This window comes from Scyliorhinus canicula, chromosome 1 (assembly GCF_902713615.1).
Source record: "Scyliorhinus canicula chromosome 1, sScyCan1.1, whole genome shotgun sequence".
In the NCBI taxonomy this organism is placed as follows: domain Eukaryota; kingdom Metazoa; phylum Chordata; class Chondrichthyes; order Carcharhiniformes; family Scyliorhinidae; genus Scyliorhinus; species Scyliorhinus canicula.
Window position 1 is genome coordinate 12694291 of NC_052146.1, and position 144179 is coordinate 12838469.

At 46.3% G+C, this 144179-nt stretch overlaps 2 protein-coding genes across 7 annotated transcripts in view; both read left to right on the forward strand.

Annotated features, from left to right (window-relative positions):
- The first annotated feature begins 3277 nt into the window (after window positions 1-3277).
- On the forward strand, window positions 3278-71939 carry LOC119973016 (clathrin heavy chain 1-like). 6 transcript variants are annotated; one of them, XR_005462255.1, is made up of 34 exons: window positions 3278-3439; window positions 22573-22780; window positions 22928-22930; window positions 35684-35952; window positions 37738-37899; window positions 38180-38293; window positions 39004-39177; window positions 39931-40128; window positions 41223-41423; window positions 41516-41668; window positions 42871-42993; window positions 44569-44706; window positions 45708-45872; window positions 48250-48430; window positions 49639-49802; window positions 51309-51434; window positions 52117-52259; window positions 53627-53861; window positions 54244-54369; window positions 55784-55929; window positions 56264-56447; window positions 56648-56840; window positions 59558-59715; window positions 60167-60331; window positions 60679-60786; window positions 62923-63090; window positions 63724-63873; window positions 64130-64261; window positions 64374-64484; window positions 65387-65557; window positions 65675-65896; window positions 67130-67182; window positions 69003-69078; window positions 70777-71939. XR_005462255.1 is itself a non-coding variant. In XM_038810510.1 (34 exons), exons 1-34 carry the CDS (start codon window positions 3398-3400, stop codon window positions 70884-70886), a joined length of 5040 nt encoding a protein of 1679 aa, XP_038666438.1. In that variant the 5' UTR covers window positions 3278-3397; the 3' UTR covers window positions 70887-71939. The 6 variants fall into 6 exon arrangements, 5 of the variants coding, with proteins under 5 accessions (XP_038666438.1, XP_038666617.1, XP_038666526.1 ...); XM_038810510.1 differs by having other exon boundaries at window positions 67162-67182; XM_038810689.1 differs by lacking the exon at window positions 67130-67182.
- Window positions 71940-91130: 19191 nt separating this feature from the next.
- LOC119977682 (tricarboxylate transport protein B, mitochondrial-like) overlaps window positions 91131-144179 on the forward strand; it is a 103944-nt gene continuing 50895 nt past the window's right edge. Inside the window, exon 1 of the mRNA XM_038818863.1 lies at window positions 91131-91429. Within this exon, the coding sequence (XP_038674791.1) occupies window positions 91333-91429 (97 nt within the window). The 5' untranslated portion in view covers window positions 91131-91332. The remainder of the gene's footprint in view (window positions 91430-144179) is intronic.

Here is a 144179-nt window from a genome sequence, read left to right on the forward strand (position 1 = left end):
AACCACTGAGATCCGGTGACATCTGACTCGTGTCCACGGTAGCCCTTTCCACTGCCCACCTGGGTAATGCCTGCATGTGAGCTGGCCAATCCATCACATGGTGCCATCACATCCCTGGGGTGGCGGTGATGGAGATGGTAGGGGGAGGTAGCCCAGGCCACCCACAATTTCCACCCTCCCCCCCCCCGCTTTCGCACCCCCTCTCTGGCCAGTCCAGACCAGCCCAACTCCCACACCCATCTGACAGAGCACTGAGGCAGGATGTAAAGGTGTTAGCAGGTGTTTAATGTGCACAAATGTTTACAGATACCTGCCCGAGCCCCTGTAACTAAATTGTGCAGTGCACCCATGCCGACCTAACTGATGTCTAATTTTCTGGCCTTACGGACCCTAACGTTACGTCTTAGGTGGAACTCCAGATGGTACATTAGGAGTGGATGCGGCCTACTGTGATTCCACCCCTGTGACCTGGGTCCCCGTTGGCGGCCGTCTTCTGGGGCGACCGGGCCTGGATGGGCCTGGCTGCTGCTCGGCTGTCCCAGGTGGCGTGGTGCCACCCTGTTCTGCCCACTTCCCACGTGATGAGCTAGGGACAGGAGGGGGTGGAGGGAGTGTTCAAGCACCTCCCATGCGGGAGTCACCAGCATGGGCCCCATCACCTCTTCCCACCTCGGGGTGCCGGATGGCCCCCGGGCTACTCCATGGGACGGGGTTGCGAGCGGAGCTAACCCCTGAGGCTCCCCACCACTTGCTGCTGCCAGTCCTGGAGGTTCGCTCTGATCTCGACCAGGGTCTGCATGCTAGATGCCATGGAGCACAGGGAGTGGACTGCGCAACATCACCGATTGACTGTGCCACCATCTTCTAGGCCAGTGTCACATCAGTCAGTGACTGCGCCAACTTCCTCTGGGACTGGGCCACCTCCCTCTGTGTCTGCTCCACGTTGGCCAACGCCTAGGCAATGCTGTCAACGTTTCCTGCCATGGCCTGCTGTGACTGGGCCACGCTCAGGAGCACCGCTGCAACTTCCAGGTGGCTCCGACACATGGCTCCATTAGGATACCACGTTCAGCCTCAGAATACCAATTTAATTGGCTGTACTCAATTACTACGATGTGTCGTTGCAGTGTGGGGAGCATGTAGTAATTTTGACTTTACACTCGCAATTGCCAAACTCAACTTTTGGAAAGCTGCGATTTCTTCACAGTGCCAAAAGCAATCATCATCCTTCCCTTGCAATTTGATGTTCAGTTCATTTAGAATTGAAAGATGTCTGCACATACCTCTCCATTCACCTGAGGAAGGAGCAGTGTTCCGAAAGCTCGTGTTTGAAACAAACCTGTAGGACTTTAACCTGGTGTTGTAAGACTTCTTACTCTGCAAGGTAAGACATTGTTAGCATCCAATTTTCATCAGCAAACAAATCAGCCAGATGGGACAATTTCTCGAGAAGGAAAGCGTGGATTTCGTACCTCAGTTTGTAAACTCTGAGTAGCTTCATTGTTGACTGATCATTACAATAACTCTTCAAACGGATGAAGTCCACCGTCACTGGGACTGAATTGCCACTGTTTTGATTCAATGCTTTAATGTCATCTAAAAGGTCAGCAAAAAACTTATAACCACCCTTCAGTATACAGAGGGCGACGATGTGATGATTTCCCACAGCTTTCATTATATCCCTTGCCAAACATTTAGCTCTGTCCATGACTAAACCATGAGGAATATATACTCTCTCCAGATCCTTTGAGTTAAGTTTAGGGATGTAAAAAAGATCAAGGTCATAGCCTTGTTCATCAATGGTGATCACCACGCAGTCAGCCGCCGGCATGGCGCAATCGGACTTTGACGCCAGGTTCAGGTCCCAACACTCCCGGGCCGCATGCGCAGTGATGAGCGGGCATGCAGGCGCACTGCGCCAGCATTTTTTAGCTGGCCGCGGCCGCCAATTATAAAGCCGCTCGCAGCCAGCATTAAAATCCGGCTGTTGCGATTGTTGCCCGTGAATTCTCAGGCTCGGGAGCACCGCGATGGCTGGGTCCGCGACCCTCCCGACACCCACCCAAGGCACAATCAATGGACACGAAGCGTAGGTGAAGTCCGAAACGAAAGCCTTTAATCAGCAATAAGTGAGCCCGGCAGACGTACAGAAATGGCCTGGCTGCCGGGGGACACAGGTTCTTATACCCCGCCTCATAGACGGAGCTACCTTCCTCTTAGCCAATAGGAATAAGGGGAACACGATACTTGGGCCAATGGGCAGCGAGCCCTCTGCACCAATGGCAGCTCACACTCCCAGGTACCGTAATAATCCCTAGTCATACTACCACAGGTCGTGACCCCTGCTTTGAAAATGCCCGGGGTTAAGGAGATAGGGTTGGGAGTGGTAGGGTGCTCTTTCAGACGGTCGGTGCAGATTTGATGGGTCTGCACTGTAAGCATTCAGGATTTATTGATTTTTTGAATCGCTGTTTACACTAAATGCACGTCTCACTTTATACGGAAGGGAGTTTAAGATTGCATATTTAATTCAGCAGTGCTGACACTGTAACTTTAAGCAAAAATCCTGCTGTATCATCCTGGGATGAGAAATGTGCAGGGAGCCCCATTGTCACATGACATGATGTAGCAGTCTGCTGCAGGCGGAAGGACACAAACATGTAAATAATATAAGCAACTAAAACAAGTTGGGGTTAAAAGAACATCCATGAAAAATCGTAGACCTCGAAAATATATAAACCTCCTGTATGGATGGTGAATAAATGTCGTCCTTTCTCAAATAAACCTCTGATCTGTGTGGGGAACTATATAACGCTGGCGGAGGCGCCAGGCCCAGGAGGGAAGCGCGCAGGCCAGACGTGCCATGTGATTGACATTCGTGGTGGTCCCGCCTACTCTGGGCGCCGATTGGTCCGCGGCGGTACTGAAGGGGCGGGGTCTGGAGTAGGAGGGGCGGGCCGATTGGCGGGAAGCGGCTGTCGGTCAGAATGGCTGACGTGTGAGGAGGGGGCGGGGCGGCAGGGAGCAGGAGGCGGTGATTGGTGGGCCCCAGCCGTCAGTCAATGGTAGCGACGCGTGCGCGAGTGGCGGGGGGGGGACAGAAGGCGGGCAGGTGGAAGGGGGCGGGGCGCGGCGGCTGGAGGAGGCGGGGCGCGGCGCCTGGAGGGGGCGGGGCGCGGCGGCTGGAGGAGGCGGGGCCCGGCCGCTGGCGGGCGGCGCGGCGATTGGTCGCCCCAGCCGTCCGTCAATATAAGTGACGTGCGAGGGGCGGTGGGGGAAGAGCGGGTGAGGAGCCGAGGCCGGGAGGAGTGAGGGCAGGGGGGAGGTAGCGCCATCCTAGCACTCGCCATTCCCTCAGTGTGTGTCAGAGAGACCGCGCCGACTGCAAACACAAAACATGGCTCAGATCCTCCCCATCCGCTTCCAGGAGCATCTGCAGGTGAGGAAAATTAATAATTGAAACGTGTGGGGGGTAAAAGAATGGGGAGAAGCCCCCTGGACCCGGTTGTTAGGCAACCGCGGCCTAGTGGTGGGAAAAGCCTGGGGCTGGGACAGGGGGGGTCACCTCCAAAATAAGCCTGGGATGTGCTTCGGTTGATTGTGATCCTTCCTCGCCTGAAGGCGGTCGGTTCTAATTGGGGAGGGGGACCCCCCAATTCCCATCCGGGACCCCCCCCCCATTCCCATCCTCTTTGGGGCTGTTCGGCCAGGGGGGGCCTCCTCACCATGGGGCGGGGGGCCCACCGCACTGCACCGGGAATGGGGACACCCACTCGGGAGGAGTGGGGGGAAAAACAACTCCTTTTATGGCATCGACACCGGGTCCTTTTTTCTCCCCTCTTTCCCTTCTCCTCCTCCTCCCTTCCCTTTTCCTCCCTTCCCTCTCCCTTTTCCTCTCCCCTCCACCTTAAATTGAATGAATGGAATAAAAACGCCGCCTCCTTCCCATCGGGATGTGCAATCTCTGCTCTCCCCCTCCATCTGTTTCTCCTCTCCAGACTCTCCCTCCCCCCAGACTGGCTCCTGCACCCACTGCAGTGTGTGTGTGTGTGTGTGTGTGGGGTGGGGGGGGGTGGGACAGGAGAGGGGATAGGCGCTGTTGGCTTTGAGCTGTTTTACAGGGGCAAGCTGGTTTGGTTTGAACAGCGCAGCTTCTATCCTTTTTATCTATCCACTATTGCACCAATGCAGAATGACCGGGCAGTCGGATGGGTGGTCGTCTTTATTTTAAATGGCATTGATTTTTTTTTCTCTCTCTCCCGGTTCTCAAGTCTCTGAATTAATAAGTTGGCTGTTTCTGCAGCCATTGGACCCTTCACGTGTGTGATGTGGAGATTTTCGCTCCGTTTATCTATTTGTATCTGGATTTCAATCCCATCCCAACTGCGACATCGCAGCACATAACAACCCCCCCCCCCCAACGTGAAGCTGCATCGTGCTGTGTGTAAGAGAGCAATCGGCAATCGGGCCGGGATTGAAATGTGCACCATTTGAAATGTCTTTTTGCATCAAGTTCCTGTATGCAGAGCAGTACTTTTCACTGTACCTCAGTACACATGACCGACAAATCTCCAGCATCCACAACCCTCTGGGGGTCAAGGGTGCACAAATGATGCACAAGTTTCTTGTTATGACCATCCCTCAAAATACCTACTTTGCAGCCTTTGTAAGCTGCCACTATGAGGTGGTATCTATTGCACTTGAGATGTTCTTGTTTACAATGTTGGTATTGGGCAGTCAGGACACTTTCAAAACTGGGATTGCTTTCTGACTCTCCGGACATCTCTTCCTGCCTGGGTGAGTAGGACCGTATTTGTCGCAATGGCTATTGATCGGTGGCTTGCAAGATGGTGAACTTTTAAATGACTGTCAGAACCCCTTGCTGTTCAGTGAAGTGGAACAAATGGTAATTGAGCTGCTTGAAGTTGGGTTTGGTTGAGCCTTCCTTTGCTTGTTGTCAAACGCACTAATTGTTGTGTGCTTCACACTAAACATAGAATTTACAGTGCAGATGGATGTCATTCAGCCCATTGAGTCTTCACCGGCCTTTAGAAAGAGCCCACTTAAGCCCACACCCACCTGATCCCAGTAACCCCACCTTCCACTCCTCACAGTAGAATGGATAGGTACTTGATGCCTGGTGTAGATATAATGGACGCCTTCAAATAAGGCTGACTCTATGATGTTTTGTGACCCTAACTTTCTGAATAGACCCTTGGCATTGGGGAGGGGGGTGGAGAAGCACATTTAAATAATGCTATTGCAAAATCACCAATGAGAACACTACAAAATGCACCTGTCATTAAAATAAAAAAATATGAGCTGGGTAGACCATATGGCCCATTGAACCGATCCTGACCTTCAATATGATCATGGCTGCTGACTGATCTAATCTCTTCACACAGCACCTGATTGTGTGTTTTATGTATCAAATGATGTGTCTGGACTGTATGCAGAACAATACTTTTCACTGTACCTCAGTACACATGACAGACAAATCTCCAGCATCCACGACCCTCTGGGGTAGAGGGTGCACAATTTTTTTGTTATACTTCTAAACTTGCCTGTGGAGTTTCCCTAGGTATTGCAAATGTAAAGTCTATACTGTCTCATTACATGTGAGTTGCTTTTAAAGTAATGCTATTTACTTGCAAAGTTTAGCTTGGGTTGAACTGAGGCAAAATAGATTCGGCAAATACAGCAAGTCTAATTATAGGGTTCTGGTTTTTGGATTGTGAGCAATACCCAGTGGTTCAGATAATTGACCAACTTGCAGTAGAAACAGGGGGACAAAGAAATGGCCCAGGAACTAAATTCATACTTTCTCTGCCTTCACAAAGGAATGCATGAATAATGTATCGGATGTTCTTGAGAAACTCCAGTTAGTGAGGAGCTGAAGGAAACTAGTATGAGTAAATAGTTTTGGGAACATTAATGGGATTGAAGACTGACCAATCTCCTGGACCTGAATCTTCAGCCCAGAGTACTTACAAAAAAAGTGGCCCTAGAAATAGTAGATCTATTGGTAGCCATTTTCCAAAATTCTTTGGACTCTGGGATGGTTCCTGCAGTTGAGGGTAGCTAATAAAATCCCACCACTTCCTCCCGTTTTAAATGATCTATAGACCAGTGAGCCTAATATTGGTAGTAGGGATGTTTGCTAGTGTCCATTATCAAGGATTTCATAGCGCTGCATTTGGAAAGCAGTGGTATAATCAAAGTCAGCATGGATTTACAAAAGGGAAATCGTGCTTGATTGCCTGACCAGAAGCCAAAGTTGGACAGGAACAGGACTTGGTGCAATTTTAATGAATGGGCATCAAAGTTTGGGTGATGGATAGGGTAGAATGTGGATTGGAGCCAGAAGTGCATTGAAATAGTCAGGTCTTGAGGTAACAAAGACATGGAGAAGGATTTTGGCAGTGGATGGGCAGATAATAGGTGGTTTTAATACGTGATTGAGGTTGAAGGCTCATTTCGGGATCAAAAATGACACCCAAACAGACACATGTTGAATTGTTGTCGGGGAGAGTGATTAGAGCTGGTACAGAATGAAGTTGCTTAGTGACCATGAACATGGCTTTAGCCTCCAATATTCGGTTGTAGGATTTTCTGCTTATCCAGAACTTTCCAGCAGCACTGTGGTATTGGCACTGAGTGCTACTGGGTTGGAATGAAAATAGGGATTTTCAGCATTCACTTCAAAAATGTTGACGTCAAAAGTTGACAGTAATTTTGACCGTGAAGGCAAGGCTACCTTAAGTGACCATGTGAAATATACTGCAGCATTAAGGAACTGGGTTTGCATGCATTATTGAATTTTGGGTTGTCACCCATAGCAGCTGCTAATTCAAGACTGGGTATTTCTGGCTGATTTTAACACCTCCTGAATTTGAGTCAAGTTATATCTGAGCAAGCTGTGAATCACAGCTACATCGAATTTTAAGGACTGTTTTAATGGTGGAACAAGTGTCGATAAGAGATTGTTTCCCTCACCACTCGGCCATTACTGACATTATGATATTACAATACTTTTGTATTCTCTTTCATGGGATGCATGTTGTCGGCCAACATCCTTATGAGACTATTTATAAATTGCAGTCATAAAATCATCCCTGTATGAAACCTTGTGGGCCTTCGCACTGATTGGACCCTATACGTTTACAGCTATTGATCATAGTTGTTTGCTCAATGCCACCTGTTCTTTCTCTATGGAGCTTCTGAGGGAGGAGAAAGAGCCTATTGGTCTGAGGTTTTCTTTGTTAAAATTGTTTCTGTAACTAAAATTGATGTGCCAAATCCCAGCAATGAGAACAGCAGAAATAAAACTGCAAATATCTAGACTCTCTGGGGAGAAGACTACTAACAGTACAAGGTTACTGAAATTAATCTTTTGAACAAGAATTCCGACTTGGTCCTTGTGCAAATAAAGCCAGCACATTGAACTCTGCAGAAGCACAGCATCATGAGTCAGTTTTAGCATTGCTACAGCTGTCCACATGAAGTTTGGATTATTTCCACCGTTGCTCCTTTGGATCGTACAATTGCCAAATAAAGAGCGCACTGACTAGATTTTTGTTTAAATTCTAGTTGGTGTGTGTCTGGTATGCTAAAATCATGGCGACTGGATGAGTACAGATAATATGGAACTGCACTTGCCTGTCTGGAACATAAAAGATTGCCATATCACTCAACCTCTGGTCAGTCATTCTTCGTATAGAATTTGGAGAGGCAGGTGTGTGGTGGAAGACTGAAACCAAAAATGTTCTGGGGACCTAGGTTCAAATCCCACCATGGTAGATCTACCAAGTTTAATGATTATCTGAAGTCCTTGCCTGCTCTAGCCTGCATGTGACTCCAGACCCACAGCGATGTGGTTGACTCTTAAATGCCCATCCCATGAAGACCATAAGAGCACAGTAGGCCATTGATGTGGCCACAGTAGGCCATCAAGTCTTCTCTGCTGTTCAATGAGATACTGGTCTGATAGTCCTCAACTCCTGCCTCATTCACATAACCTTGAATTCCCTTACTGATTATCAACCTTGAGCATAATACTCTGCCTCTTCAGCCCTCTGTGGGAATTTCAGATTCGCTATCCTTTTGAGAAATAAAATCCCCACCTGTCTAAATGGGCAACCCCGTCCTCTGGTCCTAAACTCTCTCGAGATGAAAGCAGCCTCCCCTTCTACCCTGTGAATCCTGTATGACTCAATAAGGTCACTGCTTTCATGAAGCATTGTCCTGCCTATAAGCCTCCTGGTCTTGTACCTATTGCCATCTTGGGAGTCTTGTTTCATGACCAGCTAGTGGCCCTCTTGAAGAACAGGTACCCTTGGGTGTCAAATATCATTATCTATTATAGATGTGAAGCTGAGCAAAGTTTGTAATACTCCACAAACTGGACCCGAATGGGTAGCCTGTTAACTTGCTGGAGTTTAGTACCAGAACCATTGGGAATGGAGGAAACTTGCAGACTGTTGTTTTAATTGCTAAGTAGTGTCATGGTTATGGTGCCACCATTTTAGCCACGTGCACCTACGTTAGTGGCAGCTACTTTCCCAATCGGATGCAGGCCAATGTATTTCAATGCAGAACCAAGGGAGTGAAGCACTCTGCTTTTGTCTTGTTATTTTGCCAACAACTTGTATTTTTATAGTATCTTTTGATGCAATGAATTGGCCCAGGCTACTTCTCAGCAACATGAGGTGGAATCGGGCAATGTTACAGAAGTGGAAATGGGTGGTTTTTATGGTAGCACAAGATGCGGTCAGATCCCCCCCCCCCCCCCCCCCCCATTAAATGACTGACACCAAGGTTGAAAAGTTTGACTCTGCCTCACCAGTTAAGGGGGTGGTGGAATGGCATGGGAACAGTTTGCAGCAGTGACCATTGTGCAGGTTATAAAGTATACACATCCATCAATGAGTAAAGATCAAATGGCCAATGATTATTTTTAGGTATGCAGTTGGCTATATCTGACTTTCAAATTAACCTAATGGTGAGTGGTTAAATATACTAGGGTGATGTCATTGGCCACATCAGAACAATGTGAACTCAATAGGCTCCAATGGCTTGTGCTTGGTCAGATTGGTGGGGGGCGGGGGTTGCTCATGATTTATTTGGGTAAATTCTTCGTGCCTGGAATCTGCAATAATTTAAGTCAACAAGTGAATGAAATGTAGCTGGTGCAGTTAAGAAACTTAAATCAGTCTTGCTCTTTTGTTTAAACTGACGCGTTCAAAGTTTTTGGCCTGTGAGCAAGCTGTTCTTTAGACCCAGAAAGAGTCAACAATATGTGGGATTCATTTGTTTTTGTGCTGTCCATGGAAGGTTGGAAATCATATTTCCTAATTGGTCTACTCCAATGTGACTGCATCCTAAATGGGAACAGAACAGTGTTTTGCAAATCCTTGTGCTGAAAGCTAGAAGTGAGGCAAGTGTTCTGTTGAATCTGTCAAGTGATAGTGAACATGAAAACTGACAAGAAGGCTACAGGAGCAAAGGCAAGCTGGGTGGAGGTGTCAACCACCAATTGTTTAAAAATAAACTAGACCCACAGTGATTTTGTAGATTTTTCAGTGAAGAATGCATGTATCTAACTGTGTATATTGTGGCCATTCACAATTGCATTTCCCTGCCCCCTTCCCATTGGCTGAAGTTGGCTCCCACTGAAGCCGTTAGGATTTTTTTGCTACAATTAGAATCACAGGCTGAGAAATGGTCTTCAAAGGTGATCAAGACTCTATATAGATCAAATAACTGGCAAGCTGTGATCCTTCTCCAATTCTACAAGATGTCTGAGCTGACCCCCTCAATGCGGTCTGGGAATTTTGTGCTCTTGGATTAAGAGGCAGCTTTTAAACTGTAAGACAGGCGTTTGACCCGAAATGAAATGAAAATCGCTTATTGTCACAAGTAGGCTTCAATGAAGTTACTGTGAAAAGCCCCTAGTCGCCACATTCCAGCACCTGTTTGGGGAGGCTGGTATGGGAATTGAACCTACACTACTGGCCTTGTTCTGCATTACAAGCCAGCACTCAGTTGCACCATAATTTGTTTAAATTAAATTATTTTGGGGGGGGGGGGGGGGAAGATTCCTTCAGATTCTAGGATGTGAAGATCCTAGAATGGAACTGAGGGCCACTAATTAATTAAAGATATTTTGATATGATCCAATACAACTTGTCTTAACAATTACACACTAGATTAACATTAGATTGCAAAGTGACAATGGTCTCATTAATAGTCCCTTTAGTACTGTTGCTAATTGTGTTCTCTTTAATTGGCTGTTTATGGCGGTTAATATGGTCACCTTCCTTAATTCTAATTACGTTTGCTCAAGAGTTGCCAGGTATCTTTCGATACTGCCACAAGGTTCAAAACCGAATACTGATCAAAGACTCAATACACCAGTTAGTAAGTTTGAAATCAATGCTCATTTATTTATACACAGTCAAATATACTCATGCACAAAACTCTACCAACTAAACTATCACTACTACTAAAGCCTATACTTGGCTTCGGGCGCCCACTCAGTCAGAGGAACAATGGCTGTTGTTTTTCGGTTCTGAGGCTGCTGGGGTTGAGCTGGTACGGAATAGCAGCTGAGTGTGTCTGTCTCGTAGCGTGTGTTGACTTTGGACTTGCTTGTTCTGGTGCAGCTGCTAGGCAGGTCTCTTCGCTGAGAGCCAAGGCCACGAGATCGATTCTCTCTTGGGGGCTTCTTCTTCTACCCAAAAGGGGCTTTGTGCACTTTTGGGTGGGCCTTGAACTTGGCTCCAATTAATTGGGCTGTTTCTTGATCGTTGTTATCGATTTTCCTCCAATAAAGGGGTGGGTCCCCTGATTGCTGGGCGTCTCCTAGGTCGCCGTTGGCCTGCTTTGTTCTAGTCTCCTCTGGCGCCGGGGTGTCTGCCTTGGTACTGTTTACTTAAATGTTACCCTTTTGTCCCCGGAGATGGCTCATCAGTATGGTAATGGGTTTGCAGTATCGGTCTTGTCTGGGAGCTACGGCTCCAATCAAAAGACAAACCTTGCACCTGCTTGCTTTCTCAGTATTGTCCATTTTCCCTGCATTCTTTACAAAGTGTCCATTTTGTAATCGGGACGTGGCCATCCCAGATGGCTACAGTACACAAGATGACTATCGTAAGACACTCCTCTGAACCCAAATGAATGTGATTTCTCCTTGATGTCCCCAGATGATTCTTGAACAGTGTGGCAACTTGTATCACTAAATTCCTCCATCTTCCACAGTGATTTCAAATTCCACTTTTTAATATTTAAATTCTCTCCATTTCAGGTTTCCCTTGTCAAGGCTTAAGCTATCAATTTTCTACACTTTCAAAAGTTCTCTCAAACCTTGGTACAACTGTAGCTAACTTTCAGCCACTCTTAATCCATGTCTTTTCAACTCTAAATATAGTACCCAATTCTTCCCCACCCAATTAAGGGGCAATTTAGCATGGCCCGTTCACCCATCCTGCACATCTCTGGGTTGTGAGGGTGAGACACATGGGTAGTATGCAAATTCTAGGGACCTGGGCTGGGACCAAACCCAGGTCTGTGGCACCATGAGGCAGCAGTGCTAACCATTGTGCCACCATGCTGCCCAACTTTACTGAACAGTTAACTGTTCTGGTTCCCAGTTTCCTCTGTTCCATTAACTCCAGCCTTCCTTAACTAGCTGGACTTTTGATTTCTAGCATTTGTTTTCTTAACCATTACTCTATAGTATGGATTTTCTTCTAGCAAGGCTGAGGTATTCCCTAGAAGCTGTTAGTCTTGGAAGGTTGAGAGCTGCTTTCTCCCTCTACCTACCCAACTGCCAATGAATTAAGCTAAAACTACAATCAGGAAAAATCCCTTCGATCTGGAAAGTGGCACTTTGTTGCCAGGTTTTTATTTACTTGTTGCAACCCTCCAAGCTCAATAGAATCAGTTGGAATTTAACCAATCCCCACAAACTCCTTTGTCCAGCATGAATCTCAAGTTTTCTCCCCCCCCCCCCCCCCCCCAACAAACACTTATTTCTAATGCTTACCAATGCATAGTACGATAGCACAGTGGTTATCCCTGTTGCTTCACAGCAGCAGTGACCTGGGTTTGATTCCTGGCTTGGTTCATTGTGCGGAGTCTGCGTGGGTTTCCTCCGATCCTCAAGTCCTGAAAGACGTGCTTGTTGGGTGAATTGGACATTCTGAATTCTCCCTCCCCGTATCCGAACAGGCATTGGAGTGTGATGACTAGCTGATTTTTCACAGTAACTTCATTGCAGTATGAAGTCTACTTGGGGTATATTAATTTTTTTATTATTATTTAACTGATTTGCAGGAATTGGGAGGAATGCAGTAGTTTTGGGGGGCTTGTTAATCAATTTTGTGCTATATATCAGACTGCCATTAATTATTTATGCTTTACCACATTAACTGCTCAAATAATTATTTAAATCTTAATGATTTGGGTTTGCTTTGCATTCCATTAATGTTCAAGCCATCTCGCTGGATCTGCAGTAGAAAGTCCCAATTACAAGTGGGTGGGATGTAGTGGTTGTGTCTCGAGGTGCATTATCAAATAAAATTGGACACATGCCAATATCTGATCATGGCTAAATGGCTTGGTCAGAGGTTTTCAGGAAAATGTTAAAAGGAGGTGGAAAGGTGCAAGGTCAGAAATTTTTAAGATTAGGTCCAAGCTAGAAGAATGGTAAAGAAATGCAAGAGGCTAGAACTGATGGTGAGGAACTGTAAACACAGTGGGGGCATGTGCCACACAAACAGTTTTGAACAAACTGGTTTGAAGCGTGCAAGGTGGGAGGGTTACTAGTTGGGAAGTGAGAAAATAAATGTGCAGGGACAGGCAAGAAGGTTCATGTACACAACCTTTTTGAAGATGGCATGACCAGCTGGTAAAACAAAGCATACTGGGCCTCTCTTTTTTATAAATAGCAGCACAAAGTGCAGAACGTTTTGCAAGGGTGGTACATGGGATGAGGGACTTCAGTTAAGTAAAGACTTGAGGCTTGAACTGTTCTGTGGCATTGAAGGGGGATTTAAGAGGTGCTTAAAATTATGCAAGGTCAACTGTTTCCATTGGCAGGAGGGTCAATAGCCAGATGACAATTTGTGCTAAATGCCACCAATCTAAGATTTTATGGTTTGTAAATGAGCTATTTTCATGGGTGAAGCCTCATGCTTGTTCTGCCCAAGCCTGGGGTGTGAGGATGTTTCCACTTACAGGAAAATGTAAAGCTTGGGGCCAGAGTTACTGATGAATCCAGTAGGAAATATTACCCAATGGTTCAAGTAGTTGAGGTAATACTGATTTGTCACAAGCAGGCTTGCATTAACACTGCAATGAAGTTGCTGTGAAAATCCCCTAGTCACCACACTCCAGTGCCTGTTCGGGTATATGGAGCTGGGAATTATTTAGGTCAGTAGTATACACTGAAGCCAGACAATTTCCCATTATTAAGTGTCCACTAAAAACTAGTAATCAACTAACTGCTGCTGCAATGCTCTAACTTTTTCAGTTGGATCCTAAACTCAGACTTTTTGCCCTATTGTGCATAGATAAGCATGATGGTCTCCAGGTTTGGTGATGGGGCTGAATCTTGGATATAATTCAGTTTGCTAAATTAACTTTTTTTTGTTCCTGACGGTGCATAAATTAGGGGCTGTATGTGAATAGCAAATATTCATGTGAGAATTGGAGTCTGGTTCTTTCAGCTCTCTAACCTCTGCCCATAATAACAGCAAACTTTGTTCTATTTTAGAACTTGCTGAATAACAACTCTGGAATTTGTCCTAAAGACTGGGAAATAGTACAGGATGACTGGATTTGTGTGACATTTATTTTTTGCAATGCAGGCTATATAACATTGGGACGGTTCAATCCTTGCACTTGGGGTTTGGTTGTGGGTGGCAGGGAAGAGGCTTTTCCAGTGGGCCTGATTTGAACCAAGTCCTCTAGCTGTATGGTTACGTGCATTTTCCTACTATCTAAAACACTTTTTTGGCTTTATGCATCACTTTAAAATTCGCCTGAGCAGTAGAATAGCCTGTTGAGAAGTTTAGCTTGTGTCTTCCAGTGAGTGAAAAATGATACAATGGGGAAACCTACTAATTGGCTTAACCATGTGTTTTCTGGTCAGATGTGATTCCTGTCAGTGCTCCATCTCCCTCTTTAAGAAATATTTTGACTGAGTGAGTTCTTTCAGGGGGTAGCAGATGAGTGAGTAGGTGCCAGCGAATCATGCACATGTATTGGAGTTGTGAATAATTAGGAAGATCCTGGGCAGGAGTGTTCGTGGTCTTAGCCAGGATAGTGGGGAGGAGGTGGACCCGGACCCTTTGGTGGCGATATTTGGGGTTTCAGAGAAGCCGGAGCTCATGGCCTTCGTCTCTGATTGCACGGGGGTAGCAGCATGGTTCGGTGACCTGTATGACGTCCTGCGGTTAGAGAAGATAAAGTATGAGTTAAGGGACTCAGCAGGAGAGAGAAGTTGGGATGTTTGTGACCATGTTTGAGGAGCTGTTTGTCATGCAAGGGGGGGTGAAAAAGGAGAATAATCTGTACAAACTGTATAGTTTGCTGGGAAGTAGGTTTCCCAGGGTGTTTATTTGCTGTAACCTACTTTGATATGTTTGAATAAAATGTGTTTTCAAAAAAATATATATTTTGACTATTTAGTGCCTCTATTTTTGTGTGCTGATGTAAAATATTACCAATGCTGTTGAATATCTGGAGAACTACAATTAACATTTCTGGTCAATGGCCTGTCAGAACCAGATGCTGCTTAACTGGTGTTTTCTGTTTATAGTTGGGTGTGTTATTACAATTGTGATATTTGTTTTTTTTCAAATGTTCGTCTTCCAATTTTAAGTTCAGTTTACAACTTTATTCCTACTTTAAAATGGTTGTTAATTATTTGCAAGATCAGATGCTAATTGTCTCAATCTGGTACACTACAGGCCACTTGATACAACTAGTCTGGTGGCCCTATGGTCCACCATGATCTTCCTCCCTAAAACCCTATCTGCTGGCTTCCATGGCATTGTCTGAACTAGATTTTTTTTTTTGCAATCTTGTCATCCATTGGACACTATCAAATCTTTAAGTAATTACTTGCATACAGTTTCCTTGCCCTCCATCGAACAAGACTGCTGTATTTTTCAGAAAAATGTTAATGTTGTTGTTCATGAAGCTGAAGTTCTAAAATGAGTTGCACCAGGAGCCCAATTTTCCAAGAAGATGAACTGCCACAGGATCTGTTTGGATTTTAACTTGGGCCTTTTCAGACCTTGACCATTGATGCTTCATGTTGTTGTCTTGAGACTTGATGTCTGTCTGCTGCTTGATCCTGAACAAGTGAGCTGACCAGAGCACTCTGCAATTTTAGTATTTATTCCAGTATGTGCAGCTTGTACAATGCAGTAGTTGAATATTGGGCAATAATTATTTTAATACCTTTAATCTTGCCTCCAATCAAGGGTAGCCCTTGTTTTGAAACCGACCATGTGGTTGGCAGTGCTACCTCATGGTGCCAGGGACTCTGGTTCAATTCAGGCCTTGGTCTCTGGAGACTGTGTGGAGACTGTGTGTATGTTCCCTGTATCTGTGGGTTTCCGCTGGGTGCTCTGGTGTCCTCTTAGTCCAAAGATGTGAGTTGGGTGAATTGGCCATGATCAATTGCCCTTGTGTCCAGGAATGTGCAGTTTATGGGGTTACATGGATAGGGAGGAGTGGACATGGGTAGAATGCCCACTTGTGAAGGGTTGGTGCAGATCCAATGGGCCTCCTGCACTGCAGGGATTCGTGGCCATTTTATTTCGGGGCAGGACTGGGATGTCCCATCTGTGCACTCTGGTGGATATAAAGGATCCCATGGCACTATTTGAGAGCAGCAGGTGAGTTGTCTATCTCGTGTTCTATCCAATATCTGTATTTTAAAAATAATCAAACTTCAATCAGGTCATTGTCACAATATTGCCACAGTGCCCTTTTGTGGGAATTGCTGTACTCCAGTTTTGGCTGCTGCATTCACTAATTACAATAATAAATCAAAAAATACTTTGCCTGTAATGTGCTTTGGCATGTCCTGAGATTGTGAAATGCTAAATATAAATGCACACTTCATTCTTTCAGTATTGCAGAATAACGACCAGTTACACTTTCCTGTGCTTGCAATCCAACATCTCCAAGTAAACGCTGAGCTTGATGTTTTTTCTCCCTGTGGGGCCCCCCCCCCCCCAATTTTTCAGTAGACTGACATAGTGCAAGTTAACTATTCTAGGATCTCCAAATAAGACAGGCTAGCTGAAACACAGTTGATGAATGACTTCCACCTCTGACCCGACCGCCCCCAACCCTAGAGCCAACCTTCTCCAGCCTCATGAATTCCACCAGGTCGCTCACTCACACCTCTGCCATCTAAGCAAGATTTCGAGCTATCAGGGAGGCAAAAGGCCAAGATACTGCCTCTTGCCTCCTGAGTCTTCTGACACCCCAAATATTGCTACAGAAAAGCCATCCTGACCGGCAGGGTCATCCCCGCTCACACAAAACCAGAAATCAACACATTAACCTTTTCTGAAGAACCCCTTTGGGGTGAAGTTTGGGTGTTCTGAAACACTAACAGAAACCTTGGCAATAGCAGCACAATCCATCTCTTAAAGTCCTCTTCATCTGCTCCACCAACTGAGTCCGTTCAGCTTGTGCAGCTGCACCCAACCCACTGTCACCTGGTTATCCAGGTATCTGAAATTTGCTCCCACTACCTTGAACGGTAGTTCTCCAAATCGCCCCTCTTCTGCTCTTTATCAATTGGGAGCACCTCTTTCCCATGTTCAGTTGTACCCAAAGAACTAGCCAAAATGCCCCAATGGGTCAACAACTTGCAGCAAGACCTTATGCTTGGTGACCCACTGCATAATCCCCTTCCAATTCCCCAGTGCCTGAGTACCAATGTCAGTGGCGCTATTGCCAAAGCAAAGAATAGCAGGGAGAGCAGGCACCCTGCCTCTACCTGAGGCTGAACTCTGTTCATCCACACACTTGATCTAGATCCTTTACCACCTCACTTCCTCCTGCCCCCCCCCCCCCCCCCCCCAAATACCTCCAATGTGCTGTTCGCCCCTTCCAGGTCCAACACCACCCTACCCATTCCTGAGCTGTGGGCCTAATTTGGCCAGTCTGACTGCCACCCTGCATGTTGGCCCTGGTTTCTGCTTCTCCACTGAATTGTTGCTCCCTCAGTCCTCTTCTTGCACTTGGGGCTTATCCCCCCTGCTCCTGAGCCCTTTTGTGTCTCAATCTCGTGGGGTTTTTAGTTGGCTACAAATGGGTCCTTGAACAAGTTGCCAAAGTCAAAGCCATCTTCTGACCCCCAAATGCAAATTTGATAGTTGGAGGAATTCTAACAGATTGGGCAGCCAGTCTGCAGCTTTGGGTGATACTGCTGATTGCCAGCCAAGCAGGATTCTTTCGGTGATTAGGGAGGCGAAGGCTGGGGCATCACCCCTCCTCCCCTTGCCATGAATTCTGGCTGGTCTGATACCCTAGTACCACCTTTGGGCTTGGCTCCACCCTCATCCCGCAATCTTGGGTGAGTTCTGTATTTGTGGCGTGTCTGTCTGGTCTCATCTGGAACCATAAAAGAGACTTGTGGAAGAGACAACTGTTCATGAACAATGTGGGCTCTGCAAAGCACGTGCTCCTAGTAAGAAGGTTAAATGCTGTCACCGTTGTTCTATCTGATCTGTGATGCTGCCTCACAGGAGTCAATTCTGACCATGGGTGACTTTGTGAAATATGTCTGTGGGTTTCCTCTGGGTGCTCCAGTTTCCTAAAGTTCAATCGATGTGCAGGTTAGGTTGCAGATGTAGGATGGGGGAGTGGGCCTAGGCCTAGGTAGAGGGTCGATGCTGACTTGATGGCCTCCTGATTGCTTCAAGGAAGGCTGTCTAGGACCTTCTAGGTGACACCAGAACATGTGGGTGTGGTTTGCCAGGCCTCCCTGGCACTGATCTTCAATGATATTGTTGGGGACAATAGCCTTTGCAGTGTCCAGTACCGTCAGCTGTTAAATTCAAATTGGCTGAAGACTGGCAATGCTGGGGACCTCTGGAGAGGCCAAGATGGACTGTCTGCACTTCTGGCTGAAGATTGTTGCAAATGTTTTGTCCTCATCTTGCAGTTCCTCCATCATTCAGGAAGGGATATTTTGTCCACTCCATTCATTGCTGGACGTGGCAGAACTGCAGAAGTTGATCTGATCCATTGGCTGTGGGATTGCTTATGCTTTTTGGCACAGTAGTCCTGTTGTAACCTTCCCATTATTGGGTATTCCTGGTGTTGCTCCTGGCATGTTCTCTTGCACTGGTTGATCCCCCTGGCCTGTTGGTAATTGTACTGGGGCATATCCTGTGCCAGATTGTGGTCATGCAAGACAGTGGTTAGCACTATTGCTTTACCGTTCCAGGGACCTGGGTTTGATTCCTAGCTTGGGTCAATGTCTTATGCGGAGTCTGCACATTCTGTTTGTGTGGGTTTCCTCTGGGTGCTCCAGTTGCCGCCCACAAGTCTCAAAAGAATGTGCTGGTTGTGTGAATTGGACATTCTGACTTCTCCTCTGTGTACCTGAACAGGTGCTGCCATGACTAGGGTATTTTCACAGTAACCGCATTGCAGTGTTAATGTGTAACCCTACTTGTGATGCTAATAAAAGATATTATTATGTACAATCCTGCTGCTGATAGCCCAGAGCCTTATGGATGCCCAGGTCTTATAGATCTGTTTTTAACAAAAGGTAGTGCCATGCAGCACCATTTGAAGGTATCCTCATTGTGAATGCAGTGCCCAGTTGTCACTCACTGATACTGTTGTGGCCAGATGCATCTGTGGAAGGCAGGTTGGTGAGGATGTGGTCTGGTATGGTTTTTCCCTCTTGGTTCCCTCATCACCTGCAATCCAACAGCTATGTCCTTGTGATCTGGCCAGGTTGCTCTGGTGGCACTACCAAGCCACTCCAGAGTATGTTCTGTGCCCTTGGTGCTCCCTTCCAATTGGTGTTCACCATGGCTTACAAATTCTTCAGCTGAGGGGGAAGAGGTACAGTACATGCTAATCAACTGGGTATGATTTTGAATGACTGTCAAGCTATTTAGGGAGTTGGATAGAATGTTTTAAAAAGCTGGATCTCTCAGGGTTGTAATCTCCAAATTACACACAGTGCCACGTGCCCGTGAGGCTAGAAATCGGAAATTAGTACAGCTCAAATGTGGCTGAACAGTTGGTTGAGGAAAGGTTTCAGATAGCTGGACCATTGGGATCTCTTCCTGGGCAGGTGGGACCTGCACAAGAAGGGCAGATTACATCTAAACTGGAGAGGCATAAATACTGTGGTGGGAGGCTTGCTAGTGTCCCATTGGAGGATTTAAACTAGTTTGGCAGGGGGGTTGGGAACCAAAGCAAAGGGGCATTAACTGAAGGAGCTAGAGAGTAGGGCGAGTAAGACTTGAGAAGAGCAGGCAGGATGTGGTTGCTGGTGGACTACCAAGTGCATTTGTTTCAATACGAGAAGTGTTAAGGGGTAAGACAGATGAACTTTGATTAGTACTTGGAAACTACAGTGTTGTTGCCATTAGAGACTTGGGAGGGAGGGACAGGATTGGCAGCTTTAATGTTCCAGGATACAGATGTTTCAGGCAGGATAGATGGAGATACAAAAGCCATTCCAACCCCTGAAGAAAAAAACAAACGCTTTTTTAAGAACCTAGAACCCAGAACACACCAGCACAGAACAGGCCCTTTGGCCGTCGCTGTTGTGGCAGCAACTGCAAGGCATTGAAACAAACCAATACAAATCTTGGGCAAGATATCCACCCAATGTGACAATGGGAGGCTGACCCACTTCTAACCTGCCCTAACCGCCAGGCAAATTCAATTTGCAATATCATGACCAATCTCATGCCACCTGGACCCCCACATAGTGGAAACTAGTCCCAGCACAGCTAAACAGCAGCTTCCTGCCTCTTCCCCCCCCCCCCCCCCCACCCCAGCTCCTCCCTTGTGGCTTAACCACAAAATACTCACCCTTCCCAGTGTTTAGTTTATACTGGGTCCCATATATACAGTAAAAGATTGTTGGCATGTGAAGGTGACCTGTGCTCTGTTCTTCACACCCCTGCTACCCCCAACACCCTTCCCTTGTCCAGTGACCTCAAGGCAATTACCCAATGGCTCGATCACCACACAAACAACTGAGACATCGAGCACCCCTGTCTCATCCCCCTATACAGTCTAAGGCAGGGGTGGGCAAACTTTTCCGTGCAAGGGCCACATTCAGAAATTCACAATTCACAAAGGGCCGCATAGTATATTAAGTAAAATAATTACTTCACCCGGTTATGATTCTGGGCGCCTCATATAGAACAGTACAGCACAGAACAGGCCCTTCGGCCCTCGACGTTGTGCCGAGCAATGATCACCCTACTCAAGTCAACGTATCCACCCTATACCAGTAAGTAACCCAACAGCCCCCCCCCCATTAACCTTAAAAAAAATTTAAAAAAAAAAAAAAAAAAATTTTTTTATAAAAAAATTTTTTTTTTTTTTTTTTTTAATGACTTGGTGGGCCGCAGAAATACCTTTGGCGGGCCGCATGCGGCCCGCGGGCCGTAGTTTGCCCACCCCTGGTCTAAGGACTCTCACTCATGGTGTTGGTTCGCACACCAGTAAACAATGCCTCATGTAGCAGCCGCACCCAACAAACCCAGGACCGATCCCAAACTGAACCCTATTGAATTCCTTTTCCACATCCAGTGATTTTTATCTCCAGTTCTGGCCCCACTGTTGGCATGCGAACACCATGAGTTGACACCGGCTTCCTATCCTTCACACAACCCTGTCTGATGTTGTCGTTTCTCTCCTCCCCTCTCCCCTCCCCTCCCAAACCACCTCAGACGAGGCTCCAACCCAAAATCCTAGCCCAAGGTTTTGCATCCACATTGAGCAGAGAAATTGGCTGGTATGTCCTGGCCTGCACTCTTGGGGTCCTGGTCCTTGTCCTTCAGAAGGACCCAACATTTCCAGAAGGGAACCCCCGTACCAACATCTCCAGCACCATTGGGGCCAACTGATCGGGAACTAATTGAATTCTACCAAGAACCCATCTGGCCCTGGCACCTTCCCCTGTCTGCATCTTTCTCTTCTCTACGCCCCCCCCCCCCCCCCCCCTCCCAAAGCCTGTTCTGAACCAACCACAACAATGCTTCCAACTGTTTTAATGCACTGTGTTGACTGATCACCAATCAACAACTGAACGTGGGGCTGCATGGGGACCACTGAAGGCAGATGGGAGGGAACAAGGGGGAAGGGAAGGAGACCAGAGGGCCTGTCACAAGAATAAGACCAACACCAAACAAACAACCTACAGGGAAGAAAGGGCTGAGGATAAGACCCAGAAACAAAAAAAAAAGGGGGGATGCTGAAAAAAAAACAACATGTAAATTGTTACCGTCTCATCCAATGCAAGCTAAAACAAATTTTTTAAAACAAGTTGTGAATTTCAGTTTCTGCTGGCACAACTCTAGTTTGATGGTGAATGAACCACCAATCCAACCTTCAGTATGACTGAAATAAAGATGCTAATCTGACCACAATGTGTTTTGGAACTCTGCTAGCTTGTAAGGGAAGGAAGTATGGAGCTAAACCTGCAATTAAATGGCTTTCAATAAAATGATCTGGTTGCTTTGAGCTATCTTCATTTCTTAGAATCATAGAATTTACAGTGCAGAAGGAGGCCATTCGGCCCATAGTCAGCACCGGCCCTTGGAACGAGTACCCCACTTAAGCCTGCACCTCCACCCCTATTCCCGTAACCCCACCTAACGAGGGCAATTTATCATGGCCAGTCCACCTAACATGCACTTTGGACTGTGAAAATGAAAATCGCTTACTGTCACAAGTCGGCTTCAAATGAAGTTGCTGTGAAAAGCCCCTAGTCGCCACATTCCGGCACCTGTTCGGGGAGGCTGGTACGGGAATTGGACCGTGCTGCTGGTCTGCTTTAAAAGTCAGCTCTTTAGCCCTTTGCTAAACCAGCCCCTGTGTGAAGAAACCCACGCAGACACAGGGAGAATGTGCAGACTCCGCACAGACATTGACCCAGGCCAGGAATTAAACCTGGGACGCTGGAGCTGCGACTGTGCTACCACGCTGCACCAATTTCCCCAACACTTGTGTTTGAGAAAAACATCTTTCGTAACAAACTCGGTTCAGATTGAGCAGCTAAGTAAAGAAATAGATATTCCCCAAGAGGAGAGCTGGACTAAAGTAGCTATTTGTTTGATACAAACTGTCTCTATTCTAGTTTCTATCACTTTCAAATTACCAGCTAACTTGCATTCTCAGTGATAAACATGTCACTTTATTTAGCTGGGTCACCTTCTCCTGGCTCAACATACACCTCCAATCACCTGCATCCAAATATTTATAATCCATTAACTTCTAGATAACGGGACACTTTCTTTCAGCATGGATGTAATCCTATTTTTTTTTTCCCTCCAGCTCCAAAGCCAAGGGGTAAATCCTGCCAACATTGGGTTTAGTACCCTTACCATGGAATCAGACAAGTTCATCTGCATCAGGGAGAAGGTGGGAGAACAGGCGCAAGTGGTGGTGATCGACCTGAATGATCCAACAAATCCAATTCGGCGCCCAATATCTGCTGACAGTGTTATCATGAACCCAGCAAGCAAAGTGATTGCTCTGAAAGGTATGTGTCCAAGTAACAGCCACGTTGAAATGGCACAGCTTTGCTGATGACAAATTAGTAACTTTGTTTTAATACTCTTTGCATAAGCACAATTATTGCTTCTACTGATTGATATACTTTCCTTCCTGCATTCTTGTCTCCATTCAGATGGTGAGTTCTTTGTGTTCTGTGGTAGTTCCATCACTGTAGTAAGTGGGTCTTTTCATTATAAGCAAACCACATCAATTTAATGTTTTGCACTGTGTCTAATAACTTGCTGTGAACAATATCTGTTTCTAGCCAGATTGTTGGGTGGGGAATCCAATTCTTTCTTGCTGTTTCAGACTCTGCCAATTGGGCAGGCAAGTACCCCTAAGTTTTTGGCTAGTTTACTAATGGCTGCACTGCACTTTATCTGCTTAGTCTAATCTTTTTGCACCAGGCTTATTGTGCTTGGTGTTAACACAACATGTAAATATTTCTGGTACCTAGACAGTTTTTTATGGCAATAAATGAGCAGCTGTTAATTTTACTCTTTGACCAGAGATGTTGAACATGTATTTCCCTTCAGAGAAGGATAAAAGTGCAACTAACCAACTGTTTATCTAGTTATTAAAATGAAAATATTCATCGGGGTGAGGTACAAAGAAAGCAGAGCAATAATATGATCAGTTTCTATAAATAAGTAAAGAAAAATATATTAGCCAAGTGAACCTGGGGAATTGGTGAACAGCTATGACAGAAGAATTAAACGGGTATTTTGCATCTGTGTTTGGAGGACACATCCCAAAATTAGCTGTAAATCAGTGGGAGGAAGGAACTCTGAAAATTGCAGACCTCGGAAGTGGAGTTGAGCAAATGCTGGGCCCTGGTCTGGATGAACTTCATCCCAAGGTCTTGAAGGAAGTGACTAAGGAGAGTTAAAGCACTGGTTTTAATTTTCAAATTCCAGAGATTGGGGAAGGTTTCATTTTGTAACTCCAGTTTGTAATTCAAAAGCAGGAAACCATAGTCAGTTAGCCAAGTTTCTTTTTGAAAGATAATTTGACTGTATACCCTAGTGTACGGAGAATACAAAAATATTTATATTTGGATACATACACGTACGATGCCAATACACTCCAAGATGATTTAAACAAAAAAATACCCCCACTCCTTCCTTCTCCCCACTGCCCCTGACATTCTCTAACCATTCTTGGAAAAAGTCAATGAAACGCTTCCACCTCACAGAACTCCTCCTCCAAGCCTCTAATGGCGAACTTTATTCTCTCCAAATCATTTTTTGTCGCATGTACTGAAGTGCAGTGAAGCATTTTTCTGCAGCAAAGGGAATGTGCATAGCAGACAAAAGAATAATGACATACATTAACAATGGTACATCAACAAAGTGATGGTTACAGTGCAGAACCAAGGGACAGGTAGAATTGAGGAAGCAAAGGGGCTGCAGAAGGATTTGGACGAACTAGGAGAGTGGGCAATGAACTGGCAAAGTGGAGGTTATGCACTTTGGAAGGAAGAATTTAGGCATAGACCATTTTCTAAATGGGGAAAATGATTAGGAAATCAGAAGCATAAAGGGACTTGGGAGTCCTTGTTCACAATTCAAGGTTAACGTGCAGGTTGTCAGCCAGACAAATGCAATGTTGGCATTCATGGCGAGGCTAGAATGCAAGGCATGGGATGTACTTCTGTGGCTGTAGAAGTTTCTGGTCAGACCCTATTTGGAGTATTGTGAGCAGTTTTGGGCCCCATAATCTAAGGAAGGGCATGCTGGCCTTGGAAAGGGTCCAGAGGAGGTTCACAAGAATAATCCCTGGATTGAAGAACTTGTCATATGAGGAACAATTTTGGGGCTGTACACGTTGGAGTTTAGAGGATGGGGTGGATCTTATTGAAACTTGCAAGATACTGCGAGGCCTGGATAGAGTGGACGTGGAGAGGATGTTTCCACTTGTAGGGAAAAACTAGAACCAGAGGACACAATCTCAGACTAAAGGGACGATCCTTTAAAACAGATGGAGGGATTTCTTCAGCCATAGGGTGGTGAATCTGTGGAACACTTGCCGCAGAAGGCTGTGGGGGCCAATTCACTGTCTTTAAGATTGAGATAGATAGGTTCTTGATCAATAAGGAGATCGGGGGTTATGGGGAGAAGGCAGGAGAATGGGGGATGAGAAAATATCAGCCATGATTGAATGGCGGAGCAGACTCAATAGGCCGAGTGGCCTAATTCTGCTCCTATGTCTTGAGCAGCATAGGCCATCGCGAATAGTGTTCTTAAAGGGAACAGATCAGTCCAAGGGGAGTCGCTGAGGAGTCTTGTAGCTCTAGGTAAGGAGCTGTTCCTATGTGTGGGTCTTCAGACTTCTGCCTGATGGAAGGGTCTGGAAGAGGACACAGCCTGGGTGTGAGGGGTCTCTGACAATGTCTGCCCTTTTAAGACAGTGGTAGGTGTGGACATGGTTTGCATGGGATCTGGCACATTGACCAGCCACTTCAGGAAGAAACGGCTCAGCCTTGCCAGTGTCATATGTGCTTTGTGCACAACCTTAGTCTGTGTATAACAGACTAGTGCACAATGAGGATTCATTAACCTGATGCAATGCCGCCTCCCATTTCTGCCACCCCATCGCCATTGAAACCTCCTTCCTGGCCAACTCGGCATACACATTTGGAGATCCTACCCCCTCCAATCTCCTACAGGAGGGGCCTGTCCTGTAGATCCAAGGACGGCAACATTGGGAACGAACCCAACTCTAAGCACTTGTCTGGAGGTACATAACCCCATTACTGTTGGGCATTTGATAAGGCCTCTAAGCTCAGCTGCGTCCACAATGTCCCACCCAAAAGCAGGTCTTCAAAAGCATTTGATTCCCCAAGCAGTCCCATTCTTTAAACCTGGCAACCAAGCTCACCGGGATGCATCTGTGATTACCACTACTCGGAGCATTCCTGTACATACCCTCCAGCCCAAAATGTAACTGGCACTGGTTCCAAACCCTCGAGTGGAAACCACCATTGGGTTTGAGTACCCCCAGCTCATGAGCACCTGACCTGCCTCATTAGAACAAAAGAAAACCAGAGAACATGGTAACAGTATTAGAATACACAGAAATCAAACTAATAACACAATCTCCAACAACTCAGAACAAGAACATCAACAATTTAACATTTACAAATTCCCAATCCCTTGGTCTCAAAGAAACTCTTCTGTCTACTCCCAGGGTGTCCAAGAAGTATTCCTGTTTATGAAAGGTGATCCAAAGATGGGCCGGATACAGCATTCCAAATCTCCTTCTTTGTGGAGAACTGCCGTGACTTTATTAAGTGTTTTAGCCAGGCTCTTCCTGTGTACCCTCTTCTCCCACATGGTGATCTTCCTCCTGATGACTCTTCCCCTTCTCTCTCTTCCCCCCCCCCCCCCCCCCCCCCAAAAACATGGTGATCTTCTTGATTATGCTCTCCTCTCGCATAGTGATCTTCCTCCTGATTACGCTCTCCTCCCATGTGGTGATCTTTGCCTGCCTAGCCCACTTCAGGATTTTTTCATTGTCCAAGAATGATGCAGAAACACCACATTCACCCTTCCTTCTCTGTGCACTGCATGCGCAGTCCACCTCTGGAGAGAGGGGAGTGTGCGATGTTTTTAAAAACCTCCCCTCCTGCCAGCTTCTGCAACATCTGTGCCACTTACTCCGATGGCTCTGAACCTTCCAGCCCCTCCAGTAGACCTGCTGTTTCTCAGTTACCCAGCTCATCCACTGGATCCAGGTTTTAAAAAACTGCTGGGAATCTGGGAAAGCTCTGCTTCCGTTATGGCCAGCCTGTTCTCAAGGTTGGCAACAGATTCCATTTTCTTTTGAGTGAAGAGCCCTGGAACTCTAACCACAGCTCAACCCTAGTCAGGTAGCCCTTGCCAGATCTGCAGAGATTTCCATTTGGAAGCACAGGCTCCAGGCCAGCCATCATCGTGCCTTCAACTGCACTCTCCAGAACCTTGCAGGCAGTCTGCTACTCACACTCTCCTTTTTGTTTGTCTGCCCCCACCCCCTCCAAAAAGGGCACGTGAGCCACCAAGTCCACGGCTGTCAAGTGCATGGCCACCACCGGAAGTCCTAAAAGCCATTATTAAAGATTCTATAGCAGGACCCTCGGAAGTTCATGGCATCCTTTTGTGAAAAGGAAACATTAACAAATTTGTTGAACATCTTTGAAGGAGTCGTGTGCTGTGGGTGAAGGATGTAGTCTATTTGTGTTCTAGAGAAGTCTCTGGAAATCTCTGCAGATCTGGCAAGGGCTACCTGACGAGGGTTGAGCTGTGGTTGGAGTTCCAGGGCTCTTTGCTCAAAAGAAAATGGAGTCTGTTGCCAATCTTGAACGGGCTGGCCATAATGGAAGCAGAGCTTTCCCAGATTCCCAGCAGTTTTTTAAAAACCGGGATCCAGTGGATGAGCTGGGGAACTGAGACAGCAGGTCTACTGGAGGGGATAAAAGGTGCCATATAAATAGTTATTGTGTAAAATAAAAGCTCATGGTGAAGGGGTGCTATTACAGATTGGCTGACTAACTGGAGATAGTTGGATCTTCCTAGCAGGCAGGATATGATAAGTGGTGAGTCATAGGAATCGGTGCTGGGGCCTCATGTTTTGCAATTTGTATGAATGACTTGGGATGAAGTGTGGTTGCTAAATTTGATGACAAAGATGGGTAGGAAGGTAGAGGATGCAAGGAGACTTTTTTGACGGGGACATGGTTAAGTGAGTGGGCAAAGATCTGGCAATTGGGAGTATAAATGGGTAAATGTGAATTTGTCCATATCTAAATGAGGAGATTGCAAAACCTGGTGCAGAGGGATCTGGGTGTCCAAATGCATGAATCAAGACTAGAATGCAGGTGCATCAAGTAATTGGGAAAGGTTGAGGATAATTTATTATAATAATCGCTTATTGTCACAAGTAGGCTTCAATGAAGTTACTGTGAAAAGCCCCTAGTCGCCACATTCCGGCACCTGTTCGGGGAGGCTGGTATGGGAAGTTGTGTAGGGAGGTTATGCTTCAGTTTGCAGGGTATTTGTGTCCTGGTGTACAGTGAAGTTGTAAATGCATTAAGCAGTCAGAAGGTTTACTATACTGGGTGGGTTGTCTTGTGAAGAAACTAGAGCTCCAGTTTATCTGCATTTGGAGTAAGAGGCAACTTCTAAACCTTGATCCTGAGGAGTATTGATGGGGTGGATGTGGAGAGTATGCTTCCTGGTTGGTGAATCTAAAACTAGGGGGTCACTCAATTAAGATGAGGAGAAAATTGAAATTGAAAATCGCTTATTGTCACGAGTAGGCTTCAATGAAGTTACTGTGAAAAGCCCCTAGTCGCCACATTCCGGCGCTGGTACGGGAAATTGAGGGTCTTCTCTGTAATGTTCTTATCAGATTGCCTGATTGATATTACAAGAACACTTTGTAGCTAAAGCTATAAACTATTTATTAACATTAACTACTGTGGGTCAAATATGTACAAACAACAGATGACTAATAGTATGAATATGCACAAGCAACCTCTCCCAGCTCGGAGTTGGTTTGAGGTCACCTGACTCTAACATTCACTTGTAGAGTAATGAGACTCCTAGTGATTAGTCAGTGAATTACAACACAATGATATCACTATATTCTCTAGAACTCGAGGCAGTTGAATATTTTTAAAGGAGTTAAATGGATTCTTGATTAATGTCCGGTGAAAGATTAATGGGGATAAGATTAATGGGGATAAGGTTGAAGTTACAATCAGATCAGCCATGATCTTATTGATGGCGCAGCAGACTTGAGGGGCCGAGTGGCCTTCTCAATTCATATGTAAGACAGGGTTCTGATCAAGGCTACTATATAAAATTTTGCCACTGTTAAAATCATACAGCCCATGTTCATGCTGAGCTGTTTGATGTAAATTTAAATTCAACTGCTTGTTTTCATTTTCTTCCTCTTCATTTGTGACCATTTAATTTAACCTTCTGCATCAATTGGAAGTATCTAATTAAAGTGAGATCAAGCATAGTTTTGTAAATACCCAGTTTTTATTGTCCATGCCAGTTGAGGAGATTTCACCATGTATGACCACTGAACAGTTTCACTCCTCCTATTCTGAATTCATTCATTATGAGGAATGTTTACTGTGATATGAGCCACCTAATCATAGAATTTACAGTGCAGAAGGAGGCCATTCAGCCCATTTTGAGTCTGTGCTGGCCTTTAGAAAGAGCACCCTACTTGCCCACATCCCCACCTTTCCTGTAACCCCACCTAACCTTTTGGATGCCCAAGTAGCAATTTAGCATGGCCAATACCCCTAACCTGCACATATTTGGATGTTTGGGTGAATAGATTTAGTGAGGGCAAGTCTGACACTCGTGCTCCACTTTTAATCATTCATTAGTGGTACTAAATAGTCCTTTGATGTCAGATCTATGGCATTGTTGCAAGTTTCCATTTTCATGCAGTAGGGTAATTATGCTGATAGGTTACAGACCAGTTTCTGCTAAATCATTTGCACAATTTTATTAATACAAAGTATAGTGCCTTTTTATTGCACTTGATACCAAATCACAAAGCTTGGGGCAGATCACCCAAGGCGTGACCAGGCAGGGTAGTCTTAAGAGCATCTTAAAAGGAGAGGTAGATGCAGGAGGAAATTTCAGAGCTTGGCGCCTTGGCAGGTGAAGGCTGAGCAAGTGCTAACCAGGATTGAAGAGCAAATATCAGCTGTATAGACCTGGACCTGTGAGTAACCTGATTTGGTGGCACTGTTTTTAATATACCAATAGTGACTACTGTACAACCTTTTTTGGTATGGAAAACATGTGCTTCTAAAACCTGAGCAATAGCCTTCCCAGATCTGAAATCTCCTATGTAGGTAGAACCTGACCTGGGCTAATTAAAACATCAACCAGCAGAACCCAGATCACTTTTTTTTGTGTGGATGTTTTGAATTCCTTAAACATTAGCGAGTCTGTCTGGATTACAACAATCACCAATATTGCTGATGTAGTGGTCAAGCAAACTCCATTACAGTAACTAGAACAATACACCGGATACTAGTAGTTGTCGTGCAGTAGAAATGGTTGAATTCCACAACAGTGGGATGAGGTGCTTTCCTTGGTCAACTGCTTCGCCCAAGTCAACACTTGCAATAAGTGATAACCCACTTCAGATTTGTTGGAGTGGTACTGTACTGTAAAATTAAGTACTTGTAACATGAATTATGGGTTTAACCTTCAAAAATATTCTGGTTGTGGTTTGCTGTCTGAAAATGACCTGTTAATCTATGCATGTTTTGTGCTGTGTGCTTTTTGCTCTAGTCTTCCATTGTCAAGTTGTGAAGATTAAGTCTTTGCAAATAAGCTTCCATTTCTCTTCTGGAGTGGCTCATTTGGTAGTGTCCAGAAGCGGAATTTGCCTGAATGAACAACATTTCACTGTACTGCTGCTCCCGTTGTATTGTGAAGGTTGCGTTTAGGATTTATTGGCATGCAGTTTTTTTTTTAATAAACAATTTTATTGAGGTAGTTTTTGGCTTTATAAACAGTTACAGACATCATCAGAAAGGAAGCAAAAAAGGCAAAAATGTGCAAACATCCACGTTCTTTCAATACTTCCACCGTAACATATTGCACAAGCCCGCTCCCCTCCCATCGGTACTACCCGCCATATTTTCCCTCCTACTCTACTCTAACCCCCCCCCCCCCCCCCTGCTGACGCTCACTCTCCCGCAAAGAAGTCAATAAATGGTTGCCACCTCCGGGTGAACCCCTGCACAGAACCCCTCAAGGCGAACTTGATTTTTTCCATCCCCAGGAAACTCGACATGTCCGCTAGCCACCACTCCGTCTTCGGGGGCTTTGAGTCCCTCCACGCCAATAGTATTCGTCGCCGGGCTATCAGGGAAGCAAAGGCCAGCACATCGGCCTCTTTCTCCCCCTGGACGCCCGGGTCTTCCGAAACCCCAAAAATTGCCACCCCTGGGCTCATCACCACCCTTGTTTTTAGCACCTGGGACATGACCCCCGCAAATCCCTCCCAGTACCCCCTCAGCTCAGGGCATGCCCAAAACATGTGAACATGGTTCGCTGGTCCTCCCGCACACCTAGCGCATTTGTCCTCTATCCCGAAAAATTTGCTCATCCGAGCCACCGTCATATGGGCCCGGTGAACGACCTTAAATTGGATCAGCCCGAGCCTAGCACATGTCGCGGTCGAGTTTACCCTACTCAGGGCCTCTGCCCACAGCCCATCCTCCATTTCCCCGCCTAGCTCCTCCTCCCATTTAAGTTTCAGTTCCTCTGTCTGGGACCCTTCCTCCCTCATGAGCACCTTATAAATACCCGAGACTCTACCCTCCCCTTCATCCCTCCCAGAGACTATTCTGTCTAGGATCCCCATTGGCGGGAGGCGCGGGAAAGATGGGACCTGTCTACGAACAAAGTCCCGCAACTGTAGGTATCTAAAATCATTTCCCCTTACCACCCCAAATTTCTCCTCCAAGCTCCTCAAACTCGCGAAGCTCCCTTCCAGGAACATATCACCCACCCTTCCCGCCCCTGCTCGCCGCCATACTCGGAACCCCCCATCCATACTGCCGGGGGCAAACCGATGGTTGTCGCAGATTGGCGCCCAGACAGACGCCCCCATCTCCCCCACATGCCTCCTCCACTGGCCCCATATCCGCAGGGTCGCCACCACTACCGGGCTGGTGGTGTACTTGGCCGGCGGCAGCGGTAGAGGAGCCGTGACCAGGGCTTCCAAACTGGAGCCCCTGCACGAAGCCGCCTCCACCCGCTCCCAAATAGACCCCGTACCCACCATCCACTTCCTTATCATAGCGATGTTGGCCGCCCAGTAATAATTGACCAGACTCGGCAAAGCCAGCCCTCCCTCGCTGCGGTTCCTCTCCAACATCGCCTTCTTTACCCGCGGAGACTTTCCCGCCCAGACAAAGCTCATGATCAGCCCGTTAACTCTTTTGAAGAAGGACTGTGGGATAAAGATCGGGAGGCACTGAAAAATAAACAAAAATCGAGGGAGGATTGTCATCTTTACAGTCTGCACCCTCCCTGCCAGCGACAGCGGGAGTGCATCCCATCTCCGAAACTCTCCCTTCATTTGCTCCACCACCCTGGCCAAATTTAACTTATGCAGCCTGCCCCAGTCTCGTGCCACCTGGATTCCCAAATACCGGAAATTTTCCTCAACCAGCCTAAACGGTAGCCCTCTCAATCTATTCTCCTGGCCCCTTGCCTGGACCACAAACATTTCACTCTTGACCGTATTTAATTTGTATCCTGAGAACTGGCCGAACTCCCTCAGCATTCCCAGTATAGTTCCCATCCCGGCCACTGGGTCCGACACGTACAGGAGCAGGTCGTCTGCATAAAGCGAAACCCTGTGTTCAACCCCGCCCCTCACCATCCCCTTCCAACCCTCTGCGGCTCTCAGCGCCATCGCCAGCGGCTCTATGGCCAGCGCAAACAGCAGCGGGGAGAGCGGGCAGCCCTGCCTGGTCCCTCGGTACAACCTAAAGTACTCCGACACTTCTCTGTTAGTCCTGACGCTGGCCCTCGGGGCCTGATATAATAATTTGATCCAATCCACCAATCCCTCCCCGAACCCAAACCGTCCGAGCACCTCCCATAGATAGTCCCACTCTACCCGATCAAAGGCCTTCTCGGCGTCCATTGCCACCACTACCTCCACATCTCTACCCGCCGGGGGCATCATTATCATGTTGAGCAATCTCCTCAGATTGGCCGCCAGCTGCCGACCTTTAACGAACCCAGTTTGATCCTCCCCAATCACCTCCGGTACACAGTCCTCCATTCTCCCCGCCAGTACCTTTGCCAGGAGCTTGGCGTCTACATTAATCAGGGAGATTGGCCTGTAGGACCCGCACACCTCCGGGTCTTTACCCCGCTTCAATATCAGAGATATGGTGGCTTGTGACATTGTCGGCGGCAGGGTCCCTCTGTCCCTTGCCTCATTGAAAACCCTCGCCAAGACCGGGCCCACCAGCTCAGAGAACTTCCTATAAAACTCTACTGGGTATCCATCCGGCCCCGGGGACTTCCCCGATTGCATGGCCTTTAGGCCCCCCAATACCTCCTCTACTCTAATCGGGGCGCCCAGCTCTTCCACTTGCCCCCCCCCAACTGTTGGGAATGTTAACCCGTCCAGAAACCTTTTCATCCCCTCCGGTTCTTCCGGCGGCTCCGAAGTATACAGCTTACGATAGAAGTCCCGGAATACCCTATTCAATTCTGCCGGATCCTCCACTTTGCGCCCCCCCTCGTCCCTCACTCTACCTATTTCCCTGGCCGCCTCCCTCCTCCTGAGTTGCTGCGCTAACAGCCTGCTAGCCTTTTCCCCATACTCGTACACCACTCCCCTCGCCTTCCTAAGCTGTTCCACGGCCCTGCTCGTGGATAGTGCCCCCAGTTCCGCCTGTAGCCTCCGCCTTTCCCTGAGTAAAACCTCCCCCGGGGACTCCGCGTGCTCTTCATCTATCCGGCCCATTTCCCTGACCAATCTATCCATCTCTGCCCGGTCTGCCTTGGCTTTGTGGGCCCCAATTGAAATCAGCTCCCCCCGAACTACTGCCTTTAGCGCCTCCCACACGGTCGCCGCTGAGACCTCCCCAGTGTCATTCACCTGCAGGTAATTTTTTATACATTTCCGAAGCCTCTCGCAGATCCCCTCCTCCGACAGCAGTCCCACATCTAGCCTCCATTGCGGGCGTTGATAACTCGCTCCCCCGAACTGCAGGTCCACCCAATGCGGGGCATGGTCTGAAATGGTAATTGCTGAGTATTCCGTGTTCTTTACCTCCCCCATACAGTCCCTGCTTATTACAAAGAAATCTATCCTGGAATATACTTTATGGACGTGCGAGTAAAACGAGTAGCCCCTTCCTGTTGGCTGTCCCTCTCTCCAGGGGTCCACTGCCCCCATTTGCCCCATAAACCCTTTCAGCTCCCTTGCCATTGCTGAGAGTCTACCCGTTCTGGGACCCGACCGATCCAAAGTCGGGTCAAGGACCATGTTAAAGTCCCCTCCCATTATTAGCTTGCGAGAATCCAAGTCCGGGATCTTCCCCAGCACTCTTTTAATAAAGTCCACGTCATCCCAGTTCGGGGCATATATATTCACCAGCACCACCCTTCTCCCCTCCAGTCTGCCCCGTACCATCAGGTATCTGCCCCCCCTGTCTGCAGATATGCCCTCTGCCTCAAATTGCACGCGCTTGTTGATCATGATTGCCACCCCTCTGGACTTCGAGTCCAAGTCCGAGTGGAAGACCTGGCTAATCCAGCCCTTCCTTAGCCTGGTCTGGTCTGACACTTTCAGATGTGTCTCCTGCAACATAATTACGTCCGCCCTCAGGGCCCGCAAGTGCGCGAACACCCGCGCCCTCTTAACCGGCCCATTCAGTCCCTTGACGTTCCAGGTGATCAGCCTGGTCGGGGGGCACATCCCACCCCCCCCACCCCGCCGGTCAGCCATAGCCTTTCTCGGGCCGGCCCCTGGCCCGTGCGTCGCGCCATTCCTGGCCCGCCCTTCGGCTGCCTCCACCCTCGACCTCCTTTCCAGTGCCTATTTCAAGTCCCTCTCCCGTCAGCAGAACAACCCCCCCCTCCCCTAACCCCATCCCCCGATACCCCCACCCCCGCCATCTACTGGCTGTTACTTCCCCCCCCATCTGACTTCCTTGACTAGCCAATCTGCTAGCCCGGTGACTCAACACTCCGGCGCCTTCCTGTCCCATTCCCCTTGTGGCATGCAGTTTTTTGATCAGATTGGCGATTAATCTAATTGCTGTTGTATATGTTCTGCTGAATTATTGAAAATTCTCCCAATCAACTGCAATTTCATGTTGCAGAAAATGCTTGAAATGGAGATGTGTGCTGTTTGTGGGGGGGTTTCTTTTATCAGTTGGTATCGCGTCTGTCCCTGAGCCAAGGTGGCCTGCAGCTACCCCCATTGAGTCTGCTGTTATCCTAACTTTAAAAAGCAACCACCTCACTAAGTCATTCTCTGATTTGTATCAAAACCAAGGTGCTTTAGCTAACATACAGCTCACGTCCTCTAAATCAGTCATAAATAATTGCAATGGGTAGTTTTGAGGGAGGTCTACGATTTGAATGACAGCTGTATGAAACAAACCTTATGCAGTTGTGCGATGTAGAATTGAGACTGGTGTTTTAGCAAAGCTAGAAATCCTTGTCGTTGCATCAGATCTTTCCTCATCGATCTACTGGTGTCTATTGCTGTAGCTTGTAGCACTATTCCTTTTTGGGTAATAGGCACTCTTGCCGTTAAAACACTATTAATCAGAGTATTGAACAAGTTTTGGGTTTGACAACCTCATCCTCTCCTCTATCTCTCCTCCCTCTTTCTCCTCTTCTCCTCCCCCCCCCCCCCCCCCCCTGTAATATACGGCAATGCTCGAAGTGTTGGAGAATCCCATGTAGCTGTTAAGTCTCTGTGGTTGTGTTCCCTGTCTAGTTGTTAGTTAAAAATCTACCATTCATCTCTGCTTTGCAGAAGTGACTTGAAACTGCACTTGCTAATAACTCTGCATTTTTGTATTGCTTGATGTGGTACGTATCTTGTTGCTGACTGCTGGTTTGTAAGGTATTCCTTATACTGCACAAACTATGCAAATCCTGTATGTAGTTTGAAAATTAAAATTGTCATTGCTGGCCTACACAGATGGGTATATTTGGGCTGATGCATTTGTATTGCTGCATCTAAAAAATGTTTATACTTGTGCACTCTGCTGGCTCCAAGGCCTTCAACTATATATGGCATTTGACATTCTGCTTCATGCACGTATAGTAAGTGGAAAATCTTGTCCAATGTTTTAATTCCTTTTCTCTCGAACTAGCTGGAAAAACCCTACAGATATTTAACATTGAAATGAAGAGCAAAGTGAAAGCACATATTATGGTTGAAGAAGTAACATTCTGGAAATGGATCTCTTTGAACACTGTTGCCCTAGTAACTGAGACTGCAGTATTCCATTGGAGCATGGAAGGTGACTCTCAACCGCAAAAGATGTTTGACAGACACGCAAGCTTGGCAGGATGTCAAATCATTAACTACAGGACAGACCTTCAGCAGAAGTGGTTGCTTCTAATTGGAATTTCTGCACAGGTAGATTGCTGTAGTAAGTTTTTTTAAAAAAGCCACATCTTTGCTCCCTGAGTGATTCTTCCACTCAAGTGTTCATTACTACAGTTATCAGGTTGTAGCATTCATGTCTGAATCAAATGTTGTACATTCAAGCTCCACTCAGTGAACACAATCTAGGCTGTCACTCAGTGCAAGTACTGGGATTACTGTTCTGTTGCAACTGTCACCTTTCTGATGGGAATAAATATAGGCCCAGTCTGTCTCATTGGCCTAATGATCCTTGGCACTCTTTCAAAGAGCAATGGTATCCTGGCCAATACCCTTAATCCATCAACCTGCATCATTGAAACATGTTTGGTGTTCTCATTGCTATTTGAGACCTTTTGTCGGCTGCCATCTTTAGACATCTATCAAGCACTTGGGACAGAAGTGCTGTACAACTGCAACTATTTATCTGACCAGCTTTCCCCTTATTTCTCCCTAACTAGTTTCACGGCCTTGTCCTCTTTTTTTTTTTTGTAGCTTTATCTACATTAACGTCAATGGCAGGAAAGAGTAGAGGTGTCAACTTTGAATTCTGGTTTGTGGTCAGGCATATGCTAGTACACTTGCAAAAATGAATTGCATAATCCCTTGCCTGGGATTCCAATCATTCCTTTTTCACTTGGTCAGACTGAATTCTAAGCTGTAGGCTGGTAGTGTGCTGTTAAACACTATGGAGGCTGAGCAGCAGCTTGCTGCTTATGGTCATTTTGGCCAGCAGCATGGCTTACCAGAGTGACCACCTGCTGAGTAAAGGTGTATGAGCCAGACAACTCCTTTACTCTGATGCTTTATTGTCAGTGGTCCAGCAAGGAGCAAGACCCTACTTTATTCTTGCAATTGTAATTGACTTTCTAAAATCTTTGTCTATACCTTCATAGTTGTCAGCATGTTAGGAAAGAGAGACCTGACTTGTGTTGGAAAGTAAATAGCTGGATATTGGATCCCAAGTTCAACTTCCCTCCCTCTATTTTTTTTGTATCATGTTTTTTAAAACCACTCTTGGATAAAGGTATCTAAAGATTTCCGAGCTACCCTACCAGAATTATGTAAATTTTGGACCACTTTTCCTGACTGAACTAATTACTTCAATATTCTTCCTGCTGTTTGCCTAGTCTGCATGATGTGAACAGGGATGTCTAATCTCCATTTTAGTCTAATAATTTCCCCAAGTGAAGCGAAGTTGGGGCAAGTTGCGTAGAACCTTGAGGGAAATCTGCAGACGATCGAAGTAGGTTTTGTGCTTTTCCTGATAACTGGCACTGTCTGGAGATCAAACTCTTGATTTTCAGCACACACTTATCACTTGAGAGTGTGCACACCTTGCTGCATTAATATGGCTTTTTTCCCCCCACTTTTCAAACCAAGCATCTGAGATTTAAGTGATTGCTAATGAGAAAATTCTGTTCGCGATAATTGGGGTCAAAGTTGCCCAAATTCACTTTGCTACAACCAGCAGACGAATCCACCAGTCTGAGCTGGGAATGAAGTGGGTCTTAGTGTAAAGCTTTATTGTCCAAGTAGGAAATGCAGGCAAAATGACCACTGATCTAGGAGCGATACCTGTTCAGAAGCCCCCAGATTTGGTAATGGAATACTATTTCTGTACAAGAAATTTAACCTGTGGTTTGCTATTGGTCTTGCTAATTGGCTATTGACTGTAGGTAAGTGCAGTCGGTGCCTTGCTGCCCACTTTGGGCTGATGTAAATTTTGCCAGCAATGTTCAACTGACTACTCCTTTTGACCTTCTCTTCCTCGTGTAGCAAAACAGAGTAGTTGGTGCAATGCAGCTGTACTCTGTAGACAGAAAGGTATCTCAGCCGATTGAGGGGCATGCTGCAGCCTTTGCTGACTTCAAATTGGAAGAGAATCCTACACCATCAACCCTCTTTTGCTTTGCCGTCCGCAGTCAGGCTGGAGGGAAGGTAAGTTGCAGAAGTCGGTGTTTCTGCTTAATGGACACCTTTTCAAACTTTTGCATTCTGCATATGTTTAAGTTCGAGTCCATATTTACTTCCAAGAATGGTACTGACACCTCTGTGTAAACTACTACTGTAGAAAACCACATTGCCATAAGATGGTATGGGTAACTGTGATGCATCACATCCCTGATAGCCCACTTGGGAATTGGCTATGTAACTGTATTTTGTAGCTAAAATCTATGCCTTGGCTTTTTTTGAAACTAACTTGTAAAATATCTTGCAGTTACATATTATAGAAGTAGGTCAACCAGCTGCGGGGAACCAGCCTTTCACGAAGAGAGCAGTGGATGTGTTTTTTCCTCCCGAGGCCCAAACTGATTTTCCAGTAGCAATGCAGGTAAGTGTCAACTTGGAATCATAAAATCACCTTTGTTTGAGGTCAGCCACTGGGCATGTCGTGTTTTGTGATAAGTAGTTCTTTCTTCAAAAATACTTTCTGCTAAAAGACTTGACAGCTTTGCTTCCATCAGTCTACCTTGACTCGTGTAAGTAACCTCTCTGCACACTGCATTAAGGACTGGTGTGGATAATACTTCTACTACTGTTCAAAGAAAACCAATTGATGTAGCCAAAAGTATGATGGCTTTCCACCCGTACCCCCTCTTTGGGTCTCCCCTGCAGTAAACTGCATCCCTGGCTGAAGTCCAATTCTTGAGTCATTGTAACTTTTGTAAATACTTGTTGGTATGTCCTATTATGTATGGAATGAATTGCCTGGACCATACAGTGTAAATCTAATGAGTGCCGCACACCTGTATGAAGTCATCCTATTTTATCTGTGAAAATACTTTGGCTTTTAGTTAAAACACTTGAACTGCACCAGCGAAAGAGCACATATGCTTGCTGCTATGCTGTTTCTACAGTTTGGGGTCCTGAGCTTTGAATCAATCCAGTGCATGACCCAAGTGTTTATTTGTTTTTTTTTGTGGTCTGTCAATACCAGCTTAAAATCTACCCACCCTTGTGAATGAAATAACAGACTGCTAAACATGATGGAATTTTGTTCTGCATAATTAGAAATGGTCTCTGGCTTTGCTTGTTTTGCAGATTGGAACAAAATATGGAGTTATATATCTTATCACTAAATATGGCTATATCCACTTGTATGATTTGGAGTCTGGTGTTTGCATCTACATGAACCGTATTAGTGCGGAGACCATTTTTGTGACTGCTCCCCACGAACCTACATCTGGTATTATTGGAGTCAATAAAAAAGGACAGGTATGTTATCTGCTGAAGGTTTGCACATTTCTCAACCTCTGCCATAATGAAGAAACTGATTAGTTTACTTTTTGAATTACTGTGCTGTTTCCTAATTGTTCCTGTAAAATGCTTGGCTTGCAGAGCACCTTGCCACCATCAACTGGGATGTGGCAAATCCAGCCGAAGTCCAGAAACATGACATTAGGGAAGGGAACTTTTTGATTGCAAAAGCCATATATTCTTTTTACAAAGGAAATGTATATAGTTTGGAGAGCACAAGTGCACATGCACTTGGATCTTGTCCTGTGTATATGTACAGACTAGTACTTTTCTAGCCCAGGGTAGAACCTTTGCTATCTTGTGCTGTTGAGCTATTGGGATTTTAAAATAACATATTTATTAGTATCACAAGTAGGCTTACATTAACAATGCAATAAAGTTACTGTGAATATCCCTAATCATCGCACTCCATCTATGTGGGTACACTGTCCCAATACACCCAACAAGCACTTTTTTTGGGGGGGGGGGGGAGGATTTGTGGGACAAATCCTGTGCAGACACAGCACCCAGTGACCCAAGCTGGGAATCAAACCCAGGTCCCTGGTGCTGTGAAGTAACAATGCTAACCACTGTGCTACCATGCCACCCATTTCTCAGGTGTGACCCTTTTTTATTTGGATTTCTTAGATGTGACCTAAAATTTGTTCTGCTAAGCTTTAAGTTGTCACCTCTATACTGTTCCTTAATTAGGCTTTTTTTTTTTACTTGTAGGTATTATCTGTCTGCGTGGAAGAAGAAAATATTGTTAACTATGCCACGAATGTGCTCCAAAACCCAGACTTGGCTCTGCGTATGGCTGTAAGAAGCAACCTTGCTGGTGCTGAGGAACTCTTTGCACGAAAGTTTAATACTTTGTTTGCACAAGGAAACTATTCTGAAGCTGCAAAAGTAGCTGCATCTGCACCAAAGGTGTGCATTTAAGCCCTCTGTTCCTTTTTAAAGGCGTGGCTGCTTGTGAAGACAGACCTTTCTTGTAACTTCTCAAGATTTTTAATTAACAAATGGCATTTCAGCTTCCAATTTTGCCAGTCTCCCTTCTCTCGTTTTGCCACTACCAACCTGTGTTTTTCAGTCTGCTATAATTAGTCTCTAGGACCATTAGGGCAGCTTTTTGCTATATACTTAGAACAGCAGTCAAAAATACCCTCTTCCCAGCCATGGCACTGCTGTGAACTTATGTCCTGTGTGTCCTCCAACTGAGCTTTCAATCCAATATCTTCTATCTTGAGCCCACTACAAACTTAAACATCTTCTATCTGCTCTAAACTCTTGTACGTTCTTTCATCCAGATTCCATATTCCAGCATTCTTCTGGTCATCCTCCACCCTTTTTTTTGCTATTTAAAGTTGTCTGTCTAAGGCTGCTGTATGATATCGCACTTCTCCATCATCCCTGTTCCAGCTGACCTAAATTGGCCTTTCTCTCTCTCTCTCACTCACACTCTTGCATGCCTTGGAACACAATCTATCCTCATGGCCTTGCTTGACCATTCTTGCCATACTCCAGCCCTAGATTCCCACATTCTGTTCCTGACTCTATACATTTCCTCCTACCCTTTTTTTTTTAAACCTCCAAGTCCACCTTGTTGACAAAGGTCACCCTCCTAACTTCTCAGTTTACTGAGACAAATCTATATAAATTCCCAAAACACCACTAACTCCTTACTTATTTTGCCTCCCTGAAAGCAAAACCTGCTTCACTACTGGACCCATGTGGTGCAGCACCAGCTTGGAGCCAGTGGACTATACTCTATTAAATCTTTTACATTTGTCCAATAGCCCATTCCACTGTGGCTATAACATTGAGGCATTCATTACTTCAAACCACTTGAGTCTTAAAACTCTTAATAGTGTCTGCATGTGAGTGTACACCCTAAAACAAATCCAGAAGAACTGTTTATATTAAATATATATGCAGTATAGCACATTAAGTTAGTAGCTGTGACATAACATGCCATTGCTAGAGTTACTGTTGTCATTTTTTTAAAATAAAAATTTTATTAGGGTATTCTGCGGACTCCAGACACCATTAGAAAATTCCAGACTGTCCCAGCCCAGCCAGGGCAAGCTTCGCCCCTCTTACAATATTTTGGGATCCTCCTCGATCAGGGACAGCTGAATAAGTATGAATCATTGGAACTCTGCCGACCTGTCCTGCAACAAGGCCGCAAGCAGCTGCTGGAAAAATGGCTAAAAGAAGATAAGGTAACAAGAATAGATCATGAATAATGCAGTTTTAAGCACAAGGGTGTATCCACTAATCTACAGATTTTATAATTCGTGCTTTTTTTTTGTAGCTGGAGTGTTCTGAAGAGCTGGGGGACTTGGTGAAGACGGCTGATCCCACACTAGCTTTAAGTGTCTATCTCCGTGCCAATGTGCCAAATAAAGTTATACAATGTTTTGCGGAGACTGGGCAATTCCAGAAAATTGTTCTCTATGCAAAAAAGGTATTTTCTTCTATCCTAAATGAATTGCCTGTTCCATTTGGAAATGGTGCCTGTTCAATGTTAGTTTGTGCAATGCTAATGCTTGAGCTTGAGTCTACATCCAGCACATAAGAGACTACAACAAGAATTATTTTGTAAATTTTCGTGTACTTGTACAAGCCAGCAATATTTTTTGCTGGCCACTTAATTCTTCCCTTGTAGCATGGAGCCTAAGGAGTAGGCAATTCAGCCCCTTGAGCCTGCTCTGCCATTCCATAAAATCATAGCTGACCTCATCTCTGCCTCAACTCTACTTTCCTGTCCATTCTTCATAGCCCTTCAACCCATTAAATAAAAATCTCCAATATCCTGGCATCCACCACACTTGGGGGGGCACAGAATTCTATGATGTGTGACCCTTTTTGAGAGAAGTAATTTTTTGTTTTAAAATCTGCTACCCCTTATCCTAAAACTATGATCTCTTGTTCTAAATTGCTCCACTAGGACCAATCCACTCTACGTCTACTTGTCAATCCCTTGCTCCGTGCAGTCTCAACCAATGCCTTGTACAGTTGCAGTGACACTTCCCACTTTCCTATAAAGGCCAAAATTCCATAGCCTGCTGTACTTGTGCTAGTTTCCTGTGAATTCATGCATGTGGACACCCAGATCCCTCTGCACTGAAACACTTATTTTTGCCATTTAGATAAGTTCCCCGTTCATTATTCTGACCCATTGGGTTGTGTTTTAACTTCCGAATCAGTGCAGAAAAGGCCCATTGGGTCTGCACCACTGTACAAAAGGCACCTGATCTGTCAATCCTAATCCCATTTGCCAGTGCTTGGCCTGTAACCTTGAATGTTTAGACGTGCCAAGTGCTCATCCAGCTACTTTTTTAAAGAATGTGAGGTAACCTCCCTCTATGACCTTCCCAGGTAGTGTTCCAGATTGGTGTTCTCCCACCCCTCACCTTGAACTTGGTGTCCCCTCTTATTTGACCCTTCAACTAAGGGTCCCACTGACCAATGTTGGTCTGTAGTTTCCTTCTTTTGCCTCTCCCCTCCCCTTGGGGCATTACATTAATCTATCCACTATCTTTAGATCCTATGTAAGCAGTCGGGCCTGTCTTCAGCCCAATAGTTTAACACTCGGTGCAGCAGGGTTTATTTATTTATTTTTACAAGTGGCTTCAAACTAGTACAAGGTGTGATTTGTGTTGACAGGTTGGTTACACTCCTGACTGGGTCTTTCTGCTGAGAAATGTCATGCGGGTGAGCCCTGACCAGGGGCTTCAGTTTGCACAGATGCTTGTCCAGGATGAGGAGCCTCTAGCTAATATCAATCAGGTCAGTTACCGTACTTGTCTGCCTTAAACTTTAGATGTAATCTGTGTGTGTGCCTTGTGCTGATTTATTAGTTGGGAATGAGCAATGCTGAGTCACTTGGTATTATTGGTACTATTGTGGATGAGTTGGTTTCTGGGAATTAGTTGATTTGGTTCGCAGTGTGGATGAAATGGATCATGTGGGAAATTGCTATCTGTGGTGGCCTGTAGGATCAAAAACTCAATTCAAATCTCTTGGCAAGCAGAAGCTTCACATTACATTTGTATAATGTTTCAACTGCTCTTTCGTGCCTAAGTAACCTTTTTGTATGAACTATATTACGTGGGCACAAGTAGTTAGCACTGCTGCCCCACAGCACCAGGGAGCTGGGTTGAATTCCAGCCTTGGGTGACTGCCTTGTATGTGGAGTTTGCACATTATCCCTGTGTGGTTTCCACAGCTGTGCAGGTCAGTGGATTGGGCATGCCTTGGTGTGCAAAGATATGCAAGTTAGGTGAGGCTATGGGGATGGGGCAGGGGAGTGGGCTGAGGTAAGATGCTCCTTTTCAGGGGATCGTATGGTTCTATGGTACCCTGCTCGATAATAGAACATTATAAAATCCCTACAGTGAAGGAAGCCATTCAGCCCATCGGATTATCTCACTCTATCCCTGTAACCCCACCTAACCTAATCTTGACTGGGAGGAAAGCCATGCAGACGCTGGAGAATGTGCAAACTCCACATCTGGAGTCTCCACGTCTTGGAAATTCCAAGACTGGAATTGAACCTACATCTTTGGTGCTGAAGCAGCAGTGATGACCAATTGTGCTGCCCAATAGACTAATAGTGCTCATATGGCAGAATCCTTGATTTTTGGAGTGAAGTTCTTTCTAAATCCAGAACAGTAAATGGGTTAAAACCTAAATTTTGAGTTGCATTTAGAAAGTGCAAAAGTTTTGAAGGAAATTATCTTCCTCCAGTGTCCTTCACAGATGCTTAATCTCTAAATTTTATCTATTCCATGACCATTCTTTGCATATCTTCCTCTTTGATTCTGCTTTTTTTTTTTTTTTTTTGGCTGTTTGTCTGTATTCTGTCACCATTTATGGATGTGGTCAACTGAGAAACAAATCTGTTTCGTAATGGAGGGATAAATATTGGCCAAGATACCAGAGAACACCACTCTTCAATGAAATAGTGCCATGGGAACTTTTTTAATATCCCAAAGACAGCATCACCCACATTGCAGTGGACCCTGATTTGTCTGTTGGAAGCACAGGATGGATTTGAACCTGGAACGTTGTCAATTGTGGTTCAATTGGCAACACTCTTGGCCTTGGCCTCTGAATCGGAAGTAATTGTCAGCAGGCCATTTGATTGTGAAAGGTGTGACAGCAGAATTATTGTTGTTTTTCTTTAAACCAGACATCCCCAATCCCCTTTCAGCTGGAAATGTGAATCTTAGTCTTCTGACTAAGCAGCTTCTCTGGCTAGAATCGGCTGACTCTCCAAGAATCAAATCTGGCTATTTTTGATTTTCTTTATGAACAAAGGGCAGTGAAGTTCTGAAGGTTAACGCTGTGTTTCCCTTCCAGATTGTGGATATATTTATGGAGAATAACCTGATCCAGCAGTGTACATCTTTCCTATTGGATGCTTTGAAGAACAATAGACCTTCTGAGGGCCACTTACAAACCCGTTTGCTTGAAATGAATTTGATTCACGCTCCACAGGTGGGTAATGTGGGTTACTAACTGGTTATACTTTGTGTTTGGGGTTGTTTCCATTTGAGAACCGAAACAATCTAATGTCCTTCACTTTGTGTTCATTTCAATATTTTTGGTCTGATAAGGTGGAAACATTGATTCCTGTGTCCCTAACAATGTCTTTAATATAAATATTGACTTTTTTTTAAATTTTCCAATTCTTTTCTCCTTGCAGCATCTTGAGAGCTAATCTGAAATCTAATCCAGTGTTCAGAAGCTGTCTGGAGCCAATTTATTTGCACACTATCACTGCTGTGCATCTAAAGCATTGTGCACTGGCATCAAGGCATTTTGGTGCATTGCAGTAGTGGCCATGGTCTTGCAGATTCTTCGGGCAAGTTTAGTGGCCGTAGAATGAGCAAGCATGTCGTTTATGGATAGTATTGGATTGCTCAGTATGGCCTTCAATCAGTTGGGTTTTGTATCAAAAGTTCCCAGTTCAACTAATGTGGTGATGCAGTAGGTTAAGACGGTGCAATTTGTTGGCCATGTGAGTTCACTATTTGGAAACGTAGCACTTAGTGCCACCTATAGCTTGGTTACTTACAGCCTGGAATTCTGACTTGGCTATATTGGTTTGAATGTTTAAAATTTCAGGTTACATACTACATGTGAACCAGAAAATATCTACTGGATATTTATCAATTGAACTAGCCCCATCTTAATTGAGGTGTAAATTTACTAAACTACAATACATTTATTGACCATTATACCTGGTTTATGTCCTTGGTTGAGCATTAGCTTGCATGTTGGTTAATAATCAAAAGGTACTTTAATATACTACTAATTCAGCATTTCTCTGGAGGGCTGAAAGATCTGTTTTGCTATCTTGTGAACAAATGCTGAATCTCTAGAATATGACCTCCATGTTGCTACATCTTAATCTAGCCAATTGTAGCAGCTGATTATTGCAGCTCATGTGCACGTGCGTGTAATGTGTGTTTACTAATAGGACTTTGTTTTCTCAGGTTGCTGATGCAATCCTTGGAAACCAGATGTTCACTCACTATGACCGAGCCCATATTGCCCAGCTGTGTGAAAAGGCTGGCTTGCTGCAGAGGGCTTTGGAGCATTATACAGATCTGTATGATATTAAACGTGCTGTCGTACACACTCACCTTTTGAACCCTGAGGTATGAGTTTTTAAGTAAAACAAAAATTAATTTTAAATTTTGATCCAGCAATTGGAAGGTTTCCAGTAAAATGCAGCTTGGCATAATTCTCAAAATCCAGATTTTTGTCATCAACAACTACCATTCTGTCTTGAATTCCTAATTCTGTTCCCTTAATCAGATCCCATGCCCCTCGTGGTGATTGGCTTCATAAAATATTTTTAATAAAACTAGTAATGATTCTGACCCAATTAACTTGCAAAGTATTATGTAAATTCTAATGTACCATTGAGAATTTTAAAAATGCAGTAAGCTGCTGGTTAAAATTGCATGAAAATCGCTTATTGTCACGAGTAGGCTTCAATGAAGTTATTGTGAAAAGCCCCTAGTCGCCACATTCCGGTGCCTGTTCAGGGAGGCTGGTACGGGAATCTCGTAATGCTCATTTATGCATGTGCAGTTATGGGTTGTCCACTTGTTTTTCTGAAATACTTGTCATATTCTGGAATGTGGACATAATTAAACCACTCTGGGACTGTAAAGCGGATAAGTTTATGCACAGTAGGATACCCACATGGCAATTGTTCCTTTGCTAAAAGCAATAACCTGAAAATTAAAATTTCAGTCTTTTGGCCAAGATCAAGCTCAATTGTGTGCAATGTCTGTCAGCTTGGATCTTGCATGGGTTCCCCCCCCCCCCCCCCTCCCCCCTTGTTGTTGCAGGGACCATAAATTGAATTCTATTAGAATTCTAAGCAAGGCGGTGGAGGGCTTGTTGAGTCCACTGTTTGGTGGCTAACAAAAGGAATACTTTAAAAAAAATTTGCAGGCTTTTGTGTAAATGCAAAAGGACAGCCAGAATGTTTATAAACCCTATATATTGGCAAATTTTCACCTCCTGCAGTGCAGATGGCCCATCGAGTCTGCACCAACCCTTCAAATGAGCGTTCTGTCCATTTACAAATATCCACCTCTACCTATCCCTGAAACTGACCTGCACATCCCCGGACACTAAAGGCAATTTTAGCATGGCCAATCCACCTAACCTGCACATGACTGTGGGAGGAAATCCACGCAGGCAGTGGAAGAACAAACTCCATCGGTAAATGGAATTGAACCCAGGTCACTGGTGCTGAGGCAGCAGTTGTAGCCACTGTCACCCTAAATTTTCCCTGGTCTCTTGCATGCTAGTTTCCTGTGAGATATACATGTCCAGCACACCCTATCAAAAGGCAGGAAAACCACATTCGTGACCTGCTAGCATGATCTGATGATGATTATCTGATGACCTGGAGGGGAAAACGATCTGCCTTCCAAACTGAAGTCTAGGCCCAATAATATACCAACTGCACACTTTAACATTGCATTAGTAGTTGAGTATGATAAATGTCATTGAAGAGCAGTACAAAATATTGGGGTCTGATCTGATCATTTGTTTGGGTCCACTAGCTTTGGTATCCAGTGAAACTGGCTTCTGGCTCTAATATTTCACCCACGCCCAAAAATCACCTGTTCCGGGAATATTAAAAATCTCAATTCTGGGGCAAATGGTGGAATTAATTGAATTGCCTGAGAAAGATTGAGAACCAATAATTGAATGAAACAACTTGGGTGGGATTCTCCCAACGGGCAGCTAGGTGCCGACGCCGGAGTAAAAACCAGAGTGTGCGTGCTGGAGCCGCCTCCGCCGCAGCCCATTGGTGGGGGGGGGGGTAGGACAGTCCTGGAGCAGCCTCTCTTTCCCCCCCCACCCCCCCTGCTGCCGATCACACCCGAACCTGGTGCCACAGGGTCTGTGCAGTTGGGCTGGCGCCAACTAGGAAATGCGTAGTGGCGTTCTTCCCCGCAGCGGCCCCATGCCAAATGGCACAGGGCTACAGGAGCCAGCACTGAGGAAAGGAGGCAGAGGCCGGCCCACCAATCACGGGCCAGCCCGCACCCGGACCCTTCAACACTGAGGTCCTGTTGGCCCACAGCATGTTAAAACAGCACTGGCGGGACTCTGCCTTCTGACTGCTGCTCAGATCATCCGGCCCAGAGAATCTGTGCCCCAGGCTGGAGAGTTGGCGCATACCTCCCCCCGATGCTGCTAATTCTTCACATTGCAGAGAATTGTGTCCTGGCGGCGTGGTGTGCTTCACGCAGTATCATGCCGATTCTTCAACCTGGCAGGGGTCAGAAGTCCGCCTCATTGGGTGTTGTCTGCTGAAAAACACAGCATGAATTGATATTTAACAGAGGTGGGTGTTAAAATCCGCCAGTATCTCGTGATGCTTTGCACAGTATGTCTTCCTGGTGTCCTGACAGATGTTTTATCGCCACCCACTGAACATTTATGATTACTGCACTCTCTTCATTCAGAAGTCATTTGCTTTAATTGTTTTTTCCCCACTCCTAGTGGCTTGTGAACTTTTTCGGTGCACTCTCTGTGGAAGATTCTCTTGAGTGCTTGCGTGCCATGTTGTCGGCCAATATCCGCCAGAATCTTCAGCTTTGTGTGCAAGTAGCATCCAAGTACCACGAGCAACTTGGCACTCAGTCGCTGGTGGAACTCTTTGAATCATTTAAGAGTTACGAAGGTAAGTAGTTTCACGGCACAAGTGATTTGTAACACTTGCAGCCTTGTGCAGCATGATTCATTCCCAGCTGATTTTGCTTGTTTTCCTTGAATTTTTGGAGGATTGTTCTCTACTATCTTGAAAAGTATCACCACGTAGCCAGTTGCTGTTTTTTTTCAAATTGAAAGATTGAATTGCAGTTTCCATTTTTATTCTAACACTTCCTGTCCATTTTCTACCTCTTAGCTAGAGAGCACTCCTTTCTACAAGCACTGTTGTAATTTGGTGATCTTGTTTCAGTAATTTTTTATTTATATTTTTTTTGCCTTGTGAACCCTAAACATGCTCTTCTGTTGCCACATATGTTATCTGTATTGGTATATTTCCATTGGTCCAACTACCCAGGCAATGAGCTTTACCAATAGTTCATAACTACAGGTTTTGTGCTTAAAATGGCAGCAGCAGAACTGTATTCAAGAACCAAATAATGGAAGATTTAAAAGTACTTGTGTGGAGCAGCAGCTTTTCTTAAAGAACCATGCAAGGGGGCGCATCAGATTGGAATGAACCAGTTCACTATTTCAGGACTGTCTATAGAGGTTGAGGTGGGCTTCCTCCTGTTAGGGGGTTAGATCTGCTCCTGATTCTAATAGAAAAATAGAATTTACAGTGCAGAAGGAGGCCATTCAGCCCATCGAGTCTGCACTGGCCCTTGGAAAGAGCATGCCACTTAAGCCCCATGCCTCCACCCTAGCCCCTTTTTTCACCTTAACCCAGTAACCCTACCTAATCTTTTTTGACACAAGGGCAATTTAACATGGCCAGTCCACCTAACCTGCACATCTTTGGACTGTGGGAGGAAACCAGAGCACCTGGAGGAAACCCATGCAGACACGAGGAGAATTGTGCAGACTCTGCACAGTGTGACCCAAGCTGAGAATCAAACCTGGGACCTTGGAGCTGTGCTAACAACTATGCTACCTTGCTGCCCCACTTGCATTGTAGAGGTTAACACCCAATTGTAGATGTAGAGAAGTGCATTTTCTTTTTTTCCCCCTTTAATAATATGACCTGATTCTTATTGAAAGATGTTGCCAAATTATTCTGTACCGCTGACTTACAATTCCTAATTGACTTTACCAGTTCTACTTTAGTTGTAAATGTTTGTTTGGAGCTAATTGTGTTTGTAACCTGTCGTGTTTTCTCTTTTTTTTTTCTCTCTCATTTAGGGTTATTTTATTTCCTTGGATCCATTGTGAATTTCAGTCAAGAGCCAGATGTTCACTTCAAGTATATTCAGGCAGCATGTAAGACTGGGCAGATTAAGGAAGTTGAACGTATATGTCGTGAGAGCAACTGCTATGATTCGGAACGTGTGAAAAACTTCCTAAAGGTAGACTTGTGCCGCCTTGCCTTTGTTTCATTTGAATCTTGTAACAGCATGTTGCCCATTTAGTCACTGACTCTTTGACTCTTAGGAATGATCATTGGCTTGCAAACTAATTGAAATGTCCAATGCAAGGTTGTTGCCAGTAAGACACTTCTATCCTTTTGTGCGTTCCTGTCAAAGCTGTTCGAGTGAGGCCCCACTGCTCCAAATGAGCAAACGTGAAATGGTATTGCAGCTCTGGTCAGCACACCATATGCACTCATAAAACTAGCTTTAAAAATTGGCTGCTACACTTCCTACATTAGAACAGAAGCAGGTGTATAACCTGCACAATCCCTCCAACCTGCTCTGCATTCAAGATCCATGTGCAACATCCACCTATCTAATCTACATCTGGATTCCAAAAAAAATCAGTCTTTCTATTTGCATGCACTAAATTGTGCAGCCACATCGGGTTGAGTTCCAAAGACACTCCTGAGCAGAGATTCTCTCCTTGGCTCAAATCAGCTAGCTGCTGATCTTGATGCTGTGCTCTCTAGCCCCAGACAGTAACCAGAGGACGCGCTCTAAACTACCCTGCTGAGCCTCAACCTTCGGCTTCCCTCGGGTATTCTATAGATCCTCTATAAAGTTAGTAACTACTTCAAAAGTGGTTTGGGGCCTCCAGAGGTTATTTATAAATGCTAGTCTGTATACTGCCATACAAGAGCACTATGTGGATGGTGGAAATTGGAATAGTTTTGATGGGTCTCCAACCTGAGAATTTCAATTGGCTTTCCTTGTGTTGCCAGACCAGCATTTTCTGCTTTTATTCCTATGCCCTAACTATACCTATATCTTAACCCTGGTGTCTCATCATCCCACCAACTGTTAATCAAGCCCTGTCACGGGACAATGCCCCACCAGGGCAGGGTGGACAGATACTCCTGGATTTCTCTAAATGTTCTTTAGTGAGGCATTGAACAAGCATTTGTAGTAAGGAAAAGAGGGAGAATCCTTCTGCGTTGTCGCATGGCCTGAAGGCCGCCTGGGAGAACGCTTACCCAGAGATCCGAGGCTGAATGCCCTTGACTGCTGAAGTGTTCCCTGACTGGAAGGGAACATTCCTGCCTGATTGTCGCACAATGCCCGTTCATTCGTTGTCGCAGCATCTGCATGGTCTCCCCAATGCGCCACGCTTTGGCACATCCTTTCCTGCAGCGTATGAGGTAGACAACGTTGGCCAAATATTCACCCCATGGACTACTGACATCTGGAACTTTTTCAAATCCAATTTTCAGTCATGATCACACTTGCCATCTGTCGTTGTTCTCCACCTGAAGGTTCAATGTTCTATTTTTAATCTCTGTGCATAAATGCCTAATTTAAGAACTGATTAATTTGTCTTTGGTGTGGAATTAATTGGAAGGGTTTAATCTGTGTTTGAAAGTACAGGCAGTAGCTGTAAACTTTCCATTGAACTGAAATTGAGTTACTGCAACCTGAAGTAACACTTTACTTTACTTTCAGGAAGCTAAGTTGACAGACCAGCTCCCACTGATTATTGTGTGTGACCGGTTTGACTTTGTTCATGACCTAGTTCTGTACCTGTACCGCAACAACCTGCAGAAGTATATTGAAATCTATGTTCAGAAGGTGAGTAGAATTATTAAAACCATTGTTATTTGATTTAAAGCTATTCATCTTGGGTTGGTTTTGGGAATTGAACTCTTAAATATTCCCACATGAGTAGGCATTTGGCCTTTTTGAGCCTACTTTGCCATTCAGTAAGCTCACAAGTGATCTATCTCCACTCTCTCTCTGGTCCCTGTATCCCTCACTAACTGCCTTGAATGCACACTGAGCATCCAGAGTCCTTTGGGTGCAGACATTTCTCAATCCTCGATTTGGATACTCTATTCTGGAACTCCAGCCAGGGAAAAACACTTCCCTTGGACAATCTCTTCATTCCAGCAATTAATCTGATTTGAAGGTCTCTCTGCTAAGACTTTGCACACTTAATGTCTGAATTGTAAAATTTTCCAAATTGCTTTCTGTACTTTGATTCAAAATGTACAGGAATCTGGTAAATCTGAAGGATTCGTACTGATTTCTGTAAAGGACATTTTGTGTAGCTTGATTTCTGAAATCTTGCAGAAGCAAAAAACCATTTTTGTATTGGTGACAATTCAGTCAAATTATAAATGTTTTTGGGTGAACAGACTAGAAAACAAAAGTAAATTAATGAGTTGAAAACCTAAGTTAACCCACTTCAGCTTTCTTTGTGCTGTTAAGAAAACACAATCTATTGCTAATTTTGTGTCTCATTTGTGTGCAGGTGAATCCCAGCAGGCTTCCGGTAGTGGTGGGTGGACTGCTGGATGTGGATTGCTCTGAAGAAGTTATTAAAAATCTTATCACTATAGTCCGTGGACAGTTCTCAACTGATGAGCTTGTGGGTGAAGTGGAGAAAAGGAACAGGTTAGTAAGTAGTGGATTTCCTTTTTTCTGTACTTCACTCATTTTTGTGAAGTAAGTGCATGAGGAGCCCCTGCTGGCTTTCAATGGCTGTGCTACTTGTCACCAGGTCATTGAAGGAAGCATGTTTTGTGATAACTGAAGTTTGGATAATATCGCTGTATACATTAGACTCCAAAAAAGTTGTACCATGCATCCTTCACTGTTTTACCATTAGGTCAGGATTTTTATTGTCATATGGAGAAATTGGCAGTTGTGGGTATGCCAGTTGTGGGTATGCCATGTGCATGCGATTTGGTTAGCATTGCAACAGATTGGCAAGAAGAATATGAAGATAGAGGGAAACAGTAGAATACTGAATGCACCATTGCTGCCTACAGCACTGAGGACCAGGGTTCGAATCCTGGCCCGGGGTCACTGTCCATGTGGAGTTTGCACATTCTCCCCATGTCTGCGTGGGTTTCACCCCCACAACCCAAAGATGTGCAGGGTAAGTGGATTGGCCAAAAAAAACAATAATTAGGTACACTAAATTTAAAAAAAAATACAGTAGATCCACCAACATGCAAGCTAGAGTTTGCTTCAGTCTTTGAATATAAACAAATATTGGTATTTTCAATTTCCAGACACCAACCTTGGTGATTAAATGTTCAAGCTAGCACTGTTGACTAGGTGATGGTCAGTGGTCAGAATTCTGCTCTTAAAAGTTCCCAAGGAGCTTTATTTTCATCTACAAAGTCAACATTTCTGACGGTGGTGCTGCACTTCTGTCAGCCTAGATTGTGTACACTGTCTTTTGAAGTTTGACAATCGCTTCACGGCTCCAGGGTCCCGGGTTCGATTCTGGCTTGGGTCACTGTCTGTGCGGAGTCTGCACATTCTCCCCATATCTGCGTGGGTTTCCTCCCGGGTGCTCCGGTTTCCTCCCACAGTCCAAAGATGTGCAGGTTAGGTGGATTGGCCATGATAAATTGCCCTTGGTGTCCCTTAGTGTTGGGTGGGGTTACTGGGTTATGGGGATAGGGTGGAGGTGTTAACCTTGGGTAGGGTTCTCTTTCCAGGAGCCAGTGCAGACTCGATGCGCCGAATGGCCTCCTTCTGCACTGTAAATTCTATGATCAACCCATAAACTTCTGACTAAGGAAAGTATCGGCTTTGAGCCACAGCTGACACTTGGTTCTTGGCCATCTTTCCCCATCTGTAAACTTTGAAATGGGTAATCTACAAATCCTTGGGAGGAATAAAATCCTTTTTCAAGAAGCCATGTGGATTCTCTGACTTGGCTAGTTTCATCCTAAGAATTGTGGCATAAATACAGCTTGTCATATTTTCTGATCAGACCATACTAATGTATTGTCTTTGCATTACAGATTGAAATTGCTACTTCCGTGGCTGGAGGCTAGAATTCATGAAGGTTGTGAAGAACCTGCTACTCACAATGCTTTGGCCAAGATCTATATTGATAGCAATAACAACCCGGAGCGTTTCCTGCGCGAAAACCCATTCTATGATAGTTCTGTGGTTGGCAAGTACTGTGAGAAGAGGGATCCACATTTGGCTTGTGTTGCTTATGAAAGGGGCCAGTGTGATCTGGATCTCATCAAGGTTAGTGAGCTAGAAGTTGTCGACAGCACCGATTATTTTTATTGACATGGATTCTATTTTTATTGAAATGGATTCTGCCTAGATTTTAAAAACTGGTCTGATTTGTACTAAAAACAAGGTTGACCTTTTTATACCAAAATGTACTGTTGAGGTGCAAGGAAGCACTGAATTGAACTAAACTGAAAGTGTCAGCAACTTGTGAATTGTAACTGTTCCCAGTCCCTTTTTTTTGTCAAGAGCAATTTGGCAAGACGGTACTTGTACTCCAGTCCTGAATCCTCGACGTACTCCAAATCAAGTGTGTTGGCAAATGCGATGTTGGGTGTGATATCACATCAAACTAATTTGATCCCTTTAAATGTATAATTTATCCAATCTTTAGGTTTGCAATGAAAACTCTCTGTTCAAGAGTGAGGCTCGCTATCTTGTACGTAGAAAAGATCCAGAGCTTTGGGCCAATGTCCTTGAAGAAGAAAATAATCCTTTTAGACGACAGCTGATTGATCAGGTACACTTTTACATTCCTCTTTACTGTCTTTTGTCTTAAGTTTTTGGTGTTGCACGATTTAGTGTGTGGACTTGGGTGAAGGTGTCAAGAATGAAAATAGGAGGTGAATGATGAGAATTTAAATTTTAGTTGAGCCTTAAATGGATTCCATGTAACAAATTATTATTTGTTTCCCAGTTGGCACAGACATAGTGTTTTGATGCATTTTACTCCCAATGTAGTCTAAGCTGGCTCTATCTAATGGAACCAGTTGCATGAGATGCCAGCTTTCAGCTAGATTAAATTTCTCATGCCAGTCTCCAGAAGGAAAGACATTAGTGCAGTAATATTGTAGCAGTGGTTAGCACTGTTGCTTCACAGCACCAGGGACCCGGGTTCAATTCCCGGCTTGGGTCTCTATCTGTGTGGAGTCCACACATTCTCCTGGTGTCTGCGTGGGTTTCCTCCGGGTGCTCTGGCTTCCTCCCACAAGTCCCTTGTGACACAGCCTGGAGTTGTTCTAATATATTTTGCTTGAGAACCCATGGCTTTTATGTTGGACATTCAACAGGGCTAAAATGAAAACTAATTTCCATTCCCTTTTGAGCCGACCAGTGATGGGCAACCTAGACAATTGAGTGGGCTGTAAGATGACTCCATGAATAAGATGCATGCTGAATATTGGTAAATGCTTAATCATAATAGAGCTGGAAAATATTTATGAAGCTCACACATGCATCTCTCTTCACGTGCCCTTGCTTTACATGTGTAACAGTGATATCACAAGAGACCCTGAGTAATGCCCTGGTAACCCAGGTTCAAGTCCCACCAGGGCAGATGGTGAAATTCGAATTCAATAAAACTCTGGAATTTATGACTACCATGGAAGCCATTGTTGTACAAACCCGTGTGGTTGACTAATGTCCTTTGGGGAAATCTGTCGTCCTTGCTTGGTCTGGCCTACATGTGACTGCAGACTCACAGCAATGTGGTTGACTCATAACTGCCTTCTGAACCAGCTCAAGGGTAATTAGGGGTGGGCAACATGCTGGCCTTGCCAGTGAGGCCCACATCCCATCAAAGATGTCAAACTGGTAGGGAAATTCAATGGAAATCAGTGGAATGTGGAAACCCTGTGCATGGACAAGAGGAACAATGTATCATGGGCTGTACTTTGAACCCAGATAGACCACATGTGGCCCTTGGGCTGCAGATTGCCTGCCACTGAGCTAAAAGGTGCGTGTGAGCATCTACTAATTGTTCTCTAATTTGGGTTTGGAGAATGATTCTTCATCCCTTTTTTTTTTCTCAACCTGGTTACTGAATGCCACCTTTTGGCCAGTGAAGATATTGAGCTTAGTTGGGAATTTGCATTTCAACAATTTGGTTTTCAATTCAACAGTAAGTGTCTTGACTGCAGATAATTATTTTTCAGGTTGTCCAAACGGCCCTGTCTGAAACCCAGGATCCAGAGGAAGTATCTGTTACTGTGAAGGCCTTTATGACTGCAGACCTTCCCAATGAGTTGATTGAACTGCTTGAGAAAATAGTCTTGGATAACAACGTCTTTAGTGAACATAGGTAGAAAATAAATAGTTTGACTTAAAATCTGAGCTAAATGAATATGCTGTAATTAACATGAGCCATTTGGGTTTCATCGCCTGGTCAATGGATGGTAACTAGCATTAGCTTGCAGAAGTAGCAGCCTGCAAATGGATTGGGAGTAGCTTCACTCCATGGGCTGTTGCTTCTGTCAGCTGGAAGTCTTTTGAATAAATCTTCAGCTGTAAAAAGAAATTCAATTTGTTGCTACTTGTGCATGAAATGATTTTGCCTTCTACTTAATTGCATTGACAGTAAAATGTTACGATTGTTCCCGAGGTATTGTTTTTGATGCAATCCCATCTTTACACAGAAATCTACAGAACCTACTGATTCTCACTGCTATTAAAGCCGATCGCACCCGTGTTATGGAGTACATTAATCGTCTGGACAACTATGACGCTCCTGATATTGCCAACATTGCTATCAGCAATCAGCTTTTTGAAGAAGCCTTTGCAATCTTTCGGAAGTTTGATGTGAACACCTCTGCAGTGCAGGCAAGAGCATTTTTAATGTTTTCTCCATTATCTAAATGGCCAAGTCAGTTAGCAGTTTGTATTGGTTATATTGTCTGACTTTAAAGTGTTCCTCCGACATCTTTCGATCTGTTTGAATGTAGCTTTTGATGAATGTTGGGAGGATGAGCACCAGTATTGATTTTGAGAGTTCACAAAACTTTTATTGACCTCGTCCATAGGTCCTAATTGAGCACATTGGAAATCTGGATCGGGCTTATGAGTTTGCAGAACGTTGCAATGAGCCAGCTGTATGGAGTCAGCTGGCCAGAGCACAGTTGCAAAAGGATTTGGTTAAAGAAGCCATAGATTCCTATATAAAGGCTGATGATCCATCTGCTTATATGGAGGTTGTGAAAGCAGCCAACAAAAATGGTAAGTAATTGACAATAAATCCTCCATTTACTGTATTACTAATGGACACTGAGCATTTAAAAAATATTGTAACACCTTCACGACTGCAGTCAACCCTCAAGAACTCCATCAGACAACGCTGCTGGATCAAAGACTTCCATTCATCAGTCTCCTTTTTGGCCAGAACATCTGCCTTTGCCCCCAACTACAGCTCCAGTAAACCTGAAACCCCAACGATAGCCACGAAAGGGCAAGGCTCCAGAATTCCTGACATGGTGCTGAAGGAGACCCAAAAGCTCCTAGAACTAGACGAGAACATGTGCTAATGGTGCGCCGACCCCTTTGAACACCGCTTGCACTTGTCATCTACTTCTGAGAAGAACTCCCTTCTCTGGGGGCCCCAATTTTTAACGGTTATGGTAAAGCCTCAATCTTGGCTGGGGTAGAGACCAACCTGCCATCCGAGTCCTTTACTATACTATAATATATAATGATAAAAGCCCCTAGTCACCACATTCCAGTGCCTGTTCGGGGAGGCTGGTACGGGAATTGGACCCACGCTGCTGGCATTGTTCTGCATTACAAGCCAGCTATTTAAAACTGCCTGTTGCCTCGGCTGGTATGCTAACAGGTGACTGGCCTTCTCACGAGGCTCAAAAAGCCCCCTAGAACGTTGTAGCTGGCACACTGCCCTGTCCAAAAGCAGCCCAAACTCTCAATTATTTCTAATTTGTAGGAAGTCCCAGTGTCTGACTAACCCAAGTATTGGCAAGCCATCTCCAGGATGGCCTCCACCAACCTCTGCATCTCCACCCTTTCCACTCCTCTCCTTGTGTGCCTTGTAAGAAATGATCTCCCCATCTAATAACAAACTGCCTTCAAAGCCTCCCACAACATGGAAGGTGAAATCTCCTCGCTTCTGTTAAACCCCATATATTCAATGGCCAAATCCAACTATCTCCAGTACAGAAAAATCAATCCCCACAATAAAATTCCCCAGTTTAAAAACAACTATCCAATAAACACCCGATCAAATACCTCCAGCAACTCAACCACCTTCATAATTCTGTCCACTAAACTGATTTTTTTTTTTTCTCCAAGTCGTCCACCTTGGCTTGAGCTGAGCTTCCCCCACTTCTTTCAGCCCATAGCCTGCACCTTCTTCACCTCGTCCACCTTGGCCAAGGCTGTTTGAATTGAGGGCATTGCCATCTCAAATCACTTTCTCATGATCCCTTGATACCCCTGGTGTGATTTTTGAAGCTCTACTGCTGAGATCTCCAGTTAGCAGACTCTTGATACCACAGAAACGTCTGCCATCTTTTGTTCAGGATAGTTCTCTAAGATTCCAAATTCAGAACTAATTCTTTTTCCGCTGTCTTTTCTAGTATCGATGGGGGGGTATGTAACCTACCAATACAAACGAGGCCAAATTTCCTACAAAAATTCAAGTGAAAATGGGCTTAAAATAACGGCGCTACCTCTTGTGACTGCTACCTCACATGTCACCACTGAAAGTCTTTTCCAAAATGTAAATCAAAACCTCCAGATTGTCATTCCATTCTGCTTCATTTCTTGACCTAATTCCCCCCCCCCCCCCCCCCCCATCTGCCTTTGTTCATGTTGACTGCATCCTGCTAATTGCACAATTTCTGCAGCTCTAACATCCAGTTGCTATTTATTATAACCAGTTCCTTCTCACTTAGCCCCTCCATCCTTGCCAGCTAGTGTCCTCCTCCTTCTTCAATCTTCCTTTCCTCCATTCTTGTGTACCAATTTTCCCTGTAACTAATGAATTCCCTCCAAGAAAGTTTCTTGTCCTTGCCTCAGCACTCTAATCCGGCACATCCTGTGACCATGTCCTATCCTTCTCTACCTGTCAGCATTGGTAAGCCTCCCTTAAACCTCATCCGTTGACCAGAGCTCCTTGGTTTGGAGTACATTTGTTGGGTTCCACCTTGGTGCAGTTATAAATGCAAGTTGAACGTCGCTCTTGAGTCCACTTAAGCAAATGACCAAATGTGGTGCACACAGAGGGTCTGCCAAAATAGTTGCCTTTTTTTAACAGCCTTTTCATGCGATCCTGTCACATTTTCTATTTGACAACCTTGTCTTTGTGAATTGTCCTGCGGTGATAATGGGCACATTATTGCAGCTGTCACTCCAGCTAACCTGCTGAAAGAAAAATGACAACAGTCATTGAATTATATGAAAACACCTTAATATTTATTACTGTGCAGGTTTCCTTTAATTTGGATCAAGAATTTCTGTGCTCCTTCCAGCAAGAGCACCAGGGACGTGGGTTCAATTCCAGCTTGAGTCATGTTCTCCCCATGTTTTCCTCCGGATGCTCTGCTTGCCTCCCACAGTCCAAAGATGTTGGGTTAGGTGGATTGGCCATGCTGAATTGCTCCTTGATGTGCAGGTGGGGTTATGGGGAATAGAGTGGGGTGGATGGAGTATAAATGGATAGCTTGTTCAAAAGGGTTGGTGCAGACTCGATGAGCCAAATGGCCCCCCCTTCTGCACAGATTCTGTGGTAAGTTCTTTCCTGCCTATTCACCTGTGCTGCTACCTGATCTTCTGCAGGTTGCTTGCTCAGAGAAGCTATCCATTTCCCACCACAGACTCCCTCTTGAAAGTTGTCAATTGATCAGTTGTATTTTGGTGTATTGTGTTTTGATGTATTATGTAGGTTTGTTAATTGTAAGCATTGTAATCCAAATTTCTGATTTTAGATAACTGGGAAGACCTAGTGAAGTTTCTGCAAATGGCCCGGAAGAAAGCGAAGGAGTCCTATGTGGAGACTGAGCTGATATTTGCTCTGGCAAAGACTAACCGTCTGTCTGAATTGGAGGAGTTTGTCAATGGACCCAATAATGCCCACATTCAGCAAGTAAGTATTGGTTTGTCAAATTATTACATTTAAAACTTCAAATGTCCAAAAATTGCTTCATTCGGTTCTTTAACAGACTTAATTTGAGCATCATTAGCATTTTGTTTGCTAATTAAATGCTTGAACCTGTAAAACACAGCTTTCCAATTTGTGTGTAATCTTGCATTTAAAGCTGAAATGCATTAAAGCAACTTGAACCTATACAAGGAGATTTGTAATGTGCTGCACTAAATGTAGAGAACATTTAGTGGCATAGACTCACTTGATGGGTGGAATAGTGGCTGCCTCCTGTACTGTGAATGACTGATCCTGAAGAGCTATCACCAGTTGGAGATTAAAAATTCTAGCACTTGATATAGAAACACCTGATTATGGCAGTGACGACCATTCAGCCCATAGATCTATGCTGGAGCATATAATGTATGAAGCTAATTTTAACTTCTAAATGTAGGTTGGTGATCGCTGCTATGATGATGGCATGTATGATGCAGCAAAGTTACTTTACAACAACGTGTCCAACTTTGCTCGCTTGGCTTCCACTCTGGTACATCTAGGAGAGTACCAAGCTGCTGTGGACAGTGCCCGCAAAGCTAACAGCACCAGGACTTGGAAAGAGGTATGAAACGTGCAACTATCTATTAAGTTGTTCATTGCCACTGAATGCATCAGTCTGTAACTAGGTGTACGGGATGCTGAATAATATTCCCGTAAGACCTGCTTGTTAGGTGATTTGGACATTCTGAATTCTCCTGTCTTCTTTGGCGGTGTAATGTAAGCCTACTTATGACGCCTTTAACAATGGGCCAGTGAATTGCAGCCCAAGAATGAATAACCTGTGAAATTGTGTCCTGTTTCTATGAAGTAGTCACAAGCTTCACCAAAACTGTGTGCTGTAAATCGAATTGTCATTGGTTTCCAGATTTGGTGTGATTGACCTTTTGAATTGCCTCTTCACCCCTCTAGGTTTGTTTTGCCTGTGTTGATGGTGAAGAGTTCCGTCTGGCCCAGATATGCGGACTACACATTGTCATCCATGCGGATGAACTGGAGGAGTTGATCAGTTATTACCAGGTAATTCCATTTTATAATGTCTGCTGTTCCCCTCTGCTGCAAGTATATCGTCTACCAGACATTCGAGACATGTTCTGAGATGCAAGCCCTTGCTGCTGGTTACTGGTCAGAGGCTGTGTTTTTGGTGCTTCAGCACTTTTTGTGACTACCAGAACTGAAATGTGGACTTGATTTGTGATGCAGATACTTGAGCAGCTTGGGGCATGCTGAAATACAGGATGGATTTTGTAATTTAAATCCAATGTAATGTAATCTGATTGCATCTGAACTGGCTTGGATTTCAACACTGGCAATGGTTTAATATAATAAACATTAAAATTATTGAAACACTGCAGGGAAGGTGTAGTATCACAGGGTAATTATTTGCATGGGAAAACATGGTGGGAGGACCTGGCTGGCGGCCACAATGCTCTCTAGGAGGCTTGTACCTTAATGTGGCAGCATGTTGTAGGCATTTTGCTTCTCCTGTTATTGACTGAACAAACAAATTGGGAATGGATATTAAATTTCCTAGATTTCAGACAAATGCAAGGTTTAATGATTTTTTGATCATTGCTAGAAAGTTAAGAAATTGTTCTATTATGTCATAAGTAGCAAGTGGGTTCTGGAATGTCTTGAAGCACTGGTGGTTTTCCCATTCATGCCAATTTCCAGGTAATACATAGGTGGCAAATTTTCCGCACACATAGCAGGGTCCTCAGGCCTGTAAATACCTGGCAGGACCTGATTACAGACTTTCTGTGTGGCGCATTAACTGTTCACAAATAGTGCAGTACCTTGAGCCAGATGTGAAGGTTCACTGTTCCCTCTTAAAGCTGTCCCACCATAAACTAGGGAAAGAGTTAGGGAGAAAGTAAACATTTACCAAACAAGATAGCTGGTCATTAATTTTTGTCTTGACCTGAGAATATGTATGTGTTAATGTTAAACATTTGTAGGAAAAGAGAGATTCTGATGGAAAAGTATAGAATTCCTGCGAGAGATTCCGATGGAAAAGTATAGAATTCCTGCAGTACATAAGGAGACCATTTGGCCCATGTAGTCTGCACTACCTCCAGTGCACCCAATCCAGAACTTATCCCTGTTACCCTAACTAACCGTTGGACACTTGGTGGATTGGCTGTGCTAAATTGCTCCCTAACCTGTACATCTTTGGACTGTGGGAGGAAACCGTAGCACCTGAAGAAAACCCACACCAACACGGGAGAGTGTAACCTGAGCAGCAGTGCTGCACTGCAAACCATGGTTTATATATTTTTGCCCAAAATGTTTTCTGTTGTAACGTTGCACTGAGTGGTGAAGAGGGCCTGAATTCCATTGCACAGTCGCAATATGTCAGGACTGTTAAGGATAGAAAGGGACTTGCTTTCTAAATGGTGAAAAGCTAGAAAATATGGAGGCCTGAAGACACTTGGGACTCGGGTACATAAACTATTTGAACAGGTACATAATGGAATGTTGGCCTTGAGGACTAGGAATTGAAGGTAGCTAAAGTAATACACTGTTTAATGACATTGTGCTGCTCCACATGTACGTAATGCCTTAAAGACAAATTGGCGTAAAGTGAGTACCGTGTAGATTTACTAGAATAATACCTGGACACTCTAGGCTTAATTACCAGGAAAGATTGCTCGTGGGTTGTATTTCCTGGGTTGCATGAGTGATTAATTTAAGGTATTCAGTGGACTGACTTTTGAAGTCGGCTTTAGGTTGCAGATGGATATATCTGGGGGCAAGTGGGCAAAAAATGGCAGCAGGGGAGGTGCTTGGTGACGAGAATAATGGGTGAGTAGCGATCTTGATACTCCAGTGCATGTGAGTGACAGCAGGTAATTAAGACTAATGAGTGGTATTCATTGATGTTGAAAGGGTGTTTATGCTTCAGTTGTACAGGGTCTTGAGACCACATCTTGGTCTTGTGTTTAAGAAAAGATGTAAATGTATCTGAGGTGTTTCAGGGGGTTGCTAGACTTGCCTGGAGATGGTTATATTGTGAAGAAAGGTTAGAGGGCATTCTGATCTGGTCAGCCAGATCACATTGAATAGTGAAGCCAGCTCAAGGAACTGAATGGGCTACATTTCTTCTGTTGTGTTATTGTTACCCCTGCATAAAAAATTTCTTCATTCTACACTTAGGATCGAGGGTATTTTGAGGAACTAATCTCCCTCTTGGAAGCTGCATTGGGTTTGGAACGGGCTCATATGGGAATGTTCACAGAGTTGGCAATCCTGTATTCTAAATTTAAGCCTCAAAAGATGCGTGAACACTTGGAACTCTTCTGGTCCAGAGTTAATATCCCAAAGGTATTTGCACCATTTATGCTTCCACTTAAACTGATGCTGCTTCTCCATCCAGGCTTGAACTACCATACATAGTGCACCATTCTTCAGAAAAGCTTCAGTTAGTTTAAAGGTGATGGTGCATGCATGCTTGGTTCCAGGTGGAATTTTCTTCAGATATTTCTTTCTAACGTTAATCAAGCTAAATGTTTTTAGAGAATGCCTATTCAAGATATCTGCCACTAACCACCAAACCAGCATTGGTTTGGTGCTAATTGTAAAACATTTTGAACATTCCAGTGGCAAGGTCAGCTGTGAGGTGACTTTAATTTAACGTACTGCGTTAGAAGGGTGATGAGAGCAGCTTCACCTTTCAGGAAGGGCAGTTGGATAAACGCTTGAAATAAGGTTTTGCCGGGAACAGTGGGGAAACTGGGTGATGTACCAAAAGCAGACGTGCTTAACAGCCGCCGTCTGTGCTTTATCATACTTGGGCCATTTTCTGTACAGAACCGTAAAGATAAATACAATAAAGATCATTTACTGAATTTGCATGAAATAGTCTAGAATCTCTTTTTTGAAAATTTGTAATTGGAATCTATTTGATTTATGTAGATTGGTCTCCATTGTTGCTAACTTTTGCTGCTTGCTTTCCAGGTCCTTCGTGCTGCAGAGCAGGCCCATCTTTGGGCTGAGCTGGTCTTCCTGTATGATAAATATGAAGAGTATGACAATGCAGTAATTACTATGATGAGTCACCCAACCGATGCTTGGAAAGAAGGGCAGTACAAAGACATCATCGCAAAGGTACTTGTTGCTGATATGCTATTGTACCCAGTGTGAAATGTCCTTCCTCGCGCCTTGTTTCTGGGTAGATGTGCTTTTGTGCGAAGATTGGTGTTGCTTCATCACTTGGGTCGAAATGCTGAATAACATGGGGCACTTTGGCATTGCATGTGGGTATGAGATTTAAGACTTGACAACTTGAGTAAACTGTCCTCTTGCCAAACCATATTTTGACAAGTGGCTTGGGCAGATGCTAATTCTCAATTTTTCCCTTTAGGTTGCCAATGTAGAATTGTATTACAAGGCTCTGCAGTTTTATTTGGATTTCAAACCGCTATTGATCAACGATTTATTGCTAGTGTTGTCACCACGTTTAGACCATACCAGGGCAGTCAGTTTTTTCAGTAAGGTGAGTCACTATTCTTACACAGAAAAATCTAACTGATTTTATTGTGGTGATGTGTCTTTTTAGATGTGTGTGGGCTTATTGCTGATTTGATTTTTTTTCCTTTAATTTACAGGTGGACCAGTTGCCGCTAATTAAACCATACTTGCGCTCTGTCCAGAATCACAATAACAAATCTGTGAATGAAGCTCTGAACAACCTTCTTACTGAAGAGGAGGATTATCAGGTCAGTGCTGCAATATATGAACCTCCTGCAAAACCTTTTATGAGCAGGGCCACTAACTGCTGTGAATTCCCAAACTAACCCGAGTGGGGATAAAAGGGGTGTTTTCAGGATGACAGCCAGAGGAGGCTCACAATGATTCCTGAAATGGAAGTTTGTTGGTTGAGGATTTTGAGTCTGTACTCGTTGGAGTTTAGAGGGTGGATCTTATTGAAACTTGAGGGTGTTTCCAATTGTAAGAAAACGGACACAATCTCAGACCAAACAGACTATCCTTTAAAACAGATGAGGAGGAATTTCTTCAGCCAGAGGGGGGTGAATCTGATTAACTCTGCCGCAGAAGGCTGTGGAGGCCAAATCAGTATCTTTACGGACTGATAGGTTCTTGATTGATTGAGGGATCAAGGGTTATGGGGACAACCATGATTGAATGACCGAGCAGACTCGATGGGCCAAGTGACCTAATTCTGCTCCTCTATCTTATGGGTTTGGGTGAATTGGCAAGCTGTTTTTTTTAAATGTAGCTTGGTGGCCTTGCTCTGGGTAGTTTCCTTATCTATCATCTTTAGAACAGATCTACTTGGAATTTTAGATAGCAAGGACATCCATTGCTTTATACCTCTGACTCTGCTGCTTCAGGGAATTCTTTGCTGCCTTGCTGATTAGCTATAGATTTGGCTTTGAACCCCTGTTGCCTTTTGAATGCTGTGGCTACTTAAATCAAAGCCCCAAGATCTCTTCCTACTGAAGAGCTGCTGGTTATCTGTCAACCCTTGTGATTCTGTTGGCATGGGAGCAAGTATAAACTTTTATTTTTTAATAATTTGGGCTTTGTACTTTTAAGGCTCTCAGCAACTTATTTTCAGAAATCTGTTCCTGACTTGGCTGTTTTCTTTCCTGCACAGGGTTTGCGTACCTCTATTGATGCATACGATAATTTTGACAATATTATCCTTGCTCAGCGATTAGAAAAGCATGAACTAATTGAGTTTAGGCGCATTGCTGCTTATCTCTACAAAGGTAACAATCGCTGGAAACAAAGTGTGGAACTTTGCAAAAAAGACTGCTTGTACAAGGTAAGCATTTTTTGAATGCTTTCAACCTGATTCTACAGACCTCAGTAAGATATTTGATTCTGAGTGCTTATTTTGTGCAAGGCTTATACATTAGAGTAACTGTCTTGTGTTTTGTAGGATGCAATGCAATATACAGCAGAATCCAAGGACACTGAGCTCTCTGAGAAGCTCTTGGAATGGTTCTTGGAAGAGGGCAAGCAGGAATGTTTTGCATCCTGCTTATTTACGTGCTATGATTTATTGCGGCCTGATGTAGTTCTGGAGCTGTCGTGGAGGCATAACATCATGGACTTTGCAATGCCGTACTTTATTCAAGTTATGAGGGAATATCTTAGCAAAGTAAGTGAACCTTTAAAACACTTTTTTTGCACTACTTTCAATCACACATTGGCCTGCCAACGACAATAGAATTTGAGTTTAAGGAAAAAAAACTAAAGCTGCTTGCTGTAAGATTGCATCTGCAAATCAAGATTGAACCAGTTTGGAAGTTTAGCGATAGCAAATTGTCCATTGGCATAGTTTTTCAGGCAGGCTTTCATGTGTTAACATTTTTTACCCGAGTATAGACATCCTTGCATTGCATGAGTAGAGTTGTTAACTTTGATAAAGTGCACTTTGCACCTAGTTTTTTTGTTATATTCCTGTTCCTGCTAGCCCCAGGGCTTGTGCATCCAGCATAGTAACTCATCCCAAAGCGCTTCCTGGACTGTTGCTTAAAAATTTGGTACCAGACTACAAAATATTAGGTTTAAGTGTCTTAAGAAATGTCTTGAGGAGAAAAAGGGAGGGAATCCCCCACAAACTTTAGGAGCTGAATGATTCCAGTGGTGGATTGATTTTTTAACATGTGCACAGAATTGATGAAACCGATCTTTGTGGAGCTTTGTAGAACAGTGACAATTGAGGTCTAGCAAATTGAGCCAAGCAGCTTTGGCTTGGAAGCTAGGTACAGTGTTGGGCTGAGTCAGCAAACTTTGCAGGTTTTACCCATCATCATAAACATGTGCTTTACTCGTGGCATTTTTAAAAATTGGATGCAATTCGAGCTGGAAGATGATCCTCTTGTGCCCTAGATGCAGAAAATTTTCAACTGGTTCAAAAAGGAACGAGTTTAAAATTGCAACATCAACCATATGCCCATCTTCTGATTGGCTGAAACGTAGGTAGGCTAGAATAGACACATGAAACACTCTTGGATTAGCTGTTGGCAAGTGCTTCAGTAGGCATTTGGGTACTGTATATCTAGAGTCTGCATTAGTTGTCTATTTTGAGGACTGTGTACTTATCATTTCCAGTTAAATTAGGATTACTTGCATTGCTTGGGGCAGTGAATTGCAGATGGTGCAGACTTGCATATGTACATAATGGCTAGCCTACAGTAATGCATGCTGAATTCCATAGTTTTTGGTGGCAACTAGCCAACTATTACCTACTTGGAGTGAAGGTGTTTGAGTTGAGGTGATTTCTTTCCATCCATTGAGAAATTGAAGCATCTCATGGTGCTTAGCATCTTTTTTTTTCCCTGTATGGATCTCAATTGTGTTGTGATTTTAATTTGTGCTTTTACTCTAGGTTTCAAGTTTCACCTCTGAATTTTCTTGCAGGTTGATGAATTAATGGAAAAGGTGACCATCTGATTTTTCTCTAATATAGTTGGACTCTCTGCAACGTAGCTGTAGGTTTTTGTTCAATGCAGAGGGAGTTCCTTAACCTGACTGTAATTCAGAGTGCCTTGCAATTCTTCTGTAGATGTTGACTAATCCTTAGTTAATGAGTATCTCCATTAACAGTCATTTAACGCTTTAACCACTTGCTGCCTTATCTAACTGCTGACTTGTCTAACTGAAGATTTTGTTCAGTTTGATGTACTTTTGCCTTCAGAGACTCTTGCGAAACATCCTCTCTGCATTTCTTTCCTCCCCCTGTGGAATGTGGTTTCAACTTTCCCACTCTAATCCTGCTGGGCATTTTCACCACTTGCTAAACAAGCTGTTCACTCTCTTTTTTGCCCTAACGGAATGAGTTGACTTGGCCAACTTTTTACTTTTAATGTTCTATCCAAGAGGTTTTCTCATTCTGATTAAGAAAATGATTGGCCCACAAGAAACCTGCTTGTTTTTTTTGAGATTTCTTTTTGATTGCGAGAAATGATTTCTTTTTGATTGCCATCCACTGTCCCTGCATCTGCAGTGGTGCATTGCAGCTTTAGTTGTCAGTGGCAGTGTTTAATTTCCCTTAACAAAGCAGCGTAATAAATGTTTTCTTTTATCTGGTTTCCTTCCCTGTTACAATGTTTGAGCTGAAGTTAACTGCTCAATAACTAATTAAAGCCAAGCAATGTTGATACGGCTAACTGGCACTTGATGCAGTCGACAGCAAGCGGATAGTTAGAGCTTCATTTGCTGCCTCTTTGATCACACTGGAATCGGTTACAATGTTGGACTAATTTGTTGGATAATTATCCCTCTTTCCTGCCATGTTTACTACAGAAGATTTTGGTGTGGGTTGCAATTTCCTGCTTGGGATACTGGCTACTATCTCCTATTTATACCCCTGTTCCAAAATGTCATTTTGGAAAAATTCTTGTAACTACCTGAAGGCTGGGGTAAATATACTAATTTGTGTATGGTGTTAAATGTTACAACGCCCTATGTTTGATAGACTGGCTGATTGCTAGGGCAGCAATAGAGGCCACAATCTGCCCTTTGCATGCTTTCTTGATTCTGAAATGAAATGAAAATCATTTATTGCCACAAGTAGGCTTCAAATGAAGTTACTGCGAAAAGCCCCGAGTCACCACATTCCGGCACCTGTTCGGGGAGGCTGGTACGGGAATTAAACCCTGCTGCTGGCCTGCCTTGGTCTGCTTTAAAAGCCAGTGAGTTAGCCCTGTGCTAAACCAGCCCCTGATTCTGCATGCTTTCTTGATTCTGGACCCTCCAGTGACTCCAAAGAGTGCAGGTACAGTAAATTTAATTATTTAAACCCATGCTTACTGGAACCTGGATCCATTAAGGTACTTTGTTTGTAGAACCATCTCGTCACCAAGTTGTCCCTCAAAGGAGAAAACTAGGAAAATGTCTTGTGCAAAATTTACTCCTAGCCTTTTGCAATCTTTATGTTCATTTAACATGGACAATTTCTTGCATTTTTAACATTAAATGCGTGGTAAGGTTATGCATATTAATCATTTGCAATCTACACAGTCTTTCCATGTTCAATGCATTGAACCCAAAGTGTAGATTTTAATCGGGTAACTTGCTCACTGTAGACTAAGTTCCCCATCACATAGAATGCCTTTGTGGCTTTCCTAATGCAAATACAGGAAAGGTAAGTATCCTGGTCGTATTAACCCTACTTTGGATGCTTATTTTGTAACGTCAGATTGGAGGATAAATGGCTTTTCGTCTTAACTGAGTCGTCTTCGTTTTCCTTTAAATCATAGGTAGATAAACTTGATGCTTCAGATAGCTTAAGGAAAGATGAAGACCAAGTGACTGAACCAGCTCCACTAGTATTTGGTAGGTTTGCTTAGTTGAGCTGTAATATATAAATAAGTGCTTTTGGTTTGAATGTCACAATGTCAAAAATTATAACTCTTTAGAATCCAATTGACTGCATTCCTTCGCCTGGTCTACATGCAACTCAGTCCCAAATTTGTAGTTTGTTTGCTCATCTATCCCAGTGAGGTGATGTCCAAGAGCAAAACTTGAAACCTAGTACAGAAAAATTGTGCAGGTGCTGGAAGTATCCAACCGGTCAGGCAGACATGGAAATGATGAATTGTATTGTGGGCTTGGCTTGTCAAAGAATGATTTTTGAACCCTTGACATCTTCTAGCTTCAGGTATATGCCTGTTTCCTCTCTTGACGTGTTGGATGTCAGTGGCCATCGCCACAGAGTAAACACTAAGGGAACTGAGTGGCGCAGGGTGTATTCAATGTCTGGAACTTCCCACAAAATGTTCTGCTAATATCACTGCGGACTGAGCTGAAGGACCCTCGCTGGCATGGGCCCATCAGTGAAGAATTCCATACTGGACCCTCACGCACTGTTCAAACCATTTGATGACTAATCAATAGCCAACTCTTCTATTAAAATTAGTGACTACAGCACAAAGCATTCCTTCATGAGATTAATGAACTATCATACAAGATTAGCTGCATGCTAAATATCCAAGTAGCAGCCTATAGATGAGATTAAACAAAGCTGCTATTCACATCAAAGTAAGTTTCACTGCAGCAAGTGGGGCTAAAATTCAACTAGGTTTTTCTGTACATGTGCTTTCAATAATATAATTTTAATCCCAAAGCATCTTGAAAGCTCCAGCTTCTCACCTTGTACCTCTTTTCCCAATTTGATGCCTTGCTTCTGCTCTCTGCTAACTTTTATGCCCTCTTAAAGACCTGTTCTTGTACAAATCACTTGTCACCAGCAAATTGAGCCTGGTTCCCTATATCTAGGTACAGATTTGATGCCCTGCAACAATTTTCTATCCACTCAATATTTCCCTTTTCAACCCTTCTACTTCAATTGGTGCAGGGTTGTATGTCTGCCAATTTGTAAACACTATATCCATTGTATCTACACTGGCATATCTTTGAAAGTTAATTTGTCAAACTGGCATCACCAAGTTGTGGTCTGGGCTACTGATTAAATTGTGACGTTTTTTGTCACCCACCCAAAGCAGTAGCAATGTTGAGATTCCACCTCTGGAAATTTTAAGACTGCTTTCTCCATGATCTATTCTGAAAACTGCTTAATTCGTGGATCTGAGATGGGACGTGTTGGCAAGTTTGTTTGGAGCATTTGGTAACTTGGCACCATGAAACTCCATTTTATAAAGCAGATTTGCTTGGGTATTTTTTTAATTTGCAGTACCCAATTCATTTTTTCCAATTTAGGGGCAATTTCCACGTGGCCAATTTGCCTACCCTGCACGTCTTTGGGTTGTGGGGGCAAAATCGATGCAAACACAGGGAGAATGTGCAAACTCCACACAGTGACCCAGAGCCAGGATCAAACCTGGAACCGTGAGGCAGCAGGGCTAACCCACTGCACCACTGTGCTGCCCTGTGGTATTTTTTTTCTCTAGTCTCAAATGGATATGAATTAATGGTAGCGGTCTTGAAATTTGTCCTATGTAAACCACTGGTGCCCATTGCAGCAGTATATGATGCCATCCGAATTGTAATATATTTTACCTTCTGGTTTTCTAGGTCAGCAGTTGATGTTGACGGCAGGCTCCACTGCAGTTCCCCCGCAGCCTGGTTATGCTTATGGTTATCCGGCTGGCTATGCTCAGCCCGCTTATGGCTTCAACATGTAGAATACCACGCGTTGTCAAGTTTCACCATTGCTACCCAAATCTTCATGAAAGCACATGACCTCCATAAGAACACCGGATTATGGCTGAACACTTCTGCAGCATGAAGATTTATAAAGGACTTCTGTTACTGTTATTTATTACCCACTATTACATTTCAAAACACTAATGTAGCTTTTTTAAATTGTATTTAGGAAATACAAATTGAGAGGCACTGAAGAAGGTTAAGGAAAGTATTAACTGGTTTACTGAATCTAGTAACAAATATTTCCAGTAGATTAGCTACCAGTTGTTTACGAAGCTGGTGGCTTAGTGCAATGTGAACTGTATTTTTTCCCACCCATGTATACCTTGGGTGATGCATTGAGATGAGGAATAATGGTACTGAAGGCAGCATTCAGATATTCCCCTGGAGTTTATGCTTGGAATTAACTTTCAGTATTTGCATGCGTTGCCAAATATTTAATGCTAAAAAGTGCAGTTAGAAGGCAAATACAGACTTGTTTGCGTTCTTTATTGGTACAGCACTAAATTCTCGTTTTGGCCTCCCCTTGTGTGGAAGGGTTCTAGCTTCTATGGATGGAGCACTCTGTTCTGCATCAGTTCGGGCCTCCATGCCAAAAATGGTGTGCGTGCCACTGTTAATAAACATTTGTGCCTAATGTAAAATTTATGATAAGGAGCCTTGTTGCTAATCATGAATATTAGGTTTAATAGAATGTAACCCAAGGTGTCAGTCAGCAAAGTTTTTTTTTGAATATTAGCAGAACGCACCTGGCAAATCGTCTTTGTTGAACAGCAGTTAGTTGGGGGCCATGTGATAATGAGAATTGAATTCAGCCTAGTATGAAATGCTGGTTTGTGGTGACAGTGCATTTAAGGGAAATTTGTGCTGTTTAAAGCTTCAACATCAAAGGTATTGTGAATATTTACTTTGTACAGTTGCGCAAACTTATTGGTTAGCAAAAAGAAATGGATGTGCATTTGACTTCCCCCTCCTGCTGCCCTCATGTCGTGTTACCAGAGGGATTAATAAAGTTTACACAATTCTCATGACACGGCTGTATGCTCAGTAATTTTGCCTCTAATGTATTTACTTCCCATGAGCAGAAACATTAACTTCAAGTAAGCCTAAATAATGTATGGCTTCTGATGGTAATGGGATGATCTGGCTCTCTTGATTTTAACCTGGATTTTTTTTTTTTTGGAACCTGACTAAGATGCCAGCTATTAAAATGCCATCAGGCCTGTCATTTCAGAGCAGAAGGTAATTTGCATGTTTACATGCACTGCTGGAAACCACTTTGAAGCTGAAATGTCAGCATTGGAACCTGTTGGCTCGGAATGCAGTAGATGTTGGATGCAGTAGCCAAAAGCTGACATTCCTGAATTTGACATCTAATTAGAGGATGGCAATGGTTAGCACTGCTGCCTCTGTGCCAGGGGCCTGGGTTCAATTCTGGCCTTGGGTGACATGTGTCAAGGGTGGGTATTGGTGGTCTGAATATGAATTGTAGCTATGCAATAGCTAATTGAACATGGCATTCATAATTTGGTATTAATTAGGACATCATTCCATCCTCGGAGATGCATTGGCTTTGTTGTTTTGCTTGATAGCAGCAATTGGTATACTGGTGTTTATAATGTGTATCCTTGATAAAATTGGCATAAGGGGAGGTGGCAAAGTCTAATTATGAAACCATTGTTAATTATTGTAAAAACCATTTTGGTTCACTGTCCATCCTTCCTGGTCACTATAACAATGTCCTCCACTTTTCCCATCAACTGTGACCCCCCCCCCCCCCCCCCCCCAAAAAAAACCTTCCATGAATGACCAGGCTGTTACAAACAGCCAATGAAGATTGAAGCAGACATGATTTGTCTGTAACGCAGACAGGTTTACTCTGCCCAAAGTTGGTCCAAATGGATATTTGGCCCATATGGAGCTTTGGCCCACTTCTGGATGTTATAAACTAACTATATATGGGCATTTCTCAATGAGCAGGAGCCCTAATTCTCTTCACTCTTCAAATGCTGGTGACCTTGAGAGCCTCTCCCTTTTATTAAACGCAAGTTTTGGAAGAGCATGTTGCTGAGAACCTAGGTTTCAGACTTGACTGGCAGAGAAAAATGACACTGCCACCCATCCAGCTCTTTAGCAGTCATACTGGATGTTATTTCAACAATCCAAAGAACCTTTAATGTCGTTGTGGTGTTGCATGAAGCCATCCTAGCACTAGTTTGTAATACTGCAATCATATCTAGTGTACATATAGAATCATAGATTCCCTACTGTGAAGGAGAAGGCCATTTGACATTGGAATCTGCACCGATCCTCTACAAGAGCATTCTACCTGGGCTCAATCTCCCACGAAACTATAATGTAGCCAATCCATCTAATCAGATTGTGGGAGGAATCCGGAGGAAACCCATGCAGGTACGGCAAGTGCAAACCACACTTAAAAGGTCTGAATCAAACAATTTTTCTGAAAGCATGTTTGTTTTTAATATAAATTAGAGTACCCATGACTACTGATGCAGTGTAATGCCTGACCATCACTTAAACTTTTCACAGTAACTTCATTTGAAGCCTACTTGTGACAATAAGCGATTTTCATTTCATTTCAACTTGTGTGAAAATATGCAGTCACCTATGGGAATATGCAAGTAATCCTGAAGCTGAGACGCCTCTTTTTTTTTTGGTCTAAACTTGTCTTAAACCCCTCACTTGATAACAACATGGGGCTGGTTTAGCACAGTGGGCTAAACAACTGGCTTGTAATGTAGAACAAGGCCAGCAGCGCAGGTTCAATTCCCGTACCAGCCTCCCTGAACAGGTATCGGAATGTGGCGACTAGGGGCTTTTCACAATAACTTCATTTGAAGCCTATTTGTGACAAGTTATTATTTGTTGTTACATTATCGCCCACATACCCACATCCTGTGACTTGGTTATGACTCATGATTAGGTGATAATGGAAATGGTCGTCTAGCCACAGCGTAATTCATGTCTGGTGAACAATATTTTGAAAGTAATGTACATACTGTGGCCTAGCTTCATGATTCAACTAAATGCAATGTATTGTGTTTACAGATCTGCTCTATACATTGGTGCCTGAGTTTTTCTGTAGAGAACCACAGCAAATATCAATTACTTCCTGGGCATGTCTTTCCAACTTCTGAAAATGAGCAGAACTTTCTTTAGGCAGTGAGTATTGTAGAAAGTATTAAACTTAAATTTATGTGGGATTTTGTCTAAAGATTTAAGCTGTAGGTGGTACTGTTCCGAGCAGTGCAGTGACTTTGAAACAGATACAGACTGCTGGAGGGGGTTGGGGGTCTAGAGCAATAGGTTACAATCTCTGGGTACGGGGTAGGCAATTTAGGACCAAGATGAGATTTCTTCGAGTGTGTGAACCTGTGGAATTCTCTACCACAAGATTGCGGAGGCCAAATCACAATATATTTGAGGAGGAAATAGATTTCTAGAAAAGGTGTCCAGGGGAATGAGTGCGAAGAGGATCCACCATGATTGTGTTGAATGGCCAAATCCTCTTTCTAGCTGTAGATAGCAAGCAAGCAATCACCAATGTGAGCATGTGTATCATGATCTTGTGTCCAAATGCATTTATTATCCAATGTGATGTGGAGATGCTGGCGTTGGACTGGGGTGAGCACAGCAAGAAGTCTTACAACACCAGGTTAAAGTCCAACAGGTTTGTTTCAAACACTAGCTTTCGGAGCACTGCTCCTTCCTCGGGTGAATGGCCCTTGCCTGAGGAAGGAGCACTGCTCTGAAAGCTAGTATTTGAAACAAACCTGTTGGACTTTAACCTAGTGTTGTAAGACTTTGTGGCAGACAATGGCCATGCAGCAAGCTGTTCAATACCTGTTCGACATTGAGGCATAGATCCCCTGCTCAAAGCATAGATGGCTATCCCCTGATCAAAGTATGGATAGATGAGGACTTCCGGTGACGGCGGGCGGGAGGCAGCCGCGCAACGGAGGGCTCACGTTCGGGAACAGCATTTTTGGGGCTTTAAGCCTGGTCCCAGGGTCCACGGAGGGGGGGGGGGGGGGAAGAAGAAAGGGAAGGATCCCTCCTGTTATGAACTGGATCGGGCTCATTCGGTCGTGGAGGCCTGTACAAAAGGCGAGTGAGCCGCCATGGGTAGTGACTCTGCGCTTCCGTAGGTAGTGTGAAGAAGGTCCTGTGCTGGGCCAAGCAGAAGCGGGTGGTGCAGTGGGCTGGAGCTGGTATACATGTATACCAGGACTTTACGGTGGAGCTGGCGAGGAGGCGGGCTGCTTTCAATCGGGTGAAGAGGGCACTGGACATCAGCAAGGTGCAGTGCGGCATTGTATATCCAGTGAAGATGAGGGGGACTTAAAAGCGCTAGGACTTTTATTTTGGAACGGCGGAAGCAGCGGAGGAGTTTGCGATGGCAGAAGGACTGGCAGAACTGAGAAATGGCCATGTGCCGATGTAACCTCATGACTGTATTTTTTTTTTTTTTTTGTTTCACTGTGTGGTTTCACCGTGTGGGTGTATGGGCTAAAGGAGCCAATGTTGTATATATTTGGACAAGGGAAGTGATGGGACTTTCACTCTTGAGTGAGGGCTCTTTTGGGGTGTAGGTGGATATGCAGGGTGTGTGCTGAAAGGGGATTTCTGGGCTTTCATAGGGCTGGGCAAGGGGGAAGGAACCTGGGCGGGGGCCTCCACGCTGCCGGCCAATGAACAGGAGTGAGGGGGGGGGGGGGGGGGGGGGAGGGGCTGCGGCCATCAGAGCCTGGCAGAACAGGGTCCGAGTGGTCTGGCCAGGGTGGAAAGTTGGGAGGAAGGAACAAGAGGTTGGGAGGAGGAGGAGTTTTACAAGAGGTAGTGGGTGGGAGGAGTTGGAGGGGAGGAGGTTTACAACTCTTGGGTATCATGTACCCAACCTCTTTCAGAGGTTGGATGGCGTTGAGCAGGGGGAGTGGACTCTATAGGTTAATGGTGACCATGGGCAGTCCTGAACTCCTTTTTCTGCTTTGTTTTTTTTTTGTTTCGACCGTGGGAGGGTTTGTTTTATTGAAATGAAAATCGCTTATTGTCACGAGTAGGCTTCAATGAAGTTACTATGAAAAGCCCCTAGTCGCCACATTCCGGCGCCTGTCCGGGGAGGCTGGTACGGGAATCTAACCGTGCTGCTGGCCTGCTTTAAAAGCCAGAGATTTAGCCAAGTGAGCTAAACCAGCACGTATGGGCAGGTGGGCTGTTATTTGAGGTGGTGGGAGGATGGGATCGTTGTTATTGTTGTTGTTAAGGGGATTGATTTTGTACTTGTTACCATTTACTGTCTGGGTGGGGTGTAAATTTTGAAGGAAAATGTGAAAGTGGAGAATAAAAACATTTTTTTTTTTAAATGGTTAGATAGCTATGCACTGCTCAAAGCATAGCTAGATAGCTATCCACTGATTAAATGGTCTCTCTTTAGAACTTGAAAGATAGCACCATTTGATAGTTCTGAGGCAGTGCTGCACTGAACTGTGCTCAACCCTCTGGAAAGGAACTGGAACCATGCCTTCTGCTTCGGAGGCCGACTGGTTACCATTAAGCCAATTAACATGAGTGATCAGAAATTGAGGCATACTATAGCTTACTATTAGGATTTTAAAAAGGTGCCAAATAGAACTGTCTACTTCATGGGAATGTTATCAAAGTTGGTGGAAGCCACATTAGGTTTGATCCAAAGGGTAGGTTTTAAGCATTTCTTTTTTTTTGGTGGTTGGGGAGGTGTTTTAAGAAAATAATTTGTCTAAGCCCACTGGTTTCGATGGAGGGTTGCTGGAGATTGGAAACCAGATTGCTTATATGCCTATCTACATTGGCTTCTAGTTAAGCAAAGGTTAGAGTGATTTGAAAGATGACCGCTTTTCTGCACTTTGTTTACTGCTAATACTGCACACTTAGTCTCTAAATGATATTGCAGAGCAGAAAATGTGACCACACCATCCAGCATTCATCTTAGCTGGAAGTGTGTATGTAAAATCCTGTTTATTTCTAAATCTAAAAATTGAGCATCTTGCTAGTGTGCAGATAATACACCAAAACCTGGTCTAAATGGATCAATAATAAGTTCCAACGCCAAATAAGAGCACGATTCAACATCCCCTGAGTGGCCTGGTACCCCAGTCCTGTTCCTGCCTGTGTATTATGAATTGGCTGGTACTATTAAACACGGGATATACTCAAAAGACTATGGAGTTAAATTTTAATGAGCCATGATTACTTGTAATGACAAAAGCTGTTTCCTTCTGGCATCAAAAGATGTGCTTCATCGGCCCATCGGCTGCCTTTTTTTTGCTGTAACGATAGCTGCCTCTTCTTTTTTACTGATTCCAAAGTACAAAGCAACAGTTTAATTTAACTGCAGTTGTACGGATTTGCTTTAGGGTTGATGTTACTTGTGGCAATTGAGGAATTAATTTCAAACTGAAGAATTTTTCCGATATCCTCCCTGAGATCAGAAAAGTCACTTCATTATTTAGCCAAAATATGGCAGTTTTTCAGTAAGAAACTTTATTGAATGTCTGCCAAAGGACACTATGTACCTTGTGTACCTTATCAGCGTGACTCCGTACAGGATATCACCAAGGACCTGAGTTAGTTTCTGGCATTGTTTGGTGACCGTCTAGCTGCTGAAGATGGCCGTCAGCTTTTTTTTTTGATACATTATACACAAGGTAAAATTTTAACACCTAGGTAGCCAACCCTATTCATTGTGTCCTTTGGTCAGCCGGTTCCTTCACCTGTTTTTGAAACCTTCCTTTCAGTAAAACCATTTGAGAATCTCCCAATTTCAGTTATATTGTACATCCTACACTAGGTGGCAGTATTTTCCACATTTTCTCTCCGCACTGGTAGCAATCCATTATCAGCTTCCCTCAAACTGCAGCTGTTTCTCAGGACTATGTGATGCCCCTAAAAGTTGAATTACTGTTGTATCGTTCAGACCAAACCTGTATCATACTATTGGATCACGCTGTCAAATGTTTTTTCTTTCCAGCAAGACTCTAGGGAGAGGGATTCGGGCAACAGATTAGGCTGAGATAGCTGACAGTCCTACTAACGGTCAAACAATGGACATTTATGGCATAGGGAGGCCATTCAGCCCATTTCCATGCCAGCTGACCAAGCACTATTCAGATTAATTCCCTTTCCAGTGCAGGCTGTAGCCCTGTACGTTGCAACACTGTAGCATTGTGGATAGCACAATCGTTTCACAGCTCCAGGGTCCCAGGTTCAGTTCCCGGCTGGGTCACTGTCTGTGCGGAGTCTGCACATCCTCCCCGTGTCTGCGTGGGTTTCCTCCCACAGTCCAAAGATGTGCAGGTTAGGTGGATTGGCCACGCTAAATTGCCCTTAGTGTTGAGTGGGGTTACTGGGTGTTAACCTTGGGTAGGGTGCTCTTTCTAGGAGCTGGTACAGACTCGATGGGCAGAATGGCCTCCTGTACTGTAAATTCTATCTATGAAATTAAGCAGAATATTCGGGCAGTGACTTCCAGCACCCCATACAAGCTCGATGAACACAATACCCCACTCTTAGCCACGCTATCTATTTTATTCTGTTTGTAGCTCCAGCGCCCAGCCATTTGATAGGATCAAGGCTGATCTGATTGTATTTTCTGCCTGTTTTCCCTCTTTACCCTCGCTCTCCCTCGCACTCCCCCCTCGCTCACGCACTCTCCCTCGCACTCCCCCCTCGCTCACGCACTCCCCCTCGCACTCCCCCCTCGCTCACGCACTCCCCCTCGCACTCCCCCTCGCTCACGCACTCCCCCTCGCACTCCCCCTCGCTCACGCACTCCCCCTCGCACTCCCCCTCGCTCACGCACTCCCCCTCGCTCACGCAGAGTTGATGTGGGCGGAGCTCAAGTTTGAAAACTACTTTTGTAGATAAGTGTGTGAGGAAGATGGCATCGGCAGAGTTGAGAGAGAGTATCCTTTATTCTGTGGTTTTAATTATCTACTGATTAGGATGCAGTGGAGATATTAATTCCTATGCCCTGGGCTGTTTCCAAAAGCAGGATGTTAGTTGACTTATAAGAATAAGGGCCTTTAACTGTGGATAGTACAGAAATTAAAACTCACAGCTGTCACCGATGTGTCTGTAGTGTCAGGGACTTGGGGGATTTATTACCCATGTGTAGAAATTTACATTGCAGAAGAGGCCATTTAGCCCATCGAGTCTGCACCGGTCCTTGTAAAGAGCACCCTACTTCATCCCATGCCTCCACCCTACCCCTGTAATGTCACCTAACCTTTTTGGACACGGGCAATTTACCATGGCCAATCCACCTAACCTGCACATCTTTGGACTGTGGGAGGAAACCAGAGCGCCCGGAGGAAACCCACGCACACACGGGGAGAATGTGAAGACTCTACACGGATAGTAACCCAAGCCGGGAATCGGACCCAGGAGCTGTGAAGCAACTGTGCTCACCACTGTGCTACCGTGTTGCCCCCCCATGTCGACGTGGGTTTCCTCCCCCAGTCCAAAGATGTGTAGGTTAGGTGGGAGTGTGGGCCTCGGGTTGCTCTTTCAGAGGGTCTGTGCAGACCCAATGGGCCGAATGGCCTCCTGTGTTTCAATATAGTTACACACACTTTCTAATACCAGCACAGGGCTGGATTTAGAATGAGGATGACCAGGTGGAATAAACTTTTGGGGTTGTCATTGATCAGTGCAAAGAGGCAGAGATTAAAGTTCCTGGGGTTTATGTTTTCTGGATTTTCAAACTAGGGTCATGATTTGTAAGGTTTTGGTGAGGTTGCCCTCCCTTGGCCACTAGTCCAGTGGAAAGGGGAACCAGAATAATTATCAGCCTCCATGTATTTAGCCATCAGACGGTATTGTGGCTTAAATTTGGAAAATGTGTACACTGGGGCAAAGGGCTCCAATCTACTATAAAATAATCAAATGCAAACTGCGATGGGGATGAGGGTAAAGAGCATCCATTCAAATTGAGCAAGTGAGCTTGGGCATGTGGCCTCTATAGCCTTGCATGCCTATGAGACGGACAATAAGGGATGTTTAACACCGATTTCTAAATTACCGTTGTCATTCAACACCTTTGGGCGGCTCTGTACTGACCTTCCTTTCAAACCTGCCCCATTCCCAAAGAAAGAAAGAAAAAAGGGCAGCATGGTAGCACAGTGGTTAGCACAAATGCTTCACGGGTCCCAGGTTCGAATCCTGTCTTGGGTCACTGTGTAGTCTGCACGTTCTCCCCGTGTGCGTGGGTTTCCTCCGGGTGCTCCAATTTCCTCTCTCAGTCCAAAGATGTGCAGGTTAGGTGGATTGGCCATGATAAATTGCCCTTAGTGTCCAAATTGCCCTTGGTGTTGGGTGGGGTTACTGGATTATGGGGATAGGGTGGAGGTATGGGCTTGGGTAGGGTGCTCTTTCCAAGAGCCGGTGCAGACTCGATGGGCCAAATGGCCTCCGACTGCACTGTAAATTCAATGAAATGGGACGGGCAAAGTAGACTTGTTGGGGGGGGGGGGGGGGGGGGGGGTTTGTTCCTGTTCTTATGAACATTGCAATAATACCAAGTTGGCTAATCTCAGTGGGTATCCCACTTGGTATGAGCAGGGGTTCACTGTCCAGTGATCCTGTCAGCTGTGCCTTGTTTTGTTGATGTGGACTCTTCTGAAGGGAGACTGCTTGGACTACCAAGGCTTCACAGTCTGGGCCTGCACTTGAAAAATGGGCCCTTGCGCGAGTCCCTGGAGAGTGACTGTAGACCCGCAATGCACCCAGGGCCTGTGGTGGTGGATGAAAAAGATCCAGTGAGCAATGTTGGAGAGGCGGGGGTTTTCTCCTGGTGTCCTGCGCAATATTTATCCCTTCACCAACAACAGATTAACTCAACTTTTTGAATGCCTTGATTCACAGGATGTGGCCGGCTTTGTGAACTGTTAGGTGTTCTTCTTAATAATAAATTGGCACAATTGGTGCTCAATTGTGGGTGAAGGAGGTTGGCTGTGCCTTTAAGAAAGATTCCCTTATTTGTGGATGGGATTTACTTGGGGTGGAATTTTGCTGTGCACTGCTCTAGTCTGCTTATTCATCCTTGGGTATCTGCTGTCGAGGCCAGCATTTATTACCCACCTTTGTGCTGTGATGCAATATGTTCTATACTGTTACGTCCTTGTGCGACACTACGCTGTCCTGTGCGATCATAGAATGGTTTGGCCAAACAGCTGACTTGTAACGCAGAAGAAGGCCAGCAGCGAGGGTTCAATTCCCGTCCCGGCCTCCCCAAACAGGTGCCGGAATGTGGTAACTAGAAGCTTTTCACAGTAACTTCATTGAAGCTGACCTGTGGCAATAAATTATTATTAGTCTTCGTCTTCATTTTCATCCAGTGGTGTACACTGTTGCCTCTCCATGCTGAGAACCCAGGTTCAATCCAATGCCACTTGACAATTCTCCGTGTCTTTGGGGGTCTCGCCTCCACAACCCAAAGATGTGCAAGGTAGGTGGATTGGCCACGCTAAATTGCCCCTGTATTGGGTACTTTATAACCATTTTTATAAATGTAAATTTAGTCCGAAGGAGGCTATTTGGCCCCTCCTTGTTAGCTCTCTAGATCAACTCGCCTAGTTCCATTCCCCATGTCTTTCCCCCTAGCCGTACTATTTTATTCTCTTCAGATAATTGCATAGACACAATTGGATCTGCCTTCACCACGCCGAGGCAGTGTATTCCAGAGCCTAACCACTCGCTGTGTATTTATTTTATTTAAAAAAATGTTAATCCTCATGACTGAATCTTTGTAATTCTCTACCCCAGGGGGTTGTGGAAGCTCATCATTGAATATATCGAAGGCTAGAATAGACAGATTCTTGGTCTCTTGGGGAATCACAGGATATGGGGAGTGGGTCCAAGATCCTAATGAATGGTGGAGCAGGCTTGGATCCTGTTGTCTACTCCTACTGTCGTCTTGTGTTTCTTTTTGCCAGTCATCTTAAAATCTCGAACCTCTGCTTGATTCTTCGACAGGAATCTCCCAGGTCCCTCCATGATTTTGGATACCTCTTATCGAGTCTTTGCCTCTGCCTTCTCGAAAGAGAGCAGCCTCCGTTTTCCCCAGAGAAGTGAAGTCCCTGCTACCATCCTCGTCAATCTTTTCTGCACACTCTCTCTGATGCCTTCATGTTCTTCCATCGATATGGTGCCTTGCTGTCTGTCCCTATGCTGTAATATCATGCACTGGAATGTGTTCTGTACTGTAGTGTGCTGTGCTGCAAGTCAGCTCTGTCCTACACTTCTAGTGCAGTGCTTTTCAAACTGTTTTGCCCGGGACCCACTTTTAACAACCGGCCATTTCTTTGTGATCCACACCGGCTGATCTTTGCGGCCCATGCCACCTGAATTTCATGATCTTCCATTACCTTTAATATGACGTGAACATGCACAGTCCCTGTGATCTCGCTTGCTTTGTTGTTCACTGTTCCATTTCTGCTAAGGACTTCAGCTGATGATTTAAGATCTCACTGCATCTGTTGAGTTTGTCCTAACTCCATGCTTAGTCTTGAAGTGCCTGTGAAGTAGGAGGGTTTTAAATTTAATTTGCCAGTACTTCCCTGCATATGACACAACTTTATATCCCGATTTTTCCAGTGGCACAATTAATAAACCCACACCTGAAGGAAGCATCTTTACACTGCACTGTTCCTGCTTTCAGCTTCTTCATGGGTTGTTCACCAGAAGCCCTGAGCGCTCACCAGCACTGTGAGCAGCTGCAAAATGGAGGAATCTCTCGTGCGCAGAGCACGTGATGTCAGTGTATCGGCACGTGACCTCTCTGGCGCATTCCCAAGTGCCATGACTCCCATCTTTTTTTTTCCTGCTCCTGCGTCAACACGCTGATGTCAGGAGGAGGTGGTCTACCTTGCTGCTCTCTGGGACTGTGCGCTGCTCTGGGCACGCATGCACGACTCTGCTGGCATTCTGAAAGCCGGTTGGGGGCCGGCACTTTTAAAAGCTGGTAGCGACCATTGGGCACTTCTTTCCACAGCTGGGAATGCCACGACCGATGGCCCTACGCTCCTCCCAACACCTGCATGGGTCGCAACCCTGACTTTGAAAATGACTGCTGTAGTGTGTTGTGCTGTACCTGAGCTCTTGTCCTATACTGTAGCATGTTGTGCTGTAATATACTACACTGTAGTGTGTGGGAAGCTACAGGCCGGTGAGCCTTGCGTCAGTGATAGGGAAATAATTGGAGAGAATTCTTCGAGACAGGATTTACTCCCATTTGGAAAAAGTGGACGTATGAAAATCGCTTTGTCACAAGTAGGCATTCAAATGAAGTTACTGTGAAAAGCCCCTAGTTGCCACATTCCGGCGCCTGTCCGGGGAGGCTGTAACGGGAATTAATGTATTGGTGAGAGGCAGCATGCTTTGTAAAGTGAAGGGATCAAGTTGGAAACAAAGGTAGCGCAGTGGATGTTGACCACATGGACTTCAGTAAGGCGTTTGACAAGGTCCCTCCTGTGTCATGTGAGTACCTTTAAGAAATGGGCGTTTATCTTTGATGTCAGTGTGGGTGGAACTACAGTAAATGTCAATGGCTCTCAGAATCAGCAATTCATTTATTACCATTCCCCACCTTATTCCTGTAACCCCACATTCTTCCTTTTCCAATAAGCATCCTTTTGAATGGACCTGCCTTTACCACACTCCAGGCAGTGCATTTCAGACCTTAATCACTCGCTGCGTGGTAAAGTGTTTCTCTCGTATTGCTTATACTTCTTTTACTAATTACTTTAAATCTTTTGTCAGCTTGTCTTTAAATCTGTCTGTCAGCTTTTTACTTTTGTTTTAGACTGTTTGCTGCAGGATGTGTTTTACTTTCGTTTTCAGAGCTGGATAGCTGCAGTCACAGCCAGGAGGTGTATGAATCTCTCTCTCTGTAATCTAAAGACTGTAAATCGATCCTGGTGATTTAAAACGAATAACAGCAGTGACTTTAACCTGGTGTGCTTCTAGTAAAAGGTGTTTTCAGTCTTGTGGATGTGAAAAGGAAAGCTTAAAGGATTACTTAGTGTTGCATTAAGGAAAAATAGGTGAGTGAAATCGGAAATTACATTATTGGATTACGTGTCAAATTTTGGGGAACGATTAAATTGGCTACACAACATAAAGTTGCACAAAATGTGATGAAATGGGTAGCGGACAAGAAATCCAAAGTTCATAGTTTTGCCAGTGGAGATAAAGTTTTAGTGTTGTTACCAGTGGTAGGTGAGCTTTTTAAAAGCTAGGTTTGGTGGACCGTATCAGATTGAAAGGATATTAAGTGAGGTGAATTATATGGTTAAAAAACACCAGATAGAAGGAAGACTCATGAGTGCGTCATGTGAATATGCTTAAAGGGTACTTTGAAAGGGAAGGAGAGAAAAAGGAGGAGGTTTCAATGATTCTAACTCGGTGACAAAACAAATTGTGATGACTGTGAATTTGACATACCTCAAATTAAATTGGAAAACGAGGATGTTCTTAAAAATTGGGATAAATTGTTGAGTTACCTTCCAAAGGAAATATGGACTGACCTGAAAGAGTTATTGATATCACGTTTGTAGAGATAAATTGGGAAGTACTAAAATGACTATACATGATGTAGATGTGGGAAATGCTGTTCCAATCAAACAACATCCATATAGACTTAACCCTTTAAAATTGGCAGAGATTAAGAGTATGCTTAAAAATGGCGCAATTGAAGTGGGTTGCAGCCAACTGAGCTCACCCATAGAGATGGTACCTAAACCGGACGGTACCCAATGGTTGTGTGTGGACTATAGAAAGGTTAATGCAGTTACAGGTACGGACTCTTATCCTATCCCACGTTTGAAGGATTGCATTGAGAAAAGTGGGACAATTCTGCTTTTATTTCCAAACTGGATTTGCTTAAAGGTTACTGGCAGGTACCTTTACCCGAAAGGGCAAAGGAGATTTCAGTTTTTGTGACTCCGGATGGTATATACCAATTCAAAGTTATGCCATTTGGCATGAAAAACGCCTCAGCCACATTTCAACAGTTAACTAACAAAATTTCAGGATTACCCAATTGTGCGGTATACATTGACGATCTGGTAATTTTCAGCCAGACATGGAAAGAACATTCAAAACATCTGATGGAGTTATTTGATCGACTTCGGGAAGCGGGTTTGGTGATGAACCTAGCCAAAAGTGAATTTGGAAAAGCCCAAGTCACTTTCCTTTGCCAAACAATCGGACAGGGTCGAATGGTCACGCGGGATGTGAAACCAACAGTTATTGAGGAGTTTACAATACCTTCTCTTTTTGGCGGGAATTCGGCTGTTGGAATTGGCGGAGCTACAGAGTTGAGCGGTGAGTATTTAAACTAGCTGCTTCGTGGATTTGAGTCTATTCGGTGGGATTTCGGCTGTTGGAGTGGGCGGAGCTGTTTCGCTGCTTAAACAGCGGCCACAGGGTCTTTGGGGATAAATTAAAGAGTGACATCACAGCAAAGCAGTGACCTGATTGGCTGGTAAGGAAAGTGCTCCAATTAGCAGTAGCTGGGAGAAATTTAACTCTGTGTTGGTAAGTATTGTGATTGGTAAGTAAAATCTTTATTCCTTTCACCCGTGTTATGCTCGTCGTGCTCAATGTGGCAGTTCAGGGACGCGGCCGATGCCCCTGACTCCTTCGTGTGCGGGAAGTGTGGCCAGCTGCAGCTCCTGTTAGACCGCATGACAGCTCTGGAGCTGCGGATGGACTCACTTGGAGCATCCGCGATGCTGAGGAGGTCGTGGATAGCATGTTCAGTGAGTTGGTCACACCGCAGATTAGGATTGGTGAGGGAGATAGGGAATGGGTGACCGAAAGAGCAGGAAGGCAGTGCAGGTGTCCCCTGCAGTCATCTCCCTCAAACAGGTATACCGTTTTGGATACTGTTGGGGGAGATGACTCACCAGGGGAAGGCAGTAGTAGCCAGGTTCATGGCACCGTGGCTGGCTCTGCTGCACAGAAGGGCGGGAAAAAGACTGGCAGGGCTATAGTCATAGGTGATTCAATCGTAAGGGCAGTAGATAGGCGTTTGTGGTCGAAAACGAGACTCCCGAGAGTTTTTTTAGAGCAGTATGTAAATTGTCCAACTCTGGAAGGGGCCATACTGGACCTGGTATTGGGGAATGATCTGGCCAGGTGGTTGAAATTTTAGTCGGTGATTACTTTGGGAATAGCGATCACAATTCCGTAAATTTTAGCATACTCGTGGACAAAGATGAGTGGTCCTAAAGGAAGAGTGCTAAATTGGGGAAAGGCCAAGGATAACAAAATTCAGCAGGAGCCAGGGAATGTGGATTGGGAGCAGCTGTTTAAGGGTAAATCCACATTTGAAATGTGGGAGTCTGTTAAGGAAAGGTTGATTAGAGTGCAGGACAGACATGTCCCTGTGAAAATGAAGGATAGAAATGGCAAGATTAGGGAACCATGAATGAAGAGTGGAATTGTGAGACTAGCTAAAATGAAAAATGAAGCATACGTAAGATCCAGGCGACTTAAAACTGATGAAGCTTCGGAGGAATATCGGGAAAGTAGGACAAATCTAAAACGTGCAATAAAGGGGTCATGAAATATCTTTGGCTACCGGGGTTAAGGAAAATCTCAAAGCCTTTTATTCTTATATAAGGAGCAAGAGGGTAACTAGAGAAAGGATTGGCCCACTCAAAGACAAAAGAGGGAATTTATGCATGGAGTCAGAGAGGAAATGGGTGAGATTCTTAATGAGTACTTTGCACCGATAGTCACCAAGGAGAGGGACGTGACTGATGTTGAGGTTAGGGATGGATGTTTAAATACTCTAGGTCAAGTCAGCATAAGGAAGGGGGAAGTTTTGGGTATTCTAAAAGGCATTAAGGTCGACAAGTCCCCAGGTCCGGATGGGATCTATCCCAGGTTACTGAGAGAAGCGAGGGACGAATTAGCTGGGGCCTTAACAGATATCTTTGCAGCATCCTTGAGCACGGGTGAGGTCCCGGAGGACTGGAGAATTGCTAATGTTGTCCCTTTGTTTAAGAAGGGTAGTAGGGATAATCCAGGGAATTATAGACCTGTGAGTTTGACGTTAGTGGTAGGCAAACTGTTGGAGAAGATACTGAGCGATAGGATCTATTCACATTTGGAAGAAAATAGAATTATCGGTGATAGTCGCATGGGGTTCAGGGTAGATAGATAGAGAAGTACAGCACAGAACAGGCCCTTCGGCCCACGATGTTGCGCCAAACTTTTGTCCTAGGTTAATCATTGGACATTTTGTCCAAGCTAGGTGTACGAGCTAGATGGATAAAGAACTGGCTGGGCAACAGGAGACAGTAGTGGTGGAAGGGAGTGTCTCAAAATGGAGAAAGGTGACTAGTGGTGTTCCACAGGGATCTGTGCTCGGACCACTGCTGTTTGTGATATACATAAATGATCTGGAGGAAGGTATCGGTGGTCTGATTAGCAAGTTTGCAGTTGACACTAAGATTGGTGGAGTAGCAGATAGTGAAGGGGACTGTCGGAGAATGCAGCAAAATGGGGGCAGCACGGTGGCGCAGTGGATTAGCCCTGCTGCCTCACGGCGCCGAGGTCCCAGGTTCGATCCCGGCTCTGGGTCACTGTCCGTGTGGAGTTTGTACATTCTCCCCGTGTTTGTGTGGGTTTCGCCCCCACAACCCAAAGATGTGCAGGCTAGGTGGATTGGCCATGCTAAATTGGCCCTTAATTGGAAAAAATTAATTGGGTACAAGAGAATGCAGCAAAATATAGATAGATTGGAGGGTTGGGCGGAGAAATGGCAGATGGCGTTCAATCCAGGCAAATGCGAGGTGATGCATTTTGGAAGATCCAATTCAAGAGCGGATTATATGGTAAATGGAAGAGTCCTGGGGAAAATTGATGTACAGAGAGATCTGGGCGTTCATGTCCATTGTACCCTGAAGGTGGTGCTGCGACTTCTTGGGTGAGTGTGCTTAACACTCAATTTGGCTCTGTTTCTTTACTTGGCTCTGGAGTCGCCAGGTGTTGGTAAGACACCGTCACAAGCTTCAAGGTGAAGTTCAAAGCAATGAAACCATACACCAATTAGTAAATCCAAACAACTGAGTTTATTATAATACAATTATAATAACTACCCATGCACACGCTAAAAGGATTAAACTTACTCCTACTGCTAAATAAACTAATACTTATCTTGAAGGAACTGCTGGGTCAGGGAACAAGGCCTCTTGCTCTGCTCTGGTCTGCAGACTTCAGGTTGGTATCAATTAAAAAGGGGTCAGGAGTGCCTATCTCTGGTAGCGATCGTTGTGAGGCACTTACTTGTTGGCAGCTGCTGTCCAAACCCCCCCCCCCCTCTCTCTTGTTCAAGATCTTCTTGGCAAAAGCTGGTCCACGGTGGAGTGTTGGTCAAAGAGGGAGAAGGGCTGGAGGGCTAGATCAGAAGACTGAATCATGTGTGGGACCTGTCTTTTATAGGTCCCAGGGGATCCGCGCCCCTTTGGGCGGACTCCCTTACCTGCTTGGAATCGATTGGGTCTCTTCCCAATCGATTATGTTTGAATCCCCCAATAATGGGGCAGTTCCTCGGTCACTGGGGCGGTTCTTGGGACTTATTGTTTTGGGCTTCTCTGGCGCCGAAAGGTCTGCCTTCCATTCAATGTATCGATCTGTGTTTAACTTGTTTCCATTGTATCTGGGGATCGCCCGGTATCGCCTCATTAGTATGTTAACTGGTTTCTTTTCACAGTGCTGTCTGGTTTCTGCAGTAGTCCCAATATACAAGCGCTTTGCAAGCTGCTTGCTTTACAACATGCCCATTTTCCCTGCATTCCTTGCAATCTTCCATTTTGTGTTGGGCAGTGGCCACCCCAGGTGGCTACACTGGCAAAGCAGGTCGATGGAGCGGTCAAAAATAAATACACCATGCTTGCCTTCATCGGACGGGGTATTGAGTACAAGAGTCGGCAGGTCATGTTATAGTTGTATAGGACTTTGGTTAGGCCACATTTGGAATACTGCGTGCAGTTCTGGTCACCACATTACCAGAAGGATGTGGATGCTTTAGAGAGTGTGCAGAGGAGGTTCACCAGGATGTTGCCTGGTATGGATGGTGCTAGCTATGAAGAAAGGTTGAGTAGATTAGGGTTGTTTACGTTGCAAAGACTGAGGTTGAGGAGGGACTGGACCTGATTGAGGTCTACAAAATTGAGAGGTATGGACAGGGTGGATAGCAACAAGCTTTTTTCCAAGAGTAGGGGTCACTATTTCAACTTAGTTCACTATTTGTTTTTCTTTTGGGGGGGGGGGGGGGGGTGTCATGTGAGAGTACCTTTTAAGAAATGGGTGTTTATCCGTGATGTTAGAGTGTGGGTGGAACTGTGCTGTCTGTCAGCTTTTTACTTTCATTTTAGGCTGTTTGCTGCAGGCTGTGTTTTAGTTTTGTTTTCAGAGCTGGATGGCTGCAGTCACAGCCAGAGGGTGTATTAGAGTCTCTCTGTAATCTAAAGAATGTAAATCAATCCTGGTGATTTAAAACTAATAACAGTAGTGACTTTAACCTGATGTGCTTCTGGGAAAAGGTGTTGTCAGTCTTATGGATGTTAAAAGGAAAGCTTAATGGATTACTTAGTGTTGTATTTTTGGGGGTTGTATTTGAATTGATGGTTGCTAAGATGTTCACTATGTTTTAAAAAGGTTAACTTGAGTTCATAGAATAAACATTGTTTTGCTTAAAAAAAAAACTTTTCCGTTTCTGCTGTACCACACCTGCAGAGAGGGCCGTGTGCTCCCCACACCACAATTTATTAAAGGTTGTGGGTCAGGTGAACTCCATGATACACTTTGGGGTTCTCTAAATCCTGGCCCATAACACCTAGCAGATTAAGAAGTCTTACAACACCAGGTTAAAGTCCAACAGGTTTGGTTCTGTTGTAGGGAAAAATCCCTTGTGCCAGTGCATTCAAGAGGTTGAGTCTCGAGGCAAGGTTCAAAGTGGTTTTACTGTATTGACAAGTCCTGAAGTCCTTCAGGGAGACCCACGCAGCCAGCTCCTAACAATGGCTTGACAACGGTGATCTCCACGATATGCAGACGAGGTTCAATATTTATAGAGAGTACAAGCATTTGCAAGGTTTTGGCGGGCTTTTGCCGTTTTACATTTGAATAGTACAGATACATCCTGACTCGCAGATATCCTGATCTTCTGGCCATGGTGCCGTTTTAAGATGCAGCTTCAGGGCGGCACGGTGGCACAGTAATTAGCATTGCTGCCTGCGGCGCCGAGGACCCGGGTTCAAATCCCGGCCCTGGGTCACTGTCTGTAAGGAGTTTGCACATTCTCCCCGTGTCTGCGTGGGTTTCACCCCCACAACCCAAAGATGTGCAGGTTAGGTGGATTGGCCATGTTAAATTGCCCCTTAATTGGAAAAAATGAATTGGATATTCTAAATGTTTAAAAAAAAAAGAAGGAAGATGCAGCTTCGTGCTGTTGCTAGGCAGATTATAGATTCTCCAATATAGCCTTAAAAAATGTCCTACTTCATTTCAAACACTAGCTTTCGGAGCACTGCTCCTTCCTCAGGCTTGGAGGGCTGAAGGGCCTGTTCCTGTGCTGTACTTCTCTTTGTGCTATAGCTGAGCTCAGTCCTATCCTGGTGTGTGTGTTCTGTATTAGATGCTACACTGAGCTCAGTCCTGTACTGTCGCCATGATGTGGAGATGCCGGCGTTGGACTGGGATGAGTAGGAAGATCATGCATATAGACACTGACATTAAGTTTCTACAAAGAAGCAAGAAAGCAGACAACATTGTCTGGCATCTTTGACTGTCTATATATATATATGTATGTATGTTTCTGGAACATACCTCTTCATTCACCTGAGGAAGCAGCAGTGCTCCGAAAGCTAGTGTTTGAAACAAACATGTTGGACTTTAACCTGGTGTTGTAAGACTTCTTACTGTACTGTAGTGTGTGCTGTGCTGTATTAAATGCTACACTGTGCTTAGCCCTATACTGTAGTGTGTGCTGTGCTGTATTAAATGCTACACTGTGCTTAGCCCTATACTGTAGTGTGTGCTGTGCTGTATCAGAAGAGCTGTATTCTGCTGTGCCCTGGGCAATGTGCCAGATGGTGAGGATGTGACGCCAGATGAGGCGTTGAAGTCTCCGCCCTGCGCATGGAGCGGATCAGCGACACAAACACACCCCTCAGTCTCCAGAAACAGAGACCAGGAAACCCGCAGAGAGCAGGAGCTCGCCCCCCCTTCACTACTCTATATATCCTCCCCCCACTATCCCTGCTCACTGCCCCAAAGCAAGGTCAGCACCCTCCCCCCAGACAGCAGCCAGCGTCCAGCCCCAGCCTCTTGTGTCTGTAGAAGCAGCGAGTGATGTCTGAACACAGCCCGCTGCACACAGCCCGCTGCCTGGCTGCAGCCGCCGCTCCAGCCCCCAAGCTCACCCATCCTGGCAAAGCCATCCTGGCGGGTGAGTAAGACCGGGGGGGGGGGGTGGGATACAATTAATAATAATCGTCCTGTGAAAGGCATGTTGCTGAAGATTGTGTGTGGGGGACGGGAGATGACAGCAAACCAACAGGGTTAAACATTGCTGACTGCTCTCAGCGCTGTGTGGGCTGAGATACATGTCAGTCTGTGTGGTATCAGCCCATCCCAGTCACAAAGGGACAGAATCTCAGGCTGCCTTGTGTCTGTGACAAATTTTAGAAACCTCCCTGTGGCTGCTCTTTTGAAAAATATCCATTTATTTCTTCAAATATTGTGACTTTTAGCACTGTGCAGCTGGCAGTGTAATTGTTGGTGAGCTGGTGTTCCCAGGCTCCCAGTGATTTTATTTGAGCGAGCAGGAGATCTTTGCTTCTCTGTGAGAAACTTTATTACCCTGCACTTCTCCCTTTCCTCATCCCCCAATGCCCTTGCATTGTCTCCCCCTCCTTTTTCTATACTGCGGGGCTCCCTGCTCTGCCACCTCACCTAACATACAAACATATGGATTAGGAACAGGAGGAGGCCGCTCAGCCCCTCGAGCCTGCCGCACCATTCTATAAGATCATGGCTGTTCTGATCTAAACCTCACGACACATTCTCGCCTACCTCCGACAACCTTTCACCCCCTTGCTCGTCAAGAAGTAGCAACCTTTACCTTAAAAAAAAAAATCAAAGACTCTGCTCCCACCACCTTTTTTGAGGAAGATTCACTACCCTCTGAGAAGTATTTTCCTCCTCCCCCTCTTCCTCAATGGGGTGGCACAGTGGTTAGCACTGCTGCCTCACCGCGCCCGGGTCCCAGGTTCAATTCTGGTTTTGGGTCACTGTCTGTGCGGAGTCGGCACTTTCCTTCCGTGTCTGCGTGGGTTTCCACCAGGTGCTCCAGTTTCCTCCCACAGTCCAAAGACATGCAGGTTGGGTGGATTGGCCATGCTCAATTGCCCTTAGTGACCAAAAAAAGGTTAGATAGGGTTATTGGGTTACGGGGATAGGGTGGAAGTGAGGGTCGGTACAGACTTGAAGTCCTGTTCTAAATGGAGTACAGTAAGAAGTCTTGCAACATCCAGTTAGTCCAACAGGTTTGTTTGGAGTCACTAGCTTTCGGAGCGCAGCTCCTTCATCACCGATTCAAAACAAGTGATTCAAAACAAACCTGTTGAACTTTAACCTGGTGTAAGACTTCTTACTGTGCCCACCCCAGTCCAACACCGGCATCTCCACATCGAAAATGTGTGAAGATATGAATCAAACAGTTAGTGCTATGCATTTGCATTAATTCTTATCAGCTCTGGTGTAGCTCTGTATTAACGTATTCACCAGAGGTGAATACAAGTCCTACCATGGGAAACCGAACAGCCATGTAAGAGATGACAGTCAATAAAGCTCTGTTCTTTTAAACCTCTGTTCTCCCAAAACACAACTACAGTAGTAGTTTATGGCATTTTACTTTGGTTAAATGTGCTAAATAAATGCAAGTTATTGTGGGTATTTACTGGTAAACATGACTTGAGATTCCCAATCATGGTCAAGTTAATCTTAAGGTTACCTTAAACCTGCATAGAACACTGGTTAAGCCACAACTGGAGTATTGCATCTTCTGGGCATCACGTGTGAAGGCATTGGAGAGGATGCAGAAAAAAATCATGAGGATGTTTCTATGGACGAGGAACTTGCAGTTACACAGGGAGATTGGAAAAGTTGGAACTGTTAGCCTGAAGAGAAGTCTTTTTTTTTTTAAATAAATTTAAGAGTATCCAATTATCTTTTTCCAATTTGGCATTGCCAATCCACCTACCCTGCACATCTTTTTTTGGGTTATGGGGGTGAGACCCACATAGACACGGGGAAAATGTGCAAACTCAGTAATCCGGGGCTGGGATCCAACCTGGCTGCTAGGTGCTGAGACAGCAGTGCTAACCACTGCGCCACCACGCTGCCTGAAGAAGAGAACGCTGAGAGGAAATTTGAAGGGAGTCATTCACAATCTTGAGGGCAATGGACCTCCACAACCCAAAGATGCGCAGGGTAGATGGATTGACCAGGCTTAATAATAATAATCTTTATTAGTGTCACATGTAGGCTTACATTAACACTGCAATGAAGTTACTGTGAAAATCCCCTAGTCGCCACATTCTGGCGCCTGTTCGGGTACACTGAGGAAGAATTCAGAATGTCCAATTCACCTGACAGCACGTCTTTCGGGACTTGTGGGAGGAAACCGGAACACCCGGAGGAAACCCCCACAGACACTGGGAGAACGTGCAGACTCCGCACAGACAGTGACTGGAATCGGGAATCGAACCCGGGTCCCTGGTGCTGTGAAGTAACTGTGCTACCGTGCCGCCCCTTAATTGGAGGAAAATGTGAATTGGGTACTTATTTGTAATTGGTGGAAGGATCGGTAACAAGAGGATGTTGATTTAACGTAATTCGCAATACAAACAAAGGCCACATGGCTGTCCGGTGAAGATTCACAAGACTAATTCTCAGGGTAGCAAGACTGACATATGAAAGAGTGGATTGAAGGGCATGTACTCACTGGAGTTTTGAAAAATGTGAGCGGATCTCATAGAAACATATAAAATCCTGATGGGACTGGACAGGCTAGATGCAGGAAGAATGTTGGGGGCGTCCAGAACTAGGGGCCACAGCCTTCGACTAAGGGGTGTAAGCCATTCGGGACTGAGATGAAGAAGAACTTCTGAGTTGTGAACTTGTGGAATTCTTGACCCAGCTGTTGGGGCCTGTTTGTTGGATATATTCGTGAGTGAGCTGGACGTGGTCCTTGCAGCTAAAGGGATCAAGGGATATGGAGAGAAAGTGGGAGTGGGATACTGAATTTGCATTGACATTGAACAGTGATGCAGGTTCGAAGGGCTGGTGATCCACTCCTGGTCCTTGGTCCTATTTTCTATGTTTTTATGCTAAATGTTTACACACAGCGAATGGCTAGAATCTAGATTCCACTACCTGTGTGTGCTGGAGTCGGGTTCAATTGAGACATTCACGGGGCAATTGGATTATTATCTAAACAAAGGAACCATGTGCAGGTTTATCGGGAGGAGACGGGGCCTGGCACTTAGTTGAATTGCATCTTCAACGAGTTGTCACAGACATTTTTTTTTCTTTTTATAAATTTAGAGTACCCAATTCATTTTTTCCCAATTAAGGGGCAATTTAGCATGGCCAATCCACCTAGCTTGCACATCTTTGGGTTGTGGGGATGAAACCCACGCAAACACGGGGCGAATGTGCAAACTCCACACGGACAGTGACCCAGAGCCGGAATCGAACCTGGGACCTCGGCGCTGTGCGACTGCAGTGCTAACTCACTGCGCCACTGTGCTGCCCTTGAGTTGTCACAGACATGACCAGCTGAACCATATCTGTAAGATGGACTCTGAACCATAATTGGGACCAGAATCCTCAATCGATTCCAACCCAAGGATGCTGATGCTGTGACATTTTCCACCCCATCCTCCACCATATTGAAATCGAGTAACATAGCACATGGAGCAGATGATGGAGAAAAGATGCAAAACATTAAGACAAGCAGTGAAGAGTTGAGGCCAGGCTGAGCTGTAGGAGGACCAAAGAAAGAGGAGCCTTGAGCTCAAATGCTTCCAAAGATTTTGCTTTGTGTTCAGAGTTTAACAGTATTACTAAAGGGCAGCATGGTGGTTAGCATCAATGCTTCACAGCTCCAGGGTCCCAGGTTCGATTCCCGGCTGGGTCACTGTCTGTGCGGAGTCTGCACGTCCTCCCCGTGTGTGCGTGGGTTTCCTCTGGGTGCTCCGGTTTCCTCCCACAGTCCCAAGATGTGCGGGTTGGGTGGATTGGCCATGCTAAATTGCCCGTAGTGTCCTAATAGTAAGGTTAAGGGGGAGAGTTGTTGGGTTACGGGTATAGGGTGGATACGTGGATTTGAGTGGGGTGATCATTACTCGGCACAACATCGAGGGCCGAAGGGCCTGTTCTGTGCTGTACTGTTCTATGTTCTAAACCAGGTTATCTGATCATTTCCTATATTGTTGTTTGTGGGAGCTTGCTGCTCGCAAATTGCTGACATCTTTCCTACATTACTTCAAAAGCCTGTAATTGGCCGTAAAATGCAACACTCCACGCTGCACTGGAGCATGAACTCGAGAATGCTGCACTGGAGCATGAGCTCGAGAATGCTGAACTGGAGCCTGAGCTTGTGTTTTTGGAGTGGGAATTGAACCTTGGACTTGTGGTCGTAGCAGGCAATGTGGTGAACAGTCAAATGAAAGGTGGCTCTCCCCTGGAGGTGGACGTGGAGAGGATGTTTCCACTTGTAGGAAAAAAACTAGAACCAGAGGACACCATCTCAGACTAAAGGGACGTTCTTTTAAAACAGAGATGAGGAGGAATTTCTTCAGCCAGAGGGTGTTGAATCTGTGGAACTCTTTGCTGCAGAAGGCTGTGGAGGCCAAATCACTGAGTGCCTTTAAGACAGATAGATAGGTTCTTGATTAATAAGGGGATCCGGGGTTATGGGGAGAAGGCAGGAGAATGGGGATGAGATGAGAAAATATCAGCCATGATTGAACGGCGGAGCAGACTCGATGGGCCGAGTAGCCTAATTCTGCTCCTATGTCTTTGGTCCTAGGCTGGCATGTACCCTTCCTTAGATAAGGAGCTCAAAACTGTACAGTGTTCCATGTGTGGTCTCATCAAATCCTTGTATAATTGCAGCAAGACTTCCTTACTCTTATACTCCAACTCCCTAATTGCTGTACCTGTATGTTAACTTGTTGTTTCATGTACTCTACAAGGACTCCCAAATTTATCGGCATATCAGCATTTATTAGTTTCACTGTTTTTTGAAAAAAAATTGCTTTTCCGTTCGGCTGACTAGTCTAGATAATTTGACACTTCCTCTCGTTTACCCCTTTGCTGTTCAAATTGCTCCATGTCTGTTTACAGCCTCTTTGCGTCCTCCTCGCATCTTACTTTCCCGTCTAGCTTTTTATATCATCAGGCAGCTTGGATAGAAACCACTCTGCCCCTTCATTTAATTATTATTGATAAGAGCGTAAATAGCTGAGGCCCAGGCACTAATCCTTCAGGCCATCCCAAAGTGACCCTTTTATACCTATTCTGTTTTCTAGTCTGTCATCCTATTCCAGTATATTAACCACAATCTGCTGTCACAATCCCTTGTGTGGCGTTTATTGAATGCCTCCTGAAAATTCACGATATCTGCTCTGCTATTTATAGCCTCAAAAAATTCCAATGGACTTGTCAAACAGGATTCCCCTTTATTAAAACCCCTGTTGATTCTTCCTGATCAAAATGCTTTTCCAAGCACCCTGTTGCCGTATCTACTCCCCCACCCACCCAATATATTCTAGCGTTCTCACAGGGTGACGCTAGCGGACTAATATTTCAAGAGGCCAAGGCTAATGTTCTGGATCCATGGATTGAAGTCCCATCAGCTGTCATGGTGGAATTAAATTCAATTTATAAAACAAAAGTTCACCTCTGTAATGCTGCCCATGACGCTAACATCAATTGTTGTAAAAACCTGTCTGGTTTGTTTTGTGTTCTTTTTGAGAAAGAAATCTGTCTCTTTTACCTGATCTGGACTACATGTGGGCTCCAGACCCATAGAAATGTGGTTGACTCTTAAATGGTTTCTGAAATGGCCCACACAGTCCAAGGGTAGTTAGGAGTGGGAAGAAATGCTCTCCTGACCAGCGACATTTGTATCCCATGAAAAAATGTTTTAAAAATTCTTTACCCTTGTCGCTGAGGACCTGGGTTCGATCCCGGCCCCGGGTCTCTGTCCGTGTGGAGTTTCACATTCTCCCCATGTCTGTGTGGATCTCACCCCCCCGCAACCCAAAAAGGCGTGCAAGGTAGGTGGATTGGCCACGCTAAATAGAGGGGGGGAAAAAAAGAATTGGACACTTTTAATTTAAAAAAATAAATAAATCTTTACTGATGATGGAAGCCTAACTGTCCTCGAGTTCCCCGTTTCCCATCTCTCTGCTTCCTTAAACAGCTGGTTTTCTTTTGTACCTTCCAATGCACAGGGGCTGTTTTAGAATCTAGAACATTCAGGATAGAACATAGAACATAGAACAGTACAGCACAGAACAGGCCCTTCGGCCCTCAATGTTATGCCGAGCCATGATCACCCTACTCAAACCCACGTATCCACCCTATACCCGTAACCCAACAACCCCCCCTTATCCTTTACTTTTATTAGAACACTACGGGCAATTTAGCATGGCCAATCCATCTAACCCGCACATCTTTGGACTGTGGGAGGAAACCGGAGCACCCGGAGGAAACCCACGCACACAGGGGGAGGACGTGCAGACTCCACGCAGACAGTGACCCAGCCGGGAATCGAACCTGGGACCCTGGAGCTGTGAAGCATTTATGCTAACCACCATGCTACCCTGCTGCCAGGTGATACCATGCTACCCTGGGTAGCAGGGTAGAGAGATAGGATGATCCACTATCTCTGCAGTCACTTACTTTAAAACCCGAAGAGTATAGACCGTCAGCTCCAGCTTTATCAGCTTTTAGTTCTGTTCATTTCTTAGGTACTTGCTTCCCCACACTTTCCAAGTAAAAGTCCAACAGGTTTGTTTCAAACATGAGCTTTCGGAGCACTGCTCCTTCCTCGGGTGAATGGAGAGCTGTGTTCCAGAAACATTTATCTAGACAAAGTCAGAGATGCCAGACAATCGCATTCTAAGCATTGTCTGGCATCTCTGACTTTGTCGATATAAATGTTTCTGGAACATACCCCTCCATTCACCTGAGGAAGGAGCAGTGCTCCGAAAGCTCGTGTTTGAAACAAACCTGTTGGACTTTAACCTGGTGTTGTCAGACTTCTTACTGTGCTCACCCCAGTCCAACACCGGCATCTCCACATCACACTTTCCAATGCAAGGTTTGTTTAACATCACTGCCATTTCTTCATTCACCGTTATAATTTCTCCTGTCTCAACCTTGAAGGGATCCATGGTAACTTTTGCTAAACTCCTCCTTTTTACATACTTATAGAAGTTCTCACAATCTGTTTTTATATTTCTTGCTACTTTACCCACATTCTGTTTTCTCCCTCTTTAGCAATTTTTGGTCACACTTTATTGATTTTTAAACTCTCCCTATTCTCGGGCTCCTCCCCTTACCAAGAGGTTATTCATGAAGGGTCCGACTTGCCTGAGGTGAAAGCAGCCTATGGTCATCTGCGACTATGGTGACTCTATTCTTAGCTCCTACTCTTTTTGGCAATATTATACGCCTGTTCCTTTAATCTAACGCTGCCCATAACTTATTTGGTTAGCTATGACTTTACCACTTTTTCCATGGAGATTTTGTTCCTCAAGGGCTTGGATATGCATTCATAATTCTAAAATGTTAGCACTGCTGCCTCACCGCGCTGAGGACCCGGGTTCGATCCCGGCCCTGGTCACTGTCCGTGTGGAGTTTGCACATTCTCCCCGTGTCTGCGTGGGTCTCACCCCCACAACCCAAAAGTTGTGAAGGTTGGGTGGATTGGCCATGCTAAATTGTCCCTTAATTGGAAATTCTTTTTTTTAATCCTAGTTTTGGACTTGACCACATCTCTATATATTATGCTCACCGTTCCCCAAAAGATCCTTGACTGTATGAGTACTAATGAACGGTGTCTTGCTAGATCTAAAATAGCCTGTTCCCTAATTGGTTGATTGACCTACTGCTCCTTAACACTATCTTCAATGTATTCCATGAACTCGTCCTCCGAACGAGCAGCAATTTGGTTTCCCCAATCCAAATGAAGATTAATGTCTCCCAGGATTATTGAATTATCCTTGGTATAATTACGTATTCCTAGTTTTACTGATATACTTTGTCCAACACTCGTATTATTGTTCAGGGGCCTATAAATTACTCCCATCCGTGTTTTCTGTCCCTTCTTATCTCTTAGACCCACACAACTGATTCTCCACCTTGATGTTTTAGGCCCAGATCCTTTCTCTTTGTAGCTTTTATATCTTTCTTTATTAACAGGGCCGCCCCATTCCATGTTCATGTTGTTTATCTTTACAAAACAAAACAATGCTTTAGAGAGGGTGCAGAGGAGGTTCACCAGGATGTTGCCTGGTATGGAGGGTGCTAGCTATGAAGAAAGGTCGAGTAGATTAGGACTGTTTTCATTGGAAAGACGGAGGTTGAGGGGAGACCTGATTGAGGTCTGCAAAATTGAGAGGTATGGACAGGGTGGATAGCAACAAGCTTTTTCCAAGAGTGGGGGTGTCAATTACAAGGGGTCACGATTTCAAGGTGAGAGGGGAAAGGTTTAAGGGAGATGTGCGTGGAATGTTTTTACGCAGAGGGTGGTGGGTGCCTGGAATGCTTTGCCAGCGGAGGTGGTAGAGGCGGGTACGATAGCATCATTTAAGATGCATCTGGACAGATACATGAACGGGTGGGGAACAGAGAGAAGTAGACCTTGGAAAATAGGCAACAGGTTTAGGTAAAGGATCTGGATCGGCGCAGGCTGGGAGGGCCGAAGGGCCTGTTCCTGTGCTGTAATTTTCTTTGTTCTTTGTAATCATGTACCTTGGAATATTTAGTTCTCAATTTTGGTCCTCTGCAGCAATGTCTCAGTAATGACGACTAGATCCAACCCATTTATCTTTATTTGTACCATTAATTTGTCTATCTTCTTAACAAAATGTTTCATGCATTCAGATGTTGCTGCCTTTAATTTTAAATTTGACTACTTTTTCCTGATGCGGCCTTGGTTGGTAATCCCATCACGCTGTTAATAATCTGTCTCATCCTGACTCCGTCTGCTTGATTTTCCTCCACAATCTTTGACTTTTGAAAAATGAAATGAAAATCGCTTATTGTCACGAGTAGGCTTCAAATGAAGTTACCGTGAAAAGCCCCTAGTCGCCACATTCCAGCGCCTGTTCGGGGAGACTGGTACGGGAATTGAACCGTGCTGCTGGCCTGTCTTGGTCTGCTTTCAAAGCCAGCGATTTGGCCCTGTGCTAAACCAGCCCCTTTTCTTATTAGACTTGTCATTTTCCACTTGCTTTACCTCCTTCCATATTAGTTTAAAGCCTTACCGACCATCCTAGAAAGTGTTTAATTTAACAGGTCACTGATCCCAGCCTGAGTTTAAGTGGAGTCTGTCCCAGTGGAGCGGGCTCCCTCTTTCACCAGCACTGATGCCTCTTGTTGGTTGCCACACCATTCTTTTCAACCACCCATTTAAAACTCCATTTGTCTCTATGCTCATTTGTGCGTAGCTCAGGTAGTAGAGATGATCATTTTGAGGTTCAGCTTTTTAGTTAGTACCTAGCTCCACAATCTCCCCCAGCAAATCATCAGTCCTAATCCTCCCAGTGTCATCAGTTCCTGCGTTGACCACAACGTTTCCCCCCCTCTTTCCCCACCCCCACTTGTTCAAGTTCTGCTTTCAAGGATGACCGACTATTTTCTTTTCCTTCTTGCACTCTGCCCTCCTGCTTGGGCTCCAGGATAAACTGGCATCCCTTTACTGGGCAGTCATCCAGTTGACAGGCCTAATATGCAGGGGCTGAGTTCAAATCCCACCAGAGCATCTGGGAGAATTTATGTTCAATTAATTAAATAAATCTGGGTTTAAAAAGCTAGCATCTGCAATGGTGACCAAAATTGTCATGAAAACCTATCCAGTTTGCTTTAGGGAAGGAAATCTGCCGCCCTGACTTGGTGTGGCCTACATCTGACTGCAGATCCACAATACTGTAATGTGGTTGACTCCCAGCTGCCCTGCAAATTGGCCTCGTAAGGAGCCACTCAGTTGTCAAGAGAGTGAGTGCTCGCTACCACCCCTTCAAGGGCAATTAGGGAAGGACTGCAAATGCTGGTCGTGCCAATGATGTTCCACATCCGGGGCGGAATTCACCCGTACCCGGTGGGGCAGGGGGTCCCGGCGGGACGGAGTGGCGTGAGCCACTCCGGCGTCTGGCCGCCCCAAAGGTGCGCTGGGGCCGAAGGGACTCAGCCGGCCGGCGCGGGAGCGTCAACGGCTGCTGACATCATCCCCGTGCATGCGCAGGGGGGGGGGTTCACCTACGCGTTGGCCATGGCGGAGGCTGACATGGCCGGCGCGTAGGATAAGAGAGCCCCCACGGCACAGACCCTCCCGCGGATCGGTGAGCCCCGATCGCGGGCCAGGCCACTGTGGGGGCGCCCCCCCCCCCCCCCCCCCCCCAGGAGCCCGTCCACACTGCCAGGCCCTGCCAGAAAGGGACCTAGTCCAATTTATGTTGTCGGGACTGGCATAGAACCAGCGGGACTTTGGCCCATCGAGGGCCGGAGAATCGCTTGGGGGGGGGGGCGCCGACTGGCACGTTCCCGCCCCTGCCGATTCTCCGGTGATGGGTGCAGGAATCATGCCACCCCCCCCCCCCCCCCCCCCCGCCGATTCTCTGGTGATGGGTGCAGGAATCATGCCCCCCCCCCCCCCCCCCCCCGCCGATTCTCCGACCCGGCGGTGGGTCGGTGAATCCCTCCCCCTATGTGAGTGAATGGGAGGGGGGAATAAATTGGGTCGAGTGGTCTCTTTCAGTGCTGAAGACTCCAAATAAACTCTGTCGCCCTCATCTCGTGGCAACTGTCCAAATGAGATGATTGAAACCAGGATCGCATTGTGTGTGACATTCCTCATTGAAGTAGGATTCCCATTGTTCCATGGCGGGGGTACGGGATGTATTCCAACATTCCAGAAAGTATTCCTGGAGCAAGGCAGTGATAGATTTAGGCCCTTGATTTTCCGACATTACTTTTGTTGGGAACGCGGGTGTTCAACTTGTATCACATTGTACGCCACAGCTGATGTGAATGGCGGGCCAGGATGTGGAGATGCCGGCGTTGGACTGGGGTGGGCACAGTAAGAAGTCTGACAACACGAGGTTAAAGTCCAACAGGTTTGTTTCAAACACTAGCTTTCGGAGCACTGCTGAGGAAGGAGCAGTGCTCCAAAAGCTCATGTTTCAAACAAACCTGTTGGGACTTTAACCTGGTGATATCATAGATTATCATAGAATTTACAGTGCAGAAGGAGGCCATTCGGCCCATCAAGTCTGCACCGGCTCCTGAAAAGAGCCCCCTACCCAAGGTTAACACCGCCACCCTATCCCCATAACCCAGTAACCCCACCCAACATGAGGGCAATTTTGGACACTAAGGGCAATTTATCATAGCCAATCCACCTAACCTGCACATCTTTGGACTGTGGGAGGAAACCGGAGCAGCCGGAGGAAACCCACGCACACACTGGGAGGATGTGCAGACTCCGCACAGACAGTGACCCAAGCCGGAATCGAACCTGGGACCCTGGAGCTGTGAAGCGATTGTGCTAACTACAATGCTACCGTGCTGCCCTTTTTCGCTTTAGAATTTACAGTGCAGAAGGAGGCCATTCGGCCCATCGAGTCTGCACCGGTTCCTGGAAAGAGCACCCTACCCAAGGTTAACACCTCCACCCTATCCCCGTAACCCAGTAACCCCACCCAACACTAAGGGCAATTTTGGACACTAAGGGCAATTTATCATGGCCAATCCACCTAACCTGCACATCTTTGGACTCCTTACTGTCAATAGAGGGATAAGGATCCCGGAAGTGTAGAAGATTTTAGTTTAGATGGGCAGCATGGTCGGTGCAGGCTTGGAGGGCCGAAGGGCCTGTTCCTGTGCTGTACTTTTTGTTCTTCGTGTGAACAGTATAAATTGAGTTTTTTTGACGACAGTAATGTTCTAATGTGATCATGTAGCATGAGTGAAACCTAAAGGTGACGATTAGAAAGGCCTGGCAACATTACCACTGGGATTTCTCTTTCCCAGTTGGCATTACTGTCAAAATACAATTATAGAAACAGCTGGCTCGTGTTTCCATAGAGCTTGTCAAAAGCTCTGGAGTTCCCAAGGTAGCTCACAGCCAGTGAAGTACATTGCCAAGCCAGGTCAAGGGAGGTAAGGTTTGGGGAGATAGCTGAAACATTTGGCAAAGAGTTGTCTTTATAGAGAATTTTCAAAGAGGTGGGTGCAATTTCACAAAGCATTGAACGGTGCCAGTGCCAATTGCGGAAGCGATTGTGGCAGTTTGGCAAATAGGGCCATTGAATACAAAAACGAGGAACTCGTGCAAATCACTGGATAGGCCTGAGCTGGAAGATTGTCTATAAATCTGGGCAACATGTTAGGAAAGATGTCAAGACCTTTGGAGAAGGTGCAGAGGAGATTCACCCAGATGATACTAGAGATGAGAGATGCAGAAGAGAAAATTAGAGAAGAGAGGGAAAAGAGGTGTATAAAAAGAATAAAGGACAATAAGAAGTCGGTAACCAGTGGTCAATAGATTTAAGCAATTGGCAAAAGAACTGGGAGATAAATGAGGAGAAACATTTGCAAGTTTGTTAAGATCTAGAATGCGCTATCATGGCACTGTCAGTCGCACTCCCACCTCGGAGTTAGGGGGTCAAGTCCCACTTCAGGACTTGGGGGTACAAAAATCTAGACCCTCCTCCCTGCAAGGGGGGAGCAATCCGATTCCTCAGGCACTTTCTTTTTATTTATTTTTCCCAATTAAGGGGCAATTTAGCGTGGCCAATTCGTCTAGCCTGCACATCTTTGGGTTGTAGGATTAGACCCACGCAGACACGGGGAGAACTTGCAAACTCCACACGGACAGTGCACCGGGGCAGGGATCGAACCACTGTCGCCTTCCTAGGCATTTCTAAAAGACCATTGCACATGTAAATTAGTCATGTTCAAGTACAGGGTATGGGGCTAAATTGGACAACTCCTTCAAGGAGCTTTCACATACATGATGGACTGAATTACTTTCATCATGTAATATATTTTTCAACGTCTCCATGACCTTGCCCTTCCCTGTCTCTGTAATCACCTCCAGCCCTGCAATTGCGATCCAATAATTCTGGCCTCTTGTGTACTCCTGAGTTTTATTTTCTCAATCATTGGTGGCTGTGTCTGCAGCTGTCTGGACCCTTAAGCTCTGGAACTCCCTCCTTAAACCCTCTCCTCCCTCTCTCTGTCTCCACCTTCAAGAATCTCCTTAAAACCTACCACCTTAGCCAGGTTATCATGTGGGTGCACATCAATATCATTTGATGTTTGTAGGTTCTGCCTTTGGGGCATTTGACTATGTTGAAGATGTGATGGAAATACAATTCTTTGTTAGGTGCAATAACCTAATGACCTTTAACCTTTACACTCCAAGATAAAAGAACAACCGCATTAACCTTGGGTATGGGAGGGTTGCCAGTCCTCGTTAACAGCCCAGCTTTAGTCAGTGCTAGCAGGATGAGGAAAGAATACTTAGAAGAAACAGAAAACGCCCAATGCGTACCTAATCAGTCAAAGATTCCAGGAAGAAAACCACCTTCCTGTACGTAGCAGTGAAGCAAGTTGAAAGAACAGACAGATGTCAGGTTAATAGTTCTACCAAACCTGCATTTCTGGTTTCTTCACCAACTTCGTGACTGTTATTATTTACTGCATTCTCGAGAATGCGGATGAATATGGGAGGGTGAGGAATTCAACAAAGATCAAAGAAAAGCACAGCACAGAAACGGGCCCTTCAGCCCTCCAAGCCTGTGCTGACCATGCTGCCCGTCTAAACCAAAATCTTCTACACTTCCGGGGTCCGTATCCCTCTATTCCCATCCTGTTCATGTATTTGTCAAATTCCTATCATGTCTGCCCATTATTGGAATGGAAAATCTGAGCCTCTCTCCTGAACGCACTGCTTCAGACAAACACAGGGGGGAGAGTGGAGATTCGGCTTCATTGGGGATTCTCATCGGTCGCACCTAAGACGGATTGATAAAGTAACTGTAGACCCAATGTTCCCCCTTATGGGGCAATCTAGAACGAGAGATCACAGATACAGGTTGAGAGACGGTAGATTTAGAACTGAGATGAGGAGGAACTACTTCTTGCAGAGGGAGGTGAATTTGTGGAACCCGCTGCCCCATAGTGCGGTGGAGTCTGGATCATTAAATGGTTTCAAGAAGGCGATAGATATACTTTTGATTTAAAAAAACATGGATGAAAGGGATATGGGGAACGGGTGGGGAGGTGGATCAGCCATGATCTGAATGAATGGCGGAGCAGGCTCGGAGGGCTGAATTGTCTACTTCTGCTCCCAAGTCCCATGTTCCTATGTTATTTAGTCTCTTTTTCATCCAGATTCACAGCATGGGTAAATCGGGATGGGCAATAAATGCTAGTCTAGCCAGCGATACCCCCGTCCAATAAACAAATGCTGTAGCAGTTTGCAGACCTGAAAAGTTAACTCTGTTTCTCTCTGATCCTGCCAGACCTGCTGAGCGTTTCCAACATTTTTGTTTCGATGGAAAATTGTGCAAAGTCTGTTCCAGTGCTTCGAGTAGGCAATTTGCCACCACCCCAAGGGACTCGGGATGGATAATTAATGCTGGACTTTGCCAGCAAAACGCACATCCCGTGGATGATTGTTATTTCCCTAAATAAAAGAGCAGAATGTACACATCCTGTTGGAGAACCTGAGATTTTACAGCCCTGACCTCTTGGCATTTACACAACTCGACTCTCCGTGGTAGTTTGCCCACTCACATGTCGGAGTTTACAGTGGACAACTCCAACCTGGCTTAACATAAGAAGCAGGGATAGGCCATTCAGCCCCTCGAGCTTGCGGCATCCATAGAACCATAGAAACCTTACAGTGCAGAAGGAGACCATTCAGCCCATCAAGTCTGCATGGACCCTCTGAAAGAGCACCCTACTCACGCCCCTGCCCCGTAACCCCATCTAACCATTCAGTAAAATCATATGAAATCTTTTACATTAACCCATCTCTCCTGCTTACCCCAATTTTTGTGTTCTGTGCGTGCAAGCGTGCAGAACGTTATATACCGATTGCTGACACTAGAGTGACTGTACTGGTAGCCTGCTTGGTGAGACTGTGGTGTAGTGGGATTGTCACAGGACTAGTAATCCAGAGATCCATGTCATGCTCTGGGGATGTGGGATCGAATCCCATCACGGCAGATGGTGAAATTTAAACTCAATAAAAATCTGAAATTAAAAATGTCTATTGATGACCATGAAACCATTGTTGATTGCCGTAAAAACCTATCTGGTTAACTTGCCCTTTAGGGAAGGAAATCTGCTGTCCACACCTGCTCTGGCTTATATGTGACTCCAAAGCCACAGCAATGTGGTTGACTCACCACTCGGTTCAAGGGCAATTAGGGGCGGGCAACAAATGCTGGCCATGCCTACGGAGCCATGTCCCATGACAGAATAAAGAAAACGGCAGTAGATAAGCATACTCCACCACTGAATGAGAAGGTTCTGGGGTCAGATTATGTTTGAGCACAACAATTAAGGCTGACACTCCAGTGCAGCACCGAGGGGGCACTGCACTGCCATGGGTGCCATCTTCCAGATGGGGCATTAAACCTCGGCCCCATCTGCCTGCAAGGGCGGATCAAAATATCCCATGGCGTGGGTGAGGAGTTATTCCTGTTGTCCAGGCCAGTGTCTGTGCCTCAATCAACATTACAGAAACCGATTATCTGATCATTGTCACAGTGACATTTGTGGCATCTTGCTTTCTGCAATTGGACGTCACATTTCCAACATGACGACAGTGACTACACCGACCGTGAAGCACATCATTGGCTGTGAAGCACTGTGAGATGTCTGGTTGTCGTGAAAAGCACCATATACCAGCCATTGCTAAACTCGGGGGCGCGACCCGCGAGTGGGTCACGGGCAGGTGTCGGGAGGGTCGCGGTGCCTTCAGTTGCAACGCTCCCGATCGCGCAAATCCGCACGCAACAGCCGCAGCAGCCGGCTTTTAATAACGCCGGCTGCGAGCGGCCTTCAAAATGGCCAGGAACAGATTAAAAATTTTGGCCGCACTGCACATGCGTGCCTGACCATCGGTGCGTATGCGCATGTGCACCGATTATCGGGCACACAGGCACAGTGCGCCGGCATTTTTTTTTATATGGTCGCAGCCTCTTTCTTTTTAAGTTCATGGGGCCAAAGGGACCCAAAACCATTTCCTCCATTTTTGTCAGCAACAAACAAGGTAAGAGAAAATGGTGGGTCGTGATAGTCGGCCGACGTGGGTCGCGAAGGTCGGCCGGCGTGGGTCGCGAAGGTCGGCCGGCGTGGGTCGCAAAGGTCGGCCGGCGTGGGTCGCAAAGGTCGGCCGGCGTGGGTCGCAACGGTCGGCCGGATTGGATCCCGCAGGTTGGCCGGGTTGGATCCCGCAGGTTGGCCAGTTGGTATAAATGGGTCCCCGAATGGGCCTCTCCTTCGATAGCTCAGCTGGTAGAGTGGAGGACTTAGTGGATGATTAAAAATGGGTCCCTGGAAAAAAAGTTTGAAAAACACTGCCATATACAGTTTCTAAAAAAATAATGTCATGAGATGTGTACGTTGCTGGCTTAGCCATCGTTTATTATCCATATAAATGAAGATCTTTCTTTTACAACTGTCCAACTCTTTAGTACGATGCACACAGGCAATGACTCATGTCCGACAGTTGAGGCACAGCTTCAGTATCTTGATGTCAGTGGGCCTTCGACATTGACATCTGATTACATTAACAAGCTTTTATGCGTCAAGAGCTTTTTGCATCAGTGCTTAATCTGCAACAAGCTCTTCAGACTGCAGCTAATGGATTTGATGCTGCAGGGTATTGTCCATTAGAAGATAGAAGATGACCCGAGATGTGGAGTGTAATATCCTGACAGACGAGCGACCACCAGGTAGATTAACTAACGAACGGTTTATTAAAGTATACAGTGGGTGAGATAACAGCTGCCATGTTCCAAACTCCTGACTAACTGGGAATCCCCCGCTCCACCCCCATGGTTTGTGCGCTCTCGTCCATTGGCCTATCGGGCAAAATGACCCTCTGGGAACTTGCCCCATAAATGGGAATGCTACCACTTCCCTCCCCCCCCCCCCCCCACCAAGTTCCTTTTAAAAAAAATTAATTTAGAGTACCCAATTATTTTTTTTTTCCCAATTAAGGGACAATTTAGCGTGGCCAATCCACCTACCCTGCACATCTTTGGGTTATGGGGGTGAGACCCACGCAGACACGTGGAGAACTTGCAAATTCCACATGGACAGTGACCCGGGACCGGAATCGAACCCGGGTCCTCGGCGCCGTGAGGCAGCAGTGCTAACCAATGTGCCACCGTGCCACCCTCACTTTCCTGACTAACATTCTTCAATTAACAAAGGAACTATTTACAAGAATACACAACAAGTGGCTCCCAAAACAGTCTTTCATAAGGTAAGTCGGTCAGAGGACTTCATAATCCTTTGAGAACGGTTCTATTCACTAACAGGTGCTTCAGCAGTAGAGGTCACTTTGGTTTGAACCCCAGTGAGTTGACTCGATTTGCGAAGATGCATCCTTGCTGGTAGTTTCCTCAGTTCCTCCCGGAACATTACTGGGTTCGTCCTCGGCGTAGCTTGCTGCGGCATTGCTGTCATCCGTAGCTGTATCACTGACAAGCTCATTAGGCCCATGTTATCCCACTGGTACTGTGTGTGGAGTTAGCCTCCTGCTAATTGAGCGTGTAAACCTGCAATTGTTGGTGTGGAGCACTAGTCAAGTTTGGCTGCCTGATTCACAGTTAGTTTGTAGACCTCGCACATTCTAATGATTCCATCAGGCTTCACCACTGGCACGATTGGAGTCGCCCACTCGGAGGACTGCTCCCCCCCCCCCCCCCCCCCCCTCCAGCCATGCCAAATTGACCCTTAATTGGAAAAAATAATTGGGTTCTCTTAAATTTATTTTTAAAAAGAAAAAAAAAACTTTTCTTCAGGCAAACAGTTCCAACTTTTCCAATCTACCTATGTAACTGCAAGTTCCTCATCTATAGAAACATCCGCGTGATTTTTTTTCTGCTTCCTGTCCAATGCCTTCACACGTAATGCCCAGAAGATGCAGTACTCCAGTTGTGGCTTAACCAGTGTTCTGGCTAAGGTAACCTTAAGATTAAACATGTCTTGAGATTCCTAATCATGGTCAAGTTGCCAGTTAATACCCACAATAACTTGCATTTATTTAGCACATTTAACCAAGTAAAATGCCGCAAACTACCAGTTGTGTTTTGGAGGTGTGATACTGGGGAGAATGGAGGTTTAAAAGAACAGAGCTTTATTAACAGTGTGTATCTCTTACATGGCCGTTCTGTTTCCCATGGTAGGACTTGTATTCACTACAGAGCTGATAAGAATTAACGCAAATACATAGCACTAACTGTTTGATTCATATCTTCACACACACTTACTTTCAATGTGGAGCTGCCGGCGTTGGCCTGGGGTTGGCACAGTACCAAGTCTTACAACACCAGGTTAAAGTCCAACAGGTTTGTTTCGAATCACTGGCTTTCGATGACGAAGGAGCTGTGCTCCGAAAGTTAGTGACGTCAAACAAACCTGTTGGACTTTAACCTGGTGCCGCAAGAAGTCTTACTGTGCCCACCCCAGTCCAGCATTGGCATCTCCACCTCAGGATTATTAAAGCTTCCCCTGTATAGATGATCTGCCCAGCCAACGTGTTTCTTAGCTTCAGGGGGTGGGCCCCACCTTGTAGATAATGAAACGTGGGGCACGCTACCTCATGCAGATTGCAGCTTCATCTCCAGAATTTCTCAATGAACCTGTGCAGTAGGTTTCCAAGCCATGATAACTTTATTTCTTCCACTTCAGTTGAGCTGTTGGGCGATGGAAACTGATATCTGATGTATTTTAAGAGCACAGGAAGCTAATCTTGTGCCATCGGGCAGTGTTGTTTTCGGTATTTATTGCGGTGGACTAGCTTGTCCTGGTGTGTTGGCCTCTCTGAGACTGGGGCTGGTTGTTCTCCCATTTGACTGATGCACCTGGGCCTTCTGCAATGGACTGGCAGATCAACTGTAACAAACTCAAACTGCAACTCACCAAGGCTTGTCCCACAGCGCCTTCCAAACGAGTGACCTCCACCATCTGGAAGGACAAAGGCAGCAGGTACCTGGGAAGACCACCATTGGAAAGTTCACCTCCAGATCACCCACTATCCTGACCGCAAGAAACTTCAGAGAGTCGTGAAGACCGCCCAGTCCATCACACGTACCCGCCTCCCATCCATTGACTCCATCTACACCTCCCATCCATTGACTCCATCTACACCTCCCATCCAGTGACTCCATCTACACCTCCCGCTGCCTGGGGAAAGCGAGCAGCATAATCAAAGACCCCTCCCACCCGGTTTACTGACTCTTCCAACTTCATCCATCGGGCAGGAGATACAGAAAGTCTGAGAACACGCACGAACAGACTCAAAAACAGCTTCTTCCCCACTGTTACCAGACTCCTAAACGACACCCTTTATAAACTGATCTGATTAATACTACACTCCTGTATGCCCCACCTGATGCCGGTGTCTATGTATTTACATTGTGTACCTTGTGTTGCCCTATTACATATTTTCTTTTCGTGTGCTAATAAATCTGTTTGAGCTGCTCGCAGAAAAATGCTTTTCACTGTACCTCGGTACGCGTGACATTAAACAAATCCAATACAACCTGGAAATATATCGCTGTTCCTTCAATGTCGCTGGGTCAAAATCCTGGCACTCCCTCCCTAACAGCACTCTGGATGCACTTACACCAAAGGGACTGGCACGGTGGGGCACCCACCTCACAGGGACTGGCACGGTGAGGCACCCACATCACAGGGATTGGCACGGTGGGTGCACCCACCTCACAGGGATTGGCACGGTGGGTGCACCCACCTCACAGGGACTGGCACGGTGAGGCACCCACATCACAGGGACTGGCACGGTGGGTGCACCCACCTCACAGGGATTGGCACGGTGGGTGCACCCACCTCACAGGGACTGGCACGGTGAGGCACCCACATCACAGGGACTGGCACGGTGAGGCACCCACCTCACAGGGATTGGCACGGTGGGTGCACCCACATCACAGGGACTGGCACGGTGGGTGCACCCACCTCACAGTGATTGGCACAGTGGGGCACCCACCTCACGGACTACAGCAGTTTCGGAAGATAGCTCACTGCCACCTTGTCAAGGGCAGTTATGGGCAATAAGTACAGGCCCAGCGAGTGACACCCACATCCCTTGAATGAATATTAAAAAACTGGAAGCCAAGTTTGGTTGTGACACTAGCGGTGACTCCTTAAATTCAGAAACACATCAGTCAGCAGACAAGGAGAGTGACTAGTTTTAATTTTTATTATCTGCCCTCTTGCCCCTGAGTCAGAAGAACGCGGCTTTAACTCCCGCTTTCCGATGCTGGGACCTGTAATCCAAGCTGAGTCTGTCAGAGCTGCACTGAGGGAGTGCAGCTCTATCAGGAGCGCCGTCATTCAGCTGAAACCTTGCCCGCTTCCTCAGGCGGAACACAGCGATTCCCTGACACAATTTCATTGCGGAGCAGGGGAGGTATCTCCGGTTTGCTGGCCAATATACACCTCTTAACTAACATCACTGAAGCAGATTATCTGGTCATTTATTGGAGTGGTGTTTGTGGGAGCTTGCTGTGCAATAACTTTACCGCCATGTTTCCGACATTGTAACATACATAGAAGATAGGAGCAGGCCATTCAGCCCTTCAAGCCTGCTCCGCCATTCATTAGGACCATAGCTGATCATCAAGTTCAAAACCCTGATCCCACCTTCCCCCCCCCCCCCCCCCCCCCCAATATCCTTTAGTCCCAAGAGCCATATTGAATTCCTCCTCGGAATTACTAACAGCAGCTCAGAATGTCCGTCATTGGCTGTGAGTTGCTTTGGGCTGTTTGGGTTGTGAAAGGTGCTACACAAATGCAGGACTTTGTGACTAACAGAGCTGAACTTGGACTTCCTCTTCTCCAATTTTTATTGCTCACTCACTGAACTCAATCTAAATGCAAATTCTTCTTTTATTTCTTTGTCTCAAAGTGCTGACCAGCATTTATTTCGAAATCAACATCACTGATAACTGATTATCTGGTCAGTAATCACATTGCTCACGCTCGGTTTCCTGACCTCACTTTCTTGTGGTTTCATTGACAATGGGGCGCTTTGGGGGTGCTGCAGAAATGCAACCTGTATCTTTCTTCTCTCTCTAGCTCACAGGCTCTGTAATACTGCGTCCCTCCATTACCGCACTCACAGCACGGAGCACGGAGTCACAAATGAAGGCCTCTTACCCTGAATTACCGTGTCCCATACCACTGACCCTGACTGCAAATCCACGCTGCATCAGCCCTGCTGGGACCACAACTTTCTCAATATACATAAACCATCTGGAAGAAGGAACTGAAGGCCCTGTTGCTAAATTTGCAAATGATACAAAGATCTGTAGAGGGTCAGGTAGTATTGACAGTATTGAGGGTCAGGTAGTATTATGGGGCTGTTTAGCACACTGGGCTAAATCGCTGGCTTTTAAAGCAGACCAAGGCAGGCCAGCAGCACGGTTCAATTCCCGTAACAGCCTCCCCGAACAGGTGTCGGAATGTGGCGACTAGGGGCTTTTCACAGTAACTTCATTTGAAGCCTACTTGTGACAATAAGCGATTTTCATTTCATTTGAGGAAGCAAGGGGGGCTGCAGAAGGATTTGGACAGGTTAGGAGAGTGGGCAATGAAGTGGTAAATGAAATACAATGTGGAAAAGTGTGAGGTTATGCACTTTGGAAGGAGGAATTTAGGCATAGACTATTTTCTAAATGAGGAAATGCTTCGGAAAGCAGAAGTACAAAGGGATTTAGGTGTCCTTGTTCATGATTCTCTTAAGGTTAATGTGCAGGTTCAGACGGCAGTTAAGAAGGCAAATGCAATGTTAGCATTCACGTCAAGAGGGCTAAAATACAAGACCAGGGATGTACTTCTGAGGCTGTATAAGGCTCTGGTCAGACCCCATTTGGAGTATTGTGAGCAGTTTTGGGCCCCTTATCTAAGGAAGGATGTGCTGGCTTTGGAAAGGGTCCAGAGGAGGTTCACAAGAATGATCCCTGGAATGAAGAACTTGTCGTATGAGGAACAGTTGAGAACTCTGTGTCTGTGCTCGTTGGAGTTTAGAAGGATGAGGGGGGATCTTATTGAAACTTACGGGATACTGCGATGTCTGGATAGAGTGGACGTGGAGAGGATGTTTCCACTTGTAGGAAAAACATAGGAAAACTAGAACCAGAGGACACCATCTCAGATTAAAGGGACGATCCTTTAAAACAGAGATGAGGACAAATTTCTTCAGCCAGAGGGTGGTAAATCTGTGGAACTCTTTACCGCAGAAGGCTGTGGAGGCCAAATCATTGAGTGTCTTTAAGACAGAGATAGATAGGTTGGTGATTAATAAGGGGATCAGGGGTTATGGGGAGAAGGCAGGAGAATGGGGATGAGAAAATATCAGCCATGATTGAATGGCGGAGGAGACTCGATGGGCCGAGTGGCCTAATTCTGCTCCTATGGCTTATGGTCTTATGTCTTTGCTTTCTGCGTCTCTGCCACTTACCAGGTTAGAGTTGCAACCTCGCTCTGCACAGTGCGTGCACAACGCCACACTGCCGAGTTTATGAGGTCGCCCTCCTCAGTTTGCACTGTTTGTGGTCTGGGTTGCCCTTCCCAAGCTGTGTCCAGCTTGTGCAACAGAAGGTCAGAAGGTGAACCAGAGACACGGTGCATGGAGATCCCAATCTGACTGCCAGACTTCCAGGGTTCTTAACAGAGATGTAAAATGCCTTAAACATGAGGCTAATTCTGAATTGCAATTCTGATTAATCAATGGAAAATTAGTAATTGTTCCTGTTGGGCAATGTGATTTCAATATCCTTATTTGCACAATGTATGTACGTGAACTTTAAACCTGTTTTTGCATTTGTTGGTAAAATGCCAAGGCAAAAGTTAGAATATGCAAGTTTTCTGTTCTTGGTCATTGAGTGCATCACTTTTTGGTTTCTGAATGGTGCTAGCTATTAAGTAAACATGCACGTATTTTTTTAATTGATGGGATATGGACATTGTTTGCAAGCCCAGCATTCGTTACCCATCCGTGACTACCCTTGATGCCACGCCACCTTCTCGAAGCACTGTAGTCTATTGTAGTTCTTAAAACAACTGCTAGGTTGTTTCAGAGGGCAGTTAGGATTCAACAACGTTGCTGGAGTCCGGTATAGGTCAGACCAGGTAAGGATGTTACGACTCCTTGGGCTAGTGCGCGGTCAATTCCAGCCCCCACATGCCCCGAAGCCACAACACAGTCTTTGGCCCTTGGCTGCCCCCAAAATCACAGTCACCAGGTTTGTAAATGTAAACACAATTACTGTTTCTTTGGAACAAGACCGACAATGAAATATGCAGCAAACACAACTGGTTAGCTATAAACTAATTCATAATCCCCATTTTAAGCTGACCCCATCCTCTACATACACACACAAGACAGACACACAGAGGGGTGGAAAGGGTTAAAATAATGCAAAAGGAAGAAAGAGTTTTTGATTCAGATTATGGTTTCCAGCACACCTTGACAGCAAGCTTGTAGATTAAAGTCTTTGGTTTGCAGTTCGTATTGGTCTCCCCTGTGGATTCATTCATTCAGGTTCTCTGTAGTTTACAAATGCAGTATTCACGGCTTTTCTGGAGAGGCACATTACTTCTGGTCAAACTTTGCTTTCAGTTTGTGGCTTGTATTTCGGCCTCTATGGTTTCAGGAATACAGCACCCACAGGCTTTCTGGAGAGAGGTAACACTCACAGCTGGCTTCTGGAGAGAGAGAGAGAGAGGGAGAGAATTAGTTGGCTCTGCCTCTTATGCTACCAGAAGCAAAACTGAAACCTTGGGATTCTGAAAAGCATGCCAGTGGGATAGGATCCAATCACCACCCCTTAACCGGGCAGGGCACAACCTTTTGGGCCAATCATTGACTGCCAGCCAATCAATCAAACTGAGTCCCAACCCCATCTCTCTCACGGGTGCCAGAAAGCCTGTAGCTCCAGTTTAAACCAGCACTGACATCTGGATTCTTCTGATTGCATTAAAGATACAGGCTGCTTGCCTTACAGACACATGTCCATTAATCATCCATGGATCGAAACGAGAATGGTAAAAGAAAAGAATTGGGAAATAAGGGAATGAACAGGAAGGACCCTTACAATGTCAAGGCATCCTCCCCTAAAGGACATTAGTGAGGGTGTTGGATTTTTACCACAATCCATCACTTTCATGACCACCGTTGTCGATGATAGTTATTCTTATTTGATTAATTTAATTTAAATTCCTCCAGGTTATTAATGTAGTTTTCTGGATTACTTGTCCTTCGCCAACATAACCACTGTACAGCCTGTATGTTTAGCTGTGCATTAAAGGGGTTTTCTACTAAGATTAGTCCAAGTAGCTAAAACTGCATGGCCATAGCAGTTTCTATCGATCCACCGTCCTACAGCGTTGCCTCCAACTCCCCTTTGAGAGCTGGTGGCATTGGCCTCTCCTGCTTAAAGGACGGTTGTTTTGCCGCTGAAAGGGTGCGTGGTGAGGAAGCTCAGTTTCCACGGTTACCGCCGGCTGCCTAGCAGTAGCTACCAGGTTTTCTTGAGGAAGATTTAATGTCCCTTTTCTCGTTCTCTGGACTGGCGAGTCGGCACCACCTCTCCGACCTGGCGAAATGACTTGTTCACATAACCGAGGAGGGGGAGGGGGGGTTGCCCCTGTAAATCCCGATTGCCCCTGTAAATCCCACCCTTAAAAGGTGCTGTGGTTAAGGAATTAACGCAAGGAAGTGGCTGGTGAGTGACCCAAACCAGGGAACTCTGGGAGGCTTCAACCACAGGTCAAAATCCTGCATTAAATGTGACTGGAATGTGAATTGACAATTTGCGCCCGAGCGCAAAGGGTTCATTCAGTCCTGGGTGCCAGTTACACGGTACCTTGAGGCGATGGGAGTGTTGAATTTTGTCACTCCTTTCCTTGAGAGTGGAGTGTTTACGGTTGCATTAATATCCCCTGACCTTTCCCTCCCAGCAGATCAGTCAGAATAAACAAGGCGGCTCTTTCTTCATTCCTCACAGCAGAGGTTGCAAGATCTACTGGTGACTCTGCAGAAATAGAAGTTCACACGGACTCTGTGTTTGTCAAAGCAACCTGTATTACGCAAAAGGATTGCCAAACATGCGTGACAGATCAGGCTGTCCACAGAGAGATTGCGACGGAGCGCATGTCGGATGATTCTCCAGGCACTGCACTGCTTCTTGTCTGAACCCTTGCCTGAACCTATATTCAAACATTCTTGCCCCGCACCTTTCACCCCAACCTTGCTTCTCTCTTTATCCAATCTCTTCCTCGAACATTGACAGTGTTAATTGCTCATTCCTTGTTCTTCTGAGGTGAATTGACTCCCGTTACAATGTGGACAGGAACCAGGTGGGAAGCACACTTGCTTCACAGCGCCAGGGTCCCGGGTTCAATTCCTGGCTTGGGGTCACTGCCTGTGCGGAGTCTGCACGTTCTCTCCCCATGTCTGCGTGGGCTTCCTCCGGGTGCTCCGGTTTCCTCCCACAGCCCGAAGATGTGCAGGTTAGGTGGATTCCCGCAAAATTGTCCTTAGTGTCCAAAAAAGGTTGGGTGGGGTTGCCGGGATGGGGTGGAGGAGGTCGGGTGCTCTTTCCAAGAGCCGGTGCAGACTCGATGGGCCGAATGGCCTGTTTTTACACTGTAGGTTTTATGATTCTGCGTGTCAGCTGGGCGAGGTAATTGGAAAGAACAGACCTGAATTGATATGTTGTTACATAGTATTTGCAGCCCGTAAACAGGCCATTCGGCCCAACGGCTCTGTGCTGGTGTCAGGCAATAGCAGTGCCTTTCTCAATGTCAGGACTTCCCAAAGTGCTTTATAACCAATGAAGTACTTTTGAAGTGTAGCAGGGTAGGGAGATGCAGCATCCCATTTTGGAACGGCAAGATCCCACCATTAGATAACGAGTGGATTATTTTTACTTCTTTCAAGATGACATGAAGGAGAAATGCCCTCCGCCCCTTCGCAATCTGGCCATGGGGGTCTTTCGTATCCAGCTGGGGGAGTGGGGTGGCCTCGCTTTAACATCTCCGCTGAAAGATGGCAGTGGGGTGACGTCGTGCAATTTGTGCTCACGCCTCTCTGGAGTGGCCCCGTCCCTCGGCCTTCTGCGTCCCAGCAGCAATAGCAACAGAGTCATGGTTGGCAAGCTGCTGCTGCTGTGAAACACGTCTGGCTGAATGCAGCGCAAAGGCACGTGGACAGCTCAGTAACCTCTCCCCCACTAGTCCAATTATAGCACTGTCAATACCACACATCTCTGAATCAGTGACACAGGGTGCACCGTCTGTCAAACCCTGCTCAAAGAAAATCGGACCATTTTTAATAACCCCCCCCAAGATTTTTCTTCTGTTTGAAACTCTGTCCGGGAGATTCATCTCTTTAATCCTGGGCCTTTCAATTGTAGAGTCTCAGTCGATATATCTACAGAAATGGAGTGAGAGTCTCAGTATCTATCTATAGAAACAGAGTGAGTGAAGAAGGGTTAAGTGTGTTCCCTGCGAGTTAAGTGTGTTCCCTGCGAGTTAAGTGTGTTCCCTGTGAATTAAATGTGTTCCTTGTGCTTAAAGAGAGTCTGTAAACGCGGCACGCAGTAAATTATAGTGGAGTTGACGGGTAAAAATTATAAACCTACCAGAAGCGACCGAGTCTGCAATCGGCGTGATGGGCTGGAAATTGGATAATTGCATTTTTTAGCCAAGGTGGTCGTTACATGGAGTCTGGAGTGTTGACAATTCAACGCAGCGAGTGCAGGCCATCATTTACTCACAGGAGCTTCCTCCCCTTCGCCGCACCCTATCAGCATAACCTTCTATTCCTTTCTCTCGTGAATGTTCATCTAACTTTCCCCTTCACCTCAACTACAACTCGTGGCAGTGTGATCCACATTCTACCCACTCTCTGGTAGCTGGCCCCATTGGCTGGTGATATAAGGACCACGGGACAAAGATTTAGATGAAAACGGAAAGTGCTGGAAAACCAGAGCGTCGGCGGAGAGAGAAACAGAGTTTTAAAAAAAATTTAGAGTACTCAATTCATTTTAACCCATAAAGGGCAATTTAGCATGGCCAATTCACCTAGCCTGCACATCTTTGGGTTGTGGGGGTGAGACCCACGCAAACACGGGGAGAATGTGTAAACTCCACACGGACAGTGACCCAGTATCGAACCTGGGACCTCAGTGCCGTGAGGCAGCAGCACTCACCACTGCGCCACCGTGCTGCCCCGAGAGAAACAGTGTTAACGTTTCGAGTGCGATGTGACTCTGCCTTGGGACAGTTCCGAGGGAGACTCACACGGGACTGGAAACGTTAACTCCATTTTCGCTCTCCACAGATGCTGCAGAACGTGCCGCGTTTTTCCTGTGCTTTCTGTTTTTATTTTGTTCCCGCAGTATGACACAGAATGAAGGTTTTGGAAAAGAGATGCAGGGGAGAAGTGGGGAAGTACGTTTTTACACAGTGAGTGGTTATGACCTCGAGCCCACTGCATATGAGGGTAGAGTAAGTGAGAAAAGATTCTGTAACAGAGAGCTGGCATTGTCTCAATGGGCCAAGTGGTACCCTGTTATACTGTAATGACTGAGTGCTCCGTACAAAACACTGTCCATCCCATTTCATCTAACCCCATCTGTATGACCTTCTACTCCTTTCTCTTATAATTTTTTAATTTAACTCCCCTTTAAACATATGTGTCCTTTGTCTAAACCATTCCCTGTTCCACATTCTCACCACTCTCTCAGTAAATAAGTTTCTCCTGAATTCCCTATTGGATTTTATGAGTAACTCTCTTATATTGATGACTGTGCAAGGCCATTCTCTGGCCGAACAGAAATTAGGCAGAGAGACTGTTCCGCACGATCTACATAAAGCAGTTGTTGGTGGACTGAATTCTGATCTCTGATGCTTTGAAGTCTCAGGAATGGACATGCGTGTGGGGCCCCAGATTGGAGGGTTGGGTAGTAGTGTCAGAATCTCCTGGGGTTTGTGAGGGCATTTTTTTAGTCAGGCTTTCTCCTCCTGCTGAGGTTAATGGTTCCTTAGGCATTGACTTCCTCTAGTACCTCACCCAAGTGGTTGATGCTTTATGTTGGAAACCGAGTTCCAGCTGTGTAAAGAATTACTTACAGGATGTGGGCGTCGCTGTCTAGGCCAGTATTTATTCTCCAACCCTAAATTGGTGCTAAACTGTCTTCTTGAACCGCTGCAGTCCATTGTGTAGGTGCACCCACTGTGCTGTTAGGGAGGAAGTTCCAGGATCTTGACCCAGCGACAGTGAAGGATCGGCGATATATTTCCAAGTCAGGATGGTGAGTGGCTTCCAGGGCAACGTGCAGATGGTGATGTTCCCTGGTATCCGCTGCCATTGTCCTTCTAGATGGTAGTGGTCATGTGTTTGAAAGGTGCTGTCTATGGAGCCTTTGTGAGTTCCGGCACTGTATCTTATAGATGGTACACACGGCTTCCACTGTTCGTCGGTGGAGGAGGGTTTGAATGTTTGTGGAAGGAGGAGCAATCAAGCGGGGCTGCTTTGTGCTGGATGATGTTGAGCTTCTTGAGCGTTGTTGGAGCTGCACTCATCCAGGCAAGTGGAGAGTATTCCATTACACTCCTGACTTGTGCCTTGTAGATGGTGGATAGGCTTTGGGAAGTCAGGAAGTGAGTTAATCACCACAGGATTCCGAGCCTTTGACCTGTTCTTAGAACCACAGTATTTATAGGTCTAGTCCTGTTCAGTTTCTGGTCAATGGTAACCCTAGGTTGTTGATAGTGGGGGATTCAGCGATGGTAATGCCATTGAATGCCATGGGGCAATGGTTAGATTCTCTCTTGTAGGAGATGGTTATTGCCTGGCACATGTGTGAATGTAACTTGCCACTTGTCAGCCCAAACCTGAATATTGTCCAGGTCTTGTTGCATTTGGATTGCTTCATTGTCTGAGGAGTTGCGAATGGTGCTGAGCATTGTGCGGCCATCTTTGACCTTTTGATGGAAGGGAGGTCATTGATGAGGCAACTGAAGATGGTTGGGCCTAGGACACGACCCTGAGGAACTCCTGCAGTGATGTCCTGGAGCTGAGATGATTGACCTCCAACCACCACAACCATCTTCCTTCGTGCCAGGTGTGACTCCAACCAGCAGAGGGTTTTTCCCCCCAATTCCCATTGACTTTTTTTGTTGGCTTTGTTAGGGGTCACCTCCGAGTCCATGAGCTCCGTCCCGCTCCAGAGACCCGAGAACAAATTCGAAACGGACACTTTAGTGACAGTTCGGGAGCGCTGCACCGTCGGACGGACCGTCTTTCGGATGCGAGGGCACTGTTTGCCCTCTCAGCTGGGCATGAGATCCTGGCCAATATTCATCCTTCAACCAACTTCACCGAGCCAGTGGATCTGATCACTTGCCCGAGTTTGCTTTGCGCAAATTGGCAGTTGCATTTCCGACACTGCAGCAGTGCCTAGACCTCAGCTGTGTGTAAAACTGTAATACTCTTTGGATGTCCTTGCAATGTTGTACGCTTGCTCTTATTTCTAGGTCTATGAAGTGGAATCAATTTGCCTCTATTAGTTTGAAACATTCTAATGTTACCTGTGTTTGCTTTGATGAATGAAGCATCATTGTTTCCATCCATATATATTGAGCAAACAAACTGAGAAGAAAAGAGAAAACAGGTCACCCAGAACCTTTTGAGTGTTAGATCATGGATGTTGAAAAATGAAAATTAATGAAATGAAAATCGCTTATTGTCACGAGTAGCGTTCAATGAAGTTACTGTGAAAAGCCCCTAGTCGCCACATTCCGGCACCTGTCCGGGGAGGCTGGTACGGGAATCGAACCGTGCTGCTGGCCTGCTTTAAAAGCCAGCGATTTAACCCAGTGAGCTAAACCAGCCTCTGTTCCGTATCTTCATCCTACCGGCTTAAGAATCATGGAACCGTGTAGAACAGAAGGTGGCCATTTGGCCCATTATGCCTGTGCTGGCTTTGTGATGCTATCTCAAGTCGTCCCACTCCCATGCCTGTCCCCATATCCCTCCAAATATTATCCTCCAAGTATTTACCCGATTCCTATTTGAAAGTTACCATTGAATCTCCTTCCCCTGCTCTTTCAGACGGAACATTCCAGATCCCGAGCGTTTGCTGCATTAAAACGTATACTCTATCCACTTCTATTTTTTTGTTGGCCAATTATCTTAAGCCTGTGTCCTCTGCTTACCAACTATATGGAAACAGCCATCATTCCGTAACCCTTAATACCCTTTCCGAAATTAAAAATCTACCTGCCTCTGTTTTCAAACATTTAATTGACTCGAGAACTGTGACGGCACACAGATAAGACAATTTTATTCGAACTCGGATCGCGTCTCTGCGACCTCCCTGAATCATCGATATGAGTCATCTTTCTCCTGAAATATTCTTTTCAATTATTTTTTCAGCCCTCCGCACAAAGACGTAATTGTGCACAGGTTGCAGGCGACACATGGGGTTTGCGGGAACGTTCGCTCGGACTCGCTCCGACACCTCCACTTGCCCTTTGTCTTTGATAGGCAGTACGTGCAAAGCAGATACAATGAGCTGATGAGAGGCAGCCAGACCCTGTTTAATTGCAGAGAGGATGGGCTTGCGTCGATGTGCCGTGCACCATCTGACAGCGGAATAAATTGTCCCATCGCATTATAAAATATCAGATTCATTTTTGCAGAGGTGAGAATTGAACTGAGTGTTCCAGCTGAGTGGCAGTGGTGTCGTGGTGTCGTCGCTGAACTAGTTATCCAAAGATCCAGCGTAATGCTCTGGCGACCCCGGGTTTGAATCCCACCCAGGGCAGATGGTGAAATTTGAATTCAATAGAAGTCCGGAATTAAAAGTCTCAAGAACAAGAACAAAGGAAAGTACAGCACAGGAACAGGCCCTTCGGCCCTCCAAGCCTGCTCCGACCATGCTGCCCGTCTAAACTAAAATCTTCCACACTTCCGGAGTCTATATCCCTGTATTCCCATCCTATTCATGTATTTGTCAATACGCCCCTCAAATGTCACTATCGTCTCTGCTTCCACCACCTCCTCCGGCAGCGAGTTACAGGCACCCACTTCCCTCCATGTAAAAAACTTGTCTCGTACATCTCCTCTAAACTTTGCCCCTCTCACCTTAAACCTATGCCCCCTAGTAATTGACACCTCTACCCTGGGAAAAAGCCTCTGACTATCCACCCTGTCTATGCCCCTCATAATTTTGTAGACCTCTATCAGGCCATCCCTCAACCTCTGTCGTTCCAGTGAGAACAAACCGAGTTTATTCAACCTCTCCTCATAGTTAATGCCCTCCATATCAGGCAACATCCTGGTAAATCTCTTCTGCACCCTGTTGATTGTCATAAACACCCATCTGGTTCACTAATGTCCTTTAAATAAATAATCTTTATTGTCATAAGTAGGCTTACATTAACACTGCAATGAAGTTACTGTGAAAATCCCCCAGTCGCCACATTCCAGCGCCTGTTCGGGTACACAGAGGGAGAATTCAGAATGTCCAGTTCACCTAACAGCACGCCTTTTAGGACTTGTGGAGGAAACCGGAGCACCCGGAGGAAACCCACGCAGATACAGAGAGAACGTGCAGACTCCGCACAGGCAGTGACGCAAGCCGGCAATCGAACCTGGGAGCCTGGCGCTGTGAAGCAACTGTGCTAACCACTGTGCTACCGTGCTGCCCACAGAGTGTTTTGCAGCAATGTTCTGGGCTGTGATAAGGATTGTGTGATGAATAGTAAAAGAAATTATGGTTTGCACAACAATTTGCAAATGCAATGTGGTGACTCTTCAATGCCCTCCAGTATTGGCGATAGATGCTGCCCCAGCCAAGGATGCCCACATCACATGAACGAATTAAGAAAAAAATTAAATGTATATTGTCACCTCTTTGAAACTGTCTGTTTGCTTCATTGCAACTTAAAATGGTCGCGTTCAGCCACTGCCTTTTAGAAAGTTCATTTACGGGACGTGGCCGTCGCTGGTTATTGACCATCCCTAATTGCCCTTCAATAGGTGGTGGCGAACTGCTTCTTGAATCACTGCAGTCCCTGAGGAGTAGGTACACCCACTGCGTTGTCCGGGAGGGAGATCCAAGATTTTGATCTACCAGTAATGAACGGACGGCGATGTATTTCCACCTCAGGGTGGTGGGTGATTTGGAGGCAAACGTCCAGGTGGTGGGGTTCCTGTTGCTGCTCTTGTCCTTCTAGATGGTAGAGGTCGTCTATGGAATCGTGTTGAGTTCCTGCAGTGCATCCTGTAGATGGTACACACGGTTGCCACTGTTCATCAGTGGTGGAGGGTTTGAATGTGGAGGGGGGAGCAGTTAAGTGGGCTGCTTTGTCCTGGATGGTGTTAAGCTTCTTGAGTGTAGTTGGAGCTGCACTCATCCAGGCAAATGGAGAGCATTATGCTCCTGACTTGTACCGGTGGGGGACACACTTTGGGGAGTCAGGAGGTGACTTATCCCTGCAGGATTCCTAGCTTTGGATCTACCCCTGTAGCCACAGTATTTATATAGGGGCTTTTCACAGTAACTTAATTTGAAGCCTACTCGTGACAATAAGCGATTTCCATTTCATATATGGCTGGTTCAGTTCTGTTTCTGGTCAATAACAGTCTCCAGGCTCTCGATATTGCGGGATTCATCGATGGCAATGCTGTTGAATGTCAAGGGGCGATGGTTAGAGTCTCTCTTGTAGGAGATGGTCATTGCTTGCCACTTGCCACTCAGCCCAAGCCTAGATATTGTCCAGGTCTTGCTGCATTTGGACATTAAATGCTTCAGTATCTGAACAGTCACGAATGGTGTTGGACATTGTGCAGTCATCCGCAAACATCACAACCATCTTCCAACCATGACTCTATTATCACAACCATGACTCCAATCAACGGAGCTGGCTTCATTTCTTGCTGTTTAAACCTAAACATACAGTGCAGAAGGAGGCCATTCGGCCCATTGAGTCTGCACCGACCCACGTAAGCCCTCACTGCCACCCTAGCCCTGTAACCCAAAAACCCCTCCTAACCTTTTTGGGCACTAAGGGTCAATTTATCATGGCCAATCCACCTAACCTGCACATCTTTGGACTGTGGGAGGAAACCGGAGCACCCGGAGGAAACCCACGCAGACACAGGGAGAACGTGCAGACTCCGCACAGACAGTAACCCAGCGGGGAATTGAACCTGGGACCCTGTGGCTGTGAAGCAACAGTGCTATCCACTTGTGCTACTGTGCTGCCCATGGCTTGAATAATAAGCCCCTTTCCACTTTGTAAGTGGTTGAGTGGAATCTTCACTCGGTGCTGATGCTACACTATGAATATTCTTCTTTAGAGAATCCTGAATTCCTGAGTGAAAAGGTCAAAGCAGTTGAAGATATTCAGTTTTTGTTATTTAAAAGATTGTGTAGAGGGTGAAATTTCATTGACGAGCGAAGGTGTGACAGTGACTCTGAGGTGACATGGACTTATTGGGCTGAATTGACTCCTACTGTGTGTTAACTCCAACAATGCTATGTCTTGTCACATTATGGCAATTAGCTGTGGGCAGCACGGTAGCACAGTGGTTAGCACAGTTGCTTCACAGCTCCAGGGTCCCAGGTTCGATTCCCAGCTTGGGTCACTGTCTGTGCGGAGTCTGCACGTTCTCCCTGTGTCTGCGTGGGTTTCCTCCGGGGGCTCCGGTTTCCTCCCACAAGTCCCGAAAGACGTGCTTGTTTGGTGAATTGGACATTCGGAATTCTCCCTCAGTGACCCAGCTTGCTATTCTTCTCCCAATTTTCCTCCCCTCTTCAAGGTGCACCTTTGGTTCCAGAGAATCGGGCAGCTTTCCCCTGCCTCATCCCAATGTAGTCACTCTACATCTGTCTGGGAGTGAGCATTGCGGGTTGTGCAGCAGTAGGGGCATCACGGTGAGCCCTGTCCTCACCCGCCTGCACTCCAACACGGAGCCCTTGGATCAGGAGCAGAAACACGGCTTGTTTTTTAAAAAAATATCCTTGTCTCGCACAAGAGCCAAGGTGAAATGTAGCATTTTTGACAGCACACCACAGCCCAATCAACCGAACGAGCACAGGGCGAGGAATTGAATCCCGGCCTATACCACACCAGGATGTGCATTTACCCATCAGGCCACTGGTCATGGCCCATTCTTCCAACCAGCAATATTGAGACCGTTCCATTTCGCAAAGCAGCGTGGGTGATGAGCTGACGTTTTACTGAAAATCAGCTCAAACGGCAAGTGCTTCCCGTAAACATTAGGAACAGGATTGCTTTCTCAGATCTGGTAGCGACGGATAATTATTCCAACGCCGTTTAGTATCCTATTTCTAATTTACCTGGACAGATTAATCTTGCTGCCTTTGGATTCATGAGCTGGCACCAGTCAGCCATGCTAACGTTGATTCAGTAGAGCTATTGTTGGCTGCGTTTCTGATTTATCCGCCTGAACTGCTCGATTTTATTTATTACCGACTTGAACCGTTTCAGCGATAAAACATGACCTTCACTCGAGGGCAGATGCAGATCCTTCATCAGGCCCAGGTATCCAGCCCTAGAATTCATGTCAAATTCATTGACTGGTTTCCCCAGCGAGTTGCACAAGAGGCCTGTCTGCATGTCTGAATTTGAAAGCGTATCATTTCTCAATGGCTTGTGAGCTGGAATGTGCTGTGAGCAGACACGATTTGGAGAGGGTTTACTGTGATTCAGAAGTTAGCAGACGCCCACTGACATTAGTTTTGTTTCTCAGCCGTATGAGCTATTCCACTCCCGTTCTCTACAATCCAGGTGCAAGCCCGGCCTGCGATACAGTTCCATGGTCATTCAACGTCCACCACACAGTCATTGCTCGTGTCGGAGCCTAGTGCATCATCGGGGTGTGTCTGTGGTTTAGGCAATAAACAAGGAACAGTAAAGAACTACAATAAAGAGGCAAGGAACAAAATAGTTGGCAAATGGAATTGGATCTGAACCACAGAAACAGTTTCTTCACATAAAAAATGCTTCCAAGAGGTCTCATAGTGCTTTTCAGCCAGTGAGGTAGCAAGTGGAATCACTGTTATCATGTAGAAATGCGACAGCCAGTCTGCGCACAGCTCCCACGAATAGCAATATGATCTAGACCAGATGATCTGTTTTAATTGCCACTGATCTTCTTCAAAATGGTGTCCTGGGACCACTTACATCCACACAAACATTAGTTTAATATCTCCAGTGGTGGGGCACTCCCTCGGTACTGCACTGAGCGTCAACCGAGGCTTTTATGCTCTAGCCCGAGAGTGAGACTTGATGGGGTGGCAGTGGCATAGTGGTATTGTTGTTGGACTAGTAATACCGAGACCCAAAGTCATGCCCTGGGAACTTGGGTTTGAATCCCTCAACGGCAGATGGTGGAATTTGAATTCAATAACAAATCTGGAATTGAAAGTTTAAAGACCATTGTCGATTGTCGTAAAAAAAAAACATCTGGTTCACTAATGTCCTTTAGGGAAGGAAATCTGTCATCCTTACCTAGCCTGGCCTACATGTGATCCCAGACCCACAGCAATGTGGTTGACTTTTTAAAAAAAATTTAGAGTACTCCATTTTTTTTTCTGATGAAGGGGCAATTTAGCATGGTCAATCTCACCTACCCTGAGAATCTTTGGGTTGTGGGGGTGAAACCCACTCAAACACGGGGAGAATGTGCAAACTCCACACGGACAGTGACCCGGGGCAGGGATGGAACCTGGGTCCTCAGCACCGTGAGGCAGCAGCGCTAACCACTGCGTCACTGTGCCGCCAGATGTGGTTGACCCTTAATTGCCCTCAGGAATGGGCGATAAATGCTGGCTCACCCAGTGACGCCAACATCGCATGGACGACTAAAAAAAAAAAAATCCCGGAGCCCTCTGACCAAGAGGCAACTGAGCAATGGCTGACATTGAATTACTCACCAAAGGGAAAATGCGGGAAAATCTCAGCAGGTCTGGCAGCATCTGTCGGGAGAGAAAAGAGCTAACATTTCGAGTCCAGACGACCCTTTGTCAAAGCCGAATGACTCATTCTGAGCTGTTACAATTGAAGGCAGCAGAATAATGGACAGGCTTTGAGGGAGGTTTATTAATCACATAATGAACTGGGTCACATTTACCACAATGCACCGTGGGAGTGTAACTGTAAGTGTTAGGGGGAGTGCGAGTAGTGAAGAACAGACTTGTCCAACCTTTTTGTTCCGGGGCCACATTTTACAATATTTCAGAAGACGTTGAGGGTGGATGTAAATGTGTGTGCTTGCGCGCACCTGTGTGTACATGTGTGTCCTTCCTGACTGCAGAAGGGGTGGGGGGGGATCAGTAGGGGCCTGGATTAGATGCTGATTAATTCAAATGATGTTCCCGATGTTGAATGTGGGGACATGAGCCCCGTCACTGACGGGGGGGGGGGGGGGGGGGGGGGGGGGGGTGAGACAACTTGATTTGACTCTTCTTGCGATATTTTTCACTCCCGTTGGTGAACCCACCCGACGTGAATGGGAGCGGAACATCCTGGCCCCTTCCACCATCTTTTTGGGAAGTGACCTCATCTTCGTTTTAAATGTGTGACCCCTTATTTTCCGATAGTGGCCCCCAGTTTCGGAACCTCCGACAAGAGGAAACATTGGGCGGGATGTACCGACCAACCCTCCGGGTGTTTTACAGCGGGATTTGCTGTTGACTGCACCCTCCGTTGCCGGGAAATCTGGGCGCCGTCGGTGGGACAGGAATATCCCGCCGGTGTGAACAGCCGGTAAATTCTGCCCAGTCTCTCAACATCCACCCTGTCAAGACCCCTCAGAACCTTCTAAACTCCAGCGGATGCAAGCCTAGCCTCTCCAACCTTCCCTCATCAGACAACCCCTCCAACCAGGTATTAGTCTGGTAAGCCTTCTCTGAACTGCTTCCAACACGTTTACATCCTTCCTTAAATAAGGTAACCAGTGCTGTGCACAGTACTCCAGAGGTGGTCTCACTAGTGCCCGCCCTGCACAACTGAAGCATAACTTCCCGACTTTTCTTTTGTGCGGGTTAGGTGGATTGGCCATGATAAATTGCCCTTAGTGTCCAAAATTGCCCTTAGTGTTGGGTGGGGTTACTGGGTTATGGGGATGGGGTGGAGGTGTTAACCTTGGGTAGGGTGCTCTTTCCTGGAGCCGGTGCAGACTCGATGGGCCGAATGGCCTCCTTCTGCACTGTACATTCTATGATCTATTCAATTGCCCTCGCTGTAATTGATAACATATTTGCTGACCTAATTCCTTGCTACACCTGCATACTAGCTTTTTGTGATTCATTCATTCAGACACCCAGATCCCTCTGCACCTTAAGAATTTTGCAATCTCTCACATTTACCTGCCAAAATGGACAATTTCACATTTTCCCACATTATATTCCATTTTTCAGATCTTTGCCCGCTCATTTAACTTGCCTGTATCTTTTTACCCCCAACTTTCCTACCAAACAGCAAATTTGGCAGCCATCCCTGCCATCCCTTCAGCCAAATAATTTAGATAAATTGTAAACAGTTAAGGTGCCAGGACCGATCCCTGTGGCATACCACACCTCTCAACTGGAAAAAAAACCCATTTATGCCCACTCTCTGCTTCCTGTTAACCTACCAATCTTCTATCCATGCTAATATAATATGAGCTTTTAGTACATCCAAGGACAGTACATTCATCGGGGCAGCATGGTAGCACAGTGGTTAGCACAAATGATTCACAGCTCCAGGGTCCCAGGTTCGATTCCCGGCTTGGGTCACTGTCTGTGTGGAGTTGGCACGTTCTCCCCGTGTCTGCGTGGGTTTCCTCCGGGTGCTCCGGTTTCCTCCCACAGTCCAAAGATGTGCAGGTTAGGTGGATTGGCCATGCTAAATTGCCTTTAGGGTCCAAATTGCCCTTAGTGTTGGGTGGGGTTATGTGGATAGGGTGGAGCTAGGGTGCTCTTTCCAAGAGCCGGTGCAGACTCAATGGGCCGAATGGCCTCCTTCTGGACTGTAAATTCTATGAAATCGGTTCACCTTTATCCAAGCTCATGTTCCTTCCTTAAAAAACTCCAATAAGTTGGTTAAACATGATATCCTGTTCACAACATGATGTTGACTGTCCAATTAGCTTGAGCTTATCCAAGGACCCTGTCATTTTCCTTGTGAAAGATATTAAGCCAACTGGCTTGTAGTTTCTCACTTTCCGTCTCCCCCTTTTTTTGAATAATGGAGTTATATTTGATATCTCCCAGCTAATGGACTTTAGGAATATTAAAACCAATGCATCAACGATCTCACTTGTTTTCAGACCTTAGGAGGAAGTCCATCAGGACACCTTTTTTTAATTCATTCAGGGGATATGGGCATTTTTGGCTGGGCCTAATGCACATTTCAGAGGGCGCTTTTGGAGTCACATATAGGCCAGATTTCCTCCCCTCAAGGGCATTAATGAACCAGATGGGTTTTTACGACAATTGACTCTTAATTCCAGATTTTTATTGAATTTAAATTTCACCATCTGCCCTGGTGGGATTTGAACCCACATCCCCAGAGCATTACCCTGGGTACTTGTCCAGTGACAATACCACTATGACACCACCTCCAGTCCCCATAGTCCCAGATCACTATGGGCTGTTTTCCTCTTTGAGGGGGAGAGCTGACTGGTGGTATGATTTGCATAGCTGTCTGCCATTGGTGCAGTACACCGGCTTACCATTGGCCCTGGTCAGTCATGTGCCTCTCGACCGATTGGTTGAGACCAGTCATGTGACGGCTCTCCGATTGGTCGAGAGGCTGCGTTAACCACGCCTCCATCCAAGGTATAAATAGTCAGAACGCCCGGCGGTCGTCCATTTACTGTAGTCGACCGCAGGGCTAAGTTCTAGCTTATTAAAGCCTAACTTTTGTACAGCAACTCATCTCGCGTTCGATTGATGGCTCATCAAGGGGCAAGGTTGAGAAGGCAGGACCTTCATGAATAACCTCAGCCGGTACGGGACTTGAACCCACGCTGCTGGCCTCGCTCTGCAACACAAACCAGCTGTCTAGCCAAGTGAGCTAAACCGCCCCCCCTCCATAACGCTTCTCTGGTGACTGCAATTTTCCCGAGATCCTCCTTTGCTTCCATTTCCTGGTTTATAGCTGCTTCTGAGATGTCACTTGCACGATCAATAGTGACAGACAGACTTTTTTTTTTTAAATAATTTTTATTGAAAGAGTTTTTCCATACAAACATTTACCCCTACTAATTTTTAAATTATTTACAACACAATCCCTCTAGGCAAATGTCCCTCCCTCGCCCGCCCTCTCGCGCGCACCAGTCCTCCCCCCCCCCAGGCAACCTTAACAAACAAGGCAGCCTACAGTTTCAGACATGAGCAGCGAGCAGACTTGCCCGCGTTACAGTCGTGCATGTCCCCCCACGACCCTTGCTGCCCCCCCCTCCCCTCCCCCTCCCCCCCCCCCCCCCTCCCTCCCCCCTCCCCTCCCTCCCCCCCTCCCCCCCCCCCCCCCCCCCCGGGTTGCTGCTGCCACGACCCCGAACGTCTATCTCTGATCTAAAAAGTCAAGGAAAGGTTGCCACCGCCTGGAGAATCCCTGTACCGACCCTCTCAGGGCAAATTTGATCCTTTCTAGCTGAATATAGCTAGCCATATCGTTAATCCAAGTTTCAACGCTTGGAGGCCTCGCGTCCTTCCATTGAATTAATATCCTTCGTCGAGCCACTAGGGACGCAAAGGCCAGTATTCCGGCCTCCCTAGCCTCCTGTACCCCCGGTTCTACCCCGACCCCAAAGATCGCAAGCCCCCATCCTGGTTTGACCCTGGACCCCACCACCTTCGACACCGTCCTTGCCACCCCCTTCCAGAACCCTTCCAGCACCGGACATGCCCAGAACATATGCACATGGTTCGCTGGGCTTCCCAGACATCTGACACACCTGTCCTCACCCCCAAAGAACCGGCTCATCCTTGTCCCCGTCATGTGAGCTCTATGCAGCACCTTAAATTGAATGAGGCTCAGCCTCGCACACGAGGAGGAAGAATTGACCTTCTCCAGTGCATCCGCCCACGTCCCGTCTTCTATCTGCTCTCCCAGCTCCCCTTCCCACTTGGCTTTCAGCTCCTCCCCTGATGCTTCTTCCGCCTCCTGCATTATCTTGTAGATGTCTGATATCTTCCCCCCTCCGACCCAGACCCCCGAGAGCACCCTATCACTCGCCCCCTTACTGGGGAGCAGGGGGAACCCCTCCACCTGCCGTCTAGCAAATGCCTTCACTTGTAAATATCTGAACATGTTTCCCGGGGGGGAGCTCAAACTTCTCCTCCAGCCCTCCCAGGCTCGCAAACCTCCCCTCTATAAACAGGTCCTTCAGCTGCCGTATGCCCACCCTGTACCAGCTCTGAAATCCCCCGTCAATGTTCCCCGGGATGAATCTATGGTTCCCTCTTATTGGCGCCGCCAACAGACCTCCCATTTCCCCCCTATGTCGCCTCCACTGCCCCCATATCTTGAGGGTGGCCGCCACCACCGGGCTCGTGGTGTACCTCGTGGGGGGGAGCGGCCATGGTGCCGTTACTAGGGCCCCCAGGCTTGTGTTGCCACAGGACGCCCTCTCCATTCGTTTCCAAGCTGCCCCCTCCCCTTCCATCATCCACTTGCGCACCATTGACACATTTGCCGCCCAGTAGTACCCCGAAAGATTGGGTAGTGCCAGCCCTCCACTGTCCCTACTCCGCTCCAAAAAGACCCTCCTCACCCTTGGGGTGCCATGCGCCCACACGTAGCTCATGATGCTACTCATCACCTTTTTGAAGAAGGCCCTAGGGAGGAAGATGGGCAAGCACTGAAATAAAAACAAGAACCTTGGGAGGACCGTCATTTTGATTGACTGCACCCTCCCCGCCAGCGACAACGGTACCATGTCCCACCTCTTAAATTCCTCCTCCATCTGTTCCACCAGCCTGGAAAAGTTCAACTTGTGGAGGGTCCCCCAGTTCCTTGCCACCTGCACCCCTAAGTACCTAAAGCTCTTTCCTGCTCGCTTGAAGGGGAGTCTCCCAATACCCTCTCCCTGGTCCCCCGGGTGTATCACAAAAACCTCGCTTTTGCCCAAATTTAGTTTGTACCCCGAAAAGTCCCCAAACTCTGCTAATAGTTCCATTATCTCCGGCATTCCCCCTTCTGGGTCTGCCACGTACAGCAGTAGATCATCCGCATACAGCGATACTCGATGTTCCTCCCCTCCCCTAGTCAGTCCTCTCCACCCCCCTGAACCCCTCAGTGCCATCGCCAACGGTTCAATCGCCAGTGCGAAAAGTAGGGGGGATAGGGGACATCCCTGCCTGGTCCCTCGGTGGAGCCCGAAATACTCCGACCTCCTCCCGTTTGTCACTACACTCGCCGTCGGGGCCAAGTAGAGCAGCTTCACCCACTTAATAAACCCTTCCCCAAACCCAAACCGTTCCAACGTCTCCCACAGGTACTCCCACTCCACCCTATCGAATGCCTTCTCCGCGTCCAGCGCTACCACTATCTCAGCCTCCCCCTCCACTGCCGGCATCATAATTACATTCAGCAATCTCCGCACGTTCGTGTTGAGCTGCCGCCCCTTCACGAACCCCGTCTGGTCCTCATGGATTACCCCTGGCACACAATCCTCTATTCTAGCTGCCAGGATCTTTGCCAGCAACTTGGCATCCACGTTCAGAAGCGAGATAGGCCTGTAGGACCCGCACTGCACGGGGTCTTTATCCCGCTTCAATATCAGGGAGATCAGAGCCTGCGACATTGTCGGGGGCAGAAACCCCCCCTCTCGCGCCTCATTAAAGGCTCGTACCAGTACCGGTCCCACCAAGTCCACATTTTTCTTATAGAATTCCACCGGGAACCCATCTGGCCCCGGCGCCTTCCCTGCCTGCATCTGACCTATTCCCTTGACTAGCTCCTCTAGCCCTATTGGCGCCCCCAGCCCTTCTACCAGCCCCTCCTGGACCCTTGGGAACCTCAATTTGTTTAGGAAGTCCTCCATTCCCCCTCTCCTCGTCGGCGGCTCAGACCGATACAACTCCTTGTAAAAATCCCTGAAGACCCCGTTCACTTCTTGCCCCTTCTGCACTACCTTCCCGCCCCTCTCCTTCACTCCCCCAATCTCCCTAGCCGCATCTCGTTTGCGAAGCTGGTGTGCCAGCATCCTGCTCGCCTTTTCCCCATACTCATAAACCGCGCCCTGTGCCCTTCTCCACTGCGTCTCTGCCTTCCTGGTGGTCAGCAGGTCGAACTTGACCTGCAGGCTGCGCCGTTCTCCCAGCAGCCCCTCCTCTGGTGCCTCTGCATATCTCCTATCCACTTCCAATAGCTCCCCCACCAGCCTCTCCCTCTCCTGCCTCTCCTTTCTTTCTCTGTGCGCCCTTATGGAGATCAGCTCTCCCCTGATCACTGCCTTCAGGGCCTCCCAGACCATCCCCACCTGCACCTCACCCGTGTCATTCAAGTCCAGATAGCTCTCAATGCTCTTTCGGACCCTTTTACACACCTCGTCGTCCGCTAACAGCCCCACATCCAGCCGCCACAGCGGGCGCTGGTCCCGCGCCTCCCCCATTTCCACATCCACCCAATGTGGTGCATGATCAGAGATCGCAATGGCCGAGTACTCAGCTTCCCGTACCCTCGGGATCAGCCCCCTGCTCAACACGAAGAAATCGATTCTGGAGTACACTCTATGGACGTGGGAGAAAAAGGAATACTCCCTCGCCCTCGGCCTACCAAACCTCCATGGGTCTACTCCTCCCATCTGCTCCATGTACCCCCTCAGCACTTCTGCCGCTGCCGGCCTCCTATTGGTCCTTGAGCTCGATCTGTCTAGCCCGGGGTCCAGCACTGTGTTAAAGTCCCCCCCCCATGATCAAGCCCCCTGCCTCCAGTCCCGGAATGAGGCCCAATAGGCGCCTCATAAAACCCGCGTCATCCCAGTTCGGGGCATATACGTTGACCATCACCACTTTCTCCCCCTGCAGCTTACCCTTCACCATCACATACCTACCCTCCTTATCCGCCACCACCTCCTCCGCCACGAACGACACCCTCTTTCCCACCAGAATCGCCACCCCCCGGTTCTTTGCGTCCAATCCAGAGTGGAACACCTGTCCCACCCACCCCCTTCTCAGGCGAACCTGGTCCACTACCTTCAAATGGGTCTCCTGTAACATTGCTACATCAGCCTTCAGTCCCTTCAGGTGTGAGAATACCCTTGATCTCTTGACCGGCCCATTCAACCCCCTCACGTTCCAAGTAATCAGCCGGGTCGCGGGACGACCCGCCCCCCTCCCCTGCCGATTAGCCATGTCCTGTTCCCTGCTCGCCCCGGGTCGACCCTCCCCTTCTGACCCGCTCCCCATGGCGATGTCCCCCTCCCCCCCACCTCTCCAGTCCTCCACTTCTCGTTTCTGGTCTTTTCAGCAGCAACCCGGTGTCCCTCCCTAACCCCCCTCCCCCCCCAGGCTAGGACCCCTCCTAGCCGCGATGTACCCTCCATCGTACTCCCGTAAGTCAGCTGGTTCACGCTGACCCGGCTGCTCCTGCCACACTCCGACTCCCCCCGGCTCGGGGGGGGGGGGGCCTCCCCCCCCTTGCCACTCCTCCCTGGCCCCGCTCCAGCGCGGGAAAGGTCGCCATTGCTAGCCACGCCCCGCACTCCTCCCCTCCCCCCCTCCTCTGCCCCGCGCGCGGGAAAACAGAGGAAAGCCCGCGCTTTCTCCCTGCCACACCCCACCCCGCCATCTTCAGTTCCACCCCCGTCCCCGTCCATGCCTGTAAAGAACCCCCCCTAGGAGCCCATATCCCCGATCTGCTCTCCCCCCCGTCCCGCCTCCCCAACTTAACATTATAAATAACAGATAGATAACAAATAACATTGTACTTAACAGTCGCCCTCTACCAAACAGCATAAATAACCATAAATAACCATGAATAACCACAATAACAATAACTAAGGGAAGTTGGCAAAGGGGGAAAAAACATCAGAAGAAAAACCACAGCAAGAGTTCAAAATCCAAACAAAGAATTCAGCTGAAAGTACCCGAGCGGCTACGGCCGCCAAGTATCCCCTGGGTCTAATTCGAGTCCAGTTTCTCTTCCTGTACAAAGGCCCACGCCTCCTCTGGGGACTCAAAATAGTGGTGTTGGTTCCTGTAGGTGACCCACAAGCGCGCTGGCTGCAGCATTCCGAACCTGATCCGTTTTGCATGTAGCACCGCCTTCGTCCGGTTGTACCGGGCCCGCCGCTTTGCCACCTCCGCACTCCAGTCCTGGTAGACCCTCACCGTCGAATTCTCCCACTTGCTGCTCCTTTCCCTCTTGGCCCACTCCAGCACTCTCTCACGATCGCTGAGTCGCTGGAACCGCACCAGCACCGCCCTCGGGGGCTCATTTGCTCTTGGCCTCCTAGCCATGACCCTGTAGGCCTCTTCCAGCTCCAGGGGCGAAGGGACGGCCCCTGCCCCCATCAGGGAGCTCAGCATTTCTGCTACATATCCCGGGAGGTCTGACCCCTCCAGGCCTTCTGCCAGGCCCAAGATCCTCAGGTTCTTCCGCCTCATTCGGGTATCCAGCTCCTCAAAACGGCTCTGCCATTTCAGGTGGAGTGCCTCGTGCACCTCTACCTTTCCCACGAGGACCGTGGCCTCCTCCTCCCTCGCAGTCATCTCCTGTTGCAGCTCCCGAATCGACGCCTCTTGGGTCGCCTGGGCTCCCATCAGCCTGGTGGTCGTCGCATTCATTGACTCCAAGAGCTCCATTTTCAGCTCCGTAAAGAAGCGCAGGAGAGCGGCCTGCTGCTCCTCCGCCCATTTCCTCCATTCCTCGGGTGCACCACCGGCCGCCATTTTGGTCTTCTTCCCCCGCTTTTTTTTGGGAGCTGCTGTTGCTCTCTTTACCACCCCACTCCGGGTACCGACCATAAAGTTGGTCTGGTTCTCTTCAGGGATCCTTCCCCCACCGGGATTTGTCCTTACAGCGCCGTTGGGGCCCTCCAATCGGCCCGAAAACACCTTTGTAGCAGGAGCAGCCAAACGTGCGACTTAGCTGGTCATAGCCGCAACCGGAAGTCCAGTGACAGACAGACTTGAGGGGCTGAATGGCCTGCTTTCTGTTTGTATAATCTTCAGCCTGCCCCCAGCCAGGCATTCACCGCTCCCTCATCAATCCAGTTGCTTAAGATGTTTTTACTTCAGACTCTCTGGAACATTCTTCCTGAAAATAACAATTCTAAATAAGGGGAGACCCCGAGGGCCTTTGTGCTACAACGTACTTTAACACAAAGAGAAAGGTTAGATGCAATTTTGTTACATAGCTAGTTGTTGGAGAATGCAATGGAGAGGCAGAGACCTTAACATTGTTAAAGGGGAGATTGCACTGATGTGAAATGCAGATACATGATTATGTGGAGAGGGTAGAGGGATTGCGTTTGTAAAGGTCTATAGGGACCAATGGCCTCTCTCTGGGCTGTAATTCTCTTTGACCTTTATTCATCATTGACGTACCTCATGACCCCCTTCTCCACCAGGAGCCTTGACCCTTCACCTCAGACTGTCATTAAGAATTTTGAAAAATTGCTGGCAGTCACATGATGTGGTGTTGTTAATATTCCGATCACCTAAAGTAGTCTCACTTGTATAATCCCAGGAATACTTCCTGCCTAATCTCACTACTGATCTGGGTGAAATTCTACATATGGAAGTTCCGGGAGATAGGGCAATGACCATGGTCCACACTCGCCATTATGTGTGCGCTCCGGGTATTAACATTGATCCCATGTTGCCGTCTTGTGCATTAGCCTCAGTCCCTGTACCTCTGTGCAGAGAACCTGCTTTGCTGGTTACACATTAAACCACTGGTGTGGACATTGCCCAAGTGAAGTTAATATTCTATAAATGTACACATTGGCTCTGAAACCAGCGTCCTCCCACCCCTCCAGTCTGCATTAATGAATAATTGAATTATTGTTCAATGTTCTGCTGACAGCAAAGTCAAATGGTGGCACAACCCTTGCGTTAGATTGTGGAAGAAAGTCCCTTTCAGTTCCAGCTTTCTGATTGGTTTGGTGATGTGTTCAGATGCCATCACACCATGTCCCACACTTTGGAATGACTATCATTTAGCTAAAAAGAATCACCAGACGGATTGAGATTTTGAAACGACCGATGCAAATGTGACAAAGTACTCTGTAGGCAATTGAGTATTTTTGAAATGTTGTCACAATTGTATTTTCGGAAACATGGCATGCACAGCAAGCTCCCACAGACAGCAATGAGAGAGTAGCCCGGCAGAGGGATTAATATTGGCTGGGACACCAGGGAGAATTCCTGTTTTCTTCTTCAATACGGTACAATGGGATATGAGCGGGCAAGCACTGCTTCTGTTTAATGTCTCATCTGAAAACTGTACTTCCGCCATTGCAGCACTCCCTCAGTGGCACACTGGAATGTCGACCTGGATTTGCTGCTTCGAACTTTAACCCATGGTTTTCCCGACTCTGAGGGGAAGGAGGCCTCCACGTCTCAGTCCCATAGCTGACACTCATGTGGAGATTACGAATGTGCTGGTGAAGCTGTAGAATTGCTGCCTTATCTCCAGTCAGATAATGAGCTGTTTACAAAAAGACTGATGGAATGAAAATGAAAATCGCTTATTGTTCGCTTATCATTCACTGTGAAAAGCCCCTCGTCGCCACATTCCGGCGCCTGTTCGGGGAGGCTGCTACGGGAATTGAACCGTGCTGCTAGCCTGCCTTGGTCTGGTTTCAAAGCCAGCGATTTAGCCCCGCGCTAAACCAGCCCCTTGTGAAAAGCCCCTAGTCGCCACATTCCGGCGCCTGTTCAGGGAGGCCGGTACGGGAATTGAACCCGCGCTGCTGGCCTCGTTCTGCATTATAAGCCAGCTGTTTCGCCCACTGTGCTAAACCAGCCCCTTATCACATGAGGACAGCGTGGGTACCTGTGACTCTGACATGTGGACATGTGGGTTTTACAGGGTTTGTAAAGCATCTGTTGATGCTTTAGTTTGGTCCAGGTCTCTCCTGGTCCATGCTGACCTACCCAGCTGTCATAGAGTGCTGCGGGCGGACTATCGGGGGCATCTCCGACGCTCATTGGGGTGCAGGTTACCCCCAATCTGATTGGCTGGCATCTCCCTCAGTCCCGGCAGCGCTGGGAGGACCTCAGTGGCAGCTGCTGAGACTGTGGAAGAAGAAGATCAAGGCCCCGTGAATCCCTACGGGAGGTACGTCCGTGATCTTCGGCCGCTGGGTTTGAGTAGGTTAGGAAGAGGGGCGATGGGTTCAACAGAGGGTGTGGGTAGGAAGGAAGGGGAAGGTTTAACCTGAGGGGCAACGCCTCACGATCGGCGGCGGGTATCCTCCGAGTCGCACCCCCTCTCTACCACTTCCCACACTCTAACATCTGAACGTGGAGCTGAGTCCACAAAAGATCAGCCGTGATCTCATTGAATGGCGGAGCAGGATCGAGGGGCCAGATGGCCTACTCCTGCTCCTAGTTTTTGTGTTCCTATGAGATAAAAGAGCAGGCTTTTCGCTCCCACCTGGCTGCCCAGGCCTTCCGTTACCCACCCTGGCTAGTGTATTATCAGGGTCAGTTGGATTGATAGCGAGCCTTATTCATCCCTGCTTGCTCATTCATTTAAATATGGTGGGCGGGCTGCTGGCTCTGATACCCACCCGCCCTGTATTATGGTGGGGAACTCGGGGTTGGGTGGCAAGGGGCTGGGTTGGGAGCGGGGGGGAGAGGTTGGGACAAAGTGAGGGAGGGCAGAGAGAGAGAGAGAGCTAACCAAGTGTGGTAGATTGCCACAAAAGCAAAATACGGCAGATTCTGGAAATCCAAAGTAAAGACGCTGGAAATACTTTGCAGCTGGCAGCTTCTGTGAGGGGAGAGACAGTGCCTCATTGTAGTCTGATTTATATATTAGATTATTGTGAATGAACAATGATATCTGGGAAAGGCCTGGGAAACGAGGGGGAGGGGTGTGGTGTTGGAGGTTGTTGGAAAGTCAAATTCACTTCAGCAAAATTGACTTTCTGGTAACAAAAAAGAACAAGCCCCAGTGTGGTTTCCATGGAAACCCAGTTTGATCGCACTGCACACTTGGTATCTTCAAGCAGATACTACAGCCATTTCTCGATGGGGCAGCACGGTAGCACATGGTTAGCACTGTTGCTTCACAGCTCCACCTGGTTAGCAGTGTTGCTTCACAGCTCCAGGGTCCCAGGTTCGATTCCCGGCTTGGGTCACTGCCTGTGCGGAGTCTGCACTTTGTCCCCGTGTCTGCGTGGCTTTCCTCCGGGTGCTCCGGTTTCCTCCCAGAAGTCCAAAGATGTGCGGGTTAGGTGGATTGGACTTGATAAATTGCCCTTAGTGTCCAAAAAATGGGGTTACTGGGACAGGGTGGAGGCGTGGGCTTGAGGAGGGTGCTCTTTCCAACGACTGGTGCAGACTCGATGGGCCGAATGGCCACCTTCTGCACTGTAAATTCTATGATTCAACAGATTTTCTCCACAATTGTTTTGTACGACATACGGGTGAGAATCGATCTCCTTTCCGACTGCACATGTCCTGTGAGTCTTACGTGTTGCATCAATTGCTGCTTGGCTTGAGGCCTGTGAACTGGGAGTGCTTCGGTTTTGCAAGTGCGTACACGCCCATCTCATAAAGACAGCCCCCTGGCTGTGAAGCAAAGTTCCTGACGATTGAATGGGAGGCATTTTCCATTTTGTTCACAAGCTCCTTGTTGGTGCTCGATATTTGGATGTTCATAGCGTGGATTTGCTGCTTTCTCTGACTACAGAACCACACAAACTCTAACTCTGATCGCTGGCTCAATCATGTGAAGCAGGTGCCAGCCTCAAATCATTATCTTTCTTTCAGAATTCATTTTTGCGATGCGTGTGTTTAAGGCCCTCATTTGTTGCCCGATATGTCCAAGTGGACGGCACGGTAGCACAGGGGTTAGCACTGTTGCTTTGCAGCGCCAGGGACCCAGTTTCCATTCCAGACTTGGGTCACTGTCTGTGCGGAGTCTGCACGTTCTCCCCGTATCTGCGTGGGTTTCCTCCGGGTGCTCCGGTTTCCTCCCACAGTCCAAAGATGTGTAGGTTAGGTGGATTGGCCATGATAAATTGTCCCTTAGTGTCCAAAAAGGTTAGGAGGGGTGACAGGGTTACGGGGATAGGGTGGAGGTGTGGGGCTTAAGTAGGGTGCTCTTTCCAAGGGCCGGTGCAGACCTGATGGGCCGAATGGCCTCCTTCTGCACTGTAAATTCTATGATTCTAAGCCTGGCTCATGTGTAAATTAAAGATGGTGGTACTCCCGTCTGCCCCGCTTCTCTTATCCTTGCAGATGGTGGAGATTGCGGGTGTTGTCAAAAGAAGACTTGGTGATTTGTTGCAGTGCACATTTTCTAACACTACCGCCATTGCGGAGGGAATGGGAGTTTAAGGTGGTAGATGGGCTGCTGATCATGATTCTGGCGCGTAGGGCAACACAGTGGCACAGTGGTTAGTACTGCTGCCTCACGGCGCCGAGGCCCCAGGTTCGATCCTGGACTGTATGTGGGGGAGGGGGGGGGGGGGGGGGGGGGGGGGGGGGGGGTTAATTGTTATTTACTAAGCTCCATGGCCTGAGTTTTCTTTTACAATGCTTGTTCAATCCCCTGGTGTCAAGCAGTTGGGGTTAGACCCCGTCCTATATCATTGCAGCCACAATGAGCCTCTTCCAGGCTTTTGTGTGCAAGTTGTTGGGGAGCACGGTAGCATTGTGGATAGCACAATCGCTTTACAGCTCCAGGGTCCCAGGTTCGATTCCTGTCTGTGTGGAGTCTGCACATCCTCCCCGTGTCTGCGTGGGTTTCCTCCGGGTGCTCCGGTTTCCTCCCACAGTCCAAAGATGTGCAGGTTAGGTGGCTTGGCCGTGCTAAATTGCTCTTGAGTGCCGGAAGGGGATGGGGTGGAGATGTGGGCTTAAGTGGAGTGCTCTTATCAAGGGCTAGTGCAGATCGAAGCGGAGTGAAGCAGCACGGTAGCATTGTGGGTAGCACAATTGCTTCACAGCTCCAGGGTCCCAGGTTCGATTCCGGCTTGGGTCACTGTCTGTGCGGAGTCTGCACGTCCTCCCCGTGTGTGCGTGGGTTTCCTCCGGGTGCTCCCGTTTCCTCCCACAGTCCGAAGACGTGCGGGTTAGGTGGATTGGCCATGCTAAATTGCCCTTAGTGTCCAAAATTGCCCTTAGTGTTGGGTGGGGTTACTGGGTTATGGGGATAGGGTGGAGGTGTTGACCTTGGGTAGGGTGCTCTTTCCAAGAGCCGGTGCAGACTCGATGGGCCGAATGGCCTCCTTCTGCACTGTAAATTCTAATCTATTCTAACAATGCTTTGTGCAGAAAGCCTGGAAGCTGCTGAGTGTGACGGCCTTGCTGATGGCCTGGGCAGCGCTCTGTACTATGGCCCCCCTCCTATTGCTACCACTGCTTCCCTCTATGTTGTCACTCACTCTGCCGAGTGCCCCAGGGCGCTGCGTGAATGAGCAACTATCCAGCCACTCAAAACCACGCATCATCTCCTTCCAAAAGCAGGGATTCGCTCAGCAGATTTCACAACCAAACACAATGAATTTGTGGATCAAACCAAAATGGAATATCCGCCAGTGAAATAATAATCCCCTCGGAGAGATTTCACTGATTGTCAACACCCCGTTTTCCTTTGTTTTTTTCCACATACGACTGCAGCGGTTCAAGAAGGCAGCTCACCATCATTAGCGGCAGCTCGGTAGCACAGCGGTTAGCACTGTGGCTTCACAGCACCGGGGTCCCAGCTTCGATTCCCAGCTTGGGTCACTGTCTGTGCGGAGTCTGCACGTTCTCCCCGTGTCTGCGTGGGTTTCCTCCGGGTGCTCCGGTTTCCTCCCACAGTCTAACGTGCAGGTTAGGTGGATTGGCCATGCTAAATCACCCTTAGTGTCCAATACAAAAAAAGGTTAGGAGGGGTTATTGGGTTACGGGGATAGGGTGGAAGTGAGGGCTTAAGTGGGTCGGTGCAGATGGGCCGAATGGCATCATTCTGCACTGTATGTTTTATGTTCTGTTTCCTCAAGGACCATGAGGGATGGGGAATAAATGCAAGACGGAGCCAAGGCCCCCCACAGCCCGTGGATTAATTTACAAAAAATAGCTTTTCTTGTGAAGGCGGCTGATGAGGGAAGTTAGAAAGTTGCCAGTCAACGTTGGGACCGGGGTCTGCAACCACACGCAGCGAGATAGATTGCAAACCTGTGCAAATGTACGTGGGAACCATACAGCGGCCAATCAGCCCTTCGTGCCTGTGCTAGCTCTTTGAAGCAGCAGTCCCACTCTTTCCCCACTGCACAGAACCTTTCAGGTATCTGTCCAATCTCCCCTGAAAGCTACTATTGAATCTACTTCCAGTGCCCTTCCAGCCAGGGTCACTGTCTGGGGGGAGGGGGGGAACACTGCACTCATCTCCCCCTCCCTCCCTCTTCTTTTACCTTGTATTACAATTTTCTGTTGTTTGTAACTGGCGCCTTCATAACAAATGTGTCAGAACAGCAGAGGGACGAGGTCAATAGAGAAATAATAGTGTTAATGGAGCATCTTCCCTGACCTCTGGCCAACTTAAAGACCTTCACAGCCGTCGAAATGTCGGGATTGTTGGAATATTAGGCAGCCAGTCTGTGCCCATCAATCGCACCACGAGAAAGGCCAGATCACCTGTCAGTGACTGAGAAATGAAGATTTGAAATATTTATAGAACATAGAACAGTACAGCACAGAACAGGCCCTTCGGCCCTCGATGTTGTGCCGAACAATGATCACCCCACTTAAACCCACGTAACCCGTATACACGTAACCCAACAATCCCCCCATTAACCTTACACTACGGGCAATTTAGCATGGCCAATCCACCTTATGGACATGGTTAAGCGGGCAGCTGTGATCTCCACATTCCTATATACTTTGGAGATTGGACCTCAAAGCGATGGAGGAATACCAACAGTGGGGCCTTCGAAAGCTCCTCCAAATCCAATAGCCAGAAGTGCAGTCCAACAACGGTGTCCTCTCCCAAGCCAACATGCCCGGCATTGAGGTGCTAACCACTCAAAGCCAGCTCCCCAGCTGGGGAGGGACATATCATTCATAAGCCAGACACCAGACTCCCAAAAAGCAACTGCTCGACTTGGAGCACAGTTGTAGCAGAAGATTGCTAGGAGCACAGTGGAAACGCTTCAGGGATGTCCCAATACATCCACGAAACGGGGCTCGTTTAGCACAGGGCTAAATCGCTGACCAAGGCAGGCCAGCAGCGCGGGGTTCAATTCCCGTACCAGCCTCCCCGAACAGGCGCCGGAATGTGGCAACTGGGGGCTTTTCACAGTAACTTCATCTGAAGCCTACTTGTGACAATGAGTGATTTTCATTTTCAAGGGATCAAAACATCCCCACCGACTCATTGGACTTGCTGGGTTGGGGCCAGCCAAAATTGAGACGGTTCATTGAGGA

Excerpts from the sequence above, each read along its gene's own strand:
- LOC119973016 (XM_038810510.1), top strand. The coding sequence starts at position 3,398 with ATGGCTCAGATCCTCCCCATCCGCTTCCAGGAGCATCTGCAG. Across the intron at positions 41,424-41,515 it reads AATGGCTAAAAGAAGATAAG|CTGGAGTGTTCTGAAGAGCT; the intron begins GTAACAAGAATA and ends TTTTTTTTGTAG. Across the intron at positions 69,079-70,776 it reads ACCAGCTCCACTAGTATTTG|GTCAGCAGTTGATGTTGACG; the intron begins GTAGGTTTGCTT and ends CTGGTTTTCTAG.